Below are 144179 nucleotides of genomic sequence, written 5' to 3' on the forward strand. Positions count from 1 at the left end.
AAGCTGTAGCTGTAAAATTTAAAATGAAGTGTATTTTCACTTCGTGTGTGTGTGTGTGTGTGTGTGTGTGTGTGTGCGTGTTACATAACTACCAAGCAACTCCACGGTCTATCTATTTCATTTATACATAAAAAAGAATTCCAATGTATGTACTACTTGAAAACTGATTGCCTTCTTCAAAATATAAAATAAAAGTAAACTATGATTAGGAATGTATAAGATATAACAAAAACTAATCTGAATAAAACTGTGCCTCTCAGAGTTCTCTACGGGCCCCCCCCCCCCGACGTCTGCGCCCTAGGCGGCTTTCTAGATGTCCTGATGAGAGCCCCAGCCCTGTGTGCGTGTGAGCGGGGGCGGGGGGAGGCTGCACAGAGCGCCTTCAGGGGGTCCTTCCCGGCCTCTGACAAGGATCTCTTGGCCCTTTCGGCCTGGTGGGACTCTGACTCCCATCAGCCCGAGGAAGCACGGTCAATGGCCAGGGACAATGCGAGGAAACCTACTGTTTTGTTCGCTTTCGATTCCTTTTGCAAGTGCATTACATTTTGCCTTTTCAGCTGTCTGAAGCAAGTTGAACTCGTGTATAAAAAAGTGTTTCAGCTCAGCCTCTCTGAGACAACCCACGAAATAATCCAGTAGTCTATTGAAGCATTCGTCGAGATTTGCTGCAATCCATTCATCATCATCACGGGACCACTTGGTACATGCATGAAAAAAGGCAGTTTTGGCAAGGTAAGAATGGACGCGCAGCAACATCGCGCTCGCTGGCCCTGCCGGAGAGTGGCGCGCACGTTGAGGAAGAGCGCAGGGGAAGAGCGAAGCCAGGCTGGAGCGCTTCTGTCTGTTGGTAGATGTTTCCGGGGATGCTGAAAGCCTGCAGAACCCGAACCAAACCCCTGGGTCCGCCTTGCTCGGGGCCTCAGAGGCTCTCCAAGGATTTCAGGCAAGGAGAGTCTCTCTCAGCCCTGCTTGGAGATGCTGAGCAGGATACACTCGAGGACGTCCTGAACGCGAGGCGGATGCTCTGCCACTGAACCTTGTTGGTCCTTCGCCTCTGCGCCCTGTAGCGCATCAGCAGCACCCAGAGGAGACCTGGTTGGGGGAAATACTCTTGTGCGAAAGGGGGAACCGCTGCAGAAAGAGGGGCTGCGTTGGCCACTCTCTTTTGTCATGTGGATTTCCCCATCACCGCGTTAAAAAAAAGATAAAATACTAGGAGCACGTTCTTTTAAATTGCTCATCCCTTCGTTTGAAGGTGGTTCGAAATCCTTTTTCAGGCTTGCTATGGGACATTGGTTTGGCGCGTTCCTCCGTCTTCCGACGCTTCTTTATGTTATGATGATCACGTTTAATGTATCTATTAGCGATACGTGTGTGCTGCGGCTGCTGCCCGAGAGCATAACGCGCTGGTGGCTTACAATATTATTATTACACAATAAAAAAATTAATACATTACAATATTTTATCATAATTACCATTTATAATATGTTACAAAGTATAAATTTTAATATTATATAAAATGTATAGTGTACAATCATAGTATAACAAAAATAATATTAATGTACCCCCTGAATTAATAATAATAATATAAATATTTTATAATATTTTATCGTATTAACATTACTATATCTTACAGAGTGTGCTATAAATTATATAACACAATATTGTATAACAACTCTAATATTTATATGTCTTCTGCCCTCAATATATTATTACATAATTATCATACATTCTAATTTATATTAACATGCTATGAATTGTAATATATTATATTTAAAGTATATAATGTTATGGTATAACAGTAAGATTGATATTTCTCCCCGCCTTCCGAATTATCCAAATCTCTAATAATTTGGAGCGTGATTTGCTGAGTGGGTGGGAGAAAATAAAAACGGCACATGAGGCTGGGCGCGGGGAAAACAAATAAAAACCGCCACCCCCGTTTTCTTTTCACCGGCGGTAGCGGCATGAAGTTCTCCGGCTGACGCGTGTTCTCTTTCGACACAGGCAAAGAAAAGATCCTTCCGAGTCTTGTTTGGTTTTTTTCTGAAAACAATCCGAAACACATTTTGGAAGGGGGGGTGTAATTTTCCCTCCTCCCTCCCCCACACTTTTGCTTGGTCCCGGACTCCCCTGAAATCCAGGAAGTCTCCTGGCCGAGGCGAACCGGCCCGGCTGAATCTCCGCGGCGCCTCAGTCTGCGCGCTTTGGGCTGCTGGCCAGTTCCCCGGGCTGACCGTGAGGAGCGAAGTGCGCCACTGGGGAGGCCCGGTCGATGTCACACACGCGTGCACCCACCCAACCATCCAGGGTGAGAGAAAACAAACCCGGAGGGAGACTTTTCCCCCCAAGAGGAGAAGGCCGCTGAATACCCCCCCATGCCCCCGCCCCATGTTTTCCCGAGGAGCACAGAGTTTCGGTCGCTCCAATCTGGAGTGGGGGGGGGGGTGGGAAACCAGGGAGGGAACCAACAGAAGGCCCTCGGCGCTGGACCTCAGTGTCCAGGCAGAACGATGGGGGTTGAGACACTCCTTCAGATATCCTGGACGGAGGCCGTTTAGGGCTTTAAGGGTCAGCACCAGCACTTTGAATTGTGCTTGGAAAGGTACTGGGAGCCAATGTAGCCCTTTCGCCTCCACTGTTGCTCCTGAGTAGCCAGTGCGGCCCGTCGGGGCCTCAAGTGCATGGAAGACAGTCTCCAGCTGGGCTGATGAGGATGGGACGTTTCGTCGTCGGGCTGCGCCAGGAGGTGGGGCAAGCGGAGATCTGCTCAAAAGGCCGCGGTGGGGGGGAGCACTGCCCCCATCGGGTGGGTGGGGGTTCTGACTCCCGACGCCCCACCCCATGGGTATAATGGAGCCCTAACTCTCCACTCCCCAGCGCCCTCCTTCCTCGGCTGGGCGCTTCTTACTCCCGCCCACCCCCATCCCCCCCCCACCTCAAGAGGCGGTGGAAGAGACTGGGCTAGCGCAGCCTCCCCGCCCAGTTATAAAGGCGGCTGCCCTCCCCTGCCCATCGGTCGGTCGGTGCCGCTGCCAGTCCGCTCTTAGGTCCCGGACCCGCCGCCACCATCACCGCCGATTAAGGCTCAGACGCTGCCCGGCTCTCCTACTTTCAGAGGAGATGATGGATTGCTCCTACGACGATGATCTGGACGAGCTTTGCCCAGTCTGCGAGGACAAGGTATCCGGTTACCATTACGGACTGCTCACCTGCGAGAGTTGCAAGGTAAGGGCCGGCCGTCGAGGGACAGCGACCCGCTCGGGACTGCCTTCCGCAGTCGAGAAAGGGGCTTAGTGGTCTTCTTCTTAGGAAGGAGAGAGGGAAGAGGTTTGAGATCAGGGATCCCCAAATTTGAACCCCCAAAAATGTTTCAGGGCAGCAGCGTGGGCTTGTGGGGTCGGATGCCCTTCTTTAAAAAAAATGCAGGCTCCCCCTTCCCCAATGAACTCCGCTCCACCCGCCGACTGAATAATGACCCCCGGATGGGATTATCATAATAAATGCCGCATTGAAAATTGGCTATCGCCCTGGGCTTCTTAACTGCAGCGCCCTAAAACACCCCAGAGCAAAACCGTCAGTGCAGAAAATTATGGTGGCGTATTTTAATACATGACGCTGGACGTGCGTATTTAAAAGAGGTTCATCTCTCGGCTAGGGATGGGGTTTACAAATATTTGCAGGGCAAAACGGTGAGTACAGGATTGAAAAGGAAATAGGATGCAAACAAAATTTGAATTATTATCGCTATCACTGCTTCATGGTTATATGAAATAGTGATAACTGCTTCAGTATTATTAAAAATAATCATTAAAATTAAGCCATGCTACTAATATTAGCAACATAATGCAAATCATTATATTGATTAAAATAGCTCCAAAATTATTGTTAAATATATTTTTCTTAAGCACCAAGCCATCCACATCGAACTCTGGATTACCCAGCGCTTCAGAACAGTATTTCATTAACCCCAGAACCTTTCCCATATTCTGTTGAAAATCCCGGTACATATTTCGACCTGTAGAAGCCGTCACTCATCTTAATTTTCTCGGGCCCATCTCTGTAGCGCAGCCCCACAACGCTCGCCCTGTAGAACCCACAATACGGCCTCAGTTCCTTTGGGGGTTTTGTTTTCGATCATTTGTGATATTTTAGAGGCCACAGGAGGACTGCGAATGTTTATCACTTCTCTTCGAACCCCGATTTTACGGATCGCGAGTTTTAAGGAGTCCGTGATCCGGCGCCCAAAATCGCATGTAACGCCGATTTGATGTCACTCCCATTCAGGAGCGATACGTTCCCTAAGTCTGCTCCGGGGAGGGGGTGGGGCCGGGGGGCAAATGCTTCCCCTGCGCGGCCTTTTCGTCCCTAAAACTCTTTTCGAAAAATGCGCGGTAGGAATTCTTTGGAAATCTTATCTGAGAATGAATAAAATGCTTCCGGAATAAACGAAATCGACTGGTTTGCGGGCGACTCGATCAGGAAATGTGTCCGGGAAAATGCATCCCGGTCTGGAGTTCTCAAAAGGTGATTCAATGAAGGAGATTCGTCTTTTGGGGAACCGCAAGTCTTAGCAGTTAATATTATTAAAAAACTGAACCTAGGGGAGCGTTTGGCGGTTGGGGATCTGCGGACGCTTTCCGGTGAGCAGCATGTGCACGTCGGGGTGTGGATGTGATGGCAATTATTTTCCAAGAAAGTGCCTTGTATATTTTTAGGCGCGGGAAAATATATGGCTGCGCGAAAGACGCCCGAGGACCCTGCGCACCTCTTTCCCTGGAGTCGAGGGGGTGAACCAAATGGAGCCCCGGAGCGCTGCACTCGGCCCTTCTGTGCAAAAGGCCTAGTGGTGCTCAGGACCAGACCCGGCTGGCCCGCTCCGTCCTTCTCTCCAGGAACGGGTTTGCGCCAAACAGGGTCTCCGGAGGCCGCCAGAGGACGGTGCTCGGCGGGGGCCCCTGCTGGGAAGGGCCGCTTTGCAAGCGGTGGGTGCGAGAAGGGTTAGGGAGAAATGGGGGGGGGGGGTGAGGCGAATATTGCCCTCCACCCCCCCCACCAAATGATGACACCCAGCAAGGGCATCCCTTTAAAGTGAGATTAGAGGGAACCAGGCAGAGGGCCTTCTCGGTAGTGGCGCCCGCCCTGTGGAACGCCCTCCCATCAGATGTCAAGGAAATAAGCAGCTATTTTATTTTTAAAAGACATCTGAAGGCAGCCCCGTTTAGGGAAGTTTTTAATATTTAATGCTGTATTGTTTTTAACACTCCATTGGGAGCCGCCCAGAGTGGCTGGGGAAACTCAGCCAGATGGGCGGGGTATTATTATTATTATTAATAATAATAAAAAAAAATAAAATAAAAATGTCTGTTCTTGGTCATTTTTCTGCTTTGTGGATTTATTTATTTGGGAAGACATTATTCTGTTTTTCTTCGTTCAGTTCGGTTTAGTTTCTTTCCAGTTTCCCCGTCCTCCCTTGCTGTCTCTAAAGGTGTTTTTGCTTGCTTGCTTGCTTGTTTTGAGACGGTGCTTTTGAGATTCCCACCTTAATGGTAGGATCAAGGAAGGTGGGGGAGGGAGAGGCCCAAAGACGGAAGCCTCAGTTTACCAGGATGTGTCTCGGGGTATGTCTGTCACATTTGTCGTGAGGCTCCCACAAAGGAAGGGCAAGGTCCATGGAGTCTCTTCAAACTTCCGGAGGTGCCCCCCATCATGTGTGTGTGTGTGGGGGGGGATCAGCAGCTCCAGCTTGAAGGCCCGGCCGCCCCCACCCTCACCACCAGCGAAAGGGAGATGCGCTTTCCCTGGGGGACTGATAATGCCCTAAGCGCCTTGCGGGGGTGGGTGGGTTGCCAGTTAGGCCCTGTGAGAAACTCTAGTCTTAAGAAACATCTGCCACCCTGTCTCAGTCTCTCGCTGGAAAAAGTGTATTCCTTCACTTACACTTCAGAATTATAATTAGAATTATTAAATGTATTGCTCACTCTTCACCAGTAGGTCCCAGGGCGGCTTACAACAATCTGAAATTCAGAATTAACAATGTGTGGTAAGCCGGCACTGCTCCCCCCCCCCCCCCGTGGTTCTTGCAGTTTAACATCCTGGCTGAAGGTTAGATTCCAGGAGGCAGAATATGACAGGGCATGGGGTATCTGCAGACAGGTGCCGGGGCTGAAGCGAGGGGGTCTGGGCAGTGGAGCCAACTGAAGAACCGTGCCCATCTTGCATTCTGAGAAGAGGCGCGCTCTTGAGGCTCCCTTTCCCCAGGGTGAGGCCACCTCTTCTAGGGATTCATCCCTGGAGCTGAGCCGCCCCCCCTGTTCTGAGTCGAAGATCTTTTTATTTAATTGCCTGAGGTTGTGACGTCATCGGCGGCGTGCAGAAGTTCACAAGACAAAATGACTTGCGGAAATGTGCTTTATTTAAAATAATCACAATATAATGTGGTTCTTCTCCTTATGTGGAGGTGGTGATGGTGATGTGATGTGATGGAATTGGAATAATAATAAGAAAAAAATATTTTTACCCCACCCATTTAATTGGGTTGCCCCAGCCACTCTGTGGGTGGCTTTCAGTATATATATATATAAAATAGTAAAACACAGTAAAACATTACACCTTACAGAGCTTCCCTATACAGGGTTGCCTTCAGATGTTTCCTAAATGTTATATAATTACTGATCTCCTGATGGGGGGCTGTTCCACAGGGCAGGCGCCACTACCGAGAAGGCCCTCTGCCTGGTTCCCTGTAGCTTCACTTCTCGCAGTGAGGGAACTGCCAGAAGGCCCTCGGAGCTGGACCTCAGAGTTTTGGGTGCTTGTCGCCCCTCCTTGATAGGAGTCAGGGAGGTGGCGATGGTGGGGGCCAGAATGGGACAGCTTGATTAGATGCTAATTATATTGGAGCTGTGGTCCCCAAAGGGGTCCCTGGCTTCCCAATTCTCCTCTGCCCCAGTCAGCATGGCCACCAGACTGGTTAGGGGTGATGGGAGTTGTACCCTTTGCTATCAAGTGCTTGGGTCCAGGGTGCTCCGGTTATTGTCCCTGCTCAGCCCTGAAACTCTCCCCTGTTGTGCCACATTTCCCTCCTCCTCTCACCGTTGCTCCATCCCTGCTTTGCTCAAACGTCTCCCTCTTCCATTTCCGAGCTGCCTCATGTGGATATGATATGATATGATATGATATGATTTCACTCCTGGTGTGATGTGTGGTCTTCTGCATGTAGTTCCAAACTGTGATAATTTACAACAGGTACTTTATAATAAGCAAACATCCAAACGTGGAAACTATTATTTTATTTTAAAAGCCACATGTTCGATCTCCAGCTTTTCTAAGTAGCGCTGGGAATGACCCCTGCCCGTGAGCTCTGCTGCCAGTCCATACAGGCAGTGTTGAGTCAGGTGAACCAAAGTTCTGCCTAGGTATGAAGCAGATTTCCATTTTCCTGAACTGCTAAGACCAAAAAAATTAACATGGTATAAGCTTCTTCATCAGATGCATATGGGGACATGACTCTTGGGTTGTGGTATTGTTTAGAGATTGTTGTTGTTGTTGTTTATTATTTATGACTACTTTGGAATGTTTGTAATTGTGTGGGTTTTTTTACATGTTGTAAGCTGCCTTGAATATGGTTTTAACTTTGGAAAGGCAGCACACAAATAAAATGATAGAAAGACAGAGAGAACGTTAACTGTGAAATCAGAGGGAAATTAAATGGATTTATGATTACTAATAGTATCACTATCATCTTACAAAGGGCCCCAAAGTGTCTATCAGCTGTAAAGACAAAAACAGTCTATGCCCACAGACTCACCACCAGAGAGACATGGCACAAAAGAAATAAACAAGGAGGAAGGCAGAGGAAAGCAAGTGTTGGAGCAGTTGCTTCCTGACTGGCCCACGGATGGGGCCAGGTTGGTCTCCCCTTTGCAGTGTTGCTGTTCCTTGAACAGTCCTTCAGATACCCGTGATAAAGGATGCAAAAATGGTTACAGTCACCCTTCCCAGAGCAGAGTTGATGATCATAATGCTTTGGTACATGTGTAGTGGGATACACTCTCACACATATTCAGGTCTCCCGATTCCACCCTGCTGCTTTCCCAGTTGCCCCCCTTGTGTCCCAAAGAGCGCCAGAGGGAACTGGGTTTTGAGACAAGGAGCAGAGCTAGCTATCTAAACACATTTAAAAGGACACAGAATGTTAATTGGCTGAATGCCTGGCTGAAGTAAAACATTTTCACCAGGCGCCGCAGATATGTATTGGAGGCGACAGCCGAGCCTCCCTGGGGAGAGCGTTCAGCAAGCGGGGAGCCACCACTGAAAAGGCCCATTCTCCTACTGCAGCTCTCCAGGTCTCCAGTGGAGGGGGCAAACGAAGAAGGGCCTCAGGTGGTACAGTCTTCTCCCTCCTGCACCCGAGCTTCATCTGTGTCGGGTTCACCGTGAGTTCCTCAGAATCATAGGCTCTGCTCTGGAAGGTCTGGCATATTTACTGTACTAAAGCGAGAGTTATAATAATAATAATAAATTTTTATTTATACCCCACCCTTCCCAGTTCAGAAAACCGGGCTCAGGGCGGCTAACAACAAATTTAAAGCACTTAATTGAGGCAACAAAAAACAGCTTAAAATACAGTATAAAACGTGAATAACAATAAATTCAGAATTCAAAAATCAATTGGGGGGGAAATCCATCCAACAAACATTAGATGATCACCAGGGCTAGCTGGCTGAGTTAGTCCTATTTGGGCCAGCGAGGAGACCAGGGGAGAATGAGCTGTGGGATCCCAGAGCAGGTAATGTTCATAAAAAGGGGAGGGGGAGGGAAGGAAGGGGAATAAAAGATTAGGCTAAGTTCAAATTGAGAGCCAGGTGGAATAGGTCTGTTTTACAGGCCCTGCGGAAGGAATTAAATCCTGCAGGGCCCTGGTCTCATGGGACAGAACATTCCACCAGGTCGGAGCCATCACTGAGAAGGCCCTGGCCCTGGTGGAGGATAATCTGACTTCCTTAGGGCCCAGTGTGGGAATGTTCAGGGATGCAGGAGAGGATATATTGTCTGATTATATCCTTATCCAACTTGTGTTAACAAGTTCCCCAATTTCAGCAGAGTAACACATTCCCCTTTATTTTAAGTTTGCAACAGCAGCGTTTGCTCAGGCTCGCTAAAGCCTCTATAATAACTGTTCTGGTAATTTCGCCTTATTCCCTCATAAAATAGAAGAGACGACACAGTCTTTTACAAAAGTATAAAAAGAGTTTACTCACATTCTGTTCACATTCAGATCCCAGAAGGCAGACTTAGCTTAATGAAGTAACATACACTTGGAATCTATCTCTTAAGAAGACAGTCCCTTTGTCCTCTCTTGGGAAGCCAAGAGGGCATCTTTGGCTTAGTAGATGTTGTGTCTTCGATGCATGTGGTGAAAGAGAGAGATGGCTGCCCTGCCCTGTGCTTTTGTCATTACCTGCACAGGTGAGGCCACACCCACCTCTAGTCATATGCAGAGGAAGTCTGTCCCAGCCCAGAAGGAAACAGGAAGTTTACCTGCTGGCTGGACAAACATCCCTCCCCATGTGTAAACATGTTCACTCTAGGAATGTTGTACTTGACTGCTCTTGTGTTTCACATCCCACACCCAGGACCTCTAAACTATGATTATTCATGGACCTTAAGGACCTCTGCGGGGCATACCAGGAGAGGTGATCCCGTAAACAGTTCCACTGGGCATACTCAGAGAGCATTTTTGAATTCTCCTCCCAAGTGACAGCTGCTTTGGGCAGGGTGGGGTCTTCAAGGCAAGGAGTGTGGGACCCACCTGTGATCCCCGTTTCTGGGGAATTCTTCGCACTTCCAAACTCCTTGAACTTCTCACACTTTCCCCGCACATTTTATTAAGATGTGGTGTTAAGATGTTAAGAACGGTGGACTCATAATCTGGTGAACCCGGTTCGCTTCCCCACTCCTCCACATGCAGCTGCTGGGTGACCTTGGACTAGTCACACTTCTCTGAAGTCTCTCAGCCCCACTCACCTCACAGAGAGTTTGTTGTGGGGGAGGATGGGAAAAGGAGATTGTGATAAAGCGGGATATCAAATCCAAACTACTCCTCTTCTTCTTCTTCTTCTTCTTCTTCTTCTTCTTCTTCTTCTTCTTCTTCTTATCCTCAGGGCTTCTTCAAGAGAACAGTGCAGAATAACAAGCACTACACGTGTACGGAGAGCCAGAATTGCAAGATCGACAAGACACAACGCAAGAGGTGTCCCTATTGCCGGTTCCAGAAGTGCCTTGTGGTGGGCATGAAACTCGAAGGTGACTCCAGTTGGCATAGTCTTGGGCGGGTGGGAGGGGGTGAGTCTTTGCAACACAGAAGGTAGGTGCTGACGGGAAAGTGCCTTCTGCCAAGTGGGTGGGGGAGGGATCCTGATATCCAGCCTATGTCCTGGATGCTGCTGCCTCTGAGCTAACCGCAGCCAGGAGGGCTTCTGCTTCAGCCCAAACAAGATGTGGGGACGTGAGACTTGACGTGGGCGGGAGTGGGTGGAAGGACTGGTGACTTGACTCCTACCAGCCATTTTCTTCCTCATTCCCCCTCTTAACCCCCGTTGCTTTTCTACCTCTGAGGGGGTGGGGAAGCAAAACATATAGGTATACATGCATTTCTTGCCTAGAATGCAAAACCTTCCCTGGCCAGGACGTGCGTTTTTGAAAAGAGCGCGCCTCCACACACAGCGTTCACCCAAACAACAGTGCCAGGTGGTTTAAAAGAGACTTTTTGAGATGTTCTAGATCTGCTTCCTTTATATCTTTAGCCTCTTTCCCCTCTACCCACCCCGTCCCCTAGTAATCCCCCCCTTCTCCTTCTGCTGGGTTTCCATGTGTCCCGTGTGGGTCTCTAGAAGAAGGGCAGGGACCTTACCCTGCAAGGACTCTTGGAAGTGAGACCATGTAAAATGTAAAGGAGCTGAGGGCTTTTTCTGTGTATGCTGTCAAGCTTAGTTGCAAGCCACAATATCCTTATTACTATTAATTCAGTGTTCCATTTGAGTGGAGGCCCCCTAAGGCCGTTATCATTGGGAAAGTCGGATAATGATGACAGTATTCTTGTGGTTCCTCAGGAGCCAGTGATGGTAACCAACCTGGAAGGCTTTAAAAGAGGATTGGACGAATTCATGCAGGATGATAAGGCTATCAATGGCAGCAATGCTTTCAGACGTGCTCAGATCCTGCTTGCATGTTTCCCATGGGGGTATCTGGGTGGCCACTGTGAGAACAGGATGCGGGGCTGGATGCCACCCCCCCCCCCGCTTGGGCTCCTCTTATGTTCTTGAGGCAAAATGCCTGTGCAGCCTCTTCTGACGCTCTTATGTCCAAAGAGCGTTTCGTGCCCGCCGCCCCACCCGCGTCATAATGCTGACTCTTTGAGAAAGGGCTAGCAATAGGGCGATAATTAAATCTGACAGGACTCCCTCCCCACGTCTCATTGCCCAGGCCCAATTCCTGATGCTCGGTGCGCTTTGCTGGAGAAGTCCTGAAAAAAACCCGCATTTATTTTTATATTGCTTTTAAAACCCGACTTTCCAGCTCTGTTTCCACTGAGTGAGCTGAAGATTGGTATATTTCCCATTTAGAGTCTAGCAATTAAAAAGCCGCAGTACCGATTCAATGCACACTATTTGCTGGTACTCCCAGTTTAAAACCCGACTTTCCAGCTCTGTTTCCGCTGCCGCTGCCGCTGCGGGTTGCTGTCTTGTTCGTGGGGACCTTCCTGCCTTGGAGAGCTGAGGGCTGCCTGTAGCTTGCAGCGGCGTGGCAGCCTGGAGAGCAGGATGGGGCGGCGGCTTTGAACGACATAAAGTGAAAGTAAATTCCTCCATGGGGTGGAAAGGAGGAGGCGAGGCTGGGCGCTGGTCCCGCAGGAGGCTGCTCCACAGCATAGTAGTCTAGGTCTGGAAGGACATGTGTCTCCGGGAACCAGTTGGGGTTTCAAATAATAAAAACAAGATAAAAATAGACACACAGAGAGATCATATGAGAGCCATCTTCAAATACATAAAGGGTTGTCACATGGAAAATGGACCATGCTTGTTTTCTCCTGCTCCGGAGGGTAGGACCCGAACCCATGGTTTCAAGCGACAAGAAAGGAGATTCATTCAGACTCAGCATCAGGAAGAAATTTCTGACAGCCAAAGCTGTTTGACAGTGGAAGGGTCTCCCGCGGGAGGTGATGGTCTCTCCTTCCTCGGAGGCTTTGAAGCAGAGGTTGGAGAGCCACCTGTCAGGGGTTCCGTAGTTGTGATTCCTGCACTGCGGGGGTTGGGCTAGACGACCCTTTGGCTTCCTCCCAACAAAGCCCAAGTAAAGACTACCAATTTTATCAGATCATTAAGGCTAGTTCCATAGTTGCCAGGCTTGCGATGAGGGTTGTCTTGAAAATGATGGTTCTGTTGCCTATGTCATAAAGGAATGCCAAATCATATAAAGTGTCCGGAGGTTCTACTCGTCTTCAAAATCTCAGATATGTGTGCTTCTCTCCATTAAAGCTGTATTCCAGAGTGTGTGGTACAAAGTGTCCAGTGTAAGATTTTGGGCTGTGTTCCACTGAGTTGAAATTATTATTATTAATTAATTAATTAATTAATTAATTACATTTCTAGACTGCCCTTCATCCGAGGATCACAGGGCAGTGTACAATATAAAATCACAAAAAATACATCCCTTAGTAACAATTAAAAAACAATGTCCCCCCACAGTTTAGAAGGCCACAGATGATGATGATGATGATGATAATTATACCCCACCCATCTGGTTTGGTTTCCCCAGCCACTTTGGGTGGCTTACAGCATATCTAAAAACATAATAAAATTAGCCAAAGGTCTGGCTGAAGAGGAATGTTTTTGCCTGGCACTTAAAGATATGTAGAGATGGCACCAGGCTAGCCCCCCATGGGGAGAGTATCCCACAAGTGGGGAGCCACCACAGGAAAGGCCGCTTCTCATCTTGCTGCCCTCTGGATCTCTCGTGGAGGGGCCACATGAAAAAGGGCCTCAGAGCTTATGGATAGAAGCGGTCCTTGAGGAGTGGTGCTCCTGAGCCATTTAAGGCTTTATAGGTCAAAACCAGCACTGAATTGGGCCTGAAAACTAAGTGGCAGCCAGTTGAGCCACACTTGGCATTATATGCTCAAACTGTCTTATTCATGCTGCCAAGGTCATATATAAGACCGATTCTTTTGACAATATATTTACATTTGTATCATCAAAAATATTCAGTAACATTAATTTTGGGCAACGAACAATAGTTTCTTTAGCAATATTTATCATTCATGTCAAGAATAAATTCCAAAAATCTTGCACCAAATTACAGTAAATGATAATATGTACGAAGTTTATTGCAGTCCCTCCAACTAGTAGGTGATAAAGAAGGAAATACTTTTGACATTTGCAAAGGAGTGCAATACCATCTGTGAAATAATTTCAAGGAGTTTTCCCAAAGAAATCTGGAAGCAGATTTTAAGAACTGTGATTCCCAAATTTTATTCCCGTCCTTCCCAAAAAATATCCCCATATTTGTGTGCAAATATATAGTTCCCATATCTTTTTGAGGGGTTCCATAGATCCATTGATAACCTACATTAAGCAATATAGAGTATAATTAAAATCTAATCCTTTCCCTGCTCTACCCATTGTAATTTTCAAATTTTGTTAAGGGTGATTGTCCCTTCACCATCTCCAGTTGCACATACAGACTCAGACATGCTTATGGGTGAGCTGTGTGATAAGCCAGTGGAGATAGGGTTTTTGTGTATGTGTGCGGGAGATACTTTGTACATGCTCAGAAGCACCTTCTACACATATCCCAAGGCATGTGGATGAAAGCAGGCAGTGCCAAGAAGGCGTGTCTGTGTGTTTGTTTGGGCACTAGGGGTATACCAATTTCCTGTATCATAATGGGATGCACTTTTGCTTAAAAACACTGAAAAAGGGACTATGGAAAAAGGTTGCCCTGAAATGAAAAGTTGGAAACACTGTATATGTAAAGTTACTACTCATAACTATCAGCACTTTTAAAAACTTCATGGAACTGTTTATAACTTTTACAGCTGCCTGGAACTTCCTAAAACTGTGGCGAATGTTCAAGAAGAATCCAAATATTGGTCTATAGGGAAAGATTTTTGGGCAAACAACTAAACTTCTTAATTTTTAATATTTCTTTCTGTGGCAATATACAATTGTGGTTGGAGAAACCCAGCTGGATGGGCAGGGTATAAATATAATCATAATCATAATCATTACAATGTCGCACAAGATCCTCAATTTATTCTCAGCAATAGAAGTGATGAACCATGTATAAAACATTGTACATGTATTAGAAAATTTGCAAGCTCTATTTTTCCTGTATACATGCTATGCATAATACATTATACAGTTACATATACAAAAATTGATGTATTGATTTCAGGGTGACCTTTTTTCAAAAGGTTTGGAAATGACAGTTCATTCCTTTGTTTATAGGCAAAAGTTCATCTAACTAAGCTACAGGAACATGAGGTTGTAAAAAAGTTCTAACCCTAGCAGACACTTCCCTTTCCAAAGATCCCAGGGGAAAGGAATAAAAATAATATTAAGATTTGTTTTTTGTTTAAATCCCAGCAGTCCGGACATTTATTCCGGCAGGTGCTCAGCTTTTTCTACCGTTGCAAGGAAATAGCCTCCTATCCTGAGCAGTACCGAGTGTCTCGGCCACGGTCCCGACTCACTGGAGTCCATTGGGCACGCCCATTGTGCAGAACCTGGCTGGCTGGAACCCCTCTGATAGCAGGCGCCATGGGGGGGGGGAGAGATCTGCTCGGTGGTGAAGTGCCCCCACTTTGCATGCCAAAGGCTCCAGGTTCAATCCCTGGCACCCCCCCCCCCGTTTAAAAGGACCCTTGGCCGGAGAGCTGCTGCCAGCACAGCAGACAATAGCGGTGGGTTAGATGGGCCCTTAGCTAGAACCCCCACCAGTGTCCGCCAGATTCTTCTGTTCTGTGCCTTGGCGGAGCAGGTGTGATGAAACCTTGGGCCTCATCCTGGAGGTTTCTGAGCTACAATTCCCATCAGCCCCAGCTGATGGTGGTTGATGGGAGTTGTAGTCCAAAATATTTCTTTGTTTGCATTTATATCCCACCTCGTTCTCCAAGGAGCTTAAGGTGGCAGAGGTACAGGGTTCTCCCTTCCCGATTGAATCCCATCGCAACACTCTCTAGCAATACCATTGCAGTGCCTTTGAGTGCATGCAGAGTGCCCATACCCTTTGATGCCTTGCGACTGGCCTTCACGTGGCTTTATCCACCAGGGGTCGCCGTGAGGGGCGGAGAAGGGCTATAGTTCAGAAGGTCCCAGGCTTAGTCCCCAGGGACATCTCCAGGAAGCAGGGCTGGGAGAAGACTCATGAGGAGATGCTGCCAGTCAGTGTAGACAATTCCGAGCTCTATAGACCAGGAGTCTCTGACTTGGCAAAAGGCAACTGCCCCACGTTCTTTTTTTTTTTTTAATAAGATATTTATTAAAATTTTCCATTTTATACAAACAAAGAAAAAATTAAAAAGAAAAAATAATAAAAACACATAAAATTCATAACTTATTTTTCAATAACATATTTCCCTGACCTCCTCATGCCTCCCCTTCTTGTATTCCAGTTCAAATTGTTTATTCAGCAAATCCTTATCTCATAGCATTACAGCTAAAACCCCCTTATTTTCTATCCATCTTCTTAAATTATTGTAACTTAAACTTTTACTTATATACAAAGAAAAAAGAACTATTTTTTCATATTCTTTTGTACCATTACAGCTAGAAACCACTTAATTTCAATCCAACATCACTCAACATTCCTTAATATTACAGTATTTTTGTAAATAGTCCTTAAATTTCTTCCATTCTTCTTCTGCCGACTCTTCTCCCTGGTCACGGATTCTGCCAGTCAATTCTGCCAATCCCATAAAGTCAATCAACTTCGTCTGCCATTCTTCCAGAGTGGGTAGATCTTGCGTCTTCCAATACTTTGTGATGAGTATTCTTGCTGCTGTTGTAGCATACATAAAGAAAGTTCTATCCTTTTTTAACACCAATTGGCCGACCATGCCCAAGAGAAAGGCCTCTGGTTTCTTCGCGAAGGTATATTTAAATACCCTTTTCAATTCATTATAAATCATTTCCCAGAAAGCCTTAATCCTAGGGCACGTCCACCAAAGGTGAAAAAATGTACCTTCATTATCTTTACATTTCCAACATTTATTATCGGGCAAATGGTAAATTTTTGCAAGCTTGACTGGGGTCATGTACCACCTATATATCATTTTCATAATATTTTCTCTTAAGGCATTGCATGCCGTAAATTTCATACCTGTGGTCCACAACTGTTCCCAGTCAGCAAACATAATGTTATGTCCAACATCTTGTGCCCATTTAATCATAGCAGATTTAACCGTTTCATCCTGAGTATTCCATTTCAACAGCAAGTTATACATTCTTGATAGTATCTTAGTTTTGGGTTCTAACAGTTCTGTTTCTAGTTTGGATTTTTCCACCTGGAAGCCAATTTTCTTGTCCAAATTATAAGCCTCCATTATCTGAAAATAATGAAGCCAGTCTCGCACTTTATCTTTTAGTTTCTCAAAACTCTGCAATTTCAATTTGTCACCTTCTTGTTCCAAAATCTCCCAATATTTTGGCCATTTGGCCTCCATATTGAGCTTTTTCTGAGCCTTCGCTTCCATCGGTGATAACCACCTTGGGGTTTTATTTTCAAGTAAATCTTTATATCTTGTCCAGACATTAAACAATGCTCTTCTGACAATATGGTTTTTAAATGCTTTATGAGCTTTAACCTTGTCATACCACAGATATGCATGCCACCCAAAAACATTGTTAAAACCTTCTAGATCCAAAATGTCTGTGTTCTCAAGAAGTAGCCATTCTTTCAACTAGCAGAAAGCTGCTGATTCATAATAAAGTTTAAGGTCCGGCAGGGCAAATCCGCCTCTTTCCTTTGCATCCGTTAATATTTTAAATTTTATTCTAGGCTTCTTGCCCTGCCAGACAAATCTTGAAATATCTCTCTGCCACTTCTTGAAGCAATCCATCTTGTCCACAATTTGCAATGCCTGAAATAAAAACAGCATTCTCGGCAATACATTCATTTTTATAGCTGCGATACGGCCCAGCAAAGAAAGTTTCAAATTTGACCATATTTCTAGATCTTTTTTCACTTCGCCCCAACATTTTTCATAGTTATCTTTAAATAAATTCCCATTTTTTGCTGTCATATTGATCCCCAGGTATTTAACTTTCTTGACCACTGTTAAACCTAAATTAACTTACGTGGACCTGAGTGAAAACTATATACACAATACCCCTGTTGGCCAGAGTGAGAACTTCAATACATAACACTGGGCCTTCCTGGCTGGATTTTGTCTGACACCTTTTCCCCGCTTTCTCTCCCTTTGCCCCTTCTTCTCCTCCCTTCCTCCTCCCTCCAGCCGTGCGTGCCAACCGCATGCGGGGTGGCTGGAACAGGTTCAGGCCCATGTACAAGCAGGACCGAGCCATGAAACAGCAGAAGAAGGCGCTGATCCACGCCAACAGCTTCAAACTGGAGACGGCGGCCCAGCCGCCCATCGTGTCCCCGGTGCAGGCGGCGGAGGAGTCCGGCGGGCTGTCGGCCTTGCTCCACGGCCTGAGCCAACACCACCAGCCTGAGGTGGCAAAGGGGCTACCCCCGCCCAGCAGCAGCAGCTCCAGCAGTGGCAGCGGTGGCGGTGGCAGCGGGATAAGCAGCTCCACCGCCATGACGCCCATCGACTATGAGTGCAGCTCCTACGGGACGCCCGCGCTGGCCATGCCGGTGTCCTCGGGTCACGGGCCGCTTTCGGGTTACCACTACCCGCCCTTCGCCAGCTGGGCCATCAAGTCCGAGTTCCCGAACCCATACGTGATGCATCCAAATGAGGCAGCCCCGCCGTACCCCTACCCAGAGGTCTACCCCAGCGGCGGCTCCCCAGCCACTGGGGCCGACATGCCCGACGTGATCCTGAAGTTGCTGGAGCAGGAGCCCGACGAGGCGCAAGTCAAGGCCTGCATCCTGTCCTGCCTGCAGGAGGAGCAGAGCAAGGGCCTCCACAACAAGCTCAGCGCCTTTGGCCTCATGTGTAAGATGGCAGATCAGACCCTCTTCGCCATCGTGGAGTGGGCACGCAGCTGCATCTTCTTCAAAGAGCTGGAGGTGAGGGGGGGGGTTGTTGCTTTTCGCGGGGCGGGGGATGAACCCTGAGAGGAAATGGCTTCCCACGACCTACATCTCCCCGACTTGGACATGTTTCCAGCGGTTGCTTTGTTTGGTCCCGGGGGTGGGGGTGGGTGGTGAGGAGGAAGGTTGAACTGTGGCTGGAGCTGGCTGAAGCGAGGCCTGCTTTGAGCACGTGCAGAGCTCAATGGTTAGAGTGTCAGACTAGGAAAAAGTTAACAGTAGATTGGGAGCAAAATTCTCTTAGCGGTCTGTCCTGAAATGATGACGAACTTAACACCAGTGTGTACCTCACAGCATACCGGTAGTTTTGAGGATAAAATAGAGGGGAGGCCAAGGTAGAATATAAATGTGATATAACAGTAAAAGGAGGGTTAGGCAAATGTGTGGGGTGTAAGGTGAACAGTGGCTACTAGTCATGATGGCACCTCCAGAGTGAATACTAGTTGCCTGGGGCTCAACAGTGGGAGAGAACTGCTAACACCCCCCCCCCCCGCAAATGTCCTGCTTGCGTGGTGAGTTCATGCCTCCCCCCCAGTGGAAATAAAGACACATGACACAATTATTAAGGTTAATGGGCTAAATAAGACCACAACTTTATTGGTTACAGGTGATGAACGGTATTGGCTTAGGCATTGGTCCTAACCGACTATATCCGGCTTCAGCCCATCCGCTTGAAGTCCAGGAAGGGTTAACCACCAGTAGGGGGAGTCCTGCTGATGCACATCAACTAGGAACTCCCCCGGGGTCACCGATAGGGGGCGTGCCTTAGGCCCTCACCTCTGTTTTTGTTTTTTTTAAAATAATATTTATTACTTTTAAAGATTACAGAAAAGGAAAAGAAAAAGAAAAAAGACAAGAGAAAAAAAACAAAAAATAGAAAAGAAACAATACAATACAATATATAAGCAATACAAAACACAACCTAAACACATTAAACTAAACTAAACTAAACCCTAACCCACCTTAACCCTAAACAAAACAAAACAATAACCATTTAAAAGCATACATCACACCTTTTCCATACTCTAGCTTTCATTCCCTTGTTTCCTCGACTTCCTCTCACCTCCCTTTTTGTATTCCACTTCTATTAACTGTTTCAGCAAATCCTTTCCATCTTTCTCTATTTTCTGTCATATTATAAATATCTTAACATATTTTTTATCATTAAAACTAAAATACTTATATATGCTTAACTCCTTATAACATTTCTGCTAAGGCCATAAAATTCCTTTCCACCATTTTTCTATCATTCATTAATTTTACAGTATTTCTATATATAAACTTTAAATTCTCTAATCTTCTTCCACCATCTCCTCTCCCTGGTTTCGGATTCTGCCAGTCCTTTCCGTCAATTCCATATAGTCCATCAACCTGGAGATCTTATGTCCGAGGCTCTTAACTCTTTTCCAGGTCCCTTCTGCAGGTCTTCTTCATATTCTTTAATGCCAAAGAGCAGATCTCGGGAAGACTCCAACCTAACAATGCTTTTATTCCTTCCGGACAGGTCAGCCAAATTTCCATAGTTGAAGCTGAGGTCTATAAGATGTTTCATGACATGTTTCAAAAGTCCTCCAAATCCAAAGGCCCCCAGAACTCCAATCTCCTCCAGACCCAAGTCCATGTCCCAAAAGTCAGTTAATCCCTGCATAGAGGGATCTTTCCAACTTTCCTTCTTCCGTCCAAGCTGGGATCCAATCCACAAAATCTGGCTTTTTCTAGATTCAATCATAGAAGGCCTCAATTTGTAATCCTCAATTTGCTTCTGTAAGGCTGAGGATCCCGCTTGTATTACTTTAGGCTCAACAACCACAGCTTTCTCTTTCTCCTCCACAATCTGTCCTGCCAAAGTAGATTCTTGTACCAAGTCCTGAATTGTTTCTGTGTTGGTGCTCACTTTTTGACTCCAATTAGTCACTTTTTGATCCAAGTTGTCAATTTTAAAAGACATGTCATCCGTCTTCTTATGAAGCTGTTCCAGCGAGTAGCTTATCTTACATAATACCGTCACAATGGCTTCTCCTGTCAACATTTTGAATGGTCCAAGGTGTTGGAATCTTCAAAGCCATATCAGTCAGAGGAATTGGCCACTCTCCAGGTGCCCGGCATGGATTCCTTGTTGACCTCCCCGTCAGCGACTCCCGGCAAGACAAGGCGAGGTCTCTATCGGCCGATCCTCCTCAAACGTGAGAAGAACACAACCACTCCTCCCCCATCCCCAGGGAGGGGAGAGAGACAGACAGAAATGTATTTACATGCCTTTATTTCTGTCTTTCCAGCAGTGCAGAGGAAACATGTCTGCACCCTCTTTACAGCAATAGCAGAGAGGGAATAACTCCTCCCATGTACTTCTGGTACAGGGTCATGTGCCACTCTGAGCTAACATCCGGTGCTCAGTGCACATAATAGACTGTCCCTTGTTCCCACGGTACAGTCCCATAACATCAACATCCTGTTTGGCTTTCCAGCCATCTGGAGCACTCAGCAGCATTGCTCCTTTTTCGTAACAACCTCCCCCAAAAGAATCAATGCGTGTTGCGGCAAGCAAAGCGTGGTCCAGAGAAGAAAACAAACAGTTGTTATACACATAACACTCCCCTGTTGTTTCAGTTCCACCCTTGGAACTACCCGCCACTGGTTTCCCCAGTGTACCTCTCTGGTTGTCTGGCTTCCAAGGAATGAGTGCATCTGCATTACCTTGGCTAGCAACTCTCTGTTGTGTCTTTGTCTCTGACTTAGACACAGCTCCAACCTGTTCTCGGTTGTGTACAATAGCAACACATGCAACAGCTAAGTTAGCAAACTCTTCTGAGTACCTTTTGGGTGGTTCACCCTTTGTGACTCTCTCAGACCTGCGTAAGAGGTGCTGATCCTCTCTGCTCACTGGTTCAGTCTCAGGACTCTTAGGAGAACCAGTTCCAACAGTAAACAGTGGCTCATCCTTCACCTGTGAAGGTCTATGCATTGTGTGAGATTTCTTCTCAATGACTGTGACAACTGAGCTCTCTGAGCTATCACTGTCGCTCTCAGTACCACTGTACTCTGTGAAATCATCATCATCTGAATCGTCCTCTGTGGGAAATGTGTGTCCTATCACTCTCTCCTGTTCAGGAGCACTCTCTAGAAATTTTGTGAGAATCACCTGACCAGATTCAGACAAAATTACTCTGTAGAGACCCTTTTCATATCCCACAAAAATGCCTCTGGCATTCTTTACTCCACCTGGAGCTTCTGTCCTCACATGAGACCCAAAAACCTTGAAATGGGCAACAGAAGGTTTTCTCTGGAACAGTTTCTCAAAAGGAGAACTTCCCAACTCTTTCGAAACCTTTCTCACCCACGCATAACTAAACGACATGAGTGACTCCGCCCAGAACTCATGTGGCAGATGTGAACTAAGCAATTGCGCATTCATCCCCTTTTGCAATTCTTTGTTCACCCATACACAGACACCCCTGTTCCACGCTTCCGCTGAAACAGCAACTTTGTGTCTTATCCCTTTCTTCTGCAGGAACCTCTGGAAATCCTGTAAAAGAAAAATCTGCTTCTCATCTGTGAAAAGACAATCAATGTTAGCATCATGCATCTTTTCAACCTTGTCACAAAACTCCTGAAACCTTTCCAAGGCTTCCTGTGGCCTCTTTAACACATAAACCCAGACAAAGTTAGAGAAATGATCCACACACACAAGATAAAATCTTGCATTGCCTCTAGATGGTTCTAGAGGACCAATCACATCAGCATACACCCGCTGAAATGCTCTGTCGACCCTGGCCACCTTCTTGGCGCTTGTTTTGGTCACACCTGCAAGAGAAATCAAGTTAGACTCAGAATTACATTCCATGTAATCACTTTGGTCGAAAGTCAACAAATACAGTCCATCTTTCTCTCTGGCAGAAAGATACAACTCTCCATCTTTGAAGATCTTGCAGCTCTCAGCATCATAGGACAGTTTCAGTCCTTTCTTTGCAATCTGTGAAACACTCAGCAGATTGAACTTCAATTCAGGAACCAAATAAACATTGTGTATAGTCAGGTTCAGACTCTTTAGATACACAGTTCCTTTCCCGGTCGCTTCCAGCTCCTGACCGTTGGCTTGTTTCACAGCGAAGCTTTGCTTCTTAAACGTCGAAAAGAGCTGCTTGTGCGGAGACATATGCACAGTACAGCCCGTATCGATTATAAAAGAGTGTCCAACATCTGGCGTGGTTCCTTTCGCCATCAGGGCCTTTGCAGGTTTCACCGAAGACTTGGTATGACCTTTGCCTGCTGCCTCAGGCTTTGCTGAGCGGCCCTCAGCTCCTTTCGGCTGGCGTGGCTTCTTGCAGTTCCGCTGAAGATGCCCAGCCTGTCCACAATTGTAACATCGGACAACGTTCAAAGCTACAGCATTCTCTCCAGTAGCAACATCAGTGGGGGAATTAGAACTCCGTTCTTCCCTCCCCCTGTCCTTGGCATCCATTTTGAATCCAAGTCTCAGCTCTTCCTCTCGAGCCAGTAAAATCCAAAAGCCTCTTTTGAGCTGTTTTTCTGCCTCTTGCAGGCAGGCAATCTGCAAGCTGTCTCAAAGTCAAAACAACTTTGCTTTCCCAGGCTCTGGCTGAGCCAGCCCCACGTGTCAGTAACTTTCCAAGCCGACTGACCGTTGTTGCTTAGCAACTGTGCATACTTCTCTTTCTTATCTCACCGCAAGTATGCCTGGTATGCAAGCCTTTGCTCTCAGAGCTGTTTTTCCAAACGCAGCTCTCCTGTGAACCAGCTTCAATCTGCATTCACACTTTTAGCCCGATATTCAGCATACCTTTTCGGGGCTCCGATGCTTGGAAAACACCCCCTCTTGGTGTCCAGCCGTCTGTTCAGCTTCTGGCTGCAATGCAGACGTTATCTTCTTTCCTTGGTGCAGAGGATGGCACACGATCCATCAACCTCTCACCTCTCATGCTGAATCCAATGGATCAGATAACCAGCAGCTTCTGCTACCATATGTTGGAATCTTCAAAGCCATATCAGTCAGAGGAATTGGCCACTCTCCAGGTGCCCGGCATGGATTCCTTGTTGACCTCCCCGTCAGCGACTCCCGGCAAGACAAGGCGAGGTCTCTATCGGCCGATCCTCCTCAAACGTGAGAAGAACACAACCACTCCTCCCCCATCCCCAGGGAGGGGAGAGAGACAGACAGAAATGTATTTACATGCCTTTATTTCTGTCTTTCCAGCAGTGCAGAGGAAACATGTCTGCACCCTCTTTACAGCAATAGCAGAGAGGGAATAACTCCTCCCATGTACTTCTGGTACAGGGTCATGTGCCACTCTGAGCTAACATCCGGTGCTCAGTGCACATAATAGACTGTCCCTTGTTCCCACGGTACAGTCCCATAACATCAACATCCTGTTTGGCTTTCCAGCCATCTGGAGCACTCAGCAGCATTGCTCCTTTTTCGTAACACAAGGTCAATCTCTGGTTCTCACAGTTACTTATCTTGCAGCTGGTGATTCCCCAGTTGCACTCCTGTGACAGTTTCAAAGACTCCCTCTAGAGGAAAACAGTCTCCACTTGTATCAATCCTTTCGAACACAATTCAAGCCATAAAAATAGTTTCAATTTCCAGTTACTTTTCCTCCTTTTTAAACGCAGAAGAGGACAATGGAAACAGTATCTTTCTCTTATATAACTAGCTGTCAAAAATGTTCTGTTCGCAGTCACTGGACTCTCCCAAAACTTCACTCTTTCTGGCAGCCCTTTTCCAGGTTTGGAGCAGTGGTAATTTGGTTTTTCACTCTCTCCTGCAGGCTCGCTAAGTCCAAAATTTCCCCCCTCTTCCCCTGCTTCCAAGGGGGGTTTTGTAGTTTTAACCGATGAAAATTTAATCCTTTGCCAAAAGCTTTCAAAGACTTTAGCTTATAACGTCTTTGCTTCAATCTATTTACAAAAGGGGGAGGCGGACTTCCTGTTTAAGACCTTCCCCGTTTCGATGCCAAATTAAGGTATTTAAACATCCAATTTTCCGTTCTACTCATGGGTAGTTGTTTAAAATCCAATTGTCCACAGGAAAAAGTCAGCGCTCTCCGGCAACAGCAATGCGGCTTCACTCCGTGAAAGAAGCAGTCAATTCGAAGCACCGCGCCACTCACCCCACATCGCTCCGGATCCCCAAAACAGGGTTTCCCCGCGAGTAGGGGAGGCGCAGAAGGTGCCAGCCGAATCCCAAGTTCACAAGCTTCTCCCGCTTGTGATTTCAAAGTAGACCCTCACCTCTGGGCAGGGAGGTGGAATAGATTGCTCCTGGGGTTTTTCCTGGGTTTGGGCTCTTCTGTCCTCTTCCAGTGACAACCTATAATTTAATAAATTATATAGAGATGGATTTCTCCCGGTGATGGGAGGCTTGAGGGTGGCTCCAAGCAATGGGAATCTGACGGGATGGGTGCTGTGGCTTGATCTGGGCTGAGGTCTTGTGATTTGTATTTGAATGGCCAGCAGGGTGTGGATGGAGAAATCTGAGGCTGGCTACAAGAAAGAACCAGTGTGGTGTAGTCATTAAGAGTGTCAGACTAAGACCTGGGAGAGACCAGGGTTAAAATCCCCACCTGGCTGCCATGAAGCTCACTGGGTGTGACCTTGGTCCATTCACTGCCTCTCTCAGCCTAACCCACCTCACAGGGTTGTCGTGGGAATTGAATGAGGAAGGGGAGAAAACCATGTACACCACTTTGAGCTCCTTGGGGGGGAAAGCTGGGATATAAATGCTAATGCTAATGATGATGATACAGTCATACCTCGGGTTGCAGATGCTTCAGGTTGCGCATCGCGCCGAACCTGGAAGTACCGGAACAGGTTATTTCTGGGTTTCAGCACTTGTGCTTGCGCAGAAGCACTAAATTGCGCTTTGCGCATGCGCAGAAGTGCCGAATTGTGACCCGTGCGTGCGCAGACACGGCGCTGCGGGTTGTGGATGCTGCGGGTTGCGAACGTGCTTCCCGCACAGATCACGTTTGCAACCCGAGTGTCCACTGTAATAATAAAAAAAGATAAAACATTTGAAGATATTAGTACTGTGCAAGTGATCAGTGCTGTGAATTGATGAGTCGACACGGGGGCAGGGAGTGGTGTTGTGTTCAAACTGTGGGAGATGGAAAATGTTTTGCAAAAGTGACTCTGAAATAATTGGAGAGGGCAGGAAAGTGCCTTGGTGGTAGAAGCTAAGACCCCCTCCACCCCACTCCCCGCCTCCTGCCGATAGATTGGACAATTGCAGTGTCTGGGCTCTCCCTCCAGACTGGTGTGTGGGTTCTATTTTGCAGCATTTCACTGACACAATAAGAGCGCGTTTGTGGTGGAGTTGCACCAGACTGTCCAAATATCATTCTGCTTTATTAGTTGTTCTGCAGTGTTATTGTGCTATTACTACCTGAAGGAGCAACTCTTGTGCAACAGATGCTGAATGAAAAGACGCCCCAGCCCACCGCTCCACACAATAGCCCTCACATTTCTGGTATGAAATGTTATAGGATTTCAGCAGGAAGTTATGGGGCCTGCACCAGTTGTGCTCCCTGAAACTTTTGCAGGGGCAAACTGTCCTGAAAGTGGGATAACCTATAACCACCCTGATACCTAGAGATGGGAAGGCCTGGAAAACCCCCCGGAAAAATCGAAAAAAAACCCAGGTTTTTTTCTGTTTTTCCCCAAAACTCTTTTCCCCCGGAATTTTTTTTTAAAAAATAGTTTGATATAGTTTCAATATTCCACACATTTTTTTTCAATTTTTCTTGAAAAAAACGGCTTTGGGAAAAAACAGAAAAAAGCCTGGTCCCGTCCCCCCCCCAATTTTTCAATTCCCCCCCACTGACACCAGGAGGCAGGTGCTCTCACTGTACTCTTTCCAGCAACTGCTCAAAACATTTTTGTTAGGGCTGTTGTAAACAGCCCATCTGAACACATAGAAGCTGCATGTGATTTACTTCCTTTTAACCACTGCTGACTTTAATCATCTTTTGAATACTCTTAAATACCTGCTTTTAACTGTGTTTTATCAATCATTTTAATGTTCTGTTGTATATTTTTGTTAACTGTTTAGAAGCTGTCTTACTATCATGCAGTTTATAATATATAATAACAAATTCAATTAAAAAAACCCCACACACTCCTTTTCCTTTCAAACAGAGTTTGAGCCTTAGTGCAACACTTCTGGGCCTGGCATGCAAAAAAATTGAAAGCTGTTTTTTAGAAGTCGATGAGAAAAATGACAAAGAGGAAGAAGAAATGGAAATGATAGCAGTAGTTCAGGAAATGAGATAGAAGAAACTGCATGCATATGTTGTGTCTTCTGTTTCTTTTCTTTTTTAAGCACTACTCAAAGGATAGACCTTCTATGGGGCTTAAATATTGAGGTGGACCTTAACTTCATTTGCTGTTGGTGCTAAGGGGCAAATCTGATTATTTTTTATGTTGATGGTTTCTTGCTTTTTTTGTTGCTTTTGAGGGAAAGCGGGGTGGTTACCTGTTTCATTGCAAGCATAATACTTTTACATACATTGCATTTCATGCAATTTGTAAAACTACTCTACACTGAACATTTTTTCAATTTTCCCAAAATTTCTATTTTTTCTGGGAAAAAACGGGGAGGGGAACATTTTTTTCTCATGGCATCAAAATTTCTGGAATTTTTACATCTCTACTGATACCATCATGAATGTACAATGACCAGTTTTGGAACTTCGTTTGCTTCCAAGATCTGTGGCTAGTTTCCTGATGGAAGCCTTCTTCCCTGGGGTCTCCTGTGTCTGATAAATACTTTGAAAGCTCATTGGAGAGTCTGTAGTGGGATGGTCTGCAAAGGAGGGCCATGGCTGCTCTTGGACTCAGCTGTAGAGCTTCATAGAATCATAGAATTGTAGAGTTGGAAGGGACCTCCAACCCCCTGCAAAGCAGGAATCTCAGCTAAAGCATCCAGGACAGATGGCCAACCTCTGCTTAAAAACCTTCAAAGAAGGAGAGCCCACCACCACCTTCCCAGGTAGTCTATTCCACTGCTGGACAGTTCTTACTGTTAGAAAATTCTTCCTAGTGTTTTGTTGGAATCCCATTTTTTAAAAAGTTGAATCCATTGGTTCGGGTCCCACCCATCAGAGCAGCAGAAAAGCAGATGGCTTCATTTGCCAAGTGAGAATCCTTCATATATTTGAAGACGGCTATCCCATCACCTCTTAGTCTTTTCTTCTCCAGGCTAAACATCCCCAAATCCTTCAAGCTTTCATCATAAGTCTTGATTGTGAACAGAGCTCCCCCCCCCCCCCCGGAACTCACCAGAACTTAGTTCCTGCACCTCTCAGGTGGGCACCATTGCCATTATAAGAGAACAATAGAGGCGTTCAGGGTGAGTTGTGGCACCTCTTTTTCTGGAAAAATAGCACTGGTTTTGAGACCGTTGGTCTTGGTCACCCTCCCCTGCACACATTTCAACTTGTCAACATCCTTCTTAAATTGTGGCACCCAGAACTGGACACAAGACTCCAGGTGGGATCTGTCCAAGGCAGAATAGAGCAATACTATGACTTCCAATGATCGGGACACTAGACTTCTGTTGACGCAACATAGCATTGCATTACAGTCGTACCTTGGTTGTTGAACGGAATCTGTTCCAGGAGTCCATTCAACTTCTGAAAATGTTCGACAACCAAGGCGTGACTTCTGATTGGCTGCAAGAGCATCCTGCACTCAATCAGAAGCTGCAGAAGCCACGTCAGACGTTCGGCTTCCAAAGAACATTCAAAAGCCGGAACACACACTTCCGGGTTTGCAGTGTTCGGGATCCAAAACGGATGAGTACCAAGGCATTCGACAACCAAGGTACGCCTGTCCTCCCCCCCTTTTTTTCTTTTTGCTGCTGCTGCATCACACTGTTGACTCATGACAGGTTTGTGGTCTATTTATTTATTTATTTATTGTGAATATATAGCAAAATACACCAGAAAAATTTAAAAAACCAGTAATAATAATAGCAAAATTTGTTGTTGTTTAGTTGTTTAGTCGTGTCCGACTGAAATATACTCAGAGTCGCAAAGTGATTTCATGCTCTTTATTCAGCTCATAGTGGTGAGGAGGAATGAATGAAAGTCCCCTCAAAGTATCTGCTTTATATACATTATTTACACAATGGGCTGCACATGATTGGCTAATTCCGGAATTCTACTGTAAGCCAATCAGGTTGTGGATTCACTTCTATCTGGAGCATGATTGGGTGGTTCCTGCCAACCAATCATACTGCTGCATTGTTCTAGGACCAATCAGACTGCTGCATTCTGAATCCTATTGTTCTAGGACCAATCAGACTGCTGCAGTTTGGATCCTATTCAACTCAGTACATAACACCGACTCTTCGTGACCCCCTGGACCAGAGCACGCCAGGCACTCCTGTCTTCCTCTGCCTCCCACAGTTTGGTCAAACTCATGTTCGTAGCTTCGAGAACACTGTCCAACCATCTCGTCCTCTGTTGTCCCCTTCTCCTTGTGCCCTCCATCTTTCCCAACATCAGGGTCTTTTCCAGGGACTTTTCTCTTCTCATGAGGTGGCCAAAGTCTTGGAGCCTCAGCTTCAGGATCTGTCCTTCCAGTGAGCACTCAGGGCTGATTTCCTTAAGAATGGATAGGTTTTGATCTTCTTGCAGTCCATGGGACTCTCAAGAGTCTCCTCCAGCACCATAATTCAAAAGCATCAATTCTTCGGTGGTCAGTCTTCTTTATGGTCCAGCTCTCACTTCCATACGTCACTACTGGGAAAACCATAGCTTTCCCAGCAAAATATCAAAATACACCAGAACAATGAAAAAACAGTAATAATAATATACCCCCGCTTATTATAGCAATGTGTATACAGGAACAACAATGCGATGTTTCAGCAGCAATATTATCTGATACTAAAACTGAAAGTTATGATACATTTACAGCTCCATCTGGATGGGCTCATTTTGTTGATTTGCCTATAGATTTGTGGCGGAGGTTGGCTGGGGCAGGTGGGGACAGCCTTTCCACTGTGGAGTTTGTGCTTAACTTATGTGGATGGTTTTTGAATCTAGTTGAGCTAAACCTAGATGAAACCACCCATTTCCCTTGGAATGCCAAGTAATAGGGGGAATCTCCACTCCAATTAACTATAAGGGAGAGAAAAAAATTTGTCTGAATTTTGATGAAAAAGTACCCAGTTCACACAATTTGAACCAATAACAGTATCCTTCAGAAGGATATTGAGAAGCTGGAACAGGGGCAGAGGAGGGCGACCAATGATAACGGTTCTTAAGACCCAGACTTAAAATGAATGTTTGAGGGATTTGGTGATGTTTAGTCTGGAGAAGAGGAGACTGAAGTGGCCATATTCAGATATCTGAAGGGCTGTCACATGGAAGATAGAGCAAGCTGCTCCAGAGGGCAGGGACCAAACTATCAGATTCAAGTTACAAGAAAGGAGATTCTGCCTAAACATTAGGGAAGAATTTTCTGACTGTAAGAGCTATCCAACAGTAGAACAGATTTCCTCAGAAGGTGTGGACTCTCCTTGGAGGTTTTTAAGCAGAAGTTGGATGGGCATCAGTCATAGATTCTTTAGCTGAGATTCCTGCATTGCAGGGGGTTGGACTAGATGACCCTTGGGGTCCCTTCCAACCCTACAAATCTGTGATTCTAAGTGAGTTGAAGCACAATTATCTTTCAAAATTTGTACTTCTCTGAATTAAGTAATGCGGTTCTCCATCCAGTGAGTACAAGAATGCATACATTAGGAGGAAGTGTGCCTAAAAAGGCATGCATTAGTAAAATTAGATATAGAAATGCATTCTGTTTGGGGAAACTGATTGCAGGAATGTTTTAAGTTCATCAAAGGTGCATCTAAAAATAGTGTTTGTTAGGTGAAATTCACAATTAAATGCTGATGAATTTTCATGAGGATTTCTTATTTTTTACTTGTGGAAACGTGGAAAGCTGAATTTAATATTAGAAAAACACAAAACTGAAATTGACAGATTCCTCTCATTAGCCCCAGCCAACATGGCTAGAGGTCCACAGCGACGGGAGTTGTAGTCAGATAACATCCATTGGCAAGGCTGTGCAAGGAGCAAAGTTAGTTCTTTGCATTTTTTGCTTTCTTTTAGGTAGGGTTAAATGTCCTGCACACCCAGTTATTGGGACTGAGGAGGAGAAGGAGAAGGAGAAGGAGAAAGTTGCAAGCCTGTTGTGCTGAACTGACATCTAGGCAGGCAATTAAACAACATCTTGTTTTCCTGATGATCTTGGTGGTGGTTGAGGGAGGGGATAGGTCAGTCACTGTGACATCTGAAGGGTGTTAACCTCTTATTAACCCCTTCAATTTGTGAAAGGTTTCGATTGTCATCTCCTGGCCCAGCTTTGTCCCTTCCCAATTGTCGAGGGGACACATCCAATCTTCACCAAATAATTGTGCCCTCTGCAACTCTTCCCCCCCACCCACCCCCGGCTGCAGTGGCTGCATCCATAGCAGCCTCTCAGAGAGACTTGTGGACATGTTTCATTTTGAGTGATCATAACAGCACAAGAAGAGGCTGCTGGATCAGGCCAGTGGTCCATTGAGTCCACCATCCTGCTCTCAGAGCAGCCAGTCAGATGCCTAGGATGGGAAACTTTGGAGGCTGAGCAGAGCCATCCTGGCTAGAAGCCATTGACAGCCCTCTCTTCCTCCTCCATGAATTTGCCCGGTCATCTTTTCAAGCCATCCAAGTGGGTGGCCATCACTGCCTCCCGTGGCAGGGAGTTCCATAGTTTAACTTTTCTTTTCTTTTCTTCCAATATCTTCCAATATTCAACTTCATTGGAATTCCTCCACACCATGTGTAATTTTACAAGCTTCTGTCATGACGCTTCTGACTTGCCTTTTCTCTATAAACTAAAAAGTCTCCAAAGTTACAACCTTTCTTCATAGGCAAGTCACTCCATCCAATCTATCATTTGAGTTGCCCTTTTCTGCACCTTTTCCACCTTGTGGTTGGCATCCATCTGTCTCGAGAAGGCAAGCTGCTTCTTTTTAGCAGCACCAAAGTGACCTCCCTGGGATGCAAACCCAGGCAGTGTGTCTGGAGGTTCTGGGCTGCCCAGATGATACTCTCAGCCTGCTTCCAAAGGAGAGCAGAGCAAGACGTTTGGCACCAGCTTGGCTGCAGGAGTTGCCGGAAGGAGGTGTGCAAGGTGCCACACTCCACATTTGTGTTGGGTTTGCTCCTTAGCCTTTTTTCCTCCCAAAGATATCTTGCAAGGCAGCAGATGTTTAAGATCAGTTTTCTTTCTTCTAGATGGGCTCCCTTCCCAGGTGGACAAGCCCCACCTACCCCTCACTTTCCTCTGCAGCGCAGGCAGAAACTGCCTTCTTGACCCGCTCTTGGTCTCATCTGTTCAATGTGTGAGAACCTTGTCTTCGCATGCAGGGGAAGTTCCTAACTCACTGAGGGTTTGAAACCCATTAGCTCCCCTCACCTGATTTAGCCAGCCAGTCGAAGCTATTGCTGCTGGGCTTGTGGCTCCTGTCTCATGCTGACAGCTTCTGGAAGCCACAGTTGAGAGCTGAGTGCAGGGTGGGGACCAAAGGGGGATGAACTACCTCAGAAGGAGCATCATGTGTTCCCCCCACCTGAGGTACTGCCCCTCCCCTAACATGCCATACACCCCAACTCTACACTGTCCTTTTTTAAGATGAGGCAACCAGTATTCCAGGTGCACAGCGGCAGTATGGTACTGGCAGTTTTATTTTCTTTCTTTTTTTTTAACAAATTTTTATTGACTTTCCAACATGAATTGAGACACTTCACAACTAACAATACATAGACAAACAAACAAACATATAAACACGTATAATTTCATAACCTTTTTTTCTTAAGCCTTATTTCAACGACTTCCCCATACCTCCCTTTCCTGCATCCCTATTTTAAACATTTTCAGCAACCCCTAATTTCAATTACTTATGATTCAATTTCTTTGATCCTTTTTCTCTTACCCAATCATTTATCGCTGCAGTTCTGTTTTACATTACCCATGACATTTTAGCACTCATTAATTTTACAACAGTTCTCTTTTCCTTGGTCGCGGATTCTGCCAGTCATCTCGGCCAGTCCCATATAGTCTATCACCTTCGTCTGCCACTCTTCCAGCGTGGGTAGTTCTTGTGTCTTCCAATACTTTGTTAAAAGAACTCTTGCTGCTGTTGTAGCATACATAAAGAACGTCCTATCTTTCCTTGACACCAATTGGCCTACCATGCCCAGGAGAAAAGCCTCTGGTTCTTATGAAAGGTACACTTAAGGACCTTCTTAATTTCATTATAGATCATTTCCCAGAAGGCCTTGATCCTTGGGCACGTCCACCAAAGGTGGTAGAAAGTACCTTCAGTTTCATTACATTTCCAGCATTTATTATTGGGCGTATGATAGATTTTTGCAAGCTTGACTGGGGTCATGTACCACCTATAAATCATTTTCATAATGTTCTCTCTTAAGGCATTACATGCCGTAAACTTTATACTGGTGGTCCATAACTGTTCCCAGTCAGCAAACATAATGTCATGACCAATGTCTTGTGCCCATTTAATCATAGCTGATTTAACCGTCTCATCCTGTGTATTCCATTTCAACAGCAAGTTATACATTCTTGACAAATTCTTAGTATTGGGTTCCAACAATTCTGTTTCTAATTTTGATCTCTCCACCTGAAAGCCAATTTTCCTGTCCTGTTTGAATACTTCATTTATCTGATAATAATGAAGCCAGTCTCTTACTTTAGACTTCAATTTCTCATAGCTCTGCAATCTCACTTTCCCCTCTTCTTGTTCTATAATTTCCCAGTATTTTGGCCATTTAGATTCCGTATTAAGTTTTTTCACTTCCTTAGCTTCCATTGTTGACAGCCACCTAGGGGTTTTGTTTTCGAACAGATCTTTATACCGAATCCAAACATTATATAATGCTTTCCTAACAATATGGTTTTTGAAACCTTTGTGAATTTTTACCTTGTCATACCATATATATGCATGCCAACCAAACCTGTTATTAAACCCTTCCAGATCCAAAATGTCTGTGTTCTCAAGAAGTAGCCAGTTTTTCAGCCAGCAAAAAGCCGCTGATTCATAATATAGTTTTAAGTCTGGCAGGGCAAACCCCCCTCTTTCTTTTGCATCAGTTAATATCTTAAATTTTATTCTGGGCTTTTTGCCCTTCCAGACAAATCTAGATATGTCTTTCTGCCACCTCTTGAAACAGTCCATTTTATCCACAATCTGCAATGTTTGAAACAAAAACAACTTTCTCGGCAAAACATTCATCTTAATAACAGCAATTCGGCCTAACAAGGAAAGTCTCAAATTTGACCATATTTCTAAATCTTTCTTAACTTCTGTCCAACATTTCTCATAATTGTCTTTAAATAAATTCACATTCTTAGATGTCAAATTAATCCCCAGGTATTTCACTTTCTTTGCTACCATTAATCCAGTTTCACTGTGGAACCTCTCTCTTTCAGCATCTGTTAGATTTTTCTCCAGTACTTTCGTTTTCTGTTTATTCAGCTTAAAACCTGCTACTTGACCAAATACTTGTATTAGCTCTAAAACTCTTTTCGTACTAGTGTCTGGCTCTTGTAAAGTTAATACTAGGTCATCTGCAAACGCTCTCAGTTTGTATTGTTTAGCTCCGACCTGAATCCCTTTAACCAGCTGGTCCCCTCTGATCATGTTTAATAAAACCTCCAAGACAGATATAAAAAGTAATGGGGATATTGGGCACCCCTGTCGTGTCCCTTTTTCAATAGCAAATTCTTCTGTAACCACATTATTTACAATTAGTTTAGCTTTTTGTTCAGAATAAATTGCACCTATACCATTCTCAAAACCTTGGCCTACCCCCATCCCTTCAAGATTCTTTTTCATAAAGCTCCAAGAGATATTGTCAAAGGCTTTCTCCGCGTCCACAAATATTAATACTGCCTTAGTATTAATATTAGCTTCTAATAATTCCATAATATCTATTATGTTTCTCACATTGTCAGATAAATGTCTTCCTGGAAGAAAGCCCGCCTGGTCTTTATGAATCTCTCCCATCAAAACTCTTTTCAATCTTTTTGCTAAAATGTCTGCAAAAATTTTGTAATCCACATTAAGTAATGATATAGGGCGGTAGTTCTTAATCTGGTTCTTTTCAGTCTCCGATTTTGGTATAAGTGTAATATACGCTTCTTTCCACGATTCGGGTGCCTTCTTCCCCTCTAAAATTTCATTACAGACTTCCTTCAGCGGTTGTACAAGCCATTCTTTCAAAGCTTTGTAGTATCTGGAAGTCAATCCATCTGGTCCTGGAGATTTTCCCAATTGCATATTTTGAATGGCTCCCTCTATTTCTTGCTCAGTTATCTTCTGGTTCAAAATCACTTTACTTTGTTCAGAAATTTTTTGTAATCCATATTTTTTAAGAAATTCTTCTATCTCTTTTTCATTCACCAGCCCTTGTGCGTAAAGTCTCCTGAAATAACTCTGAAAACAGTTTCTAATCTCATTTGGTTTATAAATATTCCTTCCTTCAACTTCTAGGCTTGTAACCATATTCAGTTTTTGTCTCTTCTTCAATTGCCATGCCAGAAGTTTCCCACATTTGTCTGCCGATTCAAATGTCCTTTGTCTCATTTGTTTTATCTTCCATTCTATCTCCTGATTCATCAGTTCCATATATTGCCTCTGATAAAACTTAATTTCTCTCAAAATTTCATGTGACTTTGGCTTTGATCTCAGTTTTTTTTCTCCTTCTTTTCTCCTTTCCAGAATCTTTTCCTTCTTCTCATTCTGTCTCTTCCTTTTTATAGCATTCTGCTGAATCAAAAATCCTCGCATGACGGCTTTACTTGCGTCCCAAATTACTCTTTTCTCCACCTCTGTTCTCAGATTTATCTCAAAGTAATCCTTCACCGCTTTCTGGGCCTTTTTGTACACCTCTTCATCTCTAAATAGGGAGTCATTCATCCTCCATCTGAAGGAGCCAGCTGTTGTTAAGTTCATCTCCATCTTTACAGCATTATGGTCGGAGCAAGTCTTTGGGCAGATTTCCACTTTTTTTATCTTTGGTGCCATCCCACTAGTTACCCAAATTTGGTCAATTCTAGTCCAGGTCATTTTTGCTTCAGAGAAGAAAGTTCCCTCCCTCTCAAGAGGGTTCCTTGTTCTCCAAATGTCAATCAGGTCCATATTATCTGTCATTTCAAAAAAAGTCTTTGGTAGTCTCCCATCCTTGGAAACCACCTGTCTTTGTGCTTTATCCATATTTGTAGAGACCACTCCATTCATGTCTCCCATCATAATTACATTGTAATCCAGATAGTCCATTAATATCTCATGCAATTTCTTGAAAAATTCTGACTTCCCTTCATTTGGAGCATAAATTCCTATTATCAATAATTTTTCTCCTTGGACTTGTATTTCAATTGCCAAATATCTTCCTTGTTCATCTTTAAAAATTAACTTAGGGGCCAACTTTTCCTTTGCATAGATCACCACTCCTCTTTTCTTCACTTTATCTGATGAAATAAATTCCGGTCCTAATCTTTTATTAATAAGTAATTTTCGGTGTACTCTGGTCACGTGGGTTTCTTGCAAACAAATCAAATCCAATTGTTCTCTTTTTAGAATATGAAAAACCTCACGCCTTTTTCTGGGAAGATTCAGTCCATTAACATTCGAACTTAGAAATTGCAGAGCCATCTTGTTATTTACTTAATTGTTCCCCCAACTGCCCCAAGCAGTTGTTCTTCCTCTGTCGGTGTTTTGAGCCCAAATGTTAAATTTGAAATATCTGTTACTTCCTTTGCATTTGTAGGTTCCACCACTTCCTTCAAGAAGTCCTCCTCGTTCCTTCCCAAAAATTGTTCTTTGTCTTGCACTGTTTTTATTTTAATTTTCTTTCCTTTGTAGTTAAAAGACAAGCCTTGTGGAAACTCCCATCTAAATAGTATATTATTCTTTCTCAGCAGAGTGACCAAGTCCTTGTAATGAGCTCTCACCTCCAAAATATATTTAGGGATGTCTTTATATATCTGCACATAGGAATCTTCAATCTCCAGAGTTCTTTGAAAGTGTAGATTTAATATTTTATCCCTCTCCTCCTTCGATCTTAAAGTTATCAGGCAATCCCTTGGACTCTTTCTGTTTTGTCTCCTGCCCAATCTAAAAGCAGTTACTATCTTGAATTCTTCCTCCTTCAAATTTCCCTGCCAAAATTCCGAAAACTCTTTTGTGAGAAAGTCTATCAAATTATCATTTTCACTTTCTGGAACCAGTCTCAGTCTCAGATTCCTCTCTTTTCTCTGCAATTCCAATAAAGACAGGGCCGCCTCATGCTCATCCAGCTTTTTGCAGACTGGTACTAACTTTTCCTGTGTAGTTTCTGCAGAAATTTTTGCCTCTTCAGCAATCTTTCGAATTGTAGCATTTTCTTCAATTAATTTATTTATTGTCTCTGTATTGGACGTGACACTTTTGGTATTTAAATCTAATTTTGTTGACAGTTCTGTCAGCTGTTTGGAATTTTCTGTGCTCTGCTTAGTCAGAGCTTCCAAGGCCTCATTTATTTTAACTAATGCCTGTGTCACTGGCTCCATAGATATAGTTGTCACTTTTTCCTGTCCAACTGCGCCTGCTGGAGTTGAACCTGATATAGAGCCCCTTTTCTTTTGTGCAGCTTTACTTTTAGCTCTTGTTGTTATCTCTTCTGCTGGGCCACTCATGTCCCAAGGTCTTTCCCACAGGAATTGCTTTTAAATGGAAAACTCCACTGGCTTGCTCTTTACAATCTAATTTGTAACTGTTTCCCTACAACCCTCTAGAGGGAGCAGTCCAAAGTCCCAAATACAAAGAAACAAGGATTCACTTCAAAAGTAGCAACAAATTTTCCAATATGTTTCCAATAGTAGAACTGTCAATTAGTAACTTCTGCAAAGTCCCAAACTTATAACAAATAAAGTCCTCACTTTGTAGTAAATAGGCAAAGCACCAACTTTATAACAAATCTCTAATGGCAGTTCTCAGTCCCGGTGACTTACTTTCCAGGCAGTCCTTCCCAAGGATTTAAAATGGCAGAAAATTCCACTTCTTTACTTCTTTCATGCAGGTAATACAAATTAAATCTCCCCCCCCCCGGCTCCTGCTTGCTAAGGGGGGGGGGGTTCAGATTCAATGTCCGAGTTAATCCGTTTTAAAATTGTTTCCTGTCAAATTGCAGCTTTGTATTTCGTTGCTTTAGCTGTCATGCAGTCCGGAGAAGGCAGACTTCCTTACTTTTTACCTTCCCCGTTTTCAGCCGAATTTCAAGGGTTATTTTAAAATTGTTGTTCAGTCCTACTCACGAGTAATCAAATTGAGTTCCAAATATCAGGAAGGAATCGGCGCTCTCCGTCCATGGCGACGCGGCTTCACTCCACGGGCTGGGTAGCGACTCTCAGCACCACGCTCACACCCGATGCCGCTCCGGAGCCTTTAAAAAGGCTCCTTTGCAGTAAGGGGGGGCGCTTAAGGTTGTTACGAAAAAGGAGCAATGCTGCTGAGTGCTCCAGATGGCTGGAAAGCCAAACATGATGTTGATGTTTTGAGACTGTACCGTGGGAAGAAGGGACAGTCTATTATGTGCACTGAGCAACGGATGTTAGCTCAGAGTGTCACATGACCCTGTACTGGAAGTACATGGGTGGAGTTTTTCTCTCTCTGCAGCTGGGTATCAGAGGGTACAGACATGTTTTCTCTGTACTGCTGGAACGACAGAAATAAAGACATGTAGATATATTTCTGTCTGTCTCTTTCCCCTCCCTGGGAGAGGAGGGGGAGGAATGGTGTGTTCTTCTTTCACGTTGGGAAGAATCGCCGATTGGAGACCTCCCTTGATCCTGCCGGGAGTCGCAGACAGGAGGTCACAAGGATTCAAGCCGGGCACCTGGAGGGTGGCCAAATTCCTCTGACTGACAAGGCTTGATTCAACATATGGTAGCAGACGCTGCTGGTTATCTGATCCATGGGAATCAGCATGAGAGGTGAGAGGTTGATGGATCGTGTGCCATCCTCTGCACCAAGGAAAGAAGATAACGTCTGCAATTGCAGCCAGAGGCTGAACAGACGGCTGGACACCAAGAGGGGGTGTTTTCCAAGCAACGGAGCCCCAAAAAGGTATGCTGAATATCGGGCTAAAAGTGTGAATGCAGATTGATTTATTCTCTGGTTCACGAGAGCTGCGTTTGGAAAAACAGCTCTGAAAGAAAGGCTTGCATACCAGAAATTCTTGCGGCGAGATAAGGATGAAGAGGTATGCACAGTTGCTAAGCAACGACAGTCAGGGCAGTGGAAAACTACTGACACCTGGGGCTGGCTCAGTCAGAGCTGGGAAAGCGAAAGTTGTTTTGACTTTGAGACAGCTTGGAGATTGCCTGCCTGAGAGAGAGGCAGAAAGACAGCTCAAAAAGGAGCTTTTGGATTTTAACTAGCTCGAATGAGAGAGCTGAGGCTTGGATTCAAAATGGATGCCAAGGACAGGGGGAGGGAAGAACGGAGTTCTAATTCCCCCACTGATGTTGCTACTGGAGAGGATGCTGTAGCTTTGAACGTTGTCCGATGTTACAATTGCGGACAGGCTGGGCATCTTCAGCGGAGCTGCAAGAAGCCACGCCAGCCAACAGGAGCGAAGGGCCGCTCAGCAAAGCCTGAGGCGTCAGGCAAAGGTCATACCAAGCCTATGGTGGAACCTGCAAGGGCTTTGATGGCGAAAGGAACCACGCCAGATGTTGGGAACGCGTTTATTATCGACACTGCAGCGACGGTTCATATGTCCCCACACAGAGGACTCTTTTCATCGTTTAAGAAGCAAAGCTTCGCTGTGACACAGGCCAACGGTCAGGAGCTGGAAGCGACCGGAAAAGGGACTGTCTATCTTAAGAGTCTGAACTTGACAATAAACAATGTTTACTTGGTTCCTGAACTGAAGTTCAATCTGCTGAGTGTTTCGCAGATTGCAAAGAAAGGACTGAAACTGTCCTATGATGATAAGAGCTGCGAGATCTTCAAAGATGGAGAGTTATATCTTTCTGCCAGACAGAAAGGTGGACTGTATTTGTTGGACTTTGACCAAAGTGATTACATGGAATGTAATTCTGAGTCTAACTTGATTTCTCTTGCAGGTGTGACCAAAACAAGCGCCAAGAAGGTGGCCAGGGTCAACAGAGCGTTTCAGCGGGTGTATGCTGATGTGATTGGTCCTCTAGAACCATCTAGAGGCAATGCAAGATTTTATCTTGTGTGTGTGGATCATTTCTCTAACTTTGTCTGGGTTTATGTGTTAAAGAGGCCACAGGAAGCCTTGGAAAGGTTTCAGGAGTTCTGTGACAAAGTTAAAGATATGCATGATGCTAACATTGATTGTCTTTTGACAGATAAGAAGCAGATTTTTCTTTTACAGGATTTCCAGAGGTTCCTGCAGAAGAAGGGGATCAGACACAAGATTGCTGTTTCAGCGGAAGCGTGGAACAGGGGTGTCTGTGTAAAAGTGAACAAAGAATTGCAAAAGGGAATGAATGCGCAATTGCTTAGTTCACATCTGCCACATGAGTTCTGGGCAGAGTCACTCATGTCGTATTGTCATGCGTGGGTGAGAAAGGTTTCGAAAGAGTTGGGAAGTTCTCCTTTTGAGAAACTGTTCCAGAGAAAACCTTCTGTTGCCCATTTCAAGGTTTTTGGGTCTCATGTGAGGACAGAAGCTCCAGGTGGAGTAAAGAATGCCAGAGGCATTTTTGTGGGATATGAAAAGGGTCTCTACAGAGTAATTTTGTCTGAATCTGGTCAGGTGATTCTCACAAAATTTCTAGAGAGTGCTCCTGAAAAGGAGAGAGTGATAGCACACACATTTCCCACAGAGGACGATTCAGATGATGATGATGATTTCACAGAGTACAGTGGTACTGAGAGCGACAGTGATAGCTCAGAGAGCTCTGTTGTCACAGTCATTGAGAGGAAATCTCACACAATGGATAGACCTTCACAGGTGAAGGATGAACCACTGTTTACTGTTGGAACTGGTTCTCCTAAGAGTCCGGAGACTGAACCAGTGAGCAGAGAGGATCAGCACCTCATACGCAGGTCTGAGAGAGTCACAAAGGGTGAACCACCCAAAAGGTACTCAGAAGAGTATGCTAACTTAGCTGTTGCATGTGTTGCTGTAGTACACAACCGAGGACAGGTTGGAGCTGTGTCTAAGTCAGAGACAAAGACACAACAGAGAGTTGCTAGCCAAGGTAATGCAGATGCACTCATTCCTTGGAGGCCAGACAACCAGAGAGGTACACTGGGGAAACCAGTGGCGGGTAGTTCCAAGGGTGGAACTGAAACAACAGGGGAGTGTTATGTGTATAACAACTGTTTGTTTTCTTCTCTGGATCACGCTATGCTTGCCGCAACACGCATTGATTCTTTTGGGGGAGGTTGTTACGAAAAAGGAGCAATGCTGCTGAGTGCTCCAGATGGCTGGAAAGCCAAACATGATGTTGATGTTTTGAGACTGTACCGTGGGAAGAAGGGACAGTCTATTATGTGCACTGAGCAACGGATGTTAGCTCAGAGTGTCACATGACCCTGTACTGGAAGTACATGGGTGGAGTTTTTCTCTCTCTGCAGCTGGGTATCAGAGGGTACAGACATGTTTTCTCTGTACTGCTGGAACGACAGAAATAAAGACATGTAGATATATTTCTGTCTGTCTCTTTCCCCTCCCTGGGAGAGGAGGGGGAGGAATGGTGTGTTCTTCTTTCACGTTGGGAAGAATCGCCGATTGGAGACCTCCCTTGATCCTGCCGGGAGTCGCAGACAGGAGGTCACAAGGATTCAAGCCGGGCACCTGGAGGGTGGCCAAATTCCTCTGACTGACAAGGCTTGATTCAACAAAGGTGCCCACCGAGCCTCCATGTTCACAGGCTTCCGCGCCTGTGATTTTAGGGGTCCCCGCTTCGCCGTAGCGGTCAGACCCGAACTCATGGAGCAGTCTCCCTGAGCGGAGCTCAACGGGAGACCGCCATTGAACGCTGGCGCCAACCGGAAGTCCCTGGCAGTTTTATTTTCACTCTTATTCCTAATGATCCTTAGCATGGAATATAGCTCTCTCTCCCTCTCTCCCCCCCCCTCTCTCTCTCTCTCTCACACACACACACTGCAAACAGCAGGCTGAGCACCTGCAGACATTTCTGCGGCTTGGAGATCAGGTGCTTGGGAAAGCCTCTGCCTCTCCTCTGCCTTTCCCCCTTTTTGTGGCTGCTCTCAATGGTGCAGAAGCAAGGGCAGTGAAAGCAGTTGGCAGCCCCAAGCTCCACAGGGCTCTCCTTGGTTTGGGAGCAGAGGCAATGGGTGACCTGTGCAACGCCCAAATTCAGCACCCCCCGCCTCCTCTACATAGTTGCAGTGTCCCCAACGGTGCTCTGCGCCCATCACAACTGAACTGGTCCTGCTCCCCTAAACCTGCCTCTGGCGGAGGCTGCACGTCTTCCAACACACACAGACCCCGCCCTCCTTTGGAGGCAAAACTGGTGTGTTCAAAACCCTCCTGGTGACTTGCATGGAAGAATTTGGCTTGAGATTTTCAAATCTTGTGGAGTTCTTGATTCATGGATAGGAGGGCTATTGACATCTACGTGCCACGATGGCTCTGCCCTGCCTCCACAGTTGGAGGCAGGAATGCTTCTGAATGCCAGTTGCTGGAAATCACAGGAGGGGACAGAGGGCTGCTGTGATTGAATCCTGCTTGCTGGTTTACCAATAGATGCACCTGGTTGTCCACTGTGAGAGCTGGATGCCAGACTGCATGGGCCCCTTTGGCCTGAACAACAGGGCTCTTCTTGTGTCCTTGGCCTGTTCCACTTGCAGTTCAAGGCACCCATTTCCTCTGTACTCCCTGAACTCTGTAGCACCCTTGTTACACAAGCCAAGCACGTTACCCAGACCTTGAAACAATTTGCACCTCTAAATAGCTACTTGGGACCAGTGCTCTTTGTGTTGGAGTGCTGTGCACCAAAGGTCATCGGTCAGAGTGACATGGGCTTGTAGGTGTCTCTCACCCCCCAGCCTAATTCCTCTTGGAAAGCTTTGATGCCAGAAAAGATACTTTCTGTAACTACCAAGGAGTTAATTGTCAGCTTCAAGCAGTGGAGTTCTAGCCCACATTGCATCCTGCTGTTATGAAGGTTTCCAAAGACAATTAAAAGCCCTTCTCCTTTCCCCACTAGCCCCCCCCCACACGGATTATACCTCTTTTTGGCTGTGAACCGAGGTTCATTGCCTAACACCATCAAGCAGCAGGCTCCAGTAGCATCATGTTTTGATTGGTGTGAGCTGTCTCTGCTTAGGTCTCCTGGATGAGATCTGTGCCTTGGCCATTAGCATGAAGGTCCTTAAAGCAAACTCTCAGTCTGCATGTGCAAAGAGGTGATCTCATGACAAAAAGAGACTGTGGGAATTGCACTTTGTTCATGTTCATTTCTTCCTTGTTTGCACCATGCACACACTTTGAAACTTTGTTTGCACTCTGTGGGCTGGAAGAGATAGTGCTTTGCTTACACCCTTGTAGGACAGGGAGGGAAGAGGAGACTCCTGGCAAGGTTGAAAGAGAAAGTGGTAGTCTCTGAGGTCTGGGTTGGCTGGCTGCAGATTCAACCGCTGTACTTGGGGCCCGTCTGCCTAGACTCATGCTCAGTTGCTCATCTGCAAAATGGCAACAATGGGGGCCTATTTCCCCTCTAGGTTTGTTAGGTGGGCAGGCGTAATTAACGTCTTTGCAAATAAGGAGCACGAAGAAGAAGAAGAAGAAGAGTAGGAGGAGGAGTTTGGGTTTGATATCCCGCTTTCTCACTACCTGAAGGAGTCTCAAAGCGGCTAACATTCTCCTTTCCCTTCCTCCCCCACAACAAACACTCTGTGAGGTGAGTGAGGCTGAGAGACTTCGGAGAAGTGTGACTAGCCCAAGGTCACCCAGCAGCTGCATGTGGAGGAGCGGAGACACAAACCCCATTCATCAGATTACCAGTCCACCACTCTTTTTCTTTCTTTCTTTCTTTGCATCCTGACTGCATTTTATTAAAGGATGTATTTTATCATTTTGGATCTCTCACCTGCAGGCATTTCTAAAACATGCCTCAGGAAATGTGAACTTAGAAAGCAAAGGAACCCCCTATATTGAGAATGCCAAAAAACCAAAAAGTTTTGTGAATGAACTTAGAGCCAGTTCTGTATTTCAATATATTTAATCATTTGAAATACACATTATCTTTAGGACCCACATCCAGACCCCAAACACATACTGCTCTTAACCACTGGCCCTCTGCTAGCAACAGGAACTGCTTGAGTGGGGCAGCTCCTGGGATTATGCATTGGCTGAGGCAGGAATGTTGAGTCTTGGAAGTCTCCTGCAACTCCACCTCCCATTCCCTGAGTAATCTTTCTCCTGGCTCCTGCTTTATTGCCACTCTCTGCTGGGGAATCCCGGTGTCCTCTGCTTCCCTAGTTCCACACCCATCTTTTTTCTATTATAAGTGCCTTGCACAATGGGTGCAGAAGCCAGAGCTCTCGGGAGGAAGCGTAGGGCTGTGTGTGTGTGTGTGTGTGTGTGTGTGTGCGCATCTTCACAGTCCATGAAATGCTCTGCTCACTTTTGCCAACACTGTTGTTACGGAATTGAAATGGAGGAAACTGGCAAAGGAGTTGATTTTAGATTATTGTTAAAGCTAGGTAACTTCCCTGAGCTGTCAAGTCGAAAGGATATATTTATGCTTAATATTTGTAACATTTAACAACTTGAAAGATGTGGGGCCCCCCCCGTAATTTCCACAACACTGTCTGTTGGAAAAACGCCCCCAGGAAGGGTGCCACTCTCTAGCTGGAAATTGCCCTCAGTCCAGAGAGACGGGTAATAAGCGACCCCTCCATCCTGAGAATAGCACACTCGTCTTCTGGTATCCCATCACAGAAGAAAGAAACAGTCAGCAGTCTACACACTACTTTATTTACAGACTGTACACGCAGCTCTCATCCAACATGTCTGCTCTCCTGAGCAGCAAGCACAGAAGTACGACTCAACACCCGCTTCACTCAGAAGCGAAAGTAACTCTCCAGTTACATGAGAACAAGCAGAGACTTCCTGTCTCACGCTCACAGACATCACATGATGTCAACAACCATTGTGCTGCTCCTCGCAGCTGGTGAGATATAAAAATCCCAACACTGTCAAGGTGTCTGTTGCAGGAGAGTAGCAACATTTTGAGGAAGCAGGTGGACTGAGGGGAGCTTGAAAGAGGGTCAAGGTAGCAAGTAGCACTCTTTTGTGGGGCAGAGGGAGAAATGAGGGAATGGCATAATGTAACTTTGTCCAAACTGACACTGCCCAGAGCTTTTGGGACTATGACAAGCTTGATTGAGAGTCAGTTTTACTTTCTCTGCTGGATTTTGGATTTTGCTGTGGTATTTTTGACTGTCCTGTGTTTCAGCTGAACCCTTCCCCCCCAATAAATTTTTATTATTTTCTTTACACATCCTTTCTTTCAATACATTAATCAACATATAAACATTTTTGCTCTGCCGAGCTTATGACTTCCCTCCCTCCCTTCAGTTGGTATCCCTTATCAAATCCATTTGCGTATTTTATCTTTTCACATCTTCTATCATCTACATTGTAGGAGTTACTTCAGTCCTGCTAGTGTCTTTAGATTTATACAGCTGTCCTTTAAATATACAATAAATTTACTCCAATTTTCCTGGAATCTCTGATTGTCCTGATCCCGAATCCTTCCGGTCAGTTTGGCTAACTCCGCATAGTCTGTCATCTTCGCCTGCCACTCCGCAATGGTAGGAACTTCTTGTGATTTCCAATTTTGGGCCAACAAAGTCCTTGCAGCAGCTGTGGCATACATGAATAATCTTTGATCTTTTATCTTACAGGTAATCTCCTTTCCCATCAAGCCAAGTAGAAAAGCCTCTGGCTTTTTGGGGAAGGTCTATTTTACTATCTTCTTAAGTTCATTATAAATCAACTCCCAAAATAGCTTCACTTTATCACACGTCCACCACATATGGTAATATTCTCCATCCACTCAGCTGAACCCTTTCGGGGGGGTTGGAATAAACTTTTTATTCTGCTTTGCCCAGAGAACTATACAATGGGACAATTCACAGTTATCTAAGTACGTACACTAAAATAATAATAAACTGCCCTTCTTACTGAACTGTTCCTTTTTTGGGGGGGGGTCCCCCTGACACTCAGTTTCACTTCTGTGTGCCATCCTCAGTTTCACTTCTGCCTCCTAGACTGAAGACTGTTCTCTGCGGGTGGTGTCCCTGGAGAAGCTGAACCCCTGGCTTGGCTGTGCTGGCAGCCGCCTTGGGCAGCGGGGATGCCAGGATTTGCTTTGCATTTGAGGGCGTGTTTGTGATGACCTGTCCTCCTCGTGGAGGCATCTGGGTACTTATGGGCAATCTTGCTATACTTGGTGCGGTATGTCCTCACTGAAACGTTTGCAGGTACAAACTGCTTCCTTTCCAATCAGTGCCTGTCCCATAACTTCCTGCTGAAATCCTGCAACATTGCATACCACAAATGTTCCTGTTTGCTTATTTGTTTGTTTTGTCCCACTTTTGTTGAGCTATAACACAAGAGAGGCCCCTCCAGGTGTCAAAAATATGGGAACTTTCGGAGAACTTTGTCCAGAACAAATCCACCACTAATGAGCTATTACTATTGCAGAAGACACCTGACAGTGTGTGTGTGTGTGTGTGTGTGTGTGTGTGTCCATCCCTGGTTTGGAGAGGCCCCAAAGTGTTTTTTGGGGCGTTTCATGTATTCAAAGCACATTTTGCAAGTCTGGACAGAGGAAGGGCCACAGCTCCGGGGGTAGAGCACCTGCTTTGCATGCAGAAGTTCTCTGGTTCAATCCCCAATGGCCTCATCTTGAGGTAGGGCTGGGGTCACGCCCTTCCTGAGACCCTGGAGAGCCATGGCTGTTGGAGGTGCACGTACTGTGTCTTGGAGGGCAAAATGTATCGACAGCAGCCTCCTGAGAGACGCTGGCCTTTTTGTGTGCAAACAACGGGGTGGTTTTCCCTCCCTCCCTCAGGGATGTTGGACGGGGGATGTGCCCAGCAAAACACTGTGTTGAGAACTGGGCAAGATGCTTGGCCCAGGAAGGGACTCAGATAAGAGTGCAGATGAGCCAAGCAGCCATTGTTGCTCTCCCGCTGTGGGCTGTGTTTGCTTTGCAGCTGGGTGGTGGGTGGTGGGGTCTCCAAAGCCAGCCTTGCTGAGCTACCCCCACAAACTGTCCCTGGAGCTCGAGGAGGAGGTAGGGAGGCTGAAACAATTCATTGCACTTCTCTCCTTCTTTCCTGCCTTCCTTCCAAGAGAACCTTAAAGGCCAAGAAATTTATTGCTGTGACTCCAGCTCACTCTGCCAGATGCCTGAATTGAAATCTTAGTTGGGGGAAACGGTATGGTGGGAGCAGAATGGCAAGGAGATGCAAGAATTAGTCAGTGACACTTCCGCTTGAGGCGCCACGGAAGATGGCTGACAATACCATCGCTCCAGCTCCCACGAGGTAATTAGAGGCTGAGATGGGAGTAATCAGCCTCCCGAATTCTTCCTGGTGTAAGGGAAGATGCAGTCTCATCCGCGGATGCCCAATAAACTACCCCCAAGTTCGTAAAGAAGGAGGGGGTGGGGGCACTGGATGGAAAGCCCCCAAGGGAGTTCGGTGTGAGCGCACCAAGTTCCATTTCTTAAGATGAAAATTTGGATTTAAGTTTTCGGATCTCCTGGACGCTGTCCCCGCAAGCGCACCAAGTTCCATTTCTTAAGATGAAAAATTGGATTTAAATTTTGGACATGCTTCAAGTGAGGAGGGGGAAATTAATCTGCCAATTAAGCCAGCCACTGAGGTGCCAAGAGTGATGGAGAGGAAGAAAGAATAACATCTAAGAATAACATCTAAGTTGGTATGTTGGAACGGAATGGAAAAGGAGGGGGGGTAAAGCCTTTTTTACTATGATTTATTACAATACCTGACAAATCCCCTCCCCCCCAAGAACTGTTTACATTATTTACAGCAAGTGAGATTGGAAAATATAAACTGTGTGGAAATAACAATACTATATAATTAAAGCTTTTGTTTGTTGAATTGCTTGGAAGAAGATAAAAGACCCTCCAAATATTGATATTAGAAAGAAGCAGGATCTTGTTAGCCGCTGGAGAGACTTAAAAAAACTTTGGACGGATTATGAGAAGGGTGATGAGATGCATTATTTAAATGAGATCCGCCATTATGGGATAAGACCGAGCTGCAGAGATAGTCATAGGGGGAGGTGAGCTCTTAATTTGTTATTATATCTGCACTTTAAGTCCGATTTGGCAAATCTCCCCTGGAAAGGCTAATGTTTGATGCAACCGGTCTGGGAAAATTAATGAGCAAATGCCTAGATTTGATTTCATCGGAACTGAGAGAAGATGGCGTCTGCCAGCAGCGAAATGACTTTTGGATTGATTTGGCATAAACACCAGCGTGTGAGGAGATACTGTAGCAATAGGAGAGTCAAGTACACAAAATTCACACAGAAACACATCATTGCTTACTTCATCTCGCCTGTGGAAACAACTCAGAGGCCATGAAAGAAGGAAGTTTAACAACAGGAAGATTTAAAGGAACTATTGGAAACTCAAGGCAGCAGAGATATGAGATGATCAGAGCCCCCCCCCCCCCCAACTTGAAGCATGGGAAGTCCCAATAAAAATTTATAATTTGGCAGAATATTTGGACTATATGATATGTATTTGTATAATTTGGAATCTTTAATGTGATTTGATTGGATTGTTAAAATGGAAAATTTGATAAAAAATTATTTAAAAAAAGAATTAGTCAGTGACAATTAAGGCTTAAATATATGTTCAACTGGCACACCTTTAACCTTTTACAGTAGCAGGTTGGTGATAATTGACCTAGAAGCCACTGAAGGACACTTTGCATTTGCCCCATGGAGTTATGGCAGGGCTGGCTCCAGGTTTAAGTGGGGCCCATGTGTTTGCTGGTGGGTGGCCTTCTCCATTGGTGGCCCAGGTGGGCTTACCTGGCTGTGGGGACCAGCCTTCTAAGCACCTCTGGTTCTTAGGTGCTTTTAAAAGATCCCAGAATGGTGTTAGGTCAGGTGCTGTGCACAATTTTTTTAAAAAGTGGCTGTATGTAGCCACAAGGCACCCATCAGTGTGTCTGGCTGGGGGCAGGGGGGAATTACAGGGTGCATGGTAGGCAGGCATCCTCAGTAGGTCTTGCTGAAGTCCTGGGGCCCTGCCTATAAAGTGAGAAAAGAGTCCTTACATCAGATGCATAGCCCTGTTGCCTCTCGTTTAACTGATCTGTAACACCTAGCAGGACCTGGACCTGGAAAGGGCCCCAGCTCAGTGGCAGAACATCTGCTCTGCATGCTGAAGGTCATGCCACACTTGTCAAAGCCCTGGAATATCCAAATGACGCAGACCATTGACACCAAATGCCCCGGAGTTCCTTCTCCTGCTTCATGGAGCCCGCCTGGCTCCCTGGTATACGCCAGAGCTTAGGAAACAAGCTAGGAAGTGGCTTGAACATGAGTGGAGAACTCCAGTCAGATTCTTGCTCTTGATGGGGTCACAGTCCTTCTGAAGAAGCAGGTATGTAGCTTGGGGCCCTGGATCCATTGCTGTCACTTGAAGCTAAGGTGGCCTTGGTGGTGTGGAGTACCTTCCATCAGCTTTGGCTGGTGGCCAGCTATGTCCTTATCTGGACAGGGAAAGCCTAACTTCTGTCATCTATGCATAGTTCAGCCTCTGAAGATGGTTTGGAAACTTAAGCTAGTGCAGAGTTTGGTGACCAGGTTGCGCTCACTGGGACAAGACAATTTGAGCGTGTTACACTGAGGGTGACCCAATGGCACTGGCTGCCAGTTAGTCTCTAAGCCTGATTCAAAGTGCTGGTTTCGGCCTCTACAGCCTGAATGGCTCAGGACTGCAGTACCTCAAGGACTGCCTCTCCCCATATGAACTAACCTGGACCCCAAGATCATCCTCTGAGGCCCTTCTCCATGTGCCTCCTCCTTGAGAGGTCCAGAAGATGGCAACATGAGAAGGGGCCTTTTCTGCAGTGGCTCCCCATTTGTGGGATGCTCTCCCCAGGGAGGCTCACCTGGCACCTGCATTATATATCTTTAGGGGTCAGCTGAAAATGTGTTTCTTCAGCCAGGCATTCTATGTCCTTTTAAATGTGTTTGTAGGAGGAAGGTTATTGGTTTATTTTTTTGGTTTGTTTTTTTATGTATTTTGTGTTCTCATTTTGTATTTTTATGTTGTGAATTGCCAAGAGATTTTTGGATGAAGGATGATATACAAATGCTATTATTATTATTATTATTATTATTATTATTATTATTATTATTATTATACAAATGCTATTATTATTATTATTATCATCATCATCATCATCATCTCAACTATTAATCCTCTTTGGAGGAAGCTTCTCAGCTATTTTCTTTTCCTCCTTCTCCTCCTCCTCGTCCCAGGTGGGTGACCAGATGAAGCTGCTGCAGAACTGCTGGAGCGAGCTGCTGGTCTTTGACCACATTTTCCGCCAAGTGCATTATGGGAAGGAGCACAGCATCCTGCTGGTGACAGGCCAGGAGGTAAAAGCACTAGTGTTTGCAGGTTCCACAATGGCCATTTTCAGAAATACTGCCGCAAAATGTTGTAGCATGAAGTGCCACTGCTGCGGCTCAGAATTCTGGCCACTTCCTTTCCTTTCCCCATGCCCACCCCCCTTGTCTCATCTCCCCCACCCCCAAAGGTTGGTCAGCCTTCTTTGCCCACTGGGCTTCTGTTTTTTTTTGGGGGGGGGAGTGTGGGTGTTCCCTCTACATTCTTCCGCCCAAAATCCCACCACCACCACCAAGCATGGGTGGGACAGTTTTGGCTACATAAACAACAGCACACATGGAGAGCTGTTATTGCTGTGGGTATATAAGAGCGATGATTTGCCAGGAATGTACAAAGTGTAAGAGGACACAGGTCCCCTGCCCCACGGGAGAGGGAGATAGAGGCGGGAGTAAACATGGGGGTGGGGGAAGAGAATCTGCAAGTACTCCATTGCACATATTTAGACTTTGGGTTGCAGTTCTCTGCACACTTACTTGGGAGGAAGCCCTATGGGATGCTAAGGGACATCACTTGTGAGTCAGCCTGCATTGGATTCCTGGCTAATTAGACTTTGGTCGTTATTGCTTATCCTTCTGTGTAAAGCCAGCACCCAGATATAACCATATTTATTGTAATTTAGGCAACAACTGAGTCCATTAACTGCTTTAAAGCCTTAACAGCTGATTGCTCAAAAGTCTTTCTGATGGAGGTTGTCCCCCACCACCCAGCTCTTGAACCTCCTTGTTCCCCTGACAAGATGGTACTTCTTGGGGGTCCTGAGCCCTGCCCATCTCCCCTTTCTTCCAGGTGGACATGTCGACCGTTGCCATGCAGGCGGGATCCATCCTGAACAACTTGGTGCTGAGAGTGCAGGAACTGGTGCTTCACTTCCATTCTCTCCAGGTGGACAGGCAGGAGTTTGTCTGCTTGAAGTTCCTCATCCTCTTCAGCCTTGGTAAGTGCCAAGGGGTGTGGATGGGGCAGCGAGACACCTGGGAAGAGCAAACAGGGGCTGCCATGGAGAGCTTTGTGCTTCAGCCCCCCCACCCTGAGATCTCAACCACATGAGGTGTTTGGAGGAGACTTGCTTTGCTTATAGGTTCATCTGCTTGGCGGGTGGGGCTGGAAGCAGAGCCCCCATTGTCTTTGCCTTCTCCCTACTGCCAGAAGCACGTGATAAGAGCCTGGCTGCTGGACCAGGTCCATCTATTCCAGCCTCTTGTTCTCATAGTGGCTAACCAGCCTCCCAGGCAAGCAGGACATAAGCAATGAGCGCCCCCCCCCCCTTGCGGCTTCCAGCAGCTGGTAATCTGGAACATTGCTGGACAGGCCTTTCCAAAACATGGATGTTGGTGGTCTCCTTGAGCATGTTGTTGAGAGCTGAGGGGGTGAGGGGCAGTTCCTGTTCATCTGTGTTTGTGTCCAGAGGAATTCAAGGACAGCCTCGGATGTGGTCAGCCACACTGGAGATTGCAGGAGATTCCAGCCCTGCCTATTGCCCAGAGGAACTGTGCACAACATCTGACCTTGACACAATATATGCAGGGAAATGTGGGAGTGCAGTCTGCAGAGGAGCCAGGTTTGGCTTGTCTGGTACCTGCTTCTGATCCCCGCCCCCAAAGACCCCTTCTTTCTGCTCAGAAGTTGATTTGCACCAGTTCAGGCAGCCTTGCCTCCTCCCCTCCTGCGCATGGCAGTGGAGCAGGGCCGTCTGTGTGGGTATGAGCGACACCTCGCCCCCCACAACCTCTCCTACAAATAGTTGCACCAGCAGTGGTTGAGGGTGGTATTGGCTGCATCTGCTAGGCCTGCAAGGTTGCACACCAGCCCTGGGGCGGCAGGGGTCAAGCAGTGACCTTTTCTGCACTGGGAAGCTGCTTTGTTAGTGCTGAAGTCTCAGGATCTTGGTCAGTCCGGCCCAGCGTTGCCTACACTGACTGGCAGCAGCTGCTGCTCTTTGGGGTCTCAGGCTTGCGGTTTTATCCCAGCCTCTACCCGTAGAATGCCATTTGGCAACTGAACCCAGCAACTGAAATGCAGAGCTTCTGCCTGTTCTGTGGAAGTGCTCAGCGCTGCAGTTCTCTGAGGAAAATGACACCAGCAGCAGTATCCTTCCTGACGTTTGCCAAAACTGTTGTCCAGGCTCCTTTGAGAAAAAAGGTTCAGAAAAGTTTCCTCCTTTTGGCAAATGCTGTGTTTGCCCATTTCATGCCTAAAACCTGCCCAGGATTCTGTACCTGAATTGTGCAACCTGAATGCAAATCAAGCCTCTTTATTTTGCATAAATCGAGCCGTGAGGCTGGATGAGGCCAGTGGCCCACCTAGTCCAGCCTCCTGTTCCCACATTGGCCAGCCAGGTGCCCCTGTGGAAAACCCACAAGCAGGGCTTGAGCACATGAACACTCTTCCCTCCTGCCAGAGCTATAGCTAGGTGATCTTGCGCCCCTGGCAGAACAGTCCAGATTGTGCCCCCTAGCCATGGACAAATTAGCTCTTCTTTCCACCTCTCTCCCCCCCCCAATTCAATTCACTCTCTATTCTTATGAGGCAATAATCAATATTTATATTTATGGACATATTTTTAGCCAATTTTGAGGGGCCCCCCATCACCTGCACCCCTGGCGGGGGGCCACCTCACTACCCCCTAGCTATGGACCTGTCTCCCATCAGCCAGTTATGACCCAGCTGCAGAGTGGCACAGCTGTGAAACGGCTTCATGGTACATTCTGTACGGCATCCCTCTAGGGACGCTTCCTGTAGTGGTCAAGAGACTAGGGTATGGAAGTCAGAACCGCTAGCTAAAGGTTGCAACTTGAGCAATAATGGAAATTAAGAACTGGTATAGACACACACAGCTCTTCTAGCTCCTTGATCTTGAACTCAAAGCATGAGCTCCATAAACAGACAAAAGAACGTTGCAGGTTTGGCTGCTTCAGATTTAGCACACTCAAAAGCTTCTAAATACCACCAATTCCCTGCCTTGTCCCTTAGCCACATGGTGCAAAGCAACAGGAACTGCAGCCGTCCCCATTCCCAAAGAGAGCAAGGTTTCAAGCTCGGGAACTGAGCAAAGGCAGTGGAAGCGGAGCATAACCATTGTGACTAATCATCATCATCATCATTTATTATTTATACCCCGCCCATCTGGCTGGGCTTCCCCAGCCACTCTGGGCGGCTTCCAACAAAATATTAAAATACAGTAATGCATCAAACATTAAAAGCTTCCCTAAACAGGGCTGCCTTCAGATGTCTTCTAAAAGTCTGGTAGTTGTTGTTCTCTTTGACACCTGGTGGGAGGGCGTCCCACAGGGTGGGTGCCACTACCGAGAAGGCCCTCTGCCTGGTTCCCTGTAACTTGGCTTCTCACAGTGAGGGAACCGCCAGAAGGCCCTCGGCGCTGGACCTCAGTGTCCGGGCAGAACGATGGGGGTGGAGACGCTACTTCAGATATCCTGAACCGAGGCCGTTTAGGGCTTTCAAGGTCAGCACCAACACTTTCAATTGTGCTCGGAAACGTACTGGGAGCCAATCTAGGTCTTTCAGGACTGGTGTTATGTGGTCTCGGCGGTCACTCCCAGTCTCCAGTCTGGCTGCTGCATTCTGGATTAGTTGTAGTTTCTGGGTCACTTTCAAAGGTAGCCCCACATAGAGCGCATTGCAGTAGTCCAAGCAGGAAATAACCTTTGTAGTAGCTTTTGTACTAGCCTTTGATAGTAATAATAATAATAATTTATTATTTGTACCCCGCCCATCTGGCTGGGTTTCCCCAGCCACTCTGGGCGGCTTCCATAGAAAACCAAAAATACACTAAAATATCACAGATTAAAAACTTCCCTGAACAGGGCTGCCTTAAGATGTCTTCTGAATGTCAGGTAGTTATTTATCGCTTTGACATCCGATGGGAGGGCGTTCCACAGGGCAGGCGCCACTACCGAGAAGGCCCTCTGCCTGGTTCCCTGTAGCTTTGCTTCTCGCAATGAGGGAACCGCCAGAAGGCCCTCGGCGCTGGACCTCAGCATCCGGGCAGAACGATGGGGGTGGAGACGCTCCTTCAGGTATACTGGGCCGAGGCCGTTTAGGGCTTTAAAGGTCAACACCAGCACTTTGAATTGTGCTCGGAAACGTACTGATAGCCCTCTCCTCCTCCTCCACGAATCTGTCAAATCCTCTTCTAAAGTCATCTAAGTTGGTGGCCATCACTGCCTCCTAGGGGAGAGCGTTCCATAGTTTAATCATGCACTGTGTGAAGAAGGGCTTCCTTTCCTCCTGCCGGAAGAATTCTGGGTCAAACTATCTTCTTCAGAGCATATAAGACAAGCTCTGCACTTGGGTCAGGCCAAAGGGGGCCCATCGAGTCCAGAACCCTGGTCTCAAAGATGCCCCAATGGGCAGCCCATAGGCAGGACCTGAGTGCCAGTGCACTCTCTTCTCCTGTGGGTTTTCGGCACATTTTATATGCCGGCTGTATTTGCCCTGAAGAAAAGAATGTCTTCTCTCTCTCTCTTTCTCCCTCCAGCTCACAAGCTGCACTTGGCATCTGTGTGTGTGTGTGTGTGCGCGCGCACGCGCACACACACACACAAACACAGGCGTGCGAGAGGGGGAGGAAAGGGCGCCATTTGAGTCTAAATAGATTTTTCTCATGAGCAGGTAAAAGAGGTTTAATTAAAATTAGGGCTCCTCTGAACAGCAATATTTATGAGGGGCGGCACAGGTTAGCTTTGTTCTCCAGAAGGGCTTAATAGAAGCTTAATGGATCAACACCCCCCCTCCACATGTGCCAGCCTGACTTCCATTCTCCAGCCAGCCACTCGAGGGGATGCGAAGTGTTATGTACAGTGGACGCTCGGGTTGCGAACGTGATCCGTGCGGGAGGCACGTCCGCAACCCGCAGCGGCACGTCTGCGCACGCACGGATTGCGATTCATGGGCGACTGCCGAAAGCCGGAAGTAACCCATTCCGGTGCTTCCAGGTTTCGGTCGCCTGCAACCCCAAAAAACACAACCTAAAGTGTCTGTAACCCAAGGTATGACTGTATTAAGATCAGCTGCAGTTCTCACTCAGGGCCACCAGCATGCAAATGAAGGACTGAGAACTGTCGCTCACTGACTGGTTAGCTAGTTGGGAGTTGTTACTGTTACAAGTTACTTAGTATTATATAAAGCAGCCAGCTAGGCTGCAGTCAGTCTGACTCCAGGAGCAGTTCTAACTGCTGTAATAAAGAGCTGAGAATCTAACAGAGCTGTGTCCTTCATCCATCTTCCCCACTATTTAACATGGAGCAAGAGCGGCTTTTGTGCGCCTGCATTCCCTTAAGCGATTGCAATTTATCTGACGCCTCCAGCAGACAAAAGCGGCACTGAATGCAAAGAACTCTTAAGGGCATAGAAATGGTCCCGGCAGCTCTGCCTGTGTGTGAGGCGGCTTTTGTCACAGGACGGAGTCTTTGCGGCCGCTCTCTCTCAGTGGAGTGCGTCAATGTTATTTGGACAACATTCTTTATGCCTTACAGGAATGAAAAGATTATTCAAATATTCAATTAAATCGTGAATAGGGTTTCTTCTCCAAACCAGGTGAGTTGATCAAGACGAACCCTCTATTTTTGTGCCACCTCAAAGTGTGTGTGTGGGGGGGGGATGGTAGGGAAGAGAAGGCTTTAGCAGCGTAACTTCTAGGGTGTGTGAGTGTGAGGACTGCATGTCCCCCCCCTCTTTCTCCTGAAAATGAAAATCACAATACAGTTCCGGAGCCCCCTTCACAACCTGAGCAGAATACAACCTGTGTCTGCGCGTGCGCAGGTCGCCACGTCTGCGTATGCGTGTGACGTCATTTTGAGTGTCTGCGCATGCGCAAGCGGCAAAACGCGGAAGTAACCCATTCAGTTACTTCCTGGTCGCTGCGGTACGTATCCTGAAAGAACGTAACCTGAACTGAATGTAACAAGAGGTATGACTGTAATGTTATGCAGATGAAGAGATTCCATAATTGTGTGCCTGATTATCCCAGCAGTGACTCAGAAATGAAAGGGGGCAGTCAGCACTTCAACTGCTAAGCACAAGGCCCAGGTCAGGGGAATGTCAAAAGAGCCCTGAGGCAGGATGGGACCAGTGGCCCTCCCCGCCCTGCGTTCTGTTCTCGCAGTGGCCAGTGAGATGCCCATTATGGGAAACCCACAAGCAGGGCCCAAGCGCCAGAGAGTGCCCTCTCCCCTCCTGCTCTTTCCAGCTGGTTCTCCACCTGTGGGTCCCCAGATGTCGTTGGACTACAACCTTTTGGGAAGGCCTTGTTGGCCTTTAGTTGGGCTGGATCCAGAACTTGGCACGGCTGAGAGAAGCATGACCTGAGTGTTTTTATAGGGATGGGAGCCATGCAGTCCTCTAACTGCCATCAGCCGTGGCCAGCCTGGTCAGGGACTATGGGAGCAGTGTGTCCAGCAATGTTTGGGGGGCACCAGGCCTTCCAGAACTGCTTTACAGAGGACGCAAGGGCAGGTCCCTGCCCCAAGGACCCTGCAGCCTAAAATTCTACCCAGGTGGGATGCAGGAGGAAGCAATATGTTGCTGTTGTTTTCAGTTACAGGTGGTTAGGCTCGGTTGTATCCCCTGGGAACTGTGTGCAAGCCTTAGGGTGAGGTGCCACTGAAGCCAGGCTGTCCACAGTTGTCTGCAAGACCCCTGGGGGAAGGAGATGTCTCTTGAGACATTGGCGGACACTTGAGGGCCTTTTGACAGCGAATCTGGGCCCTGAAGGAGGGCTGCCACTCATGGTGCCCCCATCTCCAACATTGCTGCTGGATGCCTTGAGAGTCTACAAAATGAGAGCTTGCCACTGTCAGGAGTTCAGCCTACACTCGAGTAGGACCCTGGCAGAGACACATGCCTGACTGGCATGTTCTCCCCCTCCTGGTCTTTTGTTCGGGAGCTTCATAAGCTTTCTTCAGCCCGAACATCACAGCGACCGATGCCAACCGACATCGGCACACTTAGGGATCCGCAGAGTCTTCGCAGCATTGCGTAACAGACCTCAGCAACTCAGCATTTTGGCTAATCTACAGTGGTACCTCGGGTTAAGTACTTAATTTGTTCTGGAGGTCCGTTCTTAACCTGGAACTGTTCTTAACCTGAAGCACCACTTTAGCTAATGGGGCCTCCTGCTGCCGCCACGCTGCCAGAGCACGATTTCTGTTCTCATCCTGAAGCAAAGTTCTTAACCCGAGGTACTATTTCTGGGTTAGCGGAGTATGCAACCTGAAGTGTATGTAACCCGAGGTACCACTGTACTTTATTTACATACAGTATAAACACACACGGAGCACTGCAACATGGCTCCCTCCCTCTCTAGCATCAGACAGCAAAGAGAAAAAGAACAAAGGACAATAGTCCCACTTCATGGAACACAGTGACACAAACATCCTGCTGCTGTCACTTCCCACTCTGTGGAGTCAAAACATATACCGTCATGTGATAAACAATCCCATGACTGCAATCATAGATCAGGAATTCTAACAGCCACTTCTCCAGAGAAGGTTCTAGGAAGGGATCTCGAGGAAAAGCAGATTTGCAAAAAGGCTCCCGGGGGAGGGCAATAGCTCAGTGGAAGAGCTTCCGCTTTGCGTGCAGGAGGTCCTGGGTTCAATCCTCAGCAGCATCTCCAGGTAGGTAGGCCTGGGAGGGGGCTAAATATCTCCTGCCATGGAGAGCCATGGCTGCCAGTACGTGTAGACAGTACTGATCCTTTTTTTAAGAATCCCCCCCATGCTTTATTAATTTTAAAAACATAACATTACAAAACAAATACAAAACAAAACAAGATGCATCAAGCCACAAAGGGCAATCCAGTAATTAATACTCCCTACACCATACGTACATACCGAAAAAGAAAAGATTAAGTTCATCCATCGCTAATTCTAACGTAACTTCCGGTCCCCCCACTGTGGTTCCTAAATTTCATTACGCTACGCATTTAACTTTTTCTCTCCTAAATTCTTCTGTTATTTTAATTCTGTAATGATTTCTTAATTCATGCAGAAATCAATCCAGGCCTGCCAAAGAATTTATGTTATTACAATGTTTGTTTAAATATTCTCTGTAGATATTCCACTCTTTATTAAATACTTGATCTGTATGGTCTCAGAATCTTGCTAGTTCTGCATATTCTAGCATTTTATTTTGCCAGTCTAATTTTGAGGGAATAGAATCTCCTTTCCATACATTAGCAATTAGAATCCTAGCTGCTGTTACCGCATACATAAAGATTTTCCTTACCTGTTTAGGGATTTCATTGCTCATTATGTCTAGCAAGAAGGCTTCGGGCCTCTTTGGGAAGGAACATTTAAACAATTTTTTAAGTTCATTGTAGATTGTTTCCCAAAATTCCCTGATTTTTTTGTCATTCCACCACACGTGGATCATGGTGCCTTCCGCCTCCTTGCATCTCCAACAGATGTTTGATCTAGATTTATACATTTTGGCCAGTTTTACAGGTGTTAAGTACCATCTGTAGAGCATCTTCATGAAATTCTCTTTCAAATCATAGCACACTGTGAATTTTAGGTCCTCCTTCCACAACCTCTCCCATGATTCCATCTGGATGTTGTGCCCAAAATCTCTGGCCCATTGTACAATGACAGATTTTACTTCTTCCTCCCTGACCTCCCAGTCAAGGAGGCACCTGTACATGTTAGAGAGTGTTTGTGTGTGTGTGTTTATTAAACAGTAATAATAAAAAAAATTAAAAATTATTTGTACCCCACCCTCCCTGGCCAGAGCCGGGCTCAGGGCAGCTAACACCAGTAAAATTACAATAAAAACATAATGGGGGGGACCGACCAATTTAAAATGCAGGTTAAAATGCAATTTAAAATGCAGCCTCATTTTCAAAGTAGCCCATAGATCAAAACCGTAAGGGGAGGGAAACGTAAGGGTCAGACTGAGACCAAACCAAAGGCCAGGCAAAACAACTCTGTCTTGCAGACCCTACGGAAAGATGTCAAGTCCCGCAGGGCCCTAGTTTCTTGTGACAGAGCATTCCACCAAGTCGGGGCCAGTACTGAAAAGGCCCTGGCCCTAGTTGAGACCAATCTAACCACCTTGCGACTTGGGACCTCCAAAATGTTGTCATTTGTGGACCTTAAGGTCCTCCATGGTGCATACCAGGAGAGGCGGTCCCGTAGGTACGTGGAAATCTTGAAATTTCTGTGGAAAAGCCTTTCTGTTTGTCCTTTTGGAATGTTTCATTTAACTGAAAATACTGCAACCAATCAATCAAATGTGTCCGAATTGCTTCAAATTTCTTTAATTTTAGCTTATTTTCTTTTTCTTCCAATAAGTCTTTATAAGTTGCCCAATTACTTCTCTCATGCTGTTTTTTTAAACTGAGAACGCTTCTGCCGGGGACAGCCACCATGGCGTTTTTGGTTCTAGTAAGTCCTTATATTTGGCCCACACCATGTAAAGCAATTTCCTGATCATGTAGTTCAAAAACCCTTTGTGGACCTTCTCATATCCCAGATGGGCATGCCAGCCGTATCTGTTATTGAATCCTTCTAGATCCAGCAAGTCGGTGTTTTTTAACGTTAGCTATTCCCAAATCCAGGCGAGACAAACTGCATTGTGATACAATTTCAGATCTGAAATAGACAGTACTGATCTAGGTGGGTGAGTGAAGCAGCTTCCTCCATCCCTATTTAAACCAGCCCTTTCTTCAGAACCCTGAGGACTGAAATCTCACTGTTGTTTTTAAGGGAAATGCTGTAGTTTTGCAGGAGAGCACCTGCTTCACCTGCAGGAGGTCCCAGGTTCAATCCCAGGTTCAGTGAGTGGCATCTCCATGCAGTGCTTGGAATGTGTTTTGCCTGAGGCTCTGGAGTGCTGCTGTCCTTCAGTGCCAGCAAACTCCAGCTTCATTGGAGTTCTCTTATTTTGAGAGAGGGAGAAAAACTTTCTCTTTCCTCTGTGCCTTCCAACATTTTATACACTTCTGCCACGCTGCCTCTTACTCACCTTTTCTCCAAATCAAAAAGTCCCCAGTGCTGCAGCCTCCATCCATTGCTCCATCCTCCCCTTGGTCATTCTGATGGCCCTTTTCTGAACCTTTTCTAATGTGTGGGATTGTTCAGGGATGCAGGAGAGAATATATTGTCTGATAATAGCCTTTCCAACATGTGTTAACAAGTTCACAATTTAGCAGAGTAACATTCTCCCTTTTAAACTTGCAGCGGATGCATTTGCTCAGGCTCGCTAAAACCTCTATAATAACTGTTCTGGTATTTTCCCCTTATTCCCTCATAAAAGATAAGACACGACACAGTCTTCTATAAAAGTATAAAGAGAGTTTACTCACATATCATTCTGTTCACAATAGGATTCCAGAAGGCAGACTTAGCTTAGAAAAGTAACATATACCTGGAAACTATCTCATAAGAAGACAGTCCCTTTGTCACCTCTTGTCTGGAAGCCAAGAGGGCATCTTTGGCTAAGCAGATGTTGCTTCTTCGATGCATGTGGTGAAAGAGAGAGAGAGAGATGGCTGCCCTGCCCTGTGCTTTTGTCATTACCTGCTCAGGTGAGGCCACACCCACCTCTAGTCACATGCAAAGGAAGTCTGTCCCAGCCCAGAAGGAAACAGGAAGTTTACCTGCTGGCTGAACAAACATTCCTCCCCATGTGTAAACATGTTCACTCTAGGAATGTTGTACTTGACTGCTTTTGTGTTTCACATCCCACACAATGCCCCCCCCCTTAATGGGAAAAGTGCTTATAGACACATACATACAAAAAAACCCCAAACAGATTTATTTCTTTAAAAAGATCAGCGGCCACAAGAGCAACTAAAATGGTTATATCCACTGATCTGACACATAAAGACACCTGCACTTAAGCTATTTCGGGGGGAGACCCTTATATCAACTTATATGCCAAATGATCTTACACCTTCACAACAAATCAGGTTTGGATGGTCTTTCAGAATTAAGGGCAGAATCTTAATGTTTAAGGGTATCAGATGACAGTGTCCAGAGGTCCAACATTTTTGAAACAATGACCATTTTCTTCATGGTTTCAGCCAACCCACAGTGGAGGAGCTACAAGTACAACTCCATCTCCTCGGACAAACAGCATCGGAATACAGTGGTACCTCGGGTTACATACGCTTCAGGTTACAGACTCCGCTAACCCAGAAATAGTACCTCTGGTTAAGAACTTTGCTTCAGGATGAGAACAGAAATCGTGCTCTGGCGGCGCGGCGACAGCAGGAGGCCCCATTAGCTAAAGTGGTGCTTCAGGTTAAGAACAGTTTCAGGTTAAGAGCGGACCTCCGGAACGAATTAAGTACTTAGAATCATAGAATCATAGAATCATAGAATCATAGAGTTGGAAGAGACCACAAGGGCCATCGAGTCCAACCCCCTGCCAAGCAGGAAACACCATCAGAGCACTCCTGACATATGGTTGTCAAGCCTCTGCTTAAAGACCTCCAAAGAAGGAGACTCCACCACACTCCTTGGCAGCAAATTCCACTGTCGAACAGCTCTTACTGTCAGGAAGTTCTTCCTAATGTTTAGGTGGAATCTTCTTTCTTGTAGTTTGGATCCATTGCTCCGTGTCCGCTTCTCTGGAGCAGCAGAAAACAACCTTTCTCCCTCCTCTATGTGACATCCTTTTATATATTTGAACATGGCTATCATATCACCCCTTAACCTCCTCTTCTCCAGGCTAAACATGCCCAGCTCCCTTAGCCGTTCCTCATAAGGCATCGTTTCCAGGCCTTTGACCATTTTGGTTGCCCTCCTCTGGACACGTTCCAGTTTGTCAGTGTCCTTCTTGAACTGTGGTGCCCAGAACTGGACACAGTACTCCAGGTGAGGTCTGACCAGAGCAGAATACAGTGGCACTATTACTTCCCTTGATCTAGATGCTATACTCCTATTGATGCAGCCCAGAATTGCATTGGCTTTTTTAGCTGCCGCGTCACACTGTTGGCTCATGTCAAGTTTGTGGTCAACCAAGACTCCTAGATCCTTTTCACATGTACTGCTCTCAAGCCAGGTGTCACCCATCTTGTATTTGTGCCTCTCATTTTTTTTGCCCAGGTGCAATACTTTACATTTCTCCCTGTTAAAATTCATCTTGTTTGTTTTGGCCCAGTTCTCTAATCTGTCAAGGTCGTTTTGAAGTGTGATCCTGTCCTCTGGGGTGTTAGCCACCCCTCCCAGTTTGGTGTCATCTGCAAATTTGATCAGGATGCCCTTGAGTCCATCATCCAAGTCGTTGATAAAGATGTTGAATAAGACCGGGCCCAAGACAGAACCCTGTGGCACCCCACTAGTCACTCTTCTCCAGGATGAAGAGGATAAAATTGATGAGCACCCTTTGGGTTCGGTCAGTCAGCCAGTTACAATTCCACTGAGTGGTAGCATAGTCAAGACCGCATTTTACCAGCTTCTTTACAAGAATATCATGGGGCACCTTGTCAAATGCCTTGCTGAAATCAAGGTAGGCTACATCCACTGCGTTCCCTTCATCTACCAGGCTTGTAATTCTGTCAAAAAACGAGATCAGGTTCGTCTGACATGACTTATTTTTCAGAAATCCATGCTGACTATTGGTGATCACAGCATTCCTTTCTAGGTGCTCACAGACTGTTTGCTTAATGATCTGCTCCAGAATCTTCCCTGGTATTGATGTCAGACTGACTGGGCGGTAATTATTTGGGTCCTCTCTTTTCCCCTTTTTGAAAATAGGGACAACATTTGCCCTCCTCCAGTCTGCCGGGACTTCGCCTGTTCTCCAGGAATTCTCAAAGATGACTGCCAGTGGTTCTGAAATCACATCTGCCAGTTCTTTTAATACTCTTGGATGCAGTTCATCTGGCCCTGGAGACTTGAATACATCTAGACTAGCCAAGTATTCTTGTACTATCTCCTTAGTTATTCTGGGCTGTGTTTCCTAACCCGAGGTACCACTGTATTCCTTTTGGTAGATTTATAAATCTCTTCATAGGTTTCTTCATCCATTTCTATTGTTGTCACAGTCTCCTCAACATCACCCAAAATCTTATTTAAGTGCTGGTAACAAGCAAATAATCTGCCTCGAAGTTTTCGGTCATTTCTCATTTTTGCATCAATTCGTTCATCAAGACTAAGCTTGATGAGATCCAAGGGCTCTTCTACAGTATTTGTGGTTTGTTGCTGCTCCACCTCGTCTGCCATTTTTTCAAAGCCCCTCCAATGCTCTTTTGGAGGTGAGGCCAGAATTCTGTGGTTCTAGGCTGAGTGTTGGAAGTGAGAGGGAGGGAGGAGAGATTTTGGCGACACCCCCAGAGGGCCCGCTGTGTCTTCCCAGTTAGCCTTGAAAAGGCCCTGTCTCATCTCCCCCTTGTGAGCGTGGCAAAAATAGGAGGAACAGGTGGCCGCCCACCATTGAGCTAAAGCCCCCTCCCACTGCTGTTGCTTGGCCCCTGCCCTCCCCCAGTGGCCCCCCCTCCACGCCCCACAGATGAAGTCAGGCCCAAGGAAGGAAGTTTGCATTGGCAGCTTTTGCCGAGTTTTCAAGAGCAGTGTGCATAGAGCAGGCACATTTTCATATTTTTTTTTAAATGATATTTATTAGAATTTTCAAAATGTTACAAAATAAAATATAGACAAAAACAGATGCAAATTCAAACCAAAAAAAGAAAAAAAAGAGAAGAAAAATACAACAATACATCACAAACAATTAAAAACATTAAAAAAACAAATTCATTATTTCCAAATCCTCAACTGTCATTACCTTCTTTCTTAGACCTCCTCCTCCTCCCTTTCTTTGTATCCTAGTTGTTAATTATCCCAGCAAATCCTTTCCATATTTCATAATATTCTGTCATTACATTACCCTAATCTGTTTTAGTCTTCTCTTTCTATAATAAGATAAATCTTAAAGCTTAAAACTTAAATCTTGTCCTTACCAGCTTCTCATAACCATAACATTCTTTCATAATTCTTTAAACATTTTTGCTAAAGCCAAGTAATTTCATTCCAACATTTTCCTAATGTTCTTCAATTTTATAAAACAGTTCTAATGGTAGAGAAAAAAAAATACAAACAAGTCCAATCTTCATCCAACGTCCCTTCCTCCTGGTTCCGGGTTTTGTCAGTCCTTTAGAGCAGGCACATTTTCAGGCAGGTGGGCGACAGCTTAAGAGGGATGTGCTTATCACTGCACCTTCACACCCGTCTCTCTCATCCTCCTACCCCTTGTTCTTTGGCTGAGCTCCTTGAGGCACCTTGGATCATGGTTTCCATGTCAGCTGAGCCCTATTTTCACCTGGGAAGGCCAAACAGATTAAGCCCCAATCCCTCCAGCTGGTGTTTAGAGAGGAACACAACAGAGTGGCTTTGAAGTGAAGGTTTGTTTAGGGAACATCAGAAAGTAAGAAGAAGATCGCTTGTCAGATATGGTTTATTTATCTTGCATAGCCTTTACCAGCCTAATGCGAGAGGGAGGGGGGAAACTCCGCTTTCTCCACACCACATGCAATTGTTTATGCTTCCATCAGGTCGCCTCTGGTCCCCTTTTCTCTACACTAAAAAGCCCCGACCGCTGCAGGCTCTCCTCGCAGGGGAGCCTCTCCATCAACCTCAGCCGTTTTGCAGATTTCAGCCGATGGCTTGTGCGAGCTTTGCAAGCGACACCTTCCATTTTTGCGGCCTGTGTGCCCAGGAGGAAGTCCCTCCATTCAAGAGAGGTTACCCCATTCAATGCACACCCCCCCTTATTTCCCCTCCCCCTCCCCCCTGCTGCAGATGTGAAATTCGTGGAGAATTCAAGTGTGGTGAAGGAAGCCCAGGAAAAGGTCAACGCAGCCCTGATGGAGTACACCCTCTGCAACTACCCACACGCCACAGACAAGTTCCACCAGCTTCTGGTGCAGCTGGCTGACGTCCGGTCCCTGAGCATGCAAGTGGAGGAGTACCTGTACCACAAGCACCTGAGCGGGGACGTGCCCTGCAACAGCCTCCTGATTCAAATGCTCGACGCCAAGCGGACTTGAGAGCGCAAAGCAAGGCTCTCTGTCCCCCCTTCGTCTGGGGAAGAGACTCACGGCAGCAGAGGTGCAAGGGTGGTGGCAGATAGGTCAGGCCCCGGGTTTGGGGGGTGTAGGGTGACAGGGAAGGGTGAATGTCTTGTCATCCCCTCCCCACAGGCGACCTCTCCCAGTTCTGACTTTCATACATGCCATAGAGAAGCTCCAGGTCTCCTAGTTTCCCCAACAGGCAGCTGCGGGAGCAAACCCCAACCCTTGCCTGCATTTTGGTGTGATTCCTCCTGAGTTCCAGGCTCTCGCTCTCTAAAAGCCATGGGGCTAAGCTGTGTGGGGACTGCCCTTGGAGGCTGTTTAGGGGATGCTTTGGGTGGGGGTTGGCTTTCCTAACTGGGCGGGAGAGGAGTCTTCTCCCAGGGTGTGTGAGAGAGGAGGCATCTGCCCGAGCTCCCCACCTGCTCTCCAGGCATGGTCCTCTAGCTAGATGGCTGGGAAAAGATGGAGAGAAAAAGGCCCAGTACAGCTACCCATTGGACGGCCCCTGCACCCCGTCTGTCCATCTGCAGGTAGTGGCCAGGTTGGCCACAAGGATGATTTCTATGGCCCATGGGCCACCATGAGAGCGAGTTTGTTGTGCCTCAGATACACTGAAATCACTCTCCCCCTTGGGGCTTCATTTTGGGAGACCTTTCTCCAAGGCCTTGCAGCTATGAGTTGAGCAAGTCCGGTGCTCCTTTTATAGTTTGCGTTGGTTATCTGTTAGTTGCATTCTCATATATATTTCCCTGTGGGTTTTGATTACACTTTGCAGCATTTTCTGCTCCACATATAATGTTTGGACTACTTTTGTGTGTCTCTTCTGGTTTGAAAGAGTTGGAGAAGACAGTTTGGAAGTGCCAGGCTCTGCCTGTATGTGTTTGTTTTTTCTGAAATAAAAAGTGCTCTTAAGTGTCTCCCTTCTCAACATTTTACTCAGAAGGTCCTTCTGAGCATTGGTTAGTGGTGAACTATCTTACCAAATAAGACATTCCAATAAAGTTTTCAATTCAGTTATAGCTCTGTGTGTGCGTGTTTTCTTTTCCTCCCCTCCTCAAAAAAGTCTGCATCTTTGGTTGGGTACCATTCAGGGCGGTAGGCAGAAAGGCACTCTGCACCTGATCAGAGACTCTGCTCAATTTATCACTACATTACAGGTTCAGGGCTGAGTCCTGCCATGAGAGCATGATATGGGTGGTCAACACCTTGGGTGCAAGAAGTTTCCAGCAGCAGGGCCACATCCCTGTCTCTGCACATTTCTCTCCCTCTCTGAAGGACATCTTTTTGCAGCAGATGGTAGGCAGGCTATTTACAGACCTCCCATGGCTGAAGCTGTTCGAATAGTGTCCTCACAAGTGAGCCTGGGAATAGCAGCAGTTTGGGGGAGTTTGAAATTCTTATGCATGGACAGTTGGCCGGCTCTGTACGGAAAGGCAGGGGCACACACGCACGCACGCACACGCATGCACACACACACCACCCTCCCCATAATCCTCAGCTAAAGACTCATTAGTCTCCTGCACTAATTGGCTTCAGTGGGCAAATGCTGGCCTTCTGCAATGGCATTTGTCTGGGCACCAGAATTAAAATACGAGCCACCATTTTTCCTTTTTTCCTTTTTTTTCAAATAATCTTTAGAATGGGGAAAATTTATGTTGTGTACAGGAAAGATAAGATGAAATAGTAAAACCAGTAGAATTGGAAACAAACCTCATAACAGGAAAGATTAAGAACAGTGATGGATAATGAAAATAAGAAGAAGGGAAATGAATAAGGAAACTATCGTATTTTTCGCACCATAACACTCACTTTTTTCCTCCTAGAAAGTAAGGGGAAATGTCTGTGCGTGTTATGGAGTGAATGCCTACGGATGGCGGGGGGATCTGCTGCAGTCGTGAGCAGAGGATCCATGGTTCCCCTTCCTTCCCTCCTCCGTGGCTCGCTTTGAAACAGCAAAGTGGGAGAAGAGCCGCTGAGCGAGGAGGAGAGAGAGACAGAGAGCCTGCTTGCTTTAAAGGAGCAAAGCGGGAGAGGAGAGGAGAGGAGCTGCTTACACGAATGTAAGCGGCTCCTGTCCGGTTGGCTCCTTTAAAGCAAGCAGGCTCTCTGTCCCTCTCTCCTCCCCACTCGCTAAATAGCAGCAAAGATTTTTCAAGCAGGCTCTCTGTCTCTCTCTCCTCCACACTCGCTAAATAGCAGCAACGTTTTTTCAAGCAGGCTCTCTGTGTCTCTCTCCTCCCCACTCGCTAAATAGCAGCAAAGTTTTTTGCAAGCAGGCTCTCTGTCTCTCTCTCCTCCCCACTCCTCTTATAAGAGCCTTCTCCTTTTATACCCCTCTTCTGCATTATTAACAGCATCCTTCTCCACCCACCCCACGCGTGTTTCTTGTCCCTTGAGTGCTTTTCCTTCCCTCCCCACTTAAAACATGGTTACAAAGCACGGATCCACACAGATCCTCAGGATTTTTGCACTGGGTCACCCCAAATTCACCATCAGATCACATAGCATGTCCATGGCTACAGCTTGCACCAAAATAATCACACACCCACTGTTGCCTGGGGCCGCAGTGGTGCAAAAACGTGGTCACAATGCACGGATCCACATGGATCCTCAGGATTTTTGCATTGGGCTACCCCAAACTCACTGTCAGTTCACATGTCTGTGGCCACAGCATGAACCACAAAAATCATACATCCACTGTTTCGTTTAGAATATTTTTTTCTTGTTTTCCTCCTCTAAAAACTATGTGCGTGTTATGGTTGGGAGTGTGTTATAGAGTGAAAAATACGGTAATATAACTAACAGTAGTGGTAACTGCATACAGAAAGACAACAAGAATTGTATAAACACAAGGATTTAATCTGCAAGTATTTGGTTCTTTGCTTGCAACTCTCTGAGTTCAGCAAAGCCAAACAGGATCTATTGTCTTGATACACTTGTATAGGACATTTCACAGAAGCTCTGATGTGCTGAAGCAGTTGCACCAACCATTCACAATCCATGAGTGAAAATGACAGGGCATTGAGTTCTGCTTCACAGGAACTTAGGTTTACTGTTGTCTGCTTTTTGCACAACCAGTCAAACAGACAATGGTTGTACATGTAGCATACTCCAGAAGTGCTTGTACCATCCGTGGTATCACTTCCAAAGCAAGCATCTGCAAAGATTTCAAGACCTGCAGTCTTCTGACTAGTGAACCTCAGTCTGTAGTGCAAAGTCCCCTTCAAATAGCGGGCTATGCGCTTCAGAGCTTTCCAATCCTGAACAGTAGGATTGTTGGCATGTCTGCTAAGCAGGTTAGTGCTTACAGCTATGTCAGGTCTTGAACATCTAGCAATGAAATTCAGCTTGCCTAGAATGCATCTGTACAGTGTGGTGTCAGAAAATGCTTCAGCAGTACTATCTACCTGGTAACCTGTCACCATCGGTGTGTCTGCTGGGTTTGCATCAACCAAATTCAGCCTGGTCAATACATCAGCAATTTTCTGTGTCTGGTGTACCAGAAAATTACCTGTTTGGTCCTTCTTCACCTGCAAAGAAAGATAGTTGGATACCTCACCAAGATCCTTCATGTCAAAGTGCTCCTTCAGCTGAGCTAGGGTGCTTTCGTACAAAGCCTGATTCTTCCAAAACAAAAGAAGATTATCAACAAAACATAAACAATACAGATTGTTTTGCCCCTCCTCCTTGACAAACACACATGGATCAGCTTTGCCTTGGTGAAAACCAAGAGAAAGCAATGTCTCGGTGAGTTTTGTGTTCCAACACCTGGCACTCTGCTTGAGACCATATAGGCATTTCCGTAGTTTACAGACCATTCCCTTCTGTACCTGCACTCCATCAGGTGGAAGCATATACAGTTCCTCCCCCAAAACCCTGTACAAAAAAGCTGTGTTCACATTGTGATGAGAAACATGCAGTTTCTCTTCTGCAGCAATCTTGAGCATTAGCCTAATGCTCTCATACTTGACGGTGGGTGAGTAGGTCTCGTGGTAATCCTGTCCTGGTACCTGAGAAAAACCTCTGGCAACCAATCTGGCTTTGTGTCTGACAACCTTGCCAGCCTGGTCTGTCTTGGCCTTTTGCTGCCAACCAGCCTCATTCCTGGGACTACTGGCACTAGGTTTGGTTCCTATCCAAGGAATCAACTTCAGCCTTCATGGCATTAAGCCATGGTTCAGCATCTTTAGAGGTTAACACCTGAACCTCTTTGAAGCTTGCAGGTTCCCACACCTTCTCTGAGCTACCAAGAACCGCAGTTGCTGTCTTAGCAAACTCATCAGCAAATCTGTTTGGAGGTTTGTCTTTTGTGGCCCTTTCAGATCTGCATACTAGACGCAAGTCTTCTGCACTCATCTCCTCTTTCTTAGGAGAAAAGTGGCCAATGGTGAACAGTGGTTCTTCCAGTTCAGTGTCAGATGTATCAGATGGTCTGACTGAGGCCTTTGCGCTCTTGTAGTCTGCTGTGTCATCACTGTCGCTGACATCAGCAGCAGCGCCGCCCACTGAGCTGGAATCTGAACTCTGGTCATCATCCTCAGCTTCCTCTTCTTCCTCAGCCTCTTCATCCTCTTGTGAGTGACTCTGGAAAATTCCCACATTTTCAGGGGGCTCTGCTAGGGGCGCCACAGAAGATGGCCGACAATACCATTTCTCCAGCTCCCACGAGGTAATTTAGAGGCTGAGATGGGAGTAATCAGTGTCCCAAATTCTTCCCGGTGGAAGGGAAGATGCAGTCTCATCCGCGGTGCCCAACAAACCACCCCCAAGTTCGTAGAGAAGGAGGGGGTGGGGGCACTGGATGGAAAGCCCCCGAGGGAGTTCGGATCTCCTGGACGCTGTCTCCGCGAGCGCACCTAGTTCCATTTCTTAAGATAAAAATTTTGATTTAAGTTTTGGACATACTTCAAGCGAAGAAGGGGTAATTAATCTGCCAATTAAGCCAGCCACTGAGGTGCCAAGAGTGACAGAGAGGAAGAAAGATAACATCTAAGAATAACATCTATGTTGGAATGGAATAGAAAGGAGGGGGGATAAAACTTTTTCTTTTTCTACTACGATAATACCTAACAACCCTCACCCCCCGAAGAACCGTTTACATTATTTACAGCAAGTGAGATGGGAAAATATAAACTGTGTGGAAATAATAATACTATATAACTAAAGCTTTTGTTTTTTGAAACGTTTGGAAGAAGATAAAAGACTCTCCAAATATTGATATTAGAAAGAAGCAGGATCTTGTTAGCCGCTGGAGAGACACCAAAAAACTTTGGACGGATTCTGAGAAGGGTGATGTGACGCGTTCTTTAATTGGGATCCGCCATTACGGGATAAGAACGAGTTGCAGAGATAAATAGTCTTGGGGGAGGTGAGCTCTTAATTTGTTATTATAGCTGTACTTTAAGTCCGATTTGGCAAATCTCCCCTAGAAAGACTAATGTTTGATGCAACCTGTCTGAGAAAATTAATGTGCAAACGCCCAGATTTTATTTCATCGGAACTGAGTGAAGATGGCGTCTGCCACCAGAGAAGGACTTTGGATTGATTCGGCATAAACACCAGCATGTGAGGACATTCTGCAAACAACAGACTTACCAGCTGCAAAAAAAAGGAGAGTCATACAAATTTCACACAGAAGCACATTATTGTTTATTTCAACTCGCCTGTGGAAACAACTCAGAGGCCACAAAAAGAAGGAAGGATAACAGCAGGAAGATTTAAAGAAGGAAATATTGGAAACTCAAGGCAGTAGAAACATAAGATGATTAGAGCCCCACTGAACTTGAAGCATGGGAAGCCCCAACAAAAATTTATAATTTGGCAGAATATTTGGATCCTTAGCATGAATCTCACTTACATATTCTGTTGGAAAATATTGGGTATGTACCTTTTATTGTGTTTTGTATACTCTGCTTTATTTTACAATGTGTATGCAGGTAGCTCAGTTTTGTTATCATTCATCGGTTGTATGCCTTGTATCTTATTTCCAGCTGATGAAGACTATTACAAAACAGTAGTATCATTCTGGAGACACTGTCCTTTTGAGGCTTTTGAGACATCTTCCATTGAAATTTTTGAGCTCAGGGACTTGAGAGCAGGATGTTGTTTAAGTTGGGGGGGGGAGGGATGTACTAGAAAAACTCTTGGCCTGCAGTTGTGTTTCTGAAGGTTCATCAACTGAGACTTCTGAGGTGGCTTCCTGTCTCCGAATGCAAGAGAAAGAAATGGACCAAAGGAAGTGTCATTTCACACAACACACAGTTAATTCATTTGTATTGTATTTGTTTGAGACATCACTGAACCTCTCTTTGTTGCAAGTGCCAGCTCTAGAGCAGAAAACGCCAAATGTGCTGAGAGGAGGAAGAGGAAGGTTAGACTTCTGCATGCAGTGCCACTTTTATTTTGAAAAATGCCCAAAGGCCCTTCATTATGACCAGACAAAATGTCACAAAATAGTGAGGTAAGCTTCTGAATCCACCAGAGCTCTTCTTCTTCAGGATGTGAGCAGGGGTGGGGGGACTGAGGGAAACAAAAATTTGGCTAGGTATTGAGGCCATATTGGTCAAAAGTTAGTTTTTGCTGTACGCTGCCTTAAAAGGGGGCTGGTTTGGGGGCTCACATACACACACACGGGCCTGTGTTCTACCTCCAAAGTCGGAGGCAGTTTGTCTCAGTTACTAGGAATAAAAAATGGACGGGACCCTTTCTCTCACTTTGTCTACCAATCCCCACACTTTCTCTTTTCTGCCCCCCCTTTTGTCCTCCTTTCCCCCTGGATGAATTAAGCCAACGGTTGCATGAAATGAGGCCAAGGGCTGGCAATTGCCCATCTCTTTGTGAAAGGGGCAGTTCTGCCCCTTGGTTGGGAGAGAGACATCATTTGGCCTTGGTTGGGAGAGAGCCAGTGTGGTGTAGTGGTTAAGAGCGGGAGATTCGTAATCTGGGAAACCGGGTTCGCGTCTCCGCTCCTCCACATGCAGCTGCTGGGTGACCTAGGGCTAGTCACACTTCTTTGAAGTCTCTCAGCCACACTCACCTCACAGAGTGTTTGTTGTGGGGGAGGAAGGGAAAGGAGAATGTTAGCTGCTTTGAGACTCCTTCGGGTAGTGATAAAGCGGGATATCAAACCCAAACTCCTCCTCCTCCTCCTCCTCCTCCTCTTCTTCTTCTTCTTTGTCAGAGCTGCCCAAGGTCCCAGCTCACAAAGGACCAACGCTGCTTCGTTGTTAAGTACAAAAGTCTTTATTGAAGTTCAGTTTCACTTCCAGAGCCGCAGCGCGCAGCTCTACGTCTCACTGTCAGACCGCTGATGATCCCTCTGAATCTCCTCCCCCTGTACACCAGTTTAAGACCCTCGCCTTGCTCCACCTTTTCCGCTGCTCTTTCCTCCTCTGGGTCCGCCTGCCCGCCGGGGTCTCGCCCTTTCTAGCCTCTTCTGACGCTGATTCCCCTGAGCCTTCTCCCTCCCTCCGGCGGGCTTTAGGAGCTGGTTCCCCATCCGGGTCTCCTGCTGTCCCCCGCGCCTGCACATTTGAACTTGGCGCGCGCGCCCAGCCAGCAGCTTTCCTCCTGACCGTTTCACTGCTGCTGTCACTGCTTCCCCCTTCGGGGGGGCTAGCTGCAACTGACCTCCCCTCCATTCCCCCACTCTCCGATGGAGGCGTGGTCAGCCCTGACTCACCTCCTCTGCCGGCTGGAGGGGACGCTGGCCCTGACACATGTGACTCTTCCCCCCCCCCACTACGCTCTGGTGGGGAAACTGGTCCCGATCCCCCACTGCTGCTTTGGGGTTCCCCTCTGGCTCCTTGTTTCTGGTGCGTCCCCCCTTGCTCTGACCATCGGCGCCCCCTTCTGGGAATCTTCTGATTCGCTGGAGAAGCTCATGGAATCTCTCGGGCCACTGTCATACTCCCCTACGCTTCCCTCGGATTCTTCCCCTTCGCTCTCCAATTCCTCTCTCCCCAGTGCTCCTGCTCCTGATTCCCTGACATTCTTCTTCTTCTTCTTCTTCTTCTTCTTCTTCTTCTTCTTCTTCTTCTTCTTCTTCTTCTTCTTCTTCCCTATATGTCTGTTTGGGGGGCTAACAAAGCAAGGATGCTGGCCCAGCGGCTGTTTCCAGGTCATTCTTTCCTCTGTCTTCCTACAGGGTCTCTACATCTCCTTGAGTTATCTTGGGAAGTTGCAAATAATAACATCTTAGCGTGTTAAGCATTTTATTCATTTGAATATTATCATCACATTTCCATATAATTATTATTATCTGCTAAGTTTGTTTGCTTTCCTTCACTTAGTTACTCCTCCTCCTCCTCCTCCTCCTCTTCTTCTTCTTCTTCTTCCCTATATATCTGTTTGGGGGGCTAACGAAGCAAGGATGCTGGCCCAGCGGCTGTTTCCAGGTCATTCTTTCCTCTGTCTTCCTACAGGGTCTCTACATATTCCTGGTCTATGCAATCTACAACAGCCAGGTGAGAGACAGCCACACTATGCAAGGGGGGGGGGATTTGGCACCCTGTTTTCTCTGCAACAACTCTTCAGACTTTGAAAATGGGCTTGGAAGGATGTGATCAATGGCTTGTGAAACCAGCTAGTAAAGGACATCTACCCTCATGATCACGGCCTTGGGGGTCCCTGAAATCTGCTGGATCCTCCTGTGTGTGTGTGTGTGGTGGCATTCTGACTACTTGTCATTCTGCTGGCGAGATCTCCTAGGGCAGGCTTGGCCAAACTTGGCACACCAGCTGTTTTGGGACTACAATTCCCATCATCCCTGACCACTGGTCCTGTTAGCTTGGGATGATGGGAGTTGTAGTTCCAAAACATCTGGAGAGCCAAGTTTGGCCATGCCTGTCCTAGGGTCATCCAAGTTCCCACTAGATATTGTGCAAGCAATGCTAGTTTTCTGCATATACGTGGAACCCTAGGAGTCAAACCCCCGTGTAAGACACAGCCACACCACAGAGCAGGAGTGCGGAAACCTCCAGCCTGTGGGACAATCTCAGTCCTCCAGGCAGCCTGCAAAGCTAGCTGCAAAGTCTGTTGCATGTCAGACAACTTTGCTCCCCAACTGACTCCTCTGTGGACAGATGGCACCCAACGGAGGGTGGCAGTTGCTGCTGTTTTCCCCGCCTTTTCCTCTTCAGCTGAGGAAATAGCTACATAAGACTAGCAGGTGCATTTTAAAATACCAGGATCCCTGCCCCCCACCATGGTGCCCCTCCCCCACAGGAATCAACCTGGACCCTGCAATTGTCCCCTGAGGCTTTTTTGTGTGTGCCCCCCCCCGTGGGATATCTGGAGTGTGGCAACACAAGAACTGGCCTTTTCTGTGGTGACTCCCTGCTTGAGGAATGCTCTCCCCAGCGAGGCTTACCTGCCACCTTCATTGCACCTCTTTAGGCACTAGGCGAAAACCCGGCCTTTGGCTTTTAACTATCTCTACAGCCTTTTAGAGTGGGTGGGATTGTTGTAAACAAAATCTGCCCTTTTCCCTTATGGGGTATCCAAGAGCCCGTATAGAGTCCTTACATAGCTTCCCTATTGGTAGGAGAAAATAACAGAAGCCAACCAGAGAATATTGAGAAGCAAAGCACCTAGTAAGCCTGATCTTTATTGATCTGTTGCAACAGGGTCCTCACTCATCACATCGCAGGAGGGAGGAGGAACCCAGAACAATGACGCGCAAGGCCTTCTATAGACTTTTGAAATTGCCGCCCTGTAGATCAAGACCCCCCCCTGAAACACCATACATACATCACAGAAGGGGTGTAACCTAAGACCACCCCCCAGATACATCATACCTACATCACAGAAAAGGCGGTCTAAAACAGAAATTTGAATGTTGTTTTTGTGGGATGTAAACACAGGAGCAGTCAATAACAACATTCCTAGAGTGTACATGTTAGAACATGGGGAGGGATGTCTGTCTAGCAAGCAGGTAAACTTCCTGGGGACGGACTTCCTCCGCATGTGACCAGAGGTGGGTGTGGCCTCACCTGTGCAGGTAAATGATAAAAGCACAGGGCAGGCAGCCATCTCTCTCTCTCTCTCTGCCATCTTCCTTCGATGAGGAAACATCTAAGGATGCTCTCTTGGCTCCCAGCCAAGAGAGGAGATAAGGACTATCTTGCTACAAGATAGATTCTAAATGTATTTTACCTTTTTAAGCTGTCTGCCTTCTGGGATCATATTGTGAACAGAACGTGAGTAAACTCTTTTATACTTTTATGAAGACTGTGTCGTGTCTTGTATTTTAAGAGGGAACAAAAGGGGAAATTACCAGAGTAATTATTATAGAGGTTCTAGCGAACCTGTGCAAGCGTTACCATTGCGAACTTAAAGGGGAATGTCTATAAACTCTGCTGATATTTTGGGAACCTGTTAGCACAAATTGGATTAGGATATAATCTCACAATATATCCTCTCCTGCACCCCTGAACATTCCCACAAAGGGTTATTGGCCCCAGTATTGCATATTTCTGCATATTTTTGAAGGATTGTGTTGGATTGTGATTTTGAGTTGAGTAGTATTTTTCTGAGTTAACTTCCTGGTAAGCACATGGTCCTTTGTTCCATAGTGCAGTGGGGATTAAGCAACCCCCCCCCCTTCCCTCAGAGTTCACAGTGACCCAAGGCAGTGAAGAATTGTTTTGTATTTTGAGATTTTTGAGATTTGGATTTTAAAATTTGGAGGAGGATGAGGAAGCTGATGCGGTCGCAGAACCAGAGGTCAGGCGCTCGTCCAGAACCAACAAAGGTGTCCCACCATTACGGTTGTCCTACTTTGCAGGGTTGGCGTTTCCACAGGAACCTTCCACTTGGGAAGAGATACAGGAGATGCCAGCTGCAGAAGCCAGTCTCTGGAGGAAAGCCGCGCAGGAGGAGATGGATGCACTGCATCAGAACAAGACCTGGACACTCACTGAGCTGCCTCCTGGTAAGAAGGCCATTGGCAGTAAATGGGTTTTCAAGGTTAAGAAGGGGTCAGAAGGAGAAGTGCAGCGCTACAAAGCTAGACTTGTAGCACAGGGATTTTCACAGCGTTTTGGTGAAGACTATGATGAAGTTTTTGCACCAACGGTGAGGTACAGCAGCGTAAGAATGCTTTTAAGCATTGCGGCCTCCAAGAAAATGAGAGTGAAACACATAGACATTGCTACCGCTTTTCTACATGGGCAGATTTCAGAAGAAATTTACATGAAACAGCCCAAGGGTTTTGTAAAACCACATGAGGCACATTTAGTGTGCAAACTCCAGAAAGGACTTTATGGACTTAAACAGGCTGCCAGAGCCTGGAACCAGAAGTTGCATAAAATGCTGACGCAACTTGGGTACAAGCAAGGCGATGCTGACAAGTGCTTGTACAGTAAGTCAAATAATGGACAATTCTCATATATCTTAGCATTTGTTGATGACCTGATTATTGCCACAGCAAGTGAGAAAGACTATACACAGATAGTAAAACACCTTAGCAAAGAGGTGGAAGTCAAGGAGCTAGGAGATGTCCAGTACTACCTCGGGATCCAGGTGGAAAGAGAAGAGGACGGCTCATTTCTTCTCAGCCAAAGACAGAAGATCCACGAGCTGATTGAGCACATGCAGATGCAAGACGCACATCCAGTTGCTACACCGATGGCTACTGACTTCCTGAAGAATCAGCAGGATTCGAAGCAGTTGCCAGACAACAATGACTACAGGTCGGCGATTGGTAAACTTTTGTATTTAGTTACCACATGTAGACCTGACTTAGCTAATGCTGTGGGGATTCTTAGCAGAAAAGTGAATTCTCCCACTGAGCATGATTGGGCAGGTGTAAAGTGTGGTGCGATATTTGAAGGGTACCATGAATTGTAAATTAAGGTTACCAGCCATCAGAGACCCTAAGTTGGTTGGGTATACTGATGCGGATTGGGCTGGGGATAATGCTGATTATAAATCAACAAGTGGTCATGTTTTCATGTTTGGTGATGGACCTGTTTCATGGGGCAGTTATAAACAGAGCTGTGTAGCATTATCTTCCACAGAATCAGAATACGTTGCAGCAACAGAAGCCTGCAGAGAGATCGCCTGGCTTGATCAACTCATAAAGGACTTTGGGTTGGTGAGAAAAGGGCCTGTCAGCTTGCTGGAGGACAATCAAAGTTGCCTGAAGCTGACGCAGAGTGAGAAGTTCCTGGCCAGAACAAAACACGTTGGGGTTAAATACCACTACATACGCCAGATGATCCAGGATGGACTTGTGGAGCTATCCTACTGCAGCACCCAAGAGATGACTGCTGACATCCTGACGAAACCCCTACCAAGAGAGAGTTTCCAGAATCTACATGTCAAGCTGGGACTCTGGGTGGTTGAATAAAGTTGTTTATGTTTTGTATAATGTTGTATTGCCTGAGAAGGGGTATGTGGGATGTAAACACAGGAGCAGTCAATAACAACATTCCTAGAGTGTACATGTTAGAACATGGGGAGGGATGTCTGTCTAGCAAGCAGGTAAACTTCCTGGGGACGGACTTCCTCCGCATGTGACCAGAGGTGGGTGTGGCCTCACCTGTGCAGGTAAATGATAAAAGCACAGGGCAGGCAGCCATCTCTCTCTCTCTCTCTGCCATCTTCCTTCGATGAGGAAACATCTAAGGATGCTCTCTTGGCTCCCAGCCAAGAGAGGAGATAAGGACTATCTTGCTACAAGATAGATTCTAAATGTATTTTACCTTTTTAAGCTGTCTGCCTTCTGGGATCATATTGTGAACAGAACGTGAGTAAACTCTTTTATACTTTTATGAAGACTGTGTCGTGTCTTGTATTTTAAGAGGGAACAAAAGGGGAAATTACCAGAGTAATTATTATAGAGGTTCTAGCGAACCTGTGCAAGCGTTACCGTTGCGAACTTAAAGGGGAATGTCTATAAACTCTGCTGATATTTTGGGAACCTGTTAGCACAAGTTGGATTAGGATATAATCTCACAATATATCCTCTCCTGCACCCCTGAACATTCCCACAGTTTTTCCTATTTGCCAGGTTATCTGATTGCCTTTCCTGATAGTGTGTCACCCATTAAAATGCTGATTACTCAATTCCTGAGACAATGGGAAGGTTCCCTGACGCCCCCTCCCTCCTTGCAGGGAAAATATTTGGTCAGTTTGGGAATCAAAATGGTTTCAGGTCGGTCTTCCTGTGCTGGTCTATGTGTGTGCTTGGTTGTTACACTTATGAACGTTACCATATATCAAGACCTCAAAATTCCTATCACAATATCCCCCCTTTGGGGCTAGAATTTTTCTTTAAAAATTTTGCCCCACAAATAATCACATGGTATGTTGTAAATGGATGCCTTTGTGTAAATATAGGATATCACATAAAAATAACACGTTGCATTGTTACTAAATTACTTGCGGCATTCTAACACTCTGGGAGAAACATTTACTCAATAGTGGTCTATGCTTTTCACTTAGCAGGATGGTCCAGTAACAATTGAAAAATGCAGTTTGTTTTATTTATGCCTTTTGTGTATGTGTGTTCTCAAGCGTCAAACTTAGCTCTCCTCCATCATACCACAGCAGCAACAATCCCTGGTGAATCCCTTTAGGGCTTTCATAAAGACCATGTCACCTTGCCATAGATTTGGACAGGTTTGGACATGTCGTGAGAGAGATGTCCTTGCCTTGACCTTTCAATGGGATCTTTTTATTATAGGCTCTAGTCTTGTACTGTGGGGAAGTTGCTCACTTGCTCTTAAAGGACGAAAAAGCTAGTTGCAGCCTGGATACACTTGTCAAATTCAAACTGAGTCCAATTAGAATTTAGATAGCGCCATGGTTCTCAACTTTTCAAACCAATCTGTAAAAAAAAATAAAAAAATCTTAAAATGGGCACTTGTCCAAATTAATCAATTTAACTCTATAAGGGATCATTCCTGCTAAACCAAAGCATATACACCTTCATGCATCTGCTGTTGCATGGATCCTGAAGGAGAAGGAATGGCAAACGAATAGTTGCAGGGAGGTGTGGTTATCTGGAGCTGCGAGTTGGGAAGATGGCGGCTGTAACAACTTCTCCTTCATGAACCCTCCGGATTACAAACCTTTTAAAGCCTTTTATAGCCTTTTACAGCCGTCTTTATAGCTGTTTTTATTAGACTTTTAAATCATTTTACCTCTGTTAGAAGTTTTACTCGTTTTACTTCTATGGTTGGCCAATATACATATCAACAAGGATATTCAAACCTTCTGCTGATTAGTAACGCCGCCTTGAAGATTGGGTTATGCTGAGCAGTGGAGGAGGAGTAGCAGAGGAGTTGCGGCCATAAAAGAGAAGTTCTCTTTTGTCTCCGTTTACCTCTACTTTGAACCTCCGTAGTCAGTGAGACAGCGACAAATGGGTCATGGCAAGCGACCAAGATCGGCTGAGAAAGGTTGTTCACCTCCAAGAGTAAAGCAGTCAAAGCTTGAATCTCCCCCACCATCTACTAACAATAACAGCAAAACGGAGCAAGTAATTGTTTCTGCGGTCGAAACATACAACCGCTTCTGGCCTCTGTATGATCAAGGAGAGTTGGAAAAGCTAGCTGATTCAGCGGGGGATGGAAGCCATAGGGAAGCCCTCCTCCCTGACACCTTAATTACCCCTCCGTCACTGAAACGGGAAGCATTAGGGCAAACTGCCCATGAATTAGTACCTGATCAAATACAACTGGTAATCAGGACTTTAAGCTTCATTTTCAAGGAATTGGAGGGGATTTCTTTGTCATTGAACAAACTTTCACGGGCCCTTCTGGCTCATCTACCTTCCTCAACTGGGCTATCTAATTTGCATCAATCTCCTGTGCAGCTTGTAAGTGCCTTAAAGAGACAACCTGATCAGAAATCTCTCCTTAAGGGCCTAAGATGCAGGCTGCCACTGCTCCAAAGGAATAAGCAATCTTTGATTTTTCAACCTAACAAAATATGTTTATCCATTTTTTCCCGTGACGCCCCTAGTCTTAGGTGGAATAACCTGAGGATGGCTAAAGGGTACCTCCGTGATTTGTTAAATATTCCTTTTTTTCCAGATAGATCTTATATCTGTAGCACCCCTAAATGCCACGCCCTGGCCAAGGAAATTTATGCTCTCCTTCCAGTCTGCAAGGATCCCACATCTTCTTGCAAGACAAAAAGATCGGCTGGCACCCTGGGAGATTGTAACAACAAGAGTCTTTAAGGACACGAGTGTTAAACCTCTTTTTGCCAACATCTTAACTGGCAATGAACGCTCGTTTCCTTCTTCTGTTCCTATAATAACAGGGAAAACACCTAGCCGGGTATCCCCTGTTCCACCTGCGACCCCAAGTGCCCATCTAGTTACGTTGAGGAATGATCCAATTGCAAGCGGAGATTGGAATATCCCTGAAGAGAGAAATCTTATCTCCTCTTATGGAAAACTCCCTTCAGAAGAACAGCAGGCTATTCTCGATAGATTGGATCTACTCAAACAAAGACTTCTATCGCAAGGGGACCCCTCTATACCGATGAGAGAGGAGAGCAGGCGCTCCACGTCCCACATGGCGTCTCCATCAAATGCCCTGATAATTTCTCAACCTGTTACCTTGTTACCCCCTACTGATCTGAATCAGCAGTCACCTGTTGACCAACAGCACCATTCTACCGTGGAGGAAGTCGATAAACTCAATACTCCCGTCTCAGACCTTATGCCCAATCAAAATATGGAAGTTGATGACTCCTTTGCCTCAATGCCTGAGCTAGAATCTTCCCTGCCTGAAGATCACCAGGAAATGACTATGCATGCACCATCCTCACGTTCATGTCCTTTAATACATTTGCGTGATAATTTTTTTTTATTATTAAATATTTATTGGCATTTTCAAGAAACACACAACAAACAAAAACAAGAAATACACAAAACAAAACAGAAAAAAAAAGAAAACACAAAAATACATAATATTCAAAACTAAACAAAGAAAGAAAAAAAAATTAGAAAAAACCACATAAAATTTCTGATACTTATTATTCTTAACCTTATTTCTCAGACCTCCTCACACCTCCCCTTCTTGTATTCCAATTTAAATTGTCAGTTCAGCAAGTCCTTAACTTATTTCTTTACCTTAACTTAAACATTTGTTCTAACATACTATTGTTTTACTTTACTTCTTTTTTCCATTTCCTCAATTTATTTCTAACAGCCTTATTTTCAATTAATTTAAAAAGAAAAAACCAATTTTACCTTATTAAAATCACACATCAATACTTATACCTCATTAATTATTCTTAAGCCTTTTTCCTAAAGTCGACCAAAATTTCCCTTCCACGATTTACCCAATTTCCTTACCACTAACAAAATATAAAAAGCAAATTATCCTTATGTACCCTTTGGATTCCCAACCTCCACCCACCCTTCTCCCGGTTCCAGTCCCCAACCAATATCCATCAGTCTTTATGTTATTTATTTAGCCTGGAAATCTCACGTCCGAGGCCCTTATATCTCTCTCAGTTCCTTTCTGCCGGTCTCTTTGATAGTCCTTGATGTTAAGCCCCAAGTCTCGGAGGGGCTCCGGCCCAACAGACTCCATGTTGCTTCCAGCCAGTCCTCCATACTTAAAAACAAAGCCTATGGGGTACTCCAACTCTTGTTTCAAATTTCTTTCAGATCCATATGTCCCCAAAGCTCCAGCTTTCACCTTCAACAAATTTGTAATCCTCAGGTCTTCAGATCTCCTCCAAAGGGGATCTCTCCATTTTCCAAAGTCCCATTCAGACCAGGCTTTCCACATCCAATTTTTATTGTCCTTTTTTATCATCATGTCAGGCATCATATTGTAACTCTCCTTTGACTCCTGCAAATCTCCTGCTCCTCCTTCATTTTCTTCAAAAACAACATATTGCTCCATCATATCTACACTTTCAGTTTCATTTATTTGTTCAGTTGAATAGGCTTCCTGTTTCAAGTCCTTATCAGGCTCAAAACTGTTGTTTACTGTCCAGTGTAGTAATGATACCTCTGTAGACAAAGCATTGTATTCATCTTGCAAGTTTCCCAAGAGAACGAGTGCTCTGTCCAATTCTGCTTGGATTTTACATACTCCAGCCATTTTTGTGGTGTAGTGTCCCTGTTACCCCTCTAGGGGGATTTTAGTTCCTTAATGTTCCTTTCGGCTCCAAACCAAAAGTCCAGTTATTTTGTATCAGCTCTCCTTATTTTCAACAAGTTGTACCAAATAAACCAGCAAAAACAGCAGAAACAATGTTCTCTTTTTCCAGCTGACAGCTCAGTTGACAGCTGTCAAAATCCTCAATACAACAGGCTTTCTCATAGGACGTTCCCGGGTCTCGGGGGGGGGGGGGGTGAAATTTCAGCTCCCAAAATTCTTTTTATCCTCCAGTAAATCTTCTTATAGTGTCAAAACCGTGAAGTCAGGATCTTTCATTAAAAAGAAACAAGAAACAAATTCTCTCGACCTTAGCTGCCCAGTCCTTTGCTTTAAATTGTTTACAAAGAGGGGGGGGTGACTTCCTTTTTAGCCCCTTCCCGCTCGTTCCAAATCCAAAATTAAAATTTTTTAAGATTCCAATCTCCGTATTACTCATGGGTTTATATTTTAGAGTCCAATCGGTCTTGGAAGAAGTTGGCGCTCTCTGTCAATGGCTTGCGGCTTCACTCCGTAGGCGAGGGAGTACTCTCAGCACCACGCCCCACCCTGCCTCCGTTCCGAAGCCTTTAAAAAGGCTCCGTCGCGGATTGGGGGGGCGCAAATGGTGCCCGCCGAGTCTCTGTGTTCACAGGCATCCGCGCCTGTGATTTTAAGGGTCTCCGCTTCGCCGCAGCGGCCAGACCCAGACGCTACGGAGCCGATTCCCTCCGGAGCTCGGAGGGAATCCGCCATTAAACAATGGCGCCAACCCGGAAGTCTCTACATCTGCGTGATAATTCCTCTCCATCTGCGCAGCAACTACAAGTGATGGCTGGAACACCTCTTAGCGCTACCCTGGTTAAGACTGATAATTCTGACGGATCTACTAGTGTAGCCCATCAAAGACTTGTTACTACTCACCTCAATGAACAGCATCTGACCTCACCAACTTTGCCTAATTCTTCCTTCCCGGCAAAGCCCTTCCTGCCTGTTAATGTTACCAAATCATCGATACAACTAACACAGAAGAAGACCTTATCCGCACAAACTAAAATTACCGATTTCCTTATGGGTCCTCGTTCTACCTCCAAGAACCCATTAAACAACTCAAAGTGACAATTACCGGGACAGCACAAGGACTCGACATTATCAATACTTAGCTGGAACATTGCTGGTTGGAGAACCAAAAAATCAGACCCCGAATCAGGAAGTACATAAATTCATTTAAAATCATTCTATTCCAAGAAACATGGGATGAGGAAGAGATTACCATAGACGGCTTTGATCTTCTAACACTTCCGGCCTCCCCTTCTTTGAAAGGTGGTCGCCCCAAAGGGGGCCTTTTGATTGGGATTTCACTCCAACGTTGCGCCAAATTCACTCTGGTACGGGCTTCCCCGCCTTTTGCTCTATCTGGACTGATCACAGAAGGGAAGTCCTCATTACTAATTACTAATGTTTATCTCCCCCCCGAAGGCTCAGCGCCTGATCTTGATTGGAGATGGGAATCATTTGAAAATCACCTACTGTCATGTCATACTAAATGCCCTAACTCGTACTCCTTAATTGGGGGAGACTTTAATGCTCGTATTGCCACAAATTGGGACTTACTAACCAAGTCCAAATGGTGGACTCCCCCATGTTTGGACAATTTTGACTTGGAACGTGCCAGAATTAGAACTTCAAAGGACAACAGAGTAAATAAAGCAGGAGTGACCCTTTACCAAATGGCCATTCGCCTGAATCTAGTATTTTTGAACGGCACCTTCCCCCCCGATATACCGGGGGAGTTCACTCACCTGGGACTAACATCTAACAGTGTTATCGATTACCTCTTGATCTCCGCAAATCTGGCCGTTAATGTACTTTCCTTCCAAGTTGAAAACCAACATTTCAGTGATCACCTCCCAATAGTGACCACCCTGTCATTGTTCCGGTGCCAGAAGGACAATAAACACTCAGTCCTTCTGGAAACCTCATCATCGATCAAAATAAGAGGGATCAAATGGTCGGAGGCTGTGGCCCAAAAATACCAGGTTTTCTTCCATAGGGAAATCAACGCCTACTTACCTCAAATAACTACTGATTTACAAGATTCCAATTCGGTTTTGAAACTTTTTAACCTTCTTATAACAAACCTTACCACTTTTTTTACATCACCTCCTCAAAAGGCGAAAGTGGCGCATTGCAGTGCTGGGGCCCCTTGGTTTAACACCTCTTGCAAACAAGCAAGATCCCTTCTTCGTTCCATCTATAATGAATACAAAAACTCTAATGCCCAGGCTCTACCATCTTCCTATTTACAAGCCAAAAGAGCATACAAGCAGACTTTAAAGCTGGCCAAACGCGAGTGGTATCAAAAACGTTGGCGAGCCTTGATTGCGGCCTCGAGATCCCGCAGACCACAGGAATTTTGGGCTCTGATAAACAAAAGAGGAAGGAAGTACCCACTGACGATTATCCCTGCGCCCACATGGGAACAATTCTTGAGTAAATATTTCTCCTTGGCAGAGGAATCCAACTCATCCACAGAACTCCGAGCCGACCATCTACCTTTGTGGCCCTCCACTGACCCAGACCTGATAATGGACTTGATATTAGATCTGAAAACGGGCAAAGCCCCCGGGCCGGATCTAGTCCCTGCTGAGGCTATTGTTGCGCAACCGAGGTGGTGGGCTGAAATTCTAGCCAAAGTCTTTGATGCAATTAATTCTACGGGGCTTATCCCTAGGTCATGGAAGGAGGCCGTGATCATGCCAGTCCATAAAAAGGGTCCCCCTGCTGACCCGGAGAACTATCGGAACATCAGCCTTTTGTCTATCATCGGGAAAATCTATGCAAAATTTTTGCTGTCCAAGCTGTCCCATTGGGCAAACGACTCAAATTTGATTGGCCATGAGCAAGCGGGCTTTAGGAACAATTACTCGACCTCTGACCATATGGTAATCATGTATCATCTTGCCAGAAAATATTCTGCCCCGAGTCGGGGGCGCCTATGTGTCGCTTTTATAGACCTAAAGGCTGCCTTCGACAGTATCCCAAGAAATTGCCTATGGAAGAAATTAGAGAGATGGGGCATAGATAGAAGGCTGTTATGGCTTATAACCCAATTACACCATGGGTCGTCGGCTAGAGTGAGACTCACACCGGCGGGAAACCTATCTAACGAGGTCCCAATAAATAGAGGTGTGCGCCAAGGCTGCATTTTGGCCCCACTCCTCTTCAACCTGTTTATTAGCGATATGAAGCTCTTTCTGAACGAGTCTCAAGCCAACATTCATGCCCCCCGCCTAGCTGATTTTCGCTGCCCTTTGCTCCTATATGCCGACGATGCAGCGATCCTTTCCTACTCTAGAGTTGGTTTATGCAGAGCTCTAAAGATTTTTGCGGCTTATTGCAAACTTAACCATCTGACAATTAATCATGGGAAATCTAAAGTCCTGGTCTTTACCAGGTCTCGGAAAACTTACAGCTGGAAGTTAGATGGAGTCCAATTAGAACAGGTTTTCAAATTTAAATACCTGGGAGTCTTTTTTCATTACAATCTAAGCTGGAAGCCACAGATACAGTATTTACTAAACAAAGGGGAAACAATACTTTATACTCTACTCCAATTTTTTGCGGCCGACGGAGCCTCTCACATCCCTTCTGCATTGAAGGTATACCACGCAAAAGTGGTTTCCACCCTCTGTTATGCTGCCCCGCTCTGGGCCCCAGGGTCCAATTTAACATCACTGGGGACATTGCAGAATCAGTTTCTCCGTCGCCTTCTGAAACTCCCCATGTGTGTGAGCAACGCAGCCATACGTCTGGAGTTAGGGATTGCATCATTGGAGACTGTCATCTGGAAGCGAGTCTTTGGCTATTGGCTGTCCAGCTGGCATAGGCTCCCCGACCATTACCTTTTTCAGTGCCTCTGGCGGGACGTCTTTGTCAATCCGTGGGTAGGAAAAATCCATGCCAAACTTCTGAGCATCGGAATTTCCCCAGCGGACTCCTTAAAGATGAACTTACGCTCAGCCAAAAGCCTTATTGAGCAAAGATTAGCGGACATTGAAAATCAACACAACCTCGCCAGGGGTGGGGGTGTCTGCTCCCCCAGGTATCACGGAATAACCCCACCACTTGGCCTTCCATCATACATGTCATCTCTTTCATCAGTACCACACCGACTTGCATTTATTCGTGCAAGGTTCAATGTCTTTCCATCGAACCTGCTGAACCACAGATTTTCCAAGGGTTTGGTGTCTCCGCTATGCGTGTGTGACGGGGAAACTGTTGAATCTCTTTCACATATAATGTTCAACTGTCCCCTACATTGCATAGCCAGGGCTAAATTCCTGGGTCCTGCTTTACTGCGCTTGGTTGGCAGGCCTGTTGAGTCACACGCCGCACTGCTTTTTGCAGGATACAGATCCTTCTGTAACTCTGCAGGTGGTGAGATTTCTGAATGCGGTTATCTCACACTCAAAAACCACCAAAAAACAACAACAACATCAAAACTAATCGGACTGTTATGATGAGAGTGCATGTCGGAGTTTGTCTTCAGTTTTCCGTTTTTGTGATCCGTCCCTTGGAGCTCTCCTGGCCCCAAGCTGTCACTTGGCTCTGCTCAATGACCCACCCTTGCATCGTGGTGTTCACCTTCTGTTGTTGGATATATCTGTTTTTATGTCTCTGTGTTTTTATGTTTGTACATATTTTATGGGCTAATAGCCGTAAATAAATAAATAAATAAAATGGATCCTGAAGTTTGCTTTTTTTATTTTTCGTGAAATGAATTAAAACAATTTAAAAATGGGTACAGAAGGTTGGCACACTGCAGAGAGTGCCAGGTGGAACATGATCTAATCTAAATACTGGATTACGCAATAGCCTGATCTATCAGAAGGCTCAAAATGCATGAGAATCCTCCACTGGTGTAAGCAATAAGACACCATACATTGAACATAAAAACAATTACAGTACACACAATAATTGGGTCCCCCCTTTGTGGAAATAACATACTGTCAGACACATTTTAGCATTTCTGCATAACATCACACAACAAACTAATTAAATATCAGTTGCATATCTTGAGGCAATTGTGATCTTTTACATATCTTTTCATTCCTGGAGCACAGAGTCTTGAGGTTTAAAAGTGAGAGAATGTCCTTGCAATTCAACTTTTCCCCCTTTGTCAGCCCCCCCTCCCCTGTCAGTCTATATCCTTTGGAAAGAGATTGCTGTAGCCACTTTGAAAACTCTGGTGTCTGTTGTTGTTGCAGGTAATAAATAGTCTTGTGGTCACGAGGAATTGGGCTGAGGGTTTTCCATCATTGGGTCTGCATTAACATCTGTAGAAAGGATATCCTGTAAAGGTTTTCTTTGGGGGGGGGGACGACTTAAAGACACAGTTAGAAAAGGGGCAAAAGTCCCTCCAAAAAATCTCCTTGAGTTATCTTGGGAAGTTGCAAATAATAACATCTTAGCGTGTTAAGCATTTTATTCATTTGAATATTATCATCACATTTCCATATAATTATTATTATCTGCTAAGTTTGTTTGCTTTCCTTCACTTAGTTACTCCACATATACAGGAAGAAAAGGGTAGAAATACAAGAAAGGTGAATATATATCTAAAAAAAAGAAAATAAAAAAATAGATTACCAGTCAGATGAAAACGGACTTGACACAAAGATTTAGAGAAGAATTATTATTAAATAATACAAAGATATCATCAAAACCACACAGATTACTACTGGACTGAAAAATGGGAAAACGTTGGAAAAAGGCTTAAAATTCACCATGTGCTATCTGATAAAAAGAACTTCATGGAAATGACTTACATATGGTACCTAATCCCATCCAAATCAGTCAGAATAAATAAATATCAGCAATAAGTTTTGGAGATGCAACAAAATGAAGGAACCTTATTCCACATATGATGGATATGTCCCCAAAGTAAAAAAAAAAAACCACACAAAAAACAACAACAACATGACCTATGAGGAACCGAAAATAAATAAATGCTAGGACACACAATTAAGAAACCCGAAGCTTATCTATTTTGTCATTCTAACAATGAGTATCCCAAATGAAAATAAAAGCGTGTTTCTTGATGTGACAACATCGGCTAGAATGTTAATAGCAAAATACTGGGAAATGAGTTAATACCGAGAAAAAATGAATGGCAATTTAAAGTTGTGCAAGTACCTTGAACTAGCCACAATGACACAATTAATAAGAAATACTCAGGCAAAAAGGTAAACAAATACCGTTCCACAAACAATGTTTGGTTGTGCTTAGATTAATAAATGAAAACAGATTATTTGTAACTTAAAAATTGTCAAAGCCACTAATACAAATGCAATTACTTTTCTGAGAACCTCAGATATAGAATATTTAAATTACTGTTTGAATCCCCTCATTATTATTTGTGCTGTTGGAGAAAAGAAGGGACAAACACTTTGTTAATGGGGTTGAGACTTCTTAGAGGTTCACGTATCCTGTTGAAAGGGGGAAAAATTTTTCCCCATGTGAAAATCTTTCAGGAAATGCTGTTCCTAAAATGCATAGGCACACAAACAAAACCGGTTATAAAATTCATTTAAATTCCTTTTGAGGGGGGGACTACTCAAGAGAGGAACTCACAGTGGCAGTGCTCTGATATTTACCTGTGAAAAGAATTTGCATGTTAAATTTGGAACTTGGCAACCTCTTGACTTTTGATGGTCCAGTACTTAACCCTTTTGTCTTAAGTAGCCCCTGGAGCAAAGGACACATAAGGGTGATTTCCCTCAATGGGTCCAAGTTTTACATAAAGAAATTTGAATAAATTTCTCCCTGCAGTCTGCTCTCTCTCCAAACCTCCTTTTTTTCCTTTTCCCTCTCTCCCCCCTCCTCTATTTTAAGCTGACATGGCCTCTGTGCATGTGCAGAGTTCAAGTTTCAGCAAATCTTTTATACCATAGAGAGAGCCAGTGTGGTGTAGTGGTTAAGAGTGATAGACTCGTAATCTGGGGAACCGGGCTCGCGTCTCCGCTCCTCCACATGCAGCTGCTGGGTGACCTTGGGCTAGTCACACTTCTTTGAAGTCTCTCAGCCCCACTCACCTCACAGAGTGTTTGTTGTGGGGGAGGAAGGGAAAGGAGAATGTTAGCCGCTTTGAGACTCCTTCGGGTAGTGATAAAGCGGGATATCAAATCCAAACTCTTCTTCTTCTTCTACCATTAAAAGTGTTGCATCTTTTGGCTAAATTACCATTTGAATAAAGGAAGGGAAGGGTAAGGAATAGATTTAAAAAATAGGATTAGATTTAAAACAAAAAAGAGAAACTCAGGAATTCAAGTTTTCACCAAAACCAGCAATAGAAGTTGGTCAAATTGAATTTCTGTTAACTCAGTTCTAAGGGATCATGTTTCCTGCAGCCCAGGCGAAGGGAGTACTGTCTTCTTTATGTACAGGAAATTGGGGTGCAGGTCTCTATTAAAAAATGTGGGCTATCATTATTCTGTGTGCTCCCCCTCTGGTCATTTGCGGAACAATCACCTGCTCCCTTATGTATGGGTAAAAATGGCCAGAGAGTCAGAATTCATAAGATATTTAACATTCTCAGTCATTTCAGCCCTACCATTTGCAGACAAAATTTTCTGCCCTTTATTTACAGGGATGGGCAAGGCTCATTCTACTTGATTATAAATTTGTATGTGCTTAAACTTTGAATGCTTTGAAGTCTGATTTTTTTAAACTATAGACAAAATGGTAAAAACTGTTAATCACTCAAATGCTTGATATCACTAGCTCTGCTTCAAAAACATCACGACTTTCACCTCTCACCTTTTAAAACTTTATTCTAAACTCTAAAAACCAATCTTTCCATCTTTCTGTATGAAATATACTCAACGTCGAGAGTGGATTTCATGCTCTTTATTCAGCTCATAGTGGTGAGGAGGGAATGGATGTCCCCTCAAAGTATCTGCTTTATATACATTATTTACACAATGGGCTGCACGTGATTGGCTAATACCGGAATTCTCCTGTAGGCCAATCAGGTTGTGGATTCACTTCTATCTGGAGCTGGATTGGGTGGCTCCTGCCGATCAATCATACTGCTGCATTGTTCTAGGACCAATCAGACTGCTGCATTCTGAATCCTATTGTTCTAGGACCAATCAGACTGCTGCCTTTTGGATCCTATTGTTCTAGGACCAATCAGACTGCTGCAGTTTGGATCCTATTCAACTCAGTACATAACACCTCTCCCCTCTAAGTTCCAGTCCTGCCCAGGAGGTCGCATTCATAGTCCTCAAGGTACGCTGGCGGCCTACGTGTGTGTTGCGGCCTGGGGTGTTCCCTGGTCCGGGGTTCAGGTTCTGGCTCATGTTCCGAGGATGATGGCTGTGATGGGGCCGTTTGGTCTGGTGTAACCAGCTTGCTCAGTCGTGGTTCTGGTTCCGGTGTCCTTTCGGCCTCACGGGTCCTCTCTGTATTTACTGATTCTGAATCTCCTGCTGGCCCCTCCTGTTCTATGGGCCTCACTGCCCCACTGTTCCCTTGGGACTCCTCTGACCTGTCCCCCTCCTGGTTTTCTCCCGGGAATCGTCGCCGTATCTGGTCGCAGTGGCGGCACCAGCATTGCCCCCCATCCGTCAGCACCTCGTACGACACGGGGCCAGTGACCCTGGTGACTGTGGCCGGTACCCATGCTGGGCCTGCCCCAAAATTCTTTGCGTACACTGGGTCCTGGGCCTCGAAGGTCCGGGGGTTCCTGCCTTCCCCCACCACTACCTCATCCTGAGCTCTATCGGGGTGAAGGCGGTCCAACCCATTAGTAGTTCAGCGGGGCTCCGGCCAGTCGTTGAGCTGGGGGTGCTGTGTTGTGCTAGGAGGAATGTGGCAAGGCGGTACTCCCAATCCCCTTGCGTCATGTGGCGGAGGGTGTCCTTGGTGGTCCGCACCATGCGTTCTGCTTGGCCATTGGTGGCAGGGTGGAATGGCGCCGAATGGATGTGGCGGATGGCGTTCTGCACTGTGAAGGTTTGGAATTCTCCTGACGTAAATGCAGTCCCGTTGTCTGAGACGAGAGTGTCAGGGAGCCTGTGGGTTGCAAACAGCCTGCGTAGTACCCGGATGGCTGCGGACGTGGAAGTGGACGGTACCAGTGTGACTTCCAGCCATTTGGTGTAGGAGTCCACCACTATGAAGAATGTTTTCCCCTGAAAGGGGCCAGCGAAGTCCACATGCAGGCATGACCATGGTGCTCGGGCGGACTCCCAGGACTGGACTGGGGTCCTTGGGGGATCTGGGCGGGATTCTTGGCAGGCCTGGCAGTGTTTGACCCAGGCCTCTATCTCTCCGTCGATCCCCGGCCACCACACATAACTCCTGGCAAGGGCCTTCATTCTCACTACCCCTGGGTGTGTCTCGTGTAGGGCTGTGAGGACCCTTTTGCGGAGGGGCTGGGGAACAACGACCCTGCTTCCCCATAACAGGCACCCCTTGTGGGCCAACAGTTCATGTTTGTTTGTTTTTTTAAGAAATATACAAAGAATATATTCTTATATATATATATAAGAATATACAAAAACACATAATAATAAAAGAGAAAAAATAAAAATAAAAAGATAAATAAAACATACAGAAACAACAAGAAAAATTAAAAACAATTATTTTTCATAACATAAAACTCGTTTGCTTGTTTCTTTGACTTCCTCACACCTCCCCTTCTTGTGTTCCCATTTAAATAATCAAATCAGCAAATCCTTACCCTCTTTCATTTATCTTATCTCTATAACTTAACATATACCCTTCTTCCATATTCTTAAAGCATTACAGCTGGAAACCACTTAATTTCTATCCAACATCATTCTAACATTCATTAATTTTGCAATATTTCTGTAAATAGTCTTTAAATTTCTTCCAATCTTCTTCCACCGCCTCTTCTCCCTGGTCCCGGATTCTGCCAGTCATTTCTGCCAGTCCCATATAGTCCATCATCTTCATCTGCCATTCCAGGGTGGGTAAATCTTGTGTCTTCCAATACTTTGCAGTAAGTATTCTTGCTGCTGTTGTAGTGTACATAAAAAAAGTTCTGTCCTTCTTTGGCACCAAATGGCCGACTATGCCCAAGAGAAAAGCCTCTGGTTTTTTCAAGAAGGTATACTTAAATACCTTTTTCATTTCATTATAAATCATTTCCCAGAAAGCCTTAATCTTTGGGCACGTCCACCAAAGGTGAAAGAATGTACCTTCAACCTCCTTACATTTCCAGCATTTATTATCGGGCAAATGATATATTTTTGCAAGCTTGACTGGGGTCATGTACCACCTGTATATCATTTTCATAATATTCTCTCTTAAGGCATTACATGCCGTAAATTTCATACCGGTGGTCCACAACTGTTCCCAGTCCGCAAACATAATGTTATGTCCAACATCTTGTGCCCATTTAATCATAGCAGATTTCACCGTTTCATCCTGAGTGTTCCATTTCAACAGCAAGTTATACATCCTTGACAAAATCTTAGTTTTGGGTTCTAACAGTTCTGTTTCTAATTTTGATTTTTCCACCTGGAAGCCAATTTTCTTGTCCAAATTATAGGCCTCCATTATCTGATAGTAATGAAGCCAATCTCGCACTTTGTTTTTTAGTTTCTCAAAACTCTGCAATTTTAGTCTATCTCCCTCTTGTTCCAAGATTTCCCAATATTTCGGCCATTTGGCCTCCATATTGAGCTTTTTCTGAGCTTTTGCTTCCATTGGTGACAGCCACCTTGGTGTTTTATTTTCCAATAAATCCTTATATCTTGTCCAAACATTGAACAAAGCTTTCCTGACAATATGGTTCTTAAATGCTTTATGTGCTTTAACCTTGTTGTACCACAAATATGCATGCCACCCAAAAACATTGTTAAAACCTTCTAAATCCAAAATGTCTGTGTTCTCAAGAAGTAGCCAGTCTTTCAGCCAGCAAAATGCTGCTGATTCATAGTAAAGTTTAAAGTCTGGCAGGGCAAATCCACCCCTTTCCTTTGCATCAATCAATATCTTAAATTTTATTCTGGGCTTCTTGCCCTGCCAGACAAATTTAGAGATATCTTTCTGCCGCTTCTTGAAACAATCCATCTTGTTCACAATTTGCAGTGTTTGAAACAAAAACAGCATTCTAGGCAATACATTCATCTTTATAGCTGCAATTCGACCCAACAAGGAAAGCTTCAAATTTGACCAAATTTCTAAGTCTTTTTTCACTTCCGTCCAACATTTTTCATAATTATCTTTAAATAAGTTCCCATTTTTTGCTGTTATATTAATCCCCAAGTATTTCACTTTCTTAACCACAGTCAAACCTGTCTCATTCTGAAACCTCTCTGTTTCAGTCAGTGTTAAATTTTTCTCTAAAACCTTAGTTTTTGATTGTTCAATTTAAATCCTGCCACTTGACCAAATTCTTGAATTAGTTCTAAAACCCTTTTAGTACTAGATTCTGGCTCCTGTAACCTTAATACTAAATCCTCTGCAAATGCTCTCAATTTGTACTGTTTGGCTCCGACCTGTATACCTTTAACCAAGCGTTCCCTTCTAATAATATTCAGCAGAACCTCCAGGGCCGATATAAAAAGCAATGGGGAGATTGGGCACCCCTGTCGTGTCCCTTTTTCTATCTTAAATTCTTCCGTCACCACATTATTTACAATTAATTTAGCCTTTTGTTCAGAATATATTGCACCTATACCATTTTCAAAACCTTGGCCTACCCCCATCCCCTGTAGGTTCTTTTTCATAAAACTCCAAGAGATATTGTCAAAGGCTTTCTCTGCGTCCACAAATATCAGAACTGCTTTAGTGTTTATATTCACTTCTAATTTTTCCAAAATATCAATTATGTTCCTCAAATTATCAGACAAATGTCTTCCCGGGAGAAAGCCCGCTTGGTCTCTATGAATCTCTTCCATCAATACTTTTTTCAATCTCTTGGCCAGAATATCAGCAAAAATTTTGTAATCCACATTAAGTAACGATATAGGGCGGTAGTTCTTAAGCTATTTCTAATTTCATTTGGATTATGTATGTTCTTTCCTTCCACTTCTAAATTTGTAATAGTATTTAATTTTTGCCTTTTTTTCATTTGCCAGGCCAGCAATTTCCCACATTTATTAGCTGATTCAAATGTTTTTTGTCTCATTTGTTTAATTTTCCATTCTATTTCCTGATTCATCATTTCCATATATTGTACTTGATATAGTTTTATTTCTCTCAAAATCTCCTGTGACTTTGGTTTTGCCCTCAATTTCTTCTCACTTTCTTTTATTTTCTCCAAAATTTTATCTTTCTTCTCATTTTGACTTCTCTTCTTTATTGCATTCTGTTGTATCAAAAACCCTCTCATGACAGCTTTGCTTGCGTCCCAGATCACTCTTTTTTCTACATTGGTGTTCATATTTATTTCAAAATAGTCTCTCAAAGTTTTTTGGGCCTTTTTATACACTTCTTCATCTCCAAATAAGGTGTCATTCATCCTCCATCTGAAGGAGCCAGTTGATATTTGCTTCATCTCCATCCTTACAGCATTATGGTCGGAGCACGTTTTTGGGCAGATTTCCACTTTCTTTATCTTTGGTGCCATTCCTCTAGTTACCCATATTTGGTCAATTCTAGTCCATGTCATATTGGCTTCAGAAAAGAAGGTTCCCTCTCTTCCCAAGGCGTTCTTTGTTCTCCAAATATCCACTAAGTCCATATTGTCTGTCATTTCAAAAAAAGTTTTTGGTAGTCTACCATCCTTGGTAACTACCTGTCTTTGTGCCTTGTCCATGTTTGTAGATACAACTCCATTCATATCCCCCATCAAAATCAGATTGTAATCCAGATAGTCCAATAATGTCTCATGCAACTTTTTAAAAAATTCAGATTTCCCCTCATTCGGTGCATAAATTCCTACAATCAAAAATTTCTCTCCTTGAACTTGAATTTCAATTGCCAGGAATCTTCCTTGTTCGTCTTTAAAGATAAATTTCGGTAATAGTCTCTCTTTTGCATATATCACAACTCCTCTTTTTTTAACTTTATCAGATGAGATAAACTCCTGTCCCAATCTCTTATTAATAAGTAATTTCCTGTGTAACCTTGTTACATGAGTTTCTTATAGACAAATCAAGTCCAATTGCTCCTTTTTTAATAAATGAAAAACACTTTTTCTCTTCCGAGGAGAGTTAAGGCCGTTACAATTCCAACTTAAAAGTTGCAGAGCCATGATGGGGTTACTTCACTTTACCTCCGACTGCACCAAGTGTCTGTTCTTGTTCCGTCAACTGTGTCTCTTTCTCTGGGCCGTGCAATCCAAAAGATAAATTTGCTATATCCAGTATTCCTTTTTCCAGTGCTCTTGGCTCTTCTCCAGATTCCACTTCTTTCTGTAGATCTTCTTCGTGGTCTTTCAGAAACCTATCTTTTTCATTGACTGATCTTATTTTTATCTTTCTCCCTTTGTATTTAAAAAATAGGCCTTGAGGAAATTCCCACCTAAAAAGAATTCTATTTTTTCTCAACAGGGCAACCAGATCTCCGTAGTTAAGCCTTAAATCCAGAAGATGTTTTGGGATATCCTTAAATATCTCCACTCTTGAATTGTCAATTTCCAAAGTCCTTTGATAGTGCAAATTCAAAATTTTATCTCTCTCCTCTTTTGTTCGAAAAGTAATCAAACAGTCTCTCACCTTGTTCCTCCTTTGTCCTCTTCCGAGTCTAAATGCACTCACTATCTTAAATTCTTCCTTCCCCAAGTCCTGTTGCCAAAAATCTGTAAATTCCTGTGTAAGAAAATCAGCCAGATTATCTTTCTCATGTTCTGGTACAGCCCTGATTCTTAAATTTTTTTGTTTCTCTTTCAATTCAATCATAGACAATGTCAAACCGTGGTCTTCCAATTGCTTGTATACTGGTGGTATCTTCTCTTGAGTAGCAGTTGCAATCTCTTTTGCTTCTTCAGCTATCTTTCTAGTCGAAGCAGATTCCTGTAGTAATTTTTCAATAGACTGTGTATTTTTTTATTATTTTTTTTAATTACGGCTATTAGCCCATAAAATATGTACAAACATAAAAACACAGGGACATAAAAACAGAGATATCCGACAACAGAAGGTGAACACCACGATGCAAGGGTGGGTCATTGAGCAGAGCCAAGTGACGGCTTGGGGCCAGGAGAGCTCCAAGGGATGGGTCACAGAAAAGGAAAACTAAAGACGAACTCCGACATGCACTCTCAACATAACAGTCCGATTAGTTTTGATGTTGTTGTTGTTTTTTGGTGGTTTTTGAGTGTGAGATAACCGCATTCAGAAATCTCGCCACCTGCAGAGTTACAGAAGGATCTGTATCCTGCAAAAGCAGTGCGGCGTGTGACTCAACAGGCCTGCCAACCAAGCGCAGTAAAGCAGGACCCAGGAATTTAGCCCTGGCTATGCTATGTAGGGGACAGTTGAACATTATATGTGAAAGAGATTCAACAGTTTCCCCGTCACACACGCATAGCGGAGACACCAAACCATTGGAAAATCTGTGGTTCAGCAGGTTTGATGGAAAGACATTGAACCTTGCACGAATAAATGCACGTCGGTGTGGTACTGATGAAAGAGATGACATGTATGATGGAAGGCCAAGTGGTGGGGTTATTCCGTGATACCTGGGGGAGCAGACACCCCCACCCCGGCGAGGTTGTGTTGATTTTCAATGTCCGCTAATCTTTGCTCAATAAGGCTTTTGGCTGAGCGTAAGTTCATCTTTAAGGAGTCCGCTGGGGAAATTCCGATGCTCAGAAGTTTGGCATGGATTTTTCCTACCCACGGATTGACAAAGACGTCCCGCCAGAGGCACTGAAAAAGGTAATGGTCGGGAAGCCTATGCCAGCTGGACAGCCAATAGCCAAAGACTCGCTTCCAGATGACAGTCTCCAATGATGCAATCCTTAACTCCAGACGTATGGCTGCGTTGCTCACACACATGGGGAGTTTCAGAAGGCGGCGGAGAAACTGATTCTGCAATGTCCCCAGTGATGTTAAATTGGACCCTGGGGCCCAGAGCGGGGCAGCATAACAGAGGGTGGAAACCACTTTTGCGTGGTATACCTTCAATGCAGAAGGGATGTGAGAGGCTCCGTCGGCCGCAAAAAATTGGAGTAGAGTATAAAGTATTGTTTCCCCTTTGTTTAGTAAATACTGTATCTGTGGCTTCCAGCTTAGATTGTAATGAAAAAAGACTCCCAGGTATTTAAATTTGAAAACCTGTTCTAATTGGACTCCATCTAACTTCCAGCTGTAAGTTTTCCGAGACCTGGAAAAGACCAGGACTTTAGATTTCCCATGATTAATTGTCAGATGGTTAAGTTTGCAATAAGCCGCAAAAATCTTTAGAGCTCTGCATAAACCAACTCTAGAGTAGGAAAGGATCGCTGCATCGTCGGCAAAGGGCAGCGAAAATCAGCCAGGCGGGGGGCATGAATGTTGGCTTGAGACTCGTTCAGAAAGAGCTTCATATCGCTAATAAACAGGTTGAAGAGGAGTGGGGCCAAAATGCAGCCTTGGCGCACACCTCTATTTATTGGGACCTCGTTGGATAGGTTTCCCGCCGGTGTGAGTCTCACTCTAGCTGACGACCCATGGTGTAATTGGGTTATAAGCCATAACAGCCTTCTATCTATGCCCCATCTCTCTAATTTCTTCCATAGGCAATTTCTTGGGATACTGTCAAAGGCAGCCTTTAGGTCTATAAAAGCGACACATAGGCGCCCCCGACTCGGGGCAGAATATTTTCTGGCAAGATGATACATGATTACCATATGGTCAGAGGTCGAGTAATTGTTCCTAAAACCCGCTTGCTCATGGCCAATCAAATTTGAGTCGTTTGCCCAATGGGACAGCTTGGACAGCAAAAATTTTGCATAAATTTTCCCGATGATAGACAAAAGGCTGATGTTCCGATAGTTCTCCGGGTCAGCAGGGGGACCCTTTTTATGGACTGGCACGATCACGGCCTCCTTCCATGACCTAGGGATAAGCCCCGTAGAATTAATTGCATCAAAGACTTTGGCCAGAATTTCAGCCCACCACCTCGGTTGCGCAACAATAGCCTCAGCAGGGACTAGATCCGGCCCGGGGGCTTTGCGACTGTGTATTGGTGTTCACCTTCTGTCCCAAATTATTAATACTTGTAGTATTCAAGTCAATTTTAACTGATGCTTCAGCTACTTGCTTATTTGTCTCTGCCACTTGTTTAGCTAAATTTTCCAAAGATTCATTAATTTTTCCAAGTGCTTGTGCCAAGACATCTTCAGAAGACATAACTTTTGGTTTGACCTGTGGCGGTGCAGCCCCTGATGTTCCAGATGCACCAGATATTGAAGGCCTATGCTGCTGCGCAGTATCTGTCCTGTATTGTCTTCCAGACCTAGTAATCTTTTCTTGCGCCAGGTCTAACTTTCCTCTCCCATCTGCCATAACACTCTCATGAAAATCCAAGGCCAATCCCACAGCTAGAGATTGTTTTGAAAACGAATTTTCCTGTAGGCCAGTTGTTTTTGTAGCAATGTCAAACCTCCTCTAGGGGGACACAGTAACAACCAGAACTTGCCACTTTTAAAAACAAATATAGTCCTTATAGGTCCCCCAATTCACTTAAAAGCAACAGTTTCAGTCCACTTAAAAAGTTACTTTAAAACCAGGAGAAGTCCAGAAACACTGTATCTCTTTTTGCAGAGCTAAATCAAGAGTCCTCTGCTTTCCACTGAGCGGCTTTCCTTATCTAGAGGCAGTCCATTCCCAGGTTTCAGGCTGCGGATTTTAACTTCCTTTTCCTCTTATTTTTGCAGGTAAATACACCTCAAACTTTCCCCCCTCCTCTCCTGCAAACAGGAGGGGAGACCGCTTTCCTGATGTTAAGATTTAAGTCTTTTTCCAAAACGTCTTTCCAAGTTTCCGCTTTACAGTCTCTTTGCTTTGATCTGTTTACAGTAAGGGAAGGCAGACTTCCTGTTTATGCCTTCCCGTTTCGGTACCAAATTTACTTATTGTTTAAAGTCCAATTCACATCCAGTTTATTCCTACTCACGGGTAGTTAATTTCGAGTCCAATTGTCCCAGGAAAAAGTCAGCGCTCTCCGATAACAGCTGTGCGGCTTCACTCCGTGGAAGAAGCAGTCGACTCTCAGCACCGCGCTGCGCACCCCGTCCCGCTCCGGAACCCTTGGTCTTTTGCAGATTGGGGGGGCGCAAATGGTGCCCACCGAGTCCCCACGTTCACAGGCGACAGTTCATGTTTGCGGGTTGTGTAGCCGGCGAATTCGGGCCCAGGGCTGCTGCTGGGCCATCCCCTCCACACCCAGTCCAGGACCCGGGAGATGACCCTATCTTTCTTGGAATGGTGTGCAACTTCTTGTGCCTGAATGGGGCTGTCGGGAAGCAGCTCCAGGCTCATAACCTCTTGTGCAGGTGCTGGGTCGGGGGCCTGTTTCCGGTAGTGGTAGCCTGCTAAGGGCGTCCGCATGGCCCATCGCCTTCCCAGGGCAGTGAATCAGTGCATACTGGTAGCTGGCAAGGAAAATTGACCACCTGAGGACGCGAGGAGACAGCACTTGGGGGGTCTGCTTTTCGGGGGCAAACAAGCCAAGCAACGGCTTGTGGTCAGTCACCACGGTGAAGGGCCGCCCGTACAAGAAATCATGGAATTTTTTTACACCCTTCACGATTGCCAGACCCTCCTTGTCGATTTGCGAGTAGTTCCGCTCGGTTGCGTTGAGTGTCTGGGAAAAGTATGCCACTGGTACCTCTCTTCCATCCGGGAGTTGGTGTCCCAGGACAGCACCGATGCCATAGGGCGAGGCGTCGCATGCTAGCACCACCGACAGCCTCTCGTCGAAGTGTGCCAAGACCGAGTTTGAGACAAGCAAGTCCTTGACTGCCTGGAATGCGGCCTCCTGGCGCTGGCCCCACACCCAAGGGGCCCGCTTGTCCAGGAGTCTGTGTAGGGGCTCCGCTACCGTCGCCTTGTGGGGAAGGAATGGTAAAAGTTCAATAGTCCCAAGAAGGCCTGAAGTTCAGTCTTGCTCTTTGGAGCTGGGGCATCACAAATGGCCCGTACCTTGTCCCCTTCTGCGTCCACCATAAATCCCAGAAAGTCCACCTGAGGCACTCCTAGTAGACATTTTTCCCGCTTCACCTTGAGACCCGCCGTCTGGAAACGGTGCAGAACGGTGCTGAGGCGGTCCTCAAACTCCTCTGGTGTGGGCCCAGCAATCAACACATCATCGAAGAAGGGGGTGACGCCAGGAATCCCTTTAAGGAGAGAGTCCATTAGATTCTGGAATATGCCTGGTGCCACGCTGACACCGAATTGCAGCCGCTTTACCCTGAACGCTCCTCTGTGCGTCACAATCGTCTGTGCCTCTGCTGTGGCCTCATCTACTGGCAGCTGTTGATATGCTTGGGCCAAGTCCAGCTTGCCAAAATTTTTTGACCCAACCAGGGTGGCAAGGACATGGCTGACCACTGGCACTGGGTATGCGTGGGCCGTGAGGGCCTTGTTTATGGTACATTTGTAGTCTGCACAGATGCGGACCGAACCATTAGGCTTGACGGGTGTGACGATCGGGGTTTCCCAGGGGGCATTAGGCACAGGTTCCAGAACTCCTTGCTCCACGAGCCGGTCCAATTCCTCGTCTATACGGGGTTTCAGGGCGAACAGGACCCAGCAGGCCTTGAGCCTGACAGGTCGTACTGCGGGGTCAAGCTGTAGAGCAATGGGGGGGGGCGTATACTGTCCCAATTTCCCATCGAAAACCCCTGGAAATTCCTTGCATATGGCGTCCACGTCCACTTGTAAGCTAGTGTGGTTCACCCCGGTGATGGCTAGCCCCAGTGGTCCAAACCATGCCAATCCCAGTAAGCTAATGTAGGGGCCCTTGACCACAAGCAAGTCCAGTTGCCGCGTTCGCCCTCAATATTGCACCCTGAAGGTCCCCACCCCCATTGTGGGGACCTTACGTTTCTGGAAGTCCCGGAGGGTGAATGGGGACGGCCTGAGTTTGGGACCCCCAGTAGGACACAGTTTCCTTAAGGTTCTTGCCGAGATTATGGATAGAGTTGAACCCGTGTCAAGCTCCATGCGGCACGGGGCCCCCTCTATCTGTACCTCTACATAAATTTTCTCTACGTTGGGGTGAGGCAACTGGTATACCTGGAAGTCTGTGAGCTCCGTCGAGTTGCCTTGGTGCGTTGGGCCCTGGGCCCTGGGGCTCTTGGATCGGTCATCTGATGCCTGGCGTCGGGTGGGCCGAGCCCGACACACCTGGGCAATGTGTCCCAATTTTCCGCACTGCCTGCACTCTGCGTTGCGGGAACGGCAGGTTCTCCTCTCGTGACTCTCCCCGCAGCTTGCGCAGTTCCCTCCTTCTCGTCGAGGCAGCTGTGGTCTGTGCACTGCTTGAGTGCGCTGCTGTACTCGGTGTACCTCCTCCTGTCAGATCCTGAGTCGTCGGTGAGGTCTTCGTGGTGGACCCTTGGTTGGGACGGCAGGCTCGGCAGTGCCTCTTGCGTCGACCTCTCGGCAGCTTCTGTTGCCAGGGCCTCCTCCAGGGCAACCTGGAACGTTAGGTCCTTCTTAGCGTAGAGGCATCGTTGCAGCTTCTCATCCTTCAGGCCACCGACGAGGCGGTCACGAAGCATGTTCTCCAATTCTGAGAAGTTGCAGAACCGGGCAGCTTGGCGGAGAGAGGTCACAAACCCAGTTATGGTTTCCCCAGGGGCTTGCCACTTTGCGTAGAAGGCATTTCGACGAGCCACCACTGAGGGCTGCGGCGAAAAGTGCCCCTTCAGCCGTTCCATTATTGTTTTGTATGGAACAGTAGCAACGTCTTCAGGCGCCAGGAGAGCCCGGGCGATTTCAAACGTCTCCTCTCCGCAGACGCTGAAGAATATTGCCCTCTTCTTGGCGTCTTCTTCATCGGTGACCCCTTTGGCTTCTAGGAGGAAGGTGAAACGGGAGGCGTGCTGTCAGGGCTGCCCAAGGTCCCAGCTCACAAAGGACCAACGCTGCTTTCTAATTAAATACAAAAGTCTTTATTGAAGTTCAGTTTCACTTCCAGAGCCGCAGCGCGCAGCCCCACGTCTCAACTGTCAGACCGCTGATGACCCTTCTGAATCTCCTCCCCCTGTACACCAATTTAAGACCCTAGCCTTGCTCCACCTTTTCCGCTGCTCCTTCCTCCTCTGGGTCCGCCTGCCCGCCGGGGTCTCGCCCTTCCTAGCCTCCTCTGACGCTGATTCCCCTGAGCCTTCTCCCTCCCTCTGGCGGGCTTTAGGAGCTGGTTCCCCATCCGGGTCTCCTGCTGTCCCGCGCGCCTGTACATTTGAACTTGGCGCGCACGCCCAGCCAGCCGTTTTCCTCCTAACCGTTTCACTGCTGCTGTCACTGCTTCCCCCTTCGGGTGGGCTAGCTGCAACTGACCTCCCCTCCATTCCCCCACTCTCCGATGGAGGCGTGGTCAGCCCTGACTTACTCTCCCTCCCCTCCGGAGGAGACGCTGGCCCTGACACATGTGACTCTTCCCCCCCACTCTACGCTCTGGTGGGGAAACTGGTCCCGATCCTCCACTGCTGCTTTGGGGTTCCCCTCTGGCTCCTTGTTTCTGGTGCGTCCCCGCTGGGACCCCCCTTGCCCTGACCATCGGAGCCCCCTTCTGGGAATCTTCTGATTCGCTGGAGAAGCTCATGGAATCTCTCGGGCCACTGTCATAGTCCCCTACGCTTCCCTCGGATTCTTCCCCTTCGCTCTCCAATTCCTCTCTCCCCAGTGCTCCTGCTCCTGATTCCCTGACACGTACGCTTCCCAGTCTCCGGATGCTGGGTTGAACGGCGAGAAGCTGCTGTCGGTTGCCATCCTGAGTTCCTTGGGTCCCGGAGCTGAAGCCTGGATACACGGTACGAGGCAGCGGTGCGGCAGGTGGCGGTGCTGCGGTGCTGTGTGTGGCAGTCAGCTCAGAGGGATCCCATCCTCATCGCCAGTGAAATATACTCAGAGTTGAGAGTGGATTTCATGCTCTTTATTCAGCTCATAGTGGTGAGGAGGAATGGATGTCCCCTCAAAGTATCTGCTTTATATACATTATTTACACAATGGGCTGCATGTGATTGGCTAATACCGGAATTCTCCTGTAGGCCAATCAGGTTGTGGATTCACTTCTCTCTGGAGCTGGATTGGGTGGCTCCTGCCGACCAATCATACTGCTGCATTGTTCTAGGACCAATCAGACTGCTGCATTCTGAATCCTATTGTTCTAGGACCAATCAGACTGCTGCATTTTGGATCCTATTGTTCTAGGACCAATCAGACTGCTGCAGTTTGGATCCTATTCAACTCAGTACATAACACTGTACCAAAAAGCAAAGCTGGGCTGAACTTCAACCCATCACCATACACCAGAATTTAAAAATTATCCTCCAATGCTTGCAGACTCATTGCCTTCCACATAGCCATAAAATTGGGAGAGTTGGAAGGGACCCTGGGGTCACCTAGTCCAAGGATTTGTACTACCAGAGAGACACACACATACTTATGTACACAGACACAACTGGGGAAGGAAACACAAGCTATGCTCCTATCATGCAAGCACACACGTGTATACTAAGGAAGAGGAAAATAAAAGTACCCAACTTTATACAGAACCCTTTTAGTAGATCTTAAGATGGTTTGAGTGAGAGTTTACTTCCTTAGACTAAAGAGTGAAAGTTCCTAGAGAAATGATCTTTAAAGAAAGATATAAGTGAACAGTTTTCCTAAGATAAAATAGGGAGAGAATCTTTTATAAAGAATAGGGTTAGTTCAAGAGTTGATATAACCACTCACAAATAATAAAACAGCCATAGATTTGATTTAAAAGGAATACAAACGTGAACATTTTTTCCTGAACTTGAATAGGAATACTAAGCCTATTTTAGGAAAGTGAGATGCGGGGTACCTTTAGTAAAGATTGCCCCCCCCTTGCAGTTTCCTTGTTAAAGGAAGCTTACTCGGGAGTAAATTTACCTGGCACAGAAGTAAGGGGGGGGGCAGAAAGAGACTGAAACGAGGGGGTGGGGGCATTTTCCAAGAAAAGAGGCCAGGAAATTCTGGCTGATCTTACAGAGACTGATATCAGGAGCCTTACAATAACCCTTCTGTCCAAACGAATCGAAGTTAAAACTGGACTCAGATAGACATTTGCTGGCCATGGAAGCATCTATCTTTAATACCATTTTTCCTAGAAGGAACGCCATATTTTCATAGTCATATAACCTGCGGGTTTATTTCTTTTGAATGAGTTGCACCCATTTTAAGAATTTAATAGTGCTAGCTTTTACTTTTATACTGCAGTCAGGGTTTTATCCCCACTTTTTCAGGAAACAGAATAAATAACCCACAGTAGACTCAATCTGGACAACTCCAAGGATTAGTACTGTGACACATCACCGTTCGTCTGGCCTGACTTACTAGGCTGGTACAGCTGCTGGCCTTCCTGGCTACTAAGCTAACAGTGCAGTCAGCGATCTCAACCCCCCACTTAGTGGTTATTAAATCAGCTGGGGAGCCCACAGCAACCTCCTGTCTCTTACAATCTAAAAACAGAGTTCCCTACTGGACGCTTGCACAGTGCAGGGCCAGATCGGGACTCAGAAATGAAAGCAAGGAAAGGAATCAGGTGCCCTTGCGTTCTCTGGCTCACAGGTCATCTCTAACAAAGATAGCCATGGCAGAGGTGCGGCTGTGCCTGGAAGTTATAGTTTGGTTCAGAAGTAAGTTCACAACCTTTTCTGGACACCCTGCGAGAGACTAGGTTGGCAAATAGAATTAAAGGGGAAGAGACTCACAAGACCCTCCTCTGGGCAACTCTGATGGATTTGGGTCTTGTGGTGAAAATTAGGTGATGGAATAAGGGAGGGAGAAAGTTTAGATTTGAAGGGAAAAGGAAGAGTTAAAGAATTTTGGTTGCTGTGGTTTAGAGAACCCAACCCACTACCCGTGTTTCCTACTTATGCACACTTCTGCATGCGCTGTTCCTGGTGATCCCGGGATCTCTTGACTGGTTGTTTAAGGCCAGCCTGATCGAGCTTTGCTTCCTCTGCTTGACCCCGCTGGACCTCCAGTTATTTCCAGACCCTGGGATCATTGGAGGACTGGTTATGCCTCCTGGCAAACTGGCTGGTGCGCGCTGGATCACCAGTCCTTCCTCGCTCCCAGAATCCGGGTAACCAAACGTCCCTTCGAGCATCGCCATCTGTTGTAAACAAAATCTGCCCTTTTCCCTTATGGGGTATCCAAGAGCCCGTATAGAGTCCTTACATAGGTTCCCTATTGGTAGGAGAAAATAACAGAGGCCAACCAGAGAATATTGAGAGGCAAAGCACCTAGTAAGCCTGATCTCTATTGATCTGTTGCAACAGGGTCCTCACTCACCACATCACAGGAGGGAGGAGGAACCCAGAACAATGGCGTGCAAGGCCTTATATAGACTTTTGAAATTGCCACCCTGTAGATCAAGACCACCCCCAGGAACATCATACATACATCACAGAAGGGGTGTAACCTAAGACCACCCCCCAGATACGGTTAGGATATAGTTCTGTTCCACCTTAAGATGGAACAGGCTGTTGTGTGTCACATGCCTGTTTACTTCCAGCTTCTGCTGGGAACATCTGTTTTGTATATAGCTTTTGTTACTGCTGTTTTCGCTGAAGTCGAAGGGATGCAGTCATATTTTTCTTTTATTCCTGACTATGCTGAATAAAACTGTAAATATGCTTGTACATCTCTTTCTGTCTGCATCTTCCATTGTGCATGATTCAAAACACTCTGCTGACAGGGTGTGCACGGGTCTTGGAACGTATCTGAGGCTCGTGTCGCTAATTGACTGATGCTGTTCCACGAGAGACTGGTGATCGTCCGGAGCCAGCTGGGGGCCTGCCTGAAGCCCCCGTCTCCCTGGCAGTATCCCAACAACAGGGTTTCGGGCCCAGATTCACGGCGCTTACAGGAGAGTAAGACTGCTGAAGACTGCGAGATCCTGGCAGCAACAGAGGTATGTGGAAAAGCGAGGCTTTTCTGTGCCGCGGCAGAGAGTCTTTGAAGTCCGAGCCAAGTAATTAGGCCAGAGTGAGAGGCAGGTCTCTTGATTTACGACTTGCCAGAGATAAGGAGCCTTTGAAGGGAATAAGGCTCATGGCGGAAGTAAAGAGCTGAAATGGAGCTTTTAAAAGCCTCAGATGGGGTTCTGTGCCCAAAGCTTAATGGCCACAATTATCAGACCTGGGCCAGATGAGAAGGCTTGGTGTGTGGCACATGGTTTATGAGGACCCCCCAGCGCCTCTGACGGATGCATGGGTGGCACAGTATTCAAAAGCCATGGGAGTATCTTCCTTGTTCATCTTTAAATTGATCATCTTTAAAATTGGCAATTGAAATTCAAGTTCAAGGAGAAAAATTATTGATAATAGGAATTTACGCTCCAAATGAAGGGAAGTCAGAATTCTTTAAGAAATTGCATGAGACATTAATGGACTATTTGGATTACAATGTAATTTTGATGGGAGATATGAATGGAGTGGTCTCTACAAATATGGATAAAGCACAAAGACAGGTAGTCTCCAAGGATGGGAGACTACCAAAGACTTTTTTTGAAATGACAGATAACATGAACCTGATTGACATTTGGAGAACAAGGAACCCTCTTGAGAGGGAGGGAACTTTCTTCTCTGAAGCAAAAATGACTTGGACCAGAATTGACCAAATATGGGTAACTAGTGGGATGGCACCAAAGATAAAGAAAGTGGAAATCTGCCCAAAGACTTGCTCCGACCATAATGCTGTAAAGATGGAGATGAACTTAACAACAGCTGGTTCCTTCAGATGGAGGATGAATGACTCCCTATTTAGAGATGAAGAGGTGTACAAAAAGGCCCAGAAAGCGGTGAAGGACTATTTTGAGATAAATCTGAGAACAGAGGTGGAGAAAAGAGTAATTTGGGATGCAAGTAAAGCCGTCATGCGAGGTTTTTTAATACAACAGAATGCTATAAAAAGGAAGAGACATAACGAGAAGAAGGATAAGATTTTGGAAAGGATAAAAGAAGGAGAAAAAAAAACTGAGATCAAAGCCAAAGTCACATGAAATTTTGAGAGAAATCAAGTTTTACCAGAGGCAATATATGGAACTGATGAATCAGGAGATAGAATGGAAAATAAAACAAATGAGACAAAAGACATTTGAATCGGCAGACAAATGTGGGAAACTTCTGGCATGGCAATTGAAGAAGAGACAAAAATTGAATATGGTTACAAGCCTAGAAGTTGAAGGAAAGAACATTTATAAACCAAATGAGATTAGAAACTGTTTTCAGAGTTATTTCAGGGGACTTTATGCACAAGGGCCGGTGAATGAAAAAGAGATAGAAGAATTTCTTTAAAAATATGGATTACAAAAAATTTCTGAACAAAGTAAAGTGATTTTGAATCAGAAGATAACTGAGCAAGAAATTGAGGGAGCCATTCAAAATATGCAATTGGGAAAATCTCCAGGACCAGATGGATTGACCTCCAGATACTACAAAGCTTTGAAAGAATGGCTTATACAACCATTGAAGGAGGTCTGTAATGAAATTTTAGAGGGGAAGAAGGCACCTGAATCGTGGAAAGAAGCGTATATTACACTTATACCAAAATCAGAGACTGAGAAGAATCAGATTAAGAACTACCGCCCTATATCATTACTTAATGTGGATTACAAAATTTTTGCAGACATTTTAGCAAAAAGATTGAAAAGAGTTTTGGTGGGAGAGATTCATAAAGACCAGGCGGGCTTTCTTCCAGGAAGACATTTATCTGACAATGTGAGAAACATAATAGATATTATGGAATTATTAGAAGCCAATATTAATACTAAGGCAGTATTAATATTTGTGGACGCGGAGAAAGCCTTTGACAATATCTCTTGGAGCTTTATGAAAAAGAATCTTGAAGGGATGGGGGTAGGCCAAGGTTTTGAGAATGGTATAGGTGCAATTTATTCTGAACAAAAAGCAAAACTGATTGTAAATAACGTGGTTACTGAAGAATTTGCTATTGAAAAAGGGACACGACAGGGGTGCCCAATATCCCCATTACTTTTTATATCTGTCTTGGAGGTTTTATTAAACATGATCAGAGGGGACCAGCTGGTTAAAGGGATTCAGGTCGGAGCTAAACAATACAAATTGAGAGCGTTTGCAGATGATCTAGTATTAACTTTACAAGAGCCAGACACTAGTACGAAAAGAGTTTTAGAGCTAATACAAGTATTTGGTCAAGTAGCAGGTTTTAAGTTGAATAAACAGAAAACGAAAGTACTGGATAAAAATCTAACAGTTGCTGAAAGAGAGAAGTTTCATAGTGAAACTGGTTTAATGGTAGCAAAGAAAGTGAAATACCTGGGGATTAATTTGACATCTAAGAATGTGAACTTATTTAAGGACAATTATGAGAAATGTTGGACAGAAGTTAAGAAAGATTTAGAAATATGGTCAAATTTGAGACTTTCCTCGTTAGGCCGAATTGCTGTTATTAAGATGAATGGTTTGCCGAGAAAGTTGTTTTTGTTTCAAACATTGCAGATTGTGGATAAAATGGATTGTTTCAAGAGGTGGCAGAAAGACATATCTAGATTTGTCTGGCAGGGCAAAAAGCCCAGAATAAAATTTAAGATATTAACTGATGCAAAAGAAAGAGGGGGGTTTGCCCTGCCGGACTTAAAATTGTATTATAAATCAGCGGCTTTTTGCTGGCTGAAAAACTGGCTGCTTCTTGAAAACACAGACATTTTGGATCTGGAAGGGTTCAATAATAGGTTTGGCTGGCATGCATATATATGGTATGACAAGGTTAAAATTCACCAAGGTTTCAAAAACCATATTGTTAGGAAAGCACTATATAATGTTTGGATTCGGTATAAGGATTTGTTGGAAAACAAAACTCCTAGGTGGTTGTCACCAATGGAAGCTAAGGAAGTGAAAAAACTTAATATGGAATCTAAATTGCCAAAATATTGGGAAATTATAGAACAAGAGGAGGGAAAAGTGAAATTGCAGAGCTATGAGAAATTGAAGTCAAAAGTAAGAGACTGGCTTCATTATTACCAGATAAATGAAGTTTTCAAACAGGACAGGAAAATTGGTTTCCAGGTGGAGAGATCAAAATTAGAAACAGAATTGTTGGAACCCAATACTAAGAATTTGTCAAGAATGTATAACTTGCTGTTGAAATGGAATACACAGGATGAGATGGTTAAATCAGCTATGATTAAATGGGCACAAGACATTGGTCATGACATTATGTTTGCTGACTGGGAACAGTTATGGACTACCGGTATAAAGTTTACGGCATGTAATGCCTTAAGAGAGAACAGTATGAAAATGATTTATAGGTGGTACATGACCCCAGTCAAGCTTGCAAAAATCTATCATACGCCCAATAATAAATGCTGGAAATGTAATGAAACTGAAGGTACTTTCTACCACCTTTGGTGGACGTGCCCAAGGATCAAGGTCTTCTGGGAAATGATCTATAATGAAATTAAGAAGGTACTTAAGTGTACCTTTCACAAGAAACCAGAGGCCTTTCTCCTGGGCATGGTGGGCCAATTGGTGTCAAGGAAAGATAGGACGTTCTTTATGTATGCTACAACAGCAGCAAGAGTTCTTTTAGCAAAGTATTGGAAGACACAAGAACTACCCACGCTGGAAGAGTGGCAGACGAAGGTGATAGACTATATGGGACTGGCCGAGATGACTGGCAGAATCCGCGACCAAGGGAAAGAGACGGTGGAAGAAGATTGGAAGAAATTTAAAGTTTATCTTAAGAACTGTTGTAAAATTAATGAGTGCTAAAATGTCATGGGTAATGTAAAACAGAATTGCAGTGACAAATAATTGGGTAAGAGAAAAAAGATTAAAGAAAGTGAATTATAAGTAATTGAAATTAGGGGTTGCTGGAAAAGTTTAAAACAGGGATGCAGAAAAGGGAGGTATGGGGAAGTCGTTGAAATAAGGTCTAAGAAAAAGAGGTTATGAAATTATACGTGTTTATATGTTTGTTTGTTTATGTGTTGTTAGTTGTATTGTGTTTTAATATATGTTGGAAAATCAATAAAATTTTATTTAAAAAAAAACAACAAAAGCCATGGGAGTAATTTTGCTCTCAGTCAACCCTGAAGAGTTAATCACCCTGGCTGGCAAGGCCAGCTCGCGTGAGATGTGGGAAGGGCTTCAGGCCTGTCACCTCTCTTCTACAAGCCTCAGATGGGGTTCCGTGTCCAAAGCTTAATGGCCGCAAGGTGTTGCGAGGGTCAGGTGAGAAAGCTTGGTGTGTGGCACACTGTTTCTGAGGATCCCCCAGCTCCTATAACAGATGCATGGGTTGCAGCAGATTCGAAAGGCATGGGAATAATTCTGCTCTTGGTAGCTCCAGAAGAGTTGATTACCCTGGCTGGGAAAACCAGGTCGCGTGAGATGTGGCAGGGGCTGGAGGCCTCTCATCTCTGACAGGAAGCTGGGTCTGTGTTGCTTTACTTCAGAAAGCTGCACAAGTGTAGCCTTTTTAGACTTTACCGATTGGTAGGGTGAGCGTTGCTCCCAGAACAGGGAGGAAGGAGTTAAATGACACCGAGGTTTGGTTCAGAGAAAGAGTTTATTCTGCTCTCCGGATAGCAGAAAGTTCTGCGTGAATCGGTTCACAGCAAGCACAAAAGCAAAAGAAATTGCATACAGTATATATATCCTCCAGGCACCCTCTCCCCCCTTCCTCAGGAATCCAGACACGTCAGCTTATACACGTAAGTTGACATCCATGACCATAAACAGATGTTCCTGTTCCTGTACTCTTGACCATGAAAGGATGTTCCTGTTCCTGTATTCCTTATCTTGGGGTAAGAAGCTCACCAACTCTAAGAGCACTCCTGGCGTCATTCCCGAGCGTGGGGCTGTCTTGCAAGGTCTGTGCATCAGTGTGTCAGGATATTTACAACACACAAGATAAGATAAGCCCCAGCTCTGCCATCCTGTCTCCACTTTGGAACTGACAAGGCCATTCATTAAGCGTCACGTACTGATAAAGTAGAGAGCTTTGTTTATACAGCTGGGTTCTTGGCTCAAGTGCTCAAGTTAATGCATTTTAGCTAATGGAGAAGGAAAAATGGGGATTTTGGGGCCCATTTCAGACTGACTGCACAGTCAGATTTTAGATTTGGGAAACCCATTCCTTCACAAGAAGCGTTTGGGGCCAGAGAAAGACCCTTAGAGCCCACATTTTGCATTTGCAGCATCTCAGACAGGAATTGACTCAGAGAGGTTTTAATATACCTGAATCTCTGTTTGCAATCCTTATCCTGGATTCCCTAGACGATAGTTACCATGCTGTGGCAAGCCAGCTGGCAACTTTACCTGCGCAGGAGCTCACTGCTTCAAAGGATTTGGAGACCCTCCAAAATGAATATGATAGGAGGAACGCAGCGGAACCAGCTTGTGTGTTTCAGGGGGGAGCAGTGTGGGACAGCATTCCAGCCTCCAGGGGGAGCCAAGGTGTTGGCAGCTGTGAAGTGCTGGCACTGTGGAAACGAAGGCCACTTGCAGCGTCTTTGTCCAAAGCCTAAAGGGAAACAAAAGAAAAAACCTGCAGATGGCTGGAAGCAGGGAGGGGGTGAGAAACCCAGGCCTGTGCAAAACAAGACTTTGTTTGCTAGCACTGCTGCTGCAAAGGCCAAAGGCCGTTTTATTGTCAATTCTGGAGCCACGAGGCACATCTGTGGAAATCGACACCTGTTTATTTCCTTTACGCCTCAGGATGGGGAATCCAACAGGCTGATGGTAAGACTTTGAGAATTGCAGGAGTCGGGACAGTGAAACTGGCAAGTCTGCACACCACCATCAGCAAAGTACTTTTTGTTCCACATTCTGCAGACAATTTGCTCAGCATCCCACAGCTGACTGAGCAAGACTTTGAGATTTTTCTTCAAGAAGGGCATCTGCGTTATTAAGAAGGGCAAAGAGGACATTTTGCATGCTAAGTTTGTAGATGGCTTGGTCTTGCTAAATTATGATGACAAAACTGTTGATGTGTCTAATGTTGAATCTTGTTGTGTTGCACAAACTAACAAAGTTCTTCATTCAGGTTGTATTCACGAACAGCACAGAAGATTTGGTCACATGTCGTGGCAGGCACTGGCCAAGATGCCTGGGATGGTTCAGGGTTTAACCACAAAGCCCTGTAAGTTTCACATGAAATGTGTCTCTTGTGCAGAAAACAAAGTGAAGGTTGCTCCCAAAGGCAAGGTGTCTAGCAGACAGGCTTCCAAACCCTATCAGCTAGTCCACACAGACCTGGTTGGTCCACTTGCGCCCTCTTTGGGTGGAGCAAGGTACTTCATGGTTTTAATTGATTCTTTTTCCAGGTACATTCATGTGTTTATGCTCCAGCAGAAGTCAGAAGCGTTTCCTAGGTTCAAGGCGTTCTGTGCTTGGCTGGAGAATGCTTACAATAAACGCATTGGCTGTTTATTTTCTGATCGAGGCGGTGAATTCACTTCTCAGCAGTTTGAAGCTTTCCTGACTGCGAAGGGAATCCAGCATGACCTCTCAAGTCCCAGATCTCCATGGGAGAATGGACTTTGCAAGTGGACAGGCCAAAATTTGCTGCAAGGCCTAAAAACCTTGTTGCATGATGCCAATCTCCCTGAGAAATATTGGGCTGAGTCTTTGAATACTTTTGTTTATTCATACAACAGGAGACTGTCATCACCTATTGGTTGTACTCTGTATGAGAAGATGTTTGGTAAGAAACCTTGTGTCAAGCACATGAGAATCTTTGGTTCTGACATGTGGGTCCACACCCCACAGAGCAGCAAGCTTGGGAAGCGTGGGGCACATGGTTTGTTCATGGTGTACGAAAATGGTGCATACGGGGTATTCATGACTGACTCTCAGTCCGTTAGGATCACAAAGAGTGTTGAGTACAATCCTAAGTGGGGGGGGGGGGGGAATGTGGCAATTTTCCTTTTTAAAAACAAAAAATTATTAAATTTTCCATTTTAACAATCCAATCAAATCACATTAAGTATTCCAAATTATACAAATACATATCATATAGTTCAAACAATCTGCCAAATTATAAATTTTTATAATTTTTAAAATGCATCTGCTAGCCGTATGTAGCTATTTCCTCAGCTGAAGAGGAAAAGGCGGGGAAAACAGCAGCAACTGCCACCCTCCGTTGGGTGCCATCTGTCCACAGAGGAGTCAGTTAGGGAGCAAAGTTGTCTGACATGCAACAGACTTTGCAGCTAGCTTTGCAGGCTGCCTGGAGGACTGAGATTGTCCCACAGGCTGGAGGTTTCCGCACTCCTGCTCTGTGGTGTGGCTGCGTCTTACACGGGGGTTTGACTCCTAGGGTTCCACGTATATGCAGAAAACTAGCATTGCTTGCACAATATCTAGTGGGAACTTGGATGACCCTAGGACAGGCATGGCCAAACTTGGCTCTCCAGATGTTTTGGAACTACAACTCCCATCATCCCAAGCTAACAGGACCAGTGGTCAGGGATGATGGGAATTGTAGTCCCAAAACAGCTGGTGTGCCAAGTTTGGCCAAGCCTGCCCTAGGAGATCTCGCCAGCAGAATGACAAGTAGTCAGAATGCCACCACACACACACACACGGGAGGATCCAGCAGATTTCAGGGACCCCCAAGGCCGTGACCATGAGGGTAGATGTCCTTTCCTAGCTAGTTTCACAAGCCATTGATCACATCCTTCCAAGCCCATTTTCAAGGTCTGAAGAGTTGTTGCAGAGAAAACAGGGTGCCAAATCCCCCCCCCCCTTGCATAGTGTGGCTGTCTCTCACCTGGCTGTTGTAGATTGCATAGACCAGGAATATGTAGAGACCCTGTAGGAAGACAGAGGAAAGAATGACCTGGAAACAGCCGCTGGGCCAGCATCCTTGCTTCGATAGCCCCCCAAACAGACATATAGGGAAGAAGAAGAAGAAGAAGAAGAAGAAGAAGAAGAAGAAGAAGAAGAAGAAGAAGAAGAGGAGGAGGAGGAGGAGGAGGAGGAGGAGGAGGAGGAGGAGGAGGGAAATGATTTATAATTTATAATTTATAATGAAATGAAAAAGGTATTTAAGTATACCTTCTTGAAAAAACCAGAGGCTTTTCTCTTGGGCATAGTCGGCCATTTGGTGCCAAAGAAGGACAGAACTTTTTTTATGTACACTACAACAGCAGCAAGAATACTTACTGCAAAGTATTGGAAGACACAAGATTTACCCACCCTGGAATGGCAGATGAAGATGATGGACTATATGGGACTGGCAGAAATGACTGGCAGAATCCGGGACCAGGGAGAAGAGGCGGTGGAAGAAGATTGGAAGAAATTTAAAGACTATTTACAGAAATATTGCAAAATTAATGAATGTTAGAATGATGTTGGATAGAAATTAAGTGGTTTCCAGCTGTAATGCTTTAAGAATATGGAAGAAGGGTATATGTTAAGTTATAGAGATAAGATAAATGAAAGAGGGTAAGGATTTGCTGATTTGATTATTTAAATGGGAACACAAGAAGGGGAGGTGTGAGGAAGTCAAAGAAACAAGCAAACGAGTTTTATGTTATGAAAAATAATTGTTTTTAATTTTTCTTGTTGTTTCTGTATGTTTTATTTATCTTTTTATTTTTATTTTTTCTCTTTTATTATTATGTGTTTTTGTATATTCTTATATATATATATAAGAATATATTCTTTGTATATTTCTTAAAAAAACAAACAAACATGAACTGTTGGCCCACAAGGGGTGCCTGTTATGGGGAAGCAGGGTCGTTGTTCCCCAGCCCCTCCGCAAAAGGGTCCTCACAGCCCTACACGAGACACACCCAGGGGTAGTGAGAATGAAGGCCCTTGCCAGGAGTTATGTGTGGTGGCCGGGGATCGACGGAGAGATAGAGGCCTGGGTCAAACACTGCCAGGCCTGCCAAGAATCCCGCCCAGATCCCCCAAGGACCCCAGTCCAGTCCTGGGAGTCCGCCCGAGCACCATGGTCATGCCTGCATGTGGACTTCGCTGGCCCCTTTCAGGGGAAAACATTCTTCATAGTGGTGGACTCCTACACCAAATGGCTGGAAGTCACACTGGTACCGTCCACTTCCACGTCCGCAGCCATCCGGGTACTACGCAGGCTGTTTGCAACCCACAGGCTCCCTGACACTCTCGTCTCAGACAACGGGACTGCATTTACGTCAGGAGAATTCCAAACCTTCACAGTGCAGAACGCCATCCGCCACATCCATTCGGCGCCATTCCACCCTGCCACCAATGGCCAAGCAGAACGCATGGTGCGGACCACCAAGGACACCCTCCGCCACATGACGCAAGGGGATTGGGAGTACCGCCTTGCCACATTCCTCCTAGCACAACACAGCACCCCCAGCTCAACGACTGGCCGGAGCCCCGCTGAACTACTAATGGGTTGGACCGCCTTCACCCCGATAGAGCTCAGGATGAGGTAGTGGTGGGGGAAGGCAGGAACCCCCGGACCTTCGAGGCCCAGGACCCAGTGTACGCAAAGAATTTTGGGGCAGGCCCAGCATGGGTACCGGCCACAGTCACCAGGGTCACTGGCCCCGTGTCGTACGAGGTGCTGACGGATGGGGGGCAATGCTGGTGCCGCCACTGCGACCAGATACGGCGACGATTCCCGGGAGAAAACCAGGAGGGGGACAGGTCAGAGGAGTCCCAAGGGAACAGTGGGGCAGTGAGGCCCATAGAACAGGAGGGGCCAGCAGGAGATTCAGAATCAGTAAATACAGAGAGGACCCGTGAGGCCGAAAGGACACCGGAACCAGAACCACGACTGAGCAAGCTGGTTACACCAGACCAAACGGCCCCATCACAGCCATCATCCTCGGAACATGAGCCAGAACCTGAACCCCGGACCAGGGAACACCCCAGGCCGCAACACACACGTAGGCCGCCAGCGTACCTTGAGGACTATGAATGCGACCTCCTGGGCAGGACTGGAACTTAGAGGGGAGAGGTGTTATGTACTGAGTTGAATAGGATCCAAACTGCAGCAGTCTGATTGGTCCTAGAACAATAGGATCCAAAAGGCAGCAGTCTGATTGGTCCTAGAACAATAGGATTCAGAATGCAGCAGTCTGATTGGTCCTAGAACAATGCAGCAGTATGATTGATCGGCAGGAGCCACCCAATCCAGCTCCAGATAGAAGTGAATCCACAACCTGATTGGCCTACAGGAGAATTCCGGTATTAGCCAATCACGTGCAGCCCATTGTGTAAATAATGTATATAAAGCAGATACTTTGAGGGGACATCCATTCCCTCCTCACCACTATGAGCTGAATAAAGAGCATGAAATCCACTCTCGACGTTGAGTATATTTCATACAGAAAGATGGAAAGATTGGTTTTTAGAGTTTAGAATAAAGTTTTAAAAGGTGAGAGGTGAAAGTCGTGATGTTTTTGAAGCAGAGCTAGTGATATCAAGCATTTGAGTGATTAACAGTTTTTACCATTTTGTCTATAGTTTAAAAAAATCAGACTTCAAAGCATTCAAAGTTTAAGCACATACAAATTTATAATCAAGTAGAATGAGCCTTGCCCATCCCTGTAAATAAAGGGCAGAAAATTTTGTCTGCAAATGGTAGGGCTGAAATGACTGAGAATGTTAAATATCTTATGAATTCTGACTCTCTGGCCATTTTTACCCATACATAAGGGAGCAGGTGATTGTTCCGCAAATGACCAGAGGGGGAGCACACAGAATAATGATAGCCCACATTTTTTAATAGAGACCTGCACCCCAATTTCCTGTACATAAAGAAGACAGTACTCCCTTCGCCTGGGCTGCAGGAAACATGATCCCTTAGAACTGAGTTAACAGAAATTCAATTTGACCAACTTCTATTGCTGGTTTTGGTGAAAACTTGAATTCCTGAGTTTCTCTTTTTTGTTTTAAATCTAATCCTATTTTTTAAATCTATTCCTTACCCTTCCCTTCCTTTATTCAAATGGTAATTTAGCCAAAAGATGCAACACTTTTAATGGTAGAAGAAGAAGAAGAGTTTGGATTTGATATCCCGCTTTATCACTACCCGAAGGAGTCTCAAAGCGGCTAACATTCTCCTTTCCCTTCCTCCCCCACAACAAACACTCTGTGAGGTGAGTGGGGCTGAGAGACTTCAAAGAAGTGTGACTAGCCCAAGGTCACCCAGCAGCTGCATGTGGAGGAGCGGAGACGCGAGCCCGGTTCCCCAGATTACGAGTCTATCACTCTTAACCACTACACCACACTGGCTCTCTCTATGGTATAAAAGATTTGCTGAAACTTGAACTCTGCACATGCACAGAGGCCATGTCAGCTTAAAATAGAGGAGGGGGGAGAGAGGGAAAAGGAAAAAAAGGAGGTTTGGAGAGAGAGCAGACTGCAGGGAGAAATTTATTCAAATTTCTTTATGTAAAACTTGGACCCATTGAGGGAAATCACCCTTATGTGTCCTTTGCTCCAGGGGCTACTTAAGACAAAAGGGTTAAGTACTGGACCATCAAAAGTCAAGAGGTTGCCAAGTTCCAAATTTAACATGCAAATTCTTTTCACAGGTAAATATCAGAGCACTGCCACTGTGAGTTCCTCTCTTGAGTAGTCCCCCCCTCAAAAGGAATTTAAATGAATTTTATAACCGGTTTTGTTTGTGTGCCTATGCATTTTAGGAACAGCATTTCCTGAAAGATTTTCACATGGGGAAAAATTTTTCCCCCTTTCAACAGGATACGTGAACCTCTAAGAAGTCTCAACCCCATTAACAAAGTGTTTGTCCCTTCTTTTCTCCAACAGCACAAATAATAATGAGGGGATTCAAACAGTAATTTAAATATTCTATATCTGAGGTTCTCAGAAAAGTAATTGCATTTGTATTAGTGGCTTTGACAATTTTTAAGTTACAAATAATCTGTTTTCATTTATTAATCTAAGCACAACCAAACATTGTTTGTGGAACGGTATTTGTTTACCTTTTTGCCTGAGTATTTCTTATTAATTGTGTCATTGTGGCTAGTTCAAGGTACTTGCACAACTTTAAATTGCCATTCATTTTTTCTCGGTATTAACTCATTTCCCAGTATTTTGCTATTAACATTCTAGCCGATGTTGTCACATCAAGAAACACGCTTTTATTTTCATTTGGGATACTCATTGTTAGAATGACAAAATAGATAAGCTTCGGGTTTCTTAATTGTGTGTCCTAGCATTTATTTATTTTCGGTTCCTCATAGGTCATGTTGTTGTTGTTTTTTGTGTGGTTTTTTTTTTTTACTTTGGGGACATATCCATCATATGTGGAATAAGGTTCCTTCATTTTGTTGCATCTCCAAAACTTATTGCTGATATTTATTTATTCTGACTGATTTGGATGGGATTAGGTACCATATGTAAGTCATTTCCATGAAGTTCTTTTTATCAGATAGCACATGGTGAATTTTAAGCCTTTTTCCAACGTTTTCCCATTTTTCAGTCCAGTAGTAATCTGTGTGGTTTTGATGATATCTTTGTATTATTTAATAATAATTCTTCTCTAAATCTTTGTGTCAAGTCCGTTTTCATCTGACTGGTAATCTATTTTTTTATTTTCTTTTTTTTAGATATATATTCACCTTTCTTGTATTTCTACCCTTTTCTTCCTGTATATGTGGAGTAACTAAGTGAAGGAAAGCAAACAAACTTAGCAGATAATAATAATTATATGGAAATGTGATGATAATATTCAAATGAATAAAATGCTTAACACGCTAAGATGTTATTATTTGCAACTTCCCAAGATAACTCAAGGAGATTTTTTGGAGGGACTTTTGCCCCTTTTCTAACTGTGTCTTTAAGTCGTCCCCCCCCCCAAAGAAAACCTTTACAGGATATCCTTTCTACAGATGTTAATGCAGACCCAATGATGGAAAACCCTCAGCCCAATTCCTCGTGACCACAAGACTATTTATTACCTGCAACAACAACAGACACCAGAGTTTTCAAAGTGGCTACAGCAATCTCTTTCCAAAGGATATAGACTGACAGGGGAGGGGGGGCTGACAAAGGGGGAAAAGTTGAATTGCAAGGACATTCTCTCACTTTTAAACCTCAAGACTCTGTGCTCCAGGAATGAAAAGATATGTAAAAGATCACAATTGCCTCAAGATATGCAACTGATATTTAATTAGTTTGTTGTGTGATGTTATGCAGAAATGCTAAAATGTGTCTGACAGTATGTTATTTCCACAAAGGGGGGACCCAATTATTGTGTGTACTGTAATTGTTTTTATGTTCAATGTATGGTGTCTTATTGCTTACACCAGTGGAGGATTCTCATGCATTTTGAGCCTTCTGATAGATCAGGCTATTGCGTAATCCAGTATTTAGATTAGATCATGTTCCACCTGGCACTCTCTGCAGTGTGCCAACCTTCTGTACCCATTTTTAAATTGTTTTAATTCATTTCACGAAAAATAAAAAAAGCAAACTTCAGGATCCATTTTATTTATTTATTTATTTACGGCTATTAGCCCATAAAATATGTACAAACATAAAAACACAGAGACATAAAAACAGATATATCCAACAACAGAAGGTGAACACCACGATGCAAGGGTGGGTCATTGAGCAGAGCCAAGTGACAGCTTGGGGCCAGGAGAGCTCCAAGGGACGGATCACAAAAACGGAAAACTGAAGACAAACTCCGACATGCACTCTCATCATAACAGTCCGATTAGTTTTGATGTTGTTGTTGTTTTTTGGTGGTTTTTGAGTGTGAGATAACCGCATTCAGAAATCTCACCACCTGCAGAGTTACAGAAGGATCTGTATCCTGCAAAAAGCAGTGCGGCGTGTGACTCAACAGGCCTGCCAACCAAGCGCAGTAAAGCAGGACCCAGGAATTTAGCCCTGGCTATGCAATGTAGGGGACAGTTGAACATTATATGTGAAAGAGATTCAACAGTTTCCCCGTCACACACGCATAGCGGAGACACCAAACCCTTGGAAAATCTGTGGTTCAGCAGGTTCGATGGAAAGACATTGAACCTTGCACGAATAAATGCAAGTCGGTGTGGTACTGATGAAAGAGATGACATGTATGATGGAAGGCCAAGTGGTGGGGTTATTCCGTGATACCTGGGGGAGCAGACACCCCCACCCCTGGCGAGGTTGTGTTGATTTTCAATGTCCGCTAATCTTTGCTCAATAAGGCTTTTGGCTGAGCGTAAGTTCATCTTTAAGGAGTCCGCTGGGGAAATTCCGATGCTCAGAAGTTTGGCATGGATTTTTCCTACCCACGGATTGACAAAGACGTCCCGCCAGAGGCACTGAAAAAGGTAATGGTCGGGGAGCCTATGCCAGCTGGACAGCCAATAGCCAAAGACTCGCTTCCAGATGACAGTCTCCAATGATGCAATCCCTAACTCCAGACGTATGGCTGCGTTGCTCACACACATGGGGAGTTTCAGAAGGCGACGGAGAAACTGATTCTGCAATGTCCCCAGTGATGTTAAATTGGACCCTGGGGCCCAGAGCGGGGCAGCATAACAGAGGGTGGAAACCACTTTTGCGTGGTATACCTTCAATGCAGAAGGGATGTGAGAGGCTCCGTCGGCCGCAAAAAATTGGAGTAGAGTATAAAGTATTGTTTCCCCTTTGTTTAGTAAATACTGTATCTGTGGCTTCCAGCTTAGATTGTAATGAAAAAAGACTCCCAGGTATTTAAATTTGAAAACCTGTTCTAATTGGACTCCATCTAACTTCCAGCTGTAAGTTTTCCGAGACCTGGTAAAGACCAGGACTTTAGATTTCCCATGATTAATTGTCAGATGGTTAAGTTTGCAATAAGCCGCAAAAATCTTTAGAGCTCTGCATAAACCAACTCTAGAGTAGGAAAGGATCGCTGCATCGTCGGCATATAGGAGCAAAGGGCAGCGAAAATCAGCTAGGCGGGGGGCATGAATGTTGGCTTGAGACTCGTTCAGAAAGAGCTTCATATCGCTAATAAACAGGTTGAAGAGGAGTGGGGCCAAAATGCAGCCTTGGCGCACACCTCTATTTATTGGGACCTCGTTAGATAGGTTTCCCGCCGGTGTGAGTCTCACTCTAGCCGACGACCCATGGTGTAATTGGGTTATAAGCCATAACAGCCTTCTATCTATGCCCCATCTCTCTAATTTCTTCCATAGGCAATTTCTTGGGATACTGTCGAAGGCAGCCTTTAGGTCTATAAAAGCGACACATAGGCGCCCCCGACTCGGGGCAGAATATTTTCTGGCAAGATGATACATGATTACCATATGGTCAGAGGTCGAGTAATTGTTCCTAAAGCCCACTTGCTCATGGCCAATCAAATTTGAGTCGTTTGCCCAATGGGACAGCTTGGACAGCAAAAATTTTGCATAGATTTTCCCGATGATAGACAAAAGGCTGATGTTCCGATAGTTCTCCGGGTCAGCAGGGGGACCCTTTTTATGGACTGGCATGATCACGGCCTCCTTCCATGACCTAGGGATAAGCCCCGTAGAATTAATTGCATCAAAGACTTTGGCTAGAATTTCAGCCCACCACCTCGGTTGCGCAACAATAGCCTCAGCAGGGACTAGATCCGGCCCGGGGGCTTTGCCCGTTTTCAGATCTAATATCAAGTCCATTATCAGGTCTGGGTCAGTGGAGGGCCACAAAGGTAGATGGTCGGCTCGGAGTTCTGTGGATGAGTTGGATTCCTCTGCCAAGGAGAAATATTTACTCAAGAATTGTTCCCATGTGGGCGCAGGGATAATCGTCAGTGGGTACTTCCTTCCTCTTTTGTTTATCAGAGCCCAAAATTCCTGTGGTCTGCGGGATCTCGAGGCCGCAATCAAGGCTCGCCAACGTTTTTGATACCACTCGCGTTTGGCCAGCTTTAAAGTCTGCTTGTATGCTCTTTTGGCTTGTAAATAGGAAGATGGTAGAGCCTGGGCATTAGAGTTTTTGTATTCATTATAGATGGAACGAAGAAGGGATCTTGCTTGTTTGCAAGAGGTGTTAAACCAAGGGGCCCCAGCACTGCAATGCGCCACTTTCGCCTTTTGAGGAGGTGATGTAAAAAAAGTGGTAAGGTTTGTTATAAGAAGGTTAAAAAGTTTCAAAACCGAATTGGAATCTTGTAAATCAGTAGTTATTTGAGGTAAGTAGGCGTTGATTTCCCTATGGAAGAAAACCTGGTATTTTTGGGCCACAGCCTCCGACCATTTGATCCCTCTTATTTTGATCGATGATGAGGTTTCCAGAAGGACTGAGTGTTTATTGTCCTTCTGGCACCGGAACAATGACAGGGTGGTCACTATTGGGAGGTGATCACTGAAATGTTGGTTTTCAACTTGGAAGGAAAGTACATTAACGGCCAGATTTGCGGAGATCAAGAGGTAATCGATAACACTGTTAGATGTTAGTCCCAGGTGAGTGAACTCCCCCGGTATATCGGGGGGGAAGGTGCCGTTCAAAAATACTAGATTCAGGCGAATGGCCATTTGGTAAAGGGTCACTCCTGCTTTGTTTACTCTGTTGTCCTTTGAAGTTCTAATTCTGGCACGTTCCAAGTCAAAATTGTCCAAACATGGGGGAGTCCACCATTTGGACTTGGTTAGTAAGTCCCAATTTGTGGCAATACGAGCATTAAAGTCTCCCCCAATTAAGGAGTACGAGTTAGGGCATTTAGTATGACATGACAGTAGGTGATTTTCAAATGATTCCCATCTCCAATCAAGATCAGGCGCTGAGCCTTCGGGGGGGAGATAAACATTAGTAATTAGTAATGAGGACTTCCCTTCTGTGATCAGTCCAGATAGAGCAAAAGGCGGGGAAGCCCGTACCAGAGTGAATTTGGCGCAACGTTGGAGTGAAATCCCAATCAAAAGGCCCCCTTTGGGGCGACCACCTTTCAAAGAAGGGGAGGCCGGAAGTGTTAGAAGATCAAAGCCGTCTATGGTAATCTCTTCCTCATCCCATGTTTCTTGGAATAGAATGATTTTAAATGAATTTATGTACTTCCTGATTCGGGGTCTGATTTTTTGGTTCTCCAACCAGCAATGTTCCAGCTAAGTATTGATAATGTCGAGTCCTTGTGCTGTCCCGGTAATTGTCACTTTGAGTTGTTTAATGGGTTCTTGGAGGTAGAACGAGGACCCATAAGGAAATCGGTAATTTTAGTTTGTGCGGATAAGGTCTTCTTCTGTGTTAGTTGTATCGATGATTTGGTAACATTAACAGGCAGGAAGGGCTTTGCCGGGAAGGAAGAATTAGGCAAAGTTGGTGAGGTCAGATGCTGTTCATTGAGGTGAGTAGTAACAAGTCTTTGATGGGCTACACTAGTAGATCCGTCAGAATTATCAGTCTTAACCAGGGTAGCGCTAAGAGGTGTTCCAGCCATCACTTGTAGTTGCTGCGCAGATGGAGAGGAATTATCACGCAGATGTAGAGACTTCCGGGTTGGCGCCATTGTTTAATGGCGGATTCCCTCCGAGCTCCGGAGGGAATCGGCTCCGTAGCGTCTGGGTCTGGCCGCTGCGGCGAAGCGGAGACCCTTAAAATCACAGGCGCGGATGCCTGTGAACACAGAGACTCGGCGGGCACCATTTGCGCCCCCCCAATCCGCGACGGAGCCTTTTTAAAGGCTTCGGAACGGAGGCAGGGTGGGGCGTGGTGCTGAGAGTACTCCCTCGCCTACGGAGTGAAGCCGCAAGCCATTGACAGAGAGCGCCAACTTCTTCCAAGACCGATTGGACTCTAAAATATAAACCCATGAGTAATACGGAGATTGGAATCTTAAAAAATTTTAATTTTGGATTTGGAACGAGCGGGAAGGGGCTAAAAAGGAAGTCACCCCCCCCTCTTTGTAAACAATTTAAAGCAAAGGACTGGGCAGCTAAGGTCGAGAGAATTTGTTTCTTGTTTCTTTTTAATGAAAGATCCTGACTTCACGGTTTTGACACTATAAGAAGATTTACTGGAGGATAAAAAGAATTTTGGGAGCTGAAATTTCACCCCCCCCCCCCGAGACCCGGGAACGTCCTATGAGAAAGCCTGTTGTATTGAGGATTTTGACAGCTGTCAACTGAGCTGTCAGCTGGAAAAAGAGAACATTGTTTCTGCTGTTTTTGCTGGTTTATTTGGTACAACTTGTTGAAAATAAGGAGAGCTGATACAAAATAACTGGACTTTTGGTTTGGAGCCGAAAGGAACATTAAGGAACTAAAATCCCCCTAGAGGGGTAACAGGGACACTACACCACAAAAATGGCTGGAGTATGTAAAATCCAAGCAGAATTGGACAGAGCACTCGTTCTCTTGGGAAACTTGCAAGATGAATACAATGCTTTGTCTACAGAGGTATCATTACTACACTGGACAGTAAACAACAGTTTTGAGCCTGATAAGGACTTGAAACAGGAAGCCTATTCAACTGAACAAATAAATGAAACTGAAAGTGTAGATATGATGGAGCAATATGTTGTTTTTGAAGAAAATGAAGGAGGAGCAGGAGATTTGCAGGAGTCAAAGGAGAGTTACAATATGATGCCTGACATGATGATAAAAAAGGACAATAAAAATTGGATGTGGAAAGCCTGGTCTGAATGGGACTTTGGAAAATGGAGAGATCCCCTTTGGAGGAGATCTGAAGACCTGAGGATTACAAATTTGTTGAAGGTGAAAGCTGGAGCTTTGGGGACATATGGATCTGAAAGAAATTTGAAACAAGAGTTGGAGTACCCCATAGGCTTTGTTTTTAAGTATGGAGGACTGGCTGGAAGCAACATGGAGTCTGTTGGGCCGGAGCCCCTCCGAGACTTGGGGCTTAACATCAAGGACTATCAAAGAGACCGGCAGAAAGGAACTGAGAGAGATATAAGGGCCTCGGACGTGAGATTTCCAGGCTAAATAAATAACATAAAGACTGATGGATATTGGTTGGGGACTGGAACCGGGAGAAGGGTGGGTGGAGGTTGGGAATCCAAAGGGTACATAAGGATAATTTGCTTTTTATATTTTGTTAGTGGTAAGGAAATTGGGTAAATCGTGGAAGGGAAATTTTGGTCGACTTTAGGAAAAAGGCTTAAGAATAATTAATGAGGTATAAGTATTGATGTGTGATTTTAATAAGGTAAAATTGGTTTTTTCTTTTTAAATTAATTGAAAATAAGGCTGTTAGAAATAAATTGAGGAAATGGAAAAAAGAAGTAAAGTAAAACAATAGTATGTTAGAACAAATGTTTAAGTTAAGGTAAAGAAATAAGTTAAGGACTTGCTGAACTGACAATTTAAATTGGAATACAAGAAGGGGAGGTGTGAGGAGGTCTGAGAAATAAGGTTAAGAATAATAAGTATCAGAAATTTTATGTGGTTTTTTCTAATTTTTTTTTCTTTCTTTGTTTAGTTTTGAATATTATGTATTTTTGTGTTTTCTTTTTTTTTCTGTTTTGTTTTGTGTATTTCTTGTTTTTGTTTGTTGTGTGTTTCTTGAAAATGCCAATAAATATTTAATAATAAAAAAAAATTATCACGCAAATGTATTAAAGGACATGAACGTGAGGATGGTGCATGCATAGTCATTTCCTGGTGATCTTCAGGCAGGGAAGATTCTAGCTCAGGCATTGAGGCAAAGGAGTCATCAACTTCCATATTTTGATTGGGCATAAGGTCTGAGACGGGAGTATTGAGTTTATCGACTTCCTCCACGGTAGAATGGTGCTGTTGGTCAACAGGTGACTGCTGATTCAGATCAGTAGGGGGTAACAAGGTAACAGGTTGAGAAATTATCAGGGCATTTGATGGAGACGCCATGTGGGACGTGGAGCGCCTGCTCTCCTCTCTCATCGGTATAGAGGGGTCCCCTTGCGATAGAAGTCTTTGTTTGAGTAGATCCAATCTATCGAGAATAGCCTGCTGTTCTTCTGAAGGGAGTTTTCCATAAGAGGAGATAAGATTTCTCTCTTCAGGGATATTCCAATCTCCGCTTGCAATTGGATCATTCCTCAACGTAACTAGATGGGCACTTGGGGTCGCAGGTGGAACAGGGGATACCCGGCTAGGTGTTTTCCCTGTTATTATAGGAACAGAAGAAGGAAACGAGCGTTCATTGCCAGTTAAGATGTTGGCAAAAAGAGGTTTAACACTCGTGTCCTTAAAGACTCTTGTTGTTACAATCTCCCAGGGTGCCAGCCGATCTTTTTGTCTTGCAAGAAGATGTGGGATCCTTGCAGACTGGAAGGAGAGCATAAATTTCCTTGGCCAGGGCGTGGCATTTAGGGGTGCTACAGATATAAGATCTATCTGGAAAAAAAGGAATATTTAACAAATCACGGAGGTACCCTTTAGCCATCCTCAGGTTATTCCACCTAAGACTAGGGGCGTCACGGGAAAAAATGGATAAACATATTTTGTTAGGTTGAAAAATCAAAGATTGCTTATTCCTTTGGAGCAGTGGCAGCCTGCATCTTAGGCCCTTAAGGAGAGATTTCTGATCAGGTTGTCTCTTTAAGGCACTTACAAGCTGCACAGGAGATTGATGCAAATTAGATAGCCCAGTTGAGGAAGGTAGATGAGCCAGAAGGGCCCGTGAAAGTTTGTTCAATGACAAAGAAATCCCCTCCAATTCCTTGAAAATGAAGCTTAAAGTCCTGATTACCAGTTGTATTTGATCAGGTACTAATTCATGGGCAGTTTGCCCTAATGCTTCCCGTTTCAGTGACGGAGGGGTAATTAAGGTGTCAGGGAGGAGGGCTTCCCTATGGCTTCCATCCCCCGCTGAATCAGCTAGCTTTTCCAACTCTCCTTGATCATACAGAGGCCAGAAGCGGTTGTATGTTTCGACCGCAGAAACAATTACTTGCTCCGTTTTGCTGTTATTGTTAGTAGATGGTGGGGGAGATTCAAGCTTTGACTGCTTTACTCTTGGAGGTGAACAACCTTTCTCAGCCGATCTTGGTCGCTTGCCATGACCCATTTGTCGCTGTCTCACTGACTACGGAGGTTCAAAGTAGAGGTAAACGGAGACAAAAGAGAACTTCTCTTTTATGGCCGCAACTCCTCTGCTACTCCTCCTCCACTGCTCAGCATAACCCAATCTTCAAGGCGGCGTTACTAATCAGCAGAAGGTTTGAATATCCTTGTTGATATGTATATTGGCCAACCATAGAAGTAAAACGAGTAAAACTTCTAACAGAGGTAAAATGATTTAAAAGTCTAATAAAAACAGCTATAAAGACGGCTGTAAAAGGCTATAAAAGGCTTTAAAAGGTTTGTAATCCGGAGGGTTCATGAAGGAGAAGTTGTTACAGCCGCCATCTTCCCAACTCGCAGCTCCAGATAACCACACCTCCCTGCAACTATTCGTTTGCCATTCCTTCTCCTTCAGGATCCATGCAACAGCAGATGCATGAAGGTGTATATGCTTTGGTTTAGCAGGAATGATCCCTTATAGAGTTAAATTGATTAATTTGGACAAGTGCCCATTTTAAGATTTTTTTATTTTTTTTTTACAGATTGGTTTGAAAAGTTGAGAACCATGGCGCTATCTAAATTCTAATTGGACTCAGTTTGAATTTGACAAGTGTATCCAGGCTGCAACTAGCTTTTTCGTCCTTTAAGAGCAAGTGAGCAACTTCCCCACAGTACAAGACTAGAGCCTATAATAAAAAGATCCCATTGAAAGGTCAAGGCAAGGACATCTCTCTCACGACATGTCCAAACCTGTCCAAATCTATGGCAAGGTGACATGGTCTTTATGAAAGCCCTAAAGGGATTCACCAGGGATTGTTGCTGCTGTGGTATGATGGAGGAGAGCTAAGTTTGACGCTTGAGAACACACATACACAAAAGGCATAAATAAAACAAACTGCATTTTTCAATTGTTACTGGACCATCCTGCTAAGTGAAAAGCATAGACCACTATTGAGTAAATGTTTCTCCCAGAGTGTTAGAATGCCGCAAGTAATTTAGTAACAATGCAACGTGTTATTTTTATGTGATATCCTATATTTACACAAAGGCATCCATTTACAACATACCATGTGATTATTTGTGGGGCAAAATTTTTAAAGAAAAATTCTAGCCCCAAAGGGGGGATATTGTGATAGGAATTTTGAGGTCTTGATATATGGTAACGTTCATAAGTGTAACAACCAAGCACACACATAGACCAGCACAGGAAGACCGACCTGAAACCATTTTGATTCCCAAACTGACCAAATATTTTCCCTGCAAGGAGGGAGGGGGCGTCAGGGAACCTTCCCATTGTCTCAGGAATTGAGTAATCAGCATTTTAATGGGTGACACACTATCAGGAAAGGCAATCAGATAACCTGGCAAATAGGAAAAACTGTGGGAATGTTCAGGGGTGCAGGAGAGGATATATTGTGAGATTATATCCTAATCCAATTTGTGCTAGCAGGTTCCCAAAATATCAGCAGAGTTTATAGACATTCCCCTTTAAGTTCGCAATGGTAACGCTTGCACAGGTTCGCTAGAACCTCTATAATAATTACTCTGGTAATTTCCCCTTTTGTTCCCTCTTAAAATACAAGACACGACACAGTCTTCATAAAAGTATAAAAGAGTTTACTCACGTTCTGTTCACAATATGATCCCAGAAGGCAGACAGCTTAAAAAGGTAAAATACATTTAGAATCTATCTTGTAGCAAGATAGTCCTTATCTCCTCTCTTGGCTGGGAGCCAAGAGAGCATCCTTAGATGTTTCCTCATCGAAGGAAGATGGCAGAGAGAGAGAGAGAGATGGCTGCCTGCCCTGTGCTTTTATCATTTACCTGCACAGGTGAGGCCACACCCACCTCTGGTCACATGCGGAGGAAGTCTGTCCCCAGGAAGTTTACCTGCTTGCTAGACAGACATCCCTCCCCATGTTCTAACATGTACACTCTAGGAATGTTGTTATTGACTGCTCCTGTGTTTACATCCCACATACCCCTTCTCAGGCAATACAACATTATACAAAACATAAACAACTTTATTCAACCACCCAGAGTCCCAGCTTGACATGTAGATTCTGGAAACTCTCTCTTGGTAGGGGTTTCGTCAGGATGTCAGCAGTCATCTCTTGGGTGCTGCAGTAGGATAGCTCCACAAGTCCATCCTGGATCATCTGGCGTATGTAGTGGTATTTAACCCCAACGTGTTTTGTTCTGGCCAGGAACTTCTCACTCTGCGTCAGCTTCAGGCAACTTTGATTGTCCTCCAGCAAGCTGACAGGCCCTTTTCTCACCAACCCAAAGTCCTTTATGAGTTGATCAAGCCAGGCGATCTCTCTGCAGGCTTCTGTTGCTGCAACGTATTCTGATTCTGTGGAAGATAATGCTACACAGCTCTGTTTATAACTGCCCCATGAAACAGGTCCATCACCAAACATGAAAACATGACCACTTGTTGATTTATAATCAGCATTATCCCCAGCCCAATCCGCATCAGTATACCCAACCAACTTAGGGTCTCTGATGGCTGGTAACCTTAATTTACAATTCATGGTACCCTTCAAATATCGCACCACACTTTACACCTGCCCAATCATGCTCAGTGGGAGAATTCACTTTTCTGCTAAGAATCCCCACAGCATTAGCTAAGTCAGGTCTACATGTGGTAACTAAATACAAAAGTTTACCAATCGCCGACCTGTAGTCATTGTTGTCTGGCAACTGCTTCGAATCCTGCTGATTCTTCAGGAAGTCAGTAGCCATCGGTATAGCAACTGGATGTGCGTCTTGCATCTGCATGTGCTCAATCAGCTCGTGGATCTTCTGTCTTTGGCTGAGAAGAAATGAGCCGTCCTCTTCTCTTTCCACCTGGATCCCGAGGTAGTACTGGACATCTCCTAGCTCCTTGACTTCCACCTCTTTGCTAAGGTGTTTTACTATCTGTGTATAGTCTTTCTCACTTGCTGTGGCAATAATCAGGTCATCAACAAATGCTAAGATATATGAGAATTGTCCATTATTTGACTTACTGTACAAGCACTTGTCAGCATCGCCTTGCTTGTACCCAAGTTGCGTCAGCATTTTATGCAACTTCTGGTTCCAGGCTCTGGCAGCCTGTTTAAGTCCATAAAGTCCTTTCTGGAGTTTGCACACTAAATGTGCCTCATGTGGTTTTACAAAACCCTTGGGCTGTTTCATGTAAATTTCTTCTGAAATCTGCCCATGTAGAAAAGCGGTAGCAATGTCTATGTGTTTCACTCTCATTTTCTTGGAGGCCGCAATGCTTAAAAGCATTCTTACGCTGCTGTACCTCACCGTTGGTGCAAAAACTTCATCATAGTCTTCACCAAAACGCTGTGAAAATCCCTGTGCTACAAGTCTAGCTTTGTAGCGCTGCACTTCTCCTTCTGACCCCTTCTTAACCTTGAAAACCCATTTACTGCCAATGGCCTTCTTACCAGGAGGCAGCTCAGTGAGTGTCCAGGTCTTGTTCTGATGCAGTGCATCCATCTCCTCCTGCGCGGCTTTCCTCCAGAGACTGGCTTCTGCAGCTGGCATCTCCTGTATCTCTTCCCAAGTGGAAGGTTCCTGTGGAAACGCCAACCCTGCAAAGTAGGACAACCGTAATGGTGGGACACCTTTGTTGGTTCTGGACGAGCGCCTGACCTCTGGTTCTGCGACCGCATCAGCTTCCTCATCCTCCTCCAAATTTTAAAATCCAAATCTCAAAAATCTCAAAATACAAAACAATTCTTCACTGCCTTGGGTCACTGTGAACTCTGAGGGAAGGGGGGGGGGTTGCTTAATCCCCACTGCACTATGGAACAAAGGACCATGTGCTTACCAGGAAGTTAACTCAGAAAAATACTACTCAACTCAAAATCACAATCCAACACAATCCTTCAAAAATATGCAGAAATATGCAATACTGGGGCCAATAACCCTTTGTGGGAATGTTCAGGGGTGCAGGAGAGGATATATTGTGAGATTATATCCTAATCCAATTTGTGCTAACAGGTTCCCAAAATATCAGCAGAGTTTATAGACATTCCCCTTTAAGTTCGCAATGGTAACGCTTGCACAGGTTCGCTAGAACCTCTATAATAATTACTCTGGTAATTTCCCCTTTTGTTCCCTCTTAAAATACAAGACACGACACAGTCTTCATAAAAGTATAAAAGAGTTTACTCACGTTCTGTTCACAATATGATCCCAGAAGGCAGACAGCTTAAAAAGGTAAAATACATTTAGAATCTATCTTGTAGCAAGATAGTCCTTATCTCCTCTCTTGGCTGGGAGCCAAGAGAGCATCCTTAGATGTTTCCTCATCGAAGGAAGATGGCAGAGAGAGAGAGAGAGATGGCTGCCTGCCCTGTGCTTTTATCATTTACCTGCACAGGTGAGGCCACACCCACCTCTGGTCACATGCGGAGGAAGTCCGTCCCCAGGAAGTTTACCTGCTTGCTAGACAGACATCCCTCCCCATGTTCTAACATGTACACTCTAGGAATGTTGTTATTGACTGCTCCTGTGTTTACATCCCACAAAAACAACATTCAAATTTCTGTTTTAGACCGCCTTTTCTGTGATGTAGGTATGATGTATCTGGGGGGTGGTCTTAGGTTACACCCCTTCTGTGATGTATGTATGGTGTTTCAGGGGGGGGTCTTGATCTACAGGGCGGCAATTTCAAAAGTCTATAGAAGGCCTTGCGCGTCATTGTTCTGGGTTCCTCCTCCCTCCTGCGATGTGATGAGTGAGGACCCTGTTGCAACAGATCAATAAAGATCAGGCTTACTAGGTGCTTTGCTTCTCAATATTCTCTGGTTGGCTTCTGTTATTTTCTCCTACCAATAGGGAAGCTATGTAAGGACTCTATACGGGCTCTTGGATACCCCATAAGGGAAAAGGGCAGATTTTGTTTACAACAATCCCACCCACTCTAAAAGGCTGTAGAGATAGTTAAAAGCCAAAGGCCGGGTTTTCGCCTAGTGCCTAAAGAGGTGCAATGAAGGTGGCAGGTAAGCCTCGCTGGGGAGAGCATTCCTCAAGCAGGGAGTCACCACAGAAAAGGCCAGTTCTTGTGTTGCCACACTCCAGATATCCCACGGGGGGGGGCACACACAAAAAAGCCTCAGGGGACAATTGCAGGGTCCAGGTTGATTCCTGTGGGGGAGGGGCACCATGGTGGGGGGCAGGGATCCTGGTATTTTAAAATGCACCTGCTAGTCTTATGTAGCTATTTCCTCAGCTGAAGAGGAAAAGGCGGGGAAAACAGCAGCAACTGCCACCCTCCGTTGGGTGCCATCTGTCCACAGAGGAGTCAGTTGGGGAGCAAAGTTGTCTGACATGCAACAGACTTTGCAGCTAGCTTTGCAGGCTGCCTGGAGGACTGAGATTGTCCCACAGGCTGGAGGTTTCCGCACTCCTGCTCTGTGGTGTGGCTGTGTCTTACACGGGGGTTTGACTCCTAGGGTTCCACGTATATGCAGAAAACTAGCATTGCTTGCACAATATCTAGTGGGAACTTGGATGACCCTAGGACAGGCATGGCCAAACTTGGCTCTCCAGATGTTTTGGAACTACAACTCCCATCATCCCAAGCTAACAGGACCAGTGGTCAGGGATGATGGGAATTGTAGTCCCAAAACAGCTGGTGTGCCAAGTTTGGCCAAGCCTGCCCTAGGAGATCTCGCCAGCAGAATGACAAGTAGTCAGAATGCCACCACACACACACACAGGAGGATCCAGCAGATTTCAGGGACCCCCAAGGCCGTGATCATGAGGGTAGATGTCCTTTACTAGCTGGTTTCACAAGCCATTGATCACATCCTTCCAAGCCCATTTTCAAAGTCTGAAGAGTTGTTGCAGAGAAAACAGGGTGCCAAATCCCCCCCCCTTGCATAGTGTGGCTGTCTCTCACCTGGCTGTTGTAGATTGCATAGACCAGGAATATGTAGAGACCCTGTAGGAAGACAGAGGAAAGAATGACCTGGAAACAGCCGCTGGGCCAGCATCCTTGCTTCGTTAGCCCCCCAAACAGATATATAGGGAAGAAGAAGAAGAAGAAGAGGAGGAGGAGGAGGAGGAGGAGGAGGAGGAGGAGGAGGAGGAGGAGTAACTAAGTGAAGGAAAGCAAACAAACTTAGCAGATAATAATAATTATATGGAAATGTGATGATAATATTCAAATGAATAAAATGCTTAACACGCTAAGATGTTATTATTTGCAACTTCCCAAGATAACTCAAGGAGATGTAGAGACCCTGTAGGAAGACAGAGGAAAGAATGACCTGGAAACAGCCGCTGGGCCAGCATCCTTGCTTTGTTAGCCCCCCAAACAGACATATAGGGAAGAAGAAGAAGTAGAAGAAGAAGAAGAAGAAGAAGAAGAAGAATGTCAGGGAATCAGGAGCAGGAGCACTGGGGAGAGAGGAATTGGAGAGCGAAGGGGAAGAATCCGAGGGAAGCGTAGGGGAGTATGACAGTGGCCCGAGAGATTCCATGAGCTTCTCCAGCGAATCAGAAGATTCCCAGAAGGGGGCGCCCATGGTCAGAGCAAGGGGGGTCCCAGAGGGGACGCACCAGAAACAAGGAGCCAGAGGGGAACCCCAAAGCAGCAGTGGGGGATCGGGACCAGTTTCCCCACCAGAGCGTAGTGGGGGGGGGAAGAGTCACATGTGTCAGGGCCAGCGTCCCCTCCAGCCGGCAGAGGAGGTGAGTCAGGGCTGACCACGCCTCCATCGGAGAGTGGGGGAATGGAGGGGAGGTCAGTTGCAGCTAGCCCCCCCGAAGGGGGAAGCAGTGACAGCAGCAGTGAAACGGTCAGGAGGAAAGCTGCTGGCTGGGCGCGCGCGCCAAGTTCAAATGTGCAGGCGCGGGGGACAGCAGGAGACCCGGATGGGGAACCAGCTCCTAAAGCCCGCCGGAGGGAGGGAGAAGGCTCAGGGGAATCAGCGTCAGAAGAGGCTAGAAAGGGCGAGACCCCGGCGGGCAGGCGGACCCAGAGGAGGAAAGAGCAGCGGAAAAGGTGGAGCAAGGCGAGGGTCTTAAACTGGTGTACAGGGGGAGGAGATTCAGAGGGATCATCAGCGGTCTGACAGTGAGACGTAGAGCTGCGCGCTGCGGCTCTGGAAGTGAAACTGAACTTCAATAAAGACTTTTGTACTTAACAACGAAGCAGCGTTGGTCCTTTGTGAGCTGGGTCCTTGGGCAGCTCTGACAGTATGATCCCTCTCCTATCAGAATTAAACCTCGCAGCGTGAGTTGGTGCAGCGAGGGGCAAGACTTGGTGTTTTGCGAGCTCACGAAGATTGGCAAAGATGACTACTACAGAGGACCAGGTGAAAGAACTGCAAAGCGCAGTCACTAGGCTGTATGCAGAAGTAGAGGCATCCAGGAAAAGGGAAGATGAAGCAGCAGCGCTCTGCCGGGATCTACAAGCCAGGTGGGAACGTTTGGGCAAAGAGGGGCTGCCAGGATCCAAGCCGGAGGGAGTTGGCCTCGGGAAGAGGGGGGGCAGCATAGTAGCCCACTTCGACGGGAACCTGCAGCAGTACCCTAACTTCAGAGCCAACATAGTTTACGCGCTCAATTTGCTTCGGAAAGACTTTAGAGATGAGGAAGAGAAAGTGGGATTCATAATTACTCATCTGCATGGGGAAGCTAAAGCGTGGCTGCGGAATTTGTGGCGCGAAAATGACCCCGCCCTCCGAGATTCCGATGCATTTATCAAAGCTATGGACGCTTGTTTTAAATCAACGGTAGATGTGGATGTGGCTCGGAGGGAAATGCATGGGCTGCAGCAAGGGAAAGCCACGGTGAGGCAATATCACTCACGCTTTTTTGCTTTACTGAACGTGCTGGGCTGGGAGAAGGACTCCATTGCCGTCAGAGACCTGTTCAGGGAGGGGCTAAATGGGGCCGTGAAAGATGAGCTGGCACGGGGGGAGAGACCCAAAAGCACCATAGAAGTTGCCCAAAGAGCGCTGGCGATTGGAGTGCGCCTGGAAGAACGCCCTTGGAGCAGGGAGGAAGGACGTAGGGCAAGCACACCAGCCAGGACAACCCCCTCCTTACCCAGAGAGACAGGGCGGGCGCTATCCACGCCTCCACTGGGGAGGGGAGAAGAGCCGATGGAGATAGGGGGTGCTAGGGCTCAGACTGCCTTCAGAGCCCAAACACCGGGAGCAGTCAAGGCGAAGGCTCCTAGAGGGACCAGGAAGTGTTACATCTGCGACAGTGCACAGCACATGGCCAAAGAGTGTCCCCAGAGGCTCCAGAAGCACACTGCAGCCTCAGCAACAGTAAAGGGAACAGGTCAGCAGACAGAACAGCTGCAGTTAAACGAAGAAGCCTGGTTGGAAGGGGAACCACTGGGGCCCAACCAGGCGAGTCAGTGAAGCACTCCCCAGAGATTTTACAGCCCACGGACCCCCTCCCACCCAAACCAGTGGTGCAACTCACCGCATCGCTCCAGCTGCCCAATGGGCTCACCCTGGAAGTCCCAATCACCATTGACTCTGGGAGCAACGCAGACTTTGTAGGAGTGGACTTCATTAAGCAACACCGCATAGCACTCCTGCCAGCCACCATGCCCCTAAACGTTGTCACGGTCGACGGCAGGAAGATACTGGGAGGAGAGGTGGTACAGCAAACACCGCCTATGGTGATGCAAATTGGAAACCACTGCGAAGTCATCAGCTTCAATGTCACCCACCTGTCGGACACGCCCATAGTGTTGGGTATGAGTTGGCTGGATAGGCACAGCCCGGCATTAGCATGGTACCAGCGGCAATTGACCTTCTGCTCCTCCTACTGTGCAGAACACTGCATCCGGACCAGCCAGGAGGACGAGGGGCAAGAGGATGAACCGCAGTTACACCTAGGCATGGTGCAAGCTGTACCCAACAAGTACAAGGAGTTTTTGGAGGTCTTCTGCGAGAGGGAAGCGGATAAGCTGCCTCCCCACAGGCCTTACGACTGCAAGATTGACCTCCTGCCGGGGGCGACGCTGCCGTCTGGAAAACTGTATTCCATGTCTGAGGACGAACTGCAAGAACTCAAGGAGTTCATAGATCACAACTTGAAGCGGGGATTCATCCAAGAATCCAAAGCAGTGGGGGGCAGTCCCGTGTTTTTCGTGAAGAAGAAGGACACGCCCCAACGGAGGCTCGTAGTTGATTATAGGATCATAAATTCCAGGACAAAGCCCACAGCATTCCCCATGCCCAAGATCGACGACCTGCTCGCGACGGTGAGGAAGGGACGACTCTTCACCAAGTTGGATCTACGAGGGGCGTACAACCTTATACGCATGCGGGAGGGCGATGAGTGGAAGACGGCCATGTTTACACCTTTAGGCACCTATGAATATCGCGTAATGCCTTTTGGTCTGCAAAATGGCTCCCATACCTTCCAAGCTTTCATGCATCACGTGTTAGCGGGACTCCTCTACAAGAAGTGCGTCTGCTTCCTAGACGACATCCTTATCTTCTCGGAATCGCAGGAGGCTCACGAGGGGGACGTCAAGGAGGTCCTGCAGAGGCTACGGGAGCACAAACTTTACGCCAAACTAGAGAAGTGCCAGTTCGACATGACGGAGGTGGATTTCCTGGGCTACAAGCTGTCCGACAAGGGACTCGCCATGGACAGCACCAAGGTACGTGCGGTGTTGGACTGGAAGAGCCCGCGCAATCGGAAGGAGGTCCAGAAGTTCGTCGGCTTCGCCAACTTTTATCGCAAGTTCATCAAAGGGTTCGCGAAGGAGACGGCGGCTATCATGGACACCCTCAGCTCCAAGAAGAAGAAGTTCACCTGGACGGACCAGGCGGAGCAGTCCTTTCGGAGACTCAAGCGTCTCTTCGCGTCCGAAGAACAGCTCCTACATGTAAACCCCAGCAGACCAATGAGGGTTGAGACGGACGCCTCGGACAGAGCGGTGGGGGCCGTCCTGTTGCAGCAAGATCCGCAAGGGGAATGGAGGCCGTGCACATTCTACTCCAGGAAACTCAGCAAGGCGGAACAGAACTACACCATCTGGGACAAGGAGTTGCTGGCCATTCATGCAGCTTTCAAGGCGTGGCGGCACTTCCTCGTCGGAGCCAGACACACAGTGCAAGTCCGCACGGACCATAAGAACCTGGAGTACTGGCGCACGGCGCGGTTCCTGAACCAGAGACACATCCGCTGGGCGGAGTTCTTTGCGGATTTCGATTTCCGGATAGAATACATCCCGGGAGACAACAACGTCATGGCGGACGCACTATCCAGGAAGCCGCAGTATCTCGAGGAAGCGGCACCGGTGGCGGCCAAGCACATTTTCGCACCGAAAGCATGGGCGTGCGCTTCAGCTGCCGTGGACCTGGACGCGGTGCGTCGAGCGCTGCAGACGGATTCGTTCGCACAATCCAAGATGGAGGAGGTGCGAAGAGGCACAGCGAAGGACGACGAGTTCCAGATACGAGACGGACTGCTCATCCGCCAAGGGGCTCTCTACGTACCCGGAGACGACCTCCGCGCGAAAGTCCTGCAGCAGTTACACGACGCACCCAGCGCTGGGCACTTCGGCAAGGACAAGACGGCGGAATTAGTAACCAGAGACTTTTGGTGGCCCAAGGTGAGGGGAGAAGTCGCGGATTACGTCTCCAGGTGTGACACCTGCCAAAGGGCCAAGCCAGTACGCAGGAAGCCTGCGGGTCTGCTAGAACCCCTACAGACGCCGCTCGAACCGTGGGAGAGAGTGGCCCTGGACTTCGTCACAGATCTGCCCAGTTCGCGAGGCAAAACAGCGGTACTCGTGGTCGTAGACATGTTCACCAAGATGGCGCACTTTATTCCTTGCGCGAAGGTGGCCACAGCGGAACAGACCGCCAAGCTGTTCATAGACCACGTGTTCAAAGCTCACGGCTTGCCGCGGTCCATCCTGTCCGACCGGGGTCGCCAATTCGTCTCGAGCTTCTGGCAGAAGCTTCTGGGCATTCTGAACGTCAAGATCAACTTAGCGTCAGCACGACACCCGCAGACCAACGGACAAGCGGAGAGGGTCAACGCCATCATGCAGCAGTACCTGCGATGCTACGCCAATCAACAACCCTCGACCTGGGTGGACTACCTACCGCTGGCCGCGTTTGCCTACAACAACACGAAGCACGGGTCTACGGGAGTGACACCGTTCTTCGCCAATAATGGGCGGCATCCCAGAACTTTCCCCGGTTTGGAGACGAAGGGGGAGGGGGAGCCAAGGGGAGCAGAGCACTTAGCAGCAGAGTTACAGGAGGTCCACAAGCAACTCCGCAGGCAATTGGAACTGGCGAAACACACCTACAAAATGCAGGCGGACAAGCACAGGAGAGTCGGGGAGGACATCCAGGTGGGGGACTGGGTCTGGTTAGCAGCCCAGGCAGTGCCGGCCAGGACGCTGGCTAAGAGGAAGCTCAAACACAAGCAGCTGGGGCCTTACCAGGTCGCGGCACAAATCAATCCAGTGGCCTTCCGGTTGACACTCCCGGAGGACTCCAGAATGCATCCAGTCTTTCATAGGTCAATGCTCACACCCTACAGGGCACCCCACAGGTTTCAGGCGCCAGGGAACGCGCCAGACCCACTTAACAAATCTCCAACGAGAGAGGGGTCACGGAGGGCGACGCCACTCAACGAGGTCACGCAGATTTTGGACTCGAGGTGGGGGGAAGAGGGAGTGGAATATCTCCTCGCCAGGGAAGGTACCCCAGCCAGCGCCAACAGCTGGGTACCGTGCTATGCCGTGGAGGAGCACTACCTCAAAGACGAGTTCCATGCACTCTTCCCACACAGACCTATGCCGGCAGAGTATTTTGACGACTGGCTTTTCACACCCACACTTTCAGCCAGTACGTTCCAGGGTTTTTCATCAGCTGAAGAGACGCCGCCGGAAACAAGCTCCCCGGAGGGGTCTTTCTCGGGGTTTGACACAGACCGCTCCTATTGGTGGGACACTCAACCGGAGGTGGGGTGGCGCAGGGAGCTGCTGAAGGGACCTTTACACGCAGTCTCACCAGAGGTACCCGGGGGAGGGGAGGACATGGACGTGTTGGGGGAGGATCCTGGATTCGAGCACAACAGCAGAGAGATGGAAGCAGAAGAAATCGACGTCGACGAGCCCGTTGCGGTCTGGCCAGATCCCGCGGACCGGCTGCACACCGGGGGGGAAGAATGGTATCCCGCACTCACACCCACAGCACTGGAGCACCCGGAACCCACACCCGAAGAGGGGGAGGGGGGAAGGGGGGGCTTCGAGGGGGGGATGGATGTCAGGGAATCAGGAGCAGGAGCACTGGGGAGAGAGGAATTGGAGAGCGAAGGGGAAGAATCCGAGGGAAGCGTAGGGGAGTATGACAGTGGCCCGAGAGATTCCATGAGCTTCTCCAGCGAATCAGAAGATTCCCAGAAGGGGGCGCCGATGGTCAGAGCAAGGGGGGTCCCAGAGGGGACGCACCAGAAACAAGGAGCCAGAGGGGAACCCCAAAGCAGCAGTGGGGGATCGGGACCAGTTTCCCCACCAGAGCGTAGTGGGGGGGAAGAGTCACATGTGTCAGGGCCAGCGTCCCCTCCAGCCGGCAGAGGAGGTGAGTCAGGGCTGACCACGCCTCCATCGGAGAGTGGGGGAATGGAGGGGAGGTCAGTTGCAGCTAGCCCCCCCGAAGGGGGAAGCAGTGACAGCAGCAGTGAAACGGTCAGGAGGAAAGTTGCTGGCTGGGCGCGCGCGCCAAGTTCAAATGTGCAGGCGCGGGGGACAGCAGGAGACCCGGATGGGGAACCAGCTCCTAAAGCCCGCCAGAGGGAGGGAGAAGGCTCAGGGGAATCAGCGTCAGAAGAGGCTAGAAAGGGCGAGACCCCGGCGGGCAGGCGGACCCAGAGGAGGAAAGAGCAGCGGAAAAGGTGGAGCAAGGCGAGGGTCTTAAACTGGTGTACAGGGGGAGGAGATTCAGAGGGATCATCAGCGGTCTGACAGTGAGACGTAGAGCTGCGCGCTGCGGCTCTGGAAGTGAAACTGAACTTCAATAAAGACTTTTGTACTTAACAACGAAGCAGCGTTGGTCCTTTGTGAGCTGGGACCTTGGGCAGCTCTGACAAAGAAGAAGAAGAAGAGGAGGAGGAGGAGGAGGAGGAGGAGGAGTTTGGGTTTGATATCCCGCTTTATCACTACCCGAAGGAGTCTCAAAGCAGCTAACATTCTCCTTTCCCTTCCTCCCCCACAACAAACACTCTGTGAGGTGAGTGTGGCTGAGAGACTTCAAAGAAGTGTGACTAGCCCTAGGTCACCCAGCAGCTGCATGTGGAGGAGCGGAGACGCGAACCCGGTTTCCCAGATTACGAATCTACCGCTCTTAACCACTACACCACACTGGCTCTCTCCCAACCAAGGCCAAATGATGTCTCTCTCCCAACCAAGGGGCAGAACTGCCCCTTTCACAAAGAGATGGGCAATTGCCAGCCCTTGGCCTCATTTCATGCAACCGTTGGCTTAATTCATCCAGGGGGAAAGGAGGACAAAAGGGGGGGCAGAAAAGAGAAAGTGTGGGGATTGGTAGACAAAGTGAGAGAAAGGGTCCCGTCCATTTTTTATTCCTAGTAACTGAGACAAACTGCCTCCGACTTTGGAGGTAGAACACAGGCCCGTGTGTGTGTATGTGAGCCCCCAAACCAGCCCCCTTTTAAGGCAGCGTACAGCAAAAACTAACTTTTGACCAATATGGCCTCAATACCTAGCCAAATTTTTGTTTCCCTCAGTCCCCCCACCCCTGCTCACATCCTGAAGAAGAAGAGCTCTGGTGGATTCAGAAGCTTACCTCACTATTTTGTGACATTTTGTCTGGTCATAATGAAGGGCCTTTGGGCATTTTTCAAAATAAAAGTGGCACTGCATGCAGAAGTCTAACCTTCCTCTTCCTCCTCTCAGCACATTTGGCGTTTTCTGCTCTAGAGCTGGCACTTGCAACAAAGAGAGGTTCAGTGATGTCTCAAACAAATACAATACAAATGAATTAACTGTGTGTTGTGTGAAATGACACTTCCTTTGGTCCATTTCTTTCTCTTGCATTCGGAGACAGGAAGCCACCTCAGAAGTCTCAGTTGATGAACCTTCAGAAACACAACTGCAGGCCAAGAGTTTTTCTAGTACATCCCTCCCCCCCCCAACTTAAACAACATCCTGCTCTCAAGTCCCTGAGCTCAAAAATTTCAATGGAAGATGTCTCAAAAGCCTCAAAAGGACAGTGTCTCCAGAATGATACTACTGTTTTGTAATAGTCTTCATCAGCTGGAAATAAGATACAAGGCATAGAACTGATGAATGATAACAAAACTGAGCTACCTGCATACACATTGTAAAATAAAGCAGAGTATACAAAACACAATAAAAGGTACATACCCAATATTTTCCAACAGAATATGTAAGTGAGATTCATGCTAAGGATCCAAATATTCTGCCAAATTATAAATTTTTGTTGGGGCTTCCCATGCTTCAAGTTCAGTGGGGCTCTAATCATCTTATGTTTCTACTGCCTTGAGTTTCCAATATTTCCTTCTTTAAATCTTCCTGCTGTTATCCTTCCTTCTTTTTGTGGCCTCTGAGTTGTTTCCACAGGCGAGTTGAAATAAACAATAATGTGCTTCTGTGTGAAATTTGTATGACTCTCCTTTTTTTTGCAGCTGGTAAGTCTGTTGTTTGCAGAATGTCCTCACATGCTGGTGTTTATGCCGAATCAATCCAAAGTCCTTCTCTGGTGGCAGACGCCATCTTCACTCAGTTCCGATGAAATAAAATCTGGGCGTTTGCACATTAATTTTCTCAGACAGGTTGCATCAAACATTAGTCTTTCTAGGGGAGATTTGCCAAATCGGACTTAAAGTACAGCTATAATAACAAATTAAGAGCTCACCTCCCCCAAGACTATTTATCTCTGCAACTCGTTCTTATCCCGTAATGGCGGATCCCAATTAAAGAACGCGTCACATCACCCTTCTCAGAATCCGTCCAAAGTTTTTTGGTGTCTCTCCAGCGGCTAACAAGATCCTGCTTCTTTCTAATATCAATATTTGGAGAGTCTTTTATCTTCTTCCAAACGTTTCAAAAAACAAAAGCTTTAGTTATATAGTATTATTATTTCCACACAGTTTATATTTTCCCATCTCACTTGCTGTAAATAATGTAAACGGTTCTTTGGGGGGTGAGGGTTGTTAGGTATTATCGTTGTAGAAAAAGAAAAAGTTTTATCCCCCCTCCTTTCTTCCTCAATACATTTTTATTCAAATTTTTGTAAATAAACAGATTCTTATAAATGTAAGGTACACAAATAAACATGCTAATAAATCTTACAATATATGTACATATCTTTCATTTACATAGTTTATTATATCCCTTCCCTAAACAAACAAACAAAAAACCTTTGGACTCCCCTCTACCCTTTTGGTAAGTATCAAATAAAAATTCTATAATCATGTACTTTGTTTTTAAACTTATATATTAGCTGCTGTTAGCGTTACTCCATCCCCGCTAATATCATCTACAAATTATTTCCAATATATTTCCAATATTTGTTCCAGTTTTTATGAAATTCCTGTTCATCTTGATCTCGTATTCTTGCTGTTATCCTGGCAAGCTCTGCATAATTTACCATTTTAAGCTGCCATTCATTTATATTAGGTATAACTTCCGTTTTCCAGTTTTGAGCCAACATAATTCTTGCGGCTGTAGTGGCATAGAGAAATATTATCTTATCTTCTTTTTTGATTTCTTTACCCAGAATTCCTAACAAGAAGGCTTCGGGTCTTTTGGGAAATGTATATTTAAGAATTTTTTTAAGCTCATTATATATTAGTTCCCAAAAACCTTTCACTTTATTGCATGACCACCATAGATGATAGAGATCGCCCTCCGCCTCACCACATTTCCAACAACTTTTGTTCTTTAATCTATACATTTTGGCCAATTTCACCGGTGTATGGTACCACCTATATATCATTTTCCATACGTTTTCCCTCAGTGCCGTACACGCTGTAAACTTTATATTTTTATTCCATAATTCCAGCCATCTTTCAAATTCAATATTATACCCGAAATCTATCGCCCATTTGGTCATTGCCTCCTTCACCTCCTCGTCTTTTGTATACCACTCGAGTAGTATATCATATATTTTAGACAGTATTTTACTCTTGCCTTCAACAACCTCCACATTAAACTTAGATTTTTATCCTCAAAACCTGCCTTCTTTTTGTCTTCTTTTAGCAAATCATTCACCTGGTGGTATTGCAACCAACCAGTAAGTGAGTCTTTTATTTCTTCATATGGTCTAAGTTTAATACCTTGTTCTGTTTTACTTATGAGATCTTCATAGGTAACATTTTTCTCTTCCATATTAGATTTCTTGATAGTTAACACCTCTGTTGGTGAGATCCACCAGGGGGTCTTCCTTTCCAATAAGTTTTTATTTCTCTCCCATACCTGAAATATTGGTCCCCTGAAAATGTGATTTAGAAAGCCCTTGTGCACCTTCACCTTTTCGTACCATAGGTACGAGTGCCACCCGTACCTATTATCGAAGCCCTCCAGATCCAATATATCTCTATTTTCCAGTCTAATCCAATCTCTTAACCATAGTAGACATGCCGCTTCATAATATATGCTCAAATCCGGTAGAGCAAAGCCCCCTCTTTCCTTTCTATCAACCAATATTTTCATTTTTATTCGTGGTCTTTTTCCCTGCCAAACATACTTCCCCAGGGCTCTCTGCCATTCTTTACATTGTCTTAAACCTTTGAGTACGGGTATAGTTTGAAATAAAAACAGCATTCTGGGGAGAACATTCATTTTCACCACTGCTATCCTCCCCAAGAAGGATAGCCTCATTCTCCCCCAG

The 144179-nt window shown here is 45.7% G+C and overlaps 1 protein-coding gene across 1 annotated transcript; it reads left to right on the forward strand.

Moving 5' to 3' along the window:
* Positions 1–3123: 3123 nt before the first annotated feature.
* On the forward strand, positions 3124–65062 carry LOC310753835 (steroidogenic factor 1-like; the record flags this gene model as incomplete). Its single annotated transcript, XM_083595195.1, has 6 exons — positions 3124–3228; positions 10164–10305; positions 17516–18258; positions 49905–50024; positions 50842–50989; positions 64815–65062. 6 exons carry the CDS (start codon positions 3124–3126, stop codon positions 65060–65062), a joined length of 1506 nt encoding a protein of 501 aa, XP_083451321.1.
* Between the last annotated feature and the right edge of the window lie 79117 nt (positions 65063–144179).

This window comes from Podarcis filfolensis (genome assembly GCF_964270895.1).
Source record: "Podarcis filfolensis genome assembly, chromosome: W".
NCBI lineage: Eukaryota > Metazoa > Chordata > Lepidosauria > Squamata > Lacertidae > Podarcis > Podarcis filfolensis.